Here is a 144179-nt window from a genome sequence, read left to right on the forward strand (position 1 = left end):
GTGGGGTATTCTCTTTCTAGGAGCTGAAATGTGACTCCAAGATGACAACCCAGAACAAACGCAAGCTATTCAAAGTCCAGACGTAAATTCAATTGAGAATCTGCGACAAGAGGCAGATTTTCTGGAGTTATTTTGCACAGAAAATGTGCATAAATGTGCATTGTTTCAATTCGTTAAAATAATTGTAAAAAGAAATTATGTTTTTTTTTTTCACTTGATAATTATGCATCAACTTCTGTTGACAATAACATAAAACCCCAATAAAGAAACACAGACATTTCCAGTTGTAAAGACAGAAAAGAAGTAAAAGATCAATGTCTGTGCACACTTTAGTAAGGCACAGCAAATTAGTTACCCAGCATAAAAAGGAAATATTATCAGAAATTTAATTATAAATGATCATGAATAGTTTGCAAAACAAAAAAAATTAACTAGATTTCTAAAAAAGACAAAACAGTGACTCCAGAAGAAAAAAACAACAACAACATTTCAAGTGAAACAGATCAAATGGACATGGGAAATTTGAATAAAAATCGGTTCTATTAAACAATTAAGTTGGCATCTTACCTGCACAAGACGACGCTCATGGTGTCTTCAACAGATTAGTTGAACCCCGATGTCATGAGATGCTGCTGTGTCTGACCTAAACACAAACAGGTGGATGAAGAAGGGATGACTTATCACAAGCAAATACAGGAAAAAACAAGAGGGTAGTTTAGCACAGGAGTGACTTTAAATACAAGACCATACGTTATTCAGATGTAAGGAGGAAACAAATGGAGCAAAAAACATAACCACAGTCAACGCATGAGCCAAAAACTAAAACCAAAAGACCTACAAGACCACAAAAAGGGAGGATTAAGTTGACTTGAAATGTCTTATGCTCACTTTAAACATTGAAAACAACATTGAATTTGTATTTGATGGTTATTTTCATGAAGTCAAGTGATTACTCACACCATTATGAAAGTAGTTTTGGCCTCGGCTTCTCTTGACACGTTTGTTTTTGAGTTGCTTTTCAAGATCTTAATAGAACTTTAATTCAGCAAGTATAAAATATCCAGTTAATGCACTTTTTATTTTAACATCGTTAAGAACCACAAAATCCAGCAACAATAAAATATTACTCAGCTAGACTTAAAGGAGGAAGTCTTGATTTGTTAAGTAAGATTCTGCTATAAAGTTAGCTGAAAATTTCTTACCTGCAGTAAATAAAGTTATTTGCATTTCCACTTGGAGTATGCTATGCCAATGTAAGTTTAATTAATATTATGGAAAGTCACAAAATATAATAGTGTTTATCATACATTGTGACCACACTGTTACTTGTAGAGTCTCTCCTTCCTCCAAAGAATAAAAGATAACATCTGTCCGCTAATATTATGGCTGTTATGGGTGTATAAACAGTGGCAATGTATGATAAGCATAATCATATTTTCCGTGACCGGCTATATTTCCATAATATTAAGTAAGCTTATGGTTTCGGTGTGGTCAAGGGCGTAGGTTTGGTCTAAGGTTTGGTGGGACCTTACAGCTTACTGACCAACATCCCCCCGCCCCCTATTTTTGACCAGTGGGGCAAAAATAGGGGGGCGGAGAGTGAGGATGCACCAACATCCTCACTCTCCGGTCCACCACATTGGCTTAATAAGCTGTCTGAGCATCCTATGTGAAAAAATATTACATAATTAACAGACCTATTCTACCTCACATTCAGTGCTGACCTTACTAAACACCGGACTTTACCACAAATGCGTTGCGCGATACATATCTAACTTATGGTTCCACTCACTGTACTTACAGCCGAGGTAGCGAAATAACTTGTAATGTCTCTCCTCCTTTTCTTTTTTGGTGGCGACAAGGTCTCGGAGACTCATAATAAATGTCAAACTCAGAAGGAGACGCGTTCACTTTCAGCACCACGGACCAAGCTTCCGTTCCGCGTGTGTCCAGCTGGCCGCCGCCTGTTGCAGCCAATCAAAGAACGTAGATCCACGTTCTTTGAGCCAATAGCGGGATGGGTCGTCATAGTTCATAACAGCGAATTTTAAAATGAATGCTACCACTGCGTAGTATATTGAAATATTAAACTAATCAGTGTAGATTTTAGTTTATTTATTTTGCTTTTGTTAAAAAATACATGGTTTTTTTTGTTGTTTTTTTTTTATTAATATGGCAAAAATTGGTCGGGACTATTTTATATCCCTTGAATATTGGTCGTGACATGTCACGACCGTCCATACCCAAACCTACGCCCATGGGTGTGGTATATTCTTATTAAAGCCAATGTACATGGGAAAGTATGGTCTAAAAATGTAACAGCGCCTCCTACGGTCACAAAAACACATGTAACACCTGCCCTGACGCCACTGCTTCAGCACACCTGGCTCCAATATTGGTTCATTAGCAGAGCTGCACTGCATAGCAGCGACGTTTAGCCATTTAATTTAAGTGTATAGAACCAGGGAAATGTCTAAAAGTTTCATGACATTGGCTCTCAAGAATTAGAGTTTGAAACCAGTACACATACCTCACTAATTTTTATCGAATGACGATTAAAAGAAAGGCGAAATGGGAGCTACAGACTGCAGCTGCGGCGTATGTTTCACTGTGAAAGGACGCGCGTGATTATTATTTCCAAAGTGGAATATAGCTCGTTAATGGCTCATAACAAACTGTTCATGTTAAATTTAGTTTTATAATAATGACCATATGAATGCCCCCTCCAAATTAATATTGTATTCAATAATTTATGATAATTTCCGTTCAACCAAAAAAACGTAACTTACCTCTGCTAAGCTAGCTGCGTTGTTTCAAAACCACTTCCGGATACAGCAAGATATCAAAATAAAAGCACTTCCTGTTCTGTTCTGAAAATTCTCGTTTGCTACCACATTTTGTTACTTTAATTTTAGTTTATGCAGTATATTTTAAATTTGTATTTAGAAAATAGTTTTCAATTTGTAATTAGCAAAACAAAAAAAAAAAATAGACAACATGAAGTAATTTTTTTTTTTTTTGCTGTGTATCTTTTATTCCTTTATCAGGAGATCGTACATACGTTGATATTACATACATTTTACAAAGCTTACATGACTTCTCCGATTTTTTTTCTTTTTTACAGTTTTTTTTATTTCCCCTTTTTCCTTCTTCCTTCTCTCCTTTTCTTTCCTTTTTCTCCCCTTTCCCCCTTCTTTCTCTTTCCCCATAGCAAACATAAATCAACATGAAGTTAATTTGACAAAAATACAGTTTAATTCATTCAAAGATTAGAAATTAACAAGTCCAATAGGGTAATTTTTACATTTTATCAAGATGATAAAAGCCTTTACATATTGAATTTTACATATTAAATTACTTCATATGACTGACTTTAAAAGACAGGTATACTTCTACTTAATGTTATTACAAAAATTCAAATATATCCCACTAAACTTCATTCAAACAAATTTGCTTGAATGGATACTGAAACCAAGCCAGACAACTGAAGAAGCTGAAAGTTACTTTTAATTAGCATTCTGGACGTACAGTCATCAAGCTAACAAATCATGTTATTGAGTAAAAACAAAACAAACAAAAAGCATGCAATCAAAGTCACATTGAGTGCTCCATTGTTTTACATTTTAATCATTTGGAAGACTTAATTACAGGATTGCAACGTACGTAGCAAACAAGCAAATTAATTTTCACCTTAACCTCCGAGAGCCGAGCAGCCAAGATACAGCCTTTATCCCATTGGATCGATTATGATCTCCCCGCTTGGACGGAATGGATTCCCATGCAAATTTGGCCCGATCGATGGCCGTTCCTGTGGAGTCAATGCTGCAGCTTTTCTAGAGCTGCTAGATACCACTGTATGAGGAGAGGATGAGAAAATAACAACACACTATTATTATACTGAATAAAACATCAAAATATAATCTCTGTAAAAACAAACATAAAAAAATGTATCTATAATCAGTTTTGGGCATAGAGCTTGAGAGTTAAAAAAGAACAAGCATTTTACAATACAAAGCTACAGAGATAGCCTTTTCTTACCCCAACCCACTATCTCTTCTTATGTAGCTTTGAATACTGAGCAGGGGAGAGATGTGGCTGCTTAGCCTTATAGTTTCTGGTCACAACTAGGAGTCGCTCATATTCTGCTGTTTGAACTACTAAACAGCAGGTGAGAAGGATGTGAAAAGTGAGTGAAGTTGGATTGTTTCAAACTATTTCCTAGACAAATTAGTAAGATAGGTGAATGGAAAAGTACATTCATGGTAAGAGTTTTTAGATATTTTTGGCAGCCACGTGTAGTTTTCCACATACACACACACACAATCCTCAGCATTTTGGCTTCATTGCTGTTTCATAAACAAGTGTGAAGAAAGTTAAATCATTTTAGGATGGATTACAACTTTGATCATTTATTTTTTGGGAGATTGAGACATTTCTTACTGCTTGAGCATTTCCAAAAAAGCCAAAAGAAATGTGAAAGAGGTCAAAGTGCACAGATACATTTGTCAGAAATGGACCACAAAAGAAAAGCCTTAGTGGAACTTTATGTACACAATCGTCTAAATGAGTGTAATTTCACATTTTATATTTGCTACAGTGAGGTTAAGAATGTTCTCCAACAAAAAGCTAATCAGCTGGGAATAAACTAAGCTTACTGAAGGTAAAGGCACAGTTTCACACCCCACTTTACAGTTTCAATGTCACATCTCTGCTGTGTGGTCCATCTTACATCACATCTTTCACTGTCCACTTAGGAGGCACGGCATTAGCATTTTAGCGCCGCTCACACACTGAGGAGGAATGCGTGTGTCTTTCCTCCAGTAGCCTGTCCATTTCTGTGACCCACACTGAGATTTCTATTGAATTTCCTTCAGAAACTGCAAAAAGCTCAGATTTATATCCCCTGATCACATTCTTATTAACCAAATATTTAATTATAGTTTGTGCATAATTAAAAGGGGAACATTAGTTTTAGGATCTGAGACTAGTTTAGATAAGGTGAGAATTTTGATTTCCTCCACAAAATTCAATGGTGTCATAAAATCAATAGATGTTTTAATTTAATCTGAGATTTAAAATATAGCATACACAGTATAGATTAGTGTGGAGGCCGCTCCACAAGCAGGAAGTGGACTGTAGTGCGGTGCATTCTGGGTAAAAGCAAACAAAACAAATGCGCTAATCTACCGCTAGAAAGATAAATAGCTTGAGGTCTTTTTTTTGGTCCAAAGACAAAAGAGAAACCCTACAACGGCTAAAATCTGACACCATTCCATTTTTGCTTACGTTTTGTGAAGAAGGAAGTTGCGCTCATGTCTTATTCTGAGATTTATTTATTTTTGTCGTTTCCTTCAGTGGTACTTGGTGCAGCGCCCCCACAGTCGAGGGAGTAAACGGGCTTTCCGAAAGGTTTGGAGCGTTTGACAGAATGCAGTGTGAAAGGAAACTGCAGCAGCTAATAATGTAACAAATGTTGCAAGTTTGGTTCTCAGGTGTGAAAACATCTCTAGTGTCTTAAAATCAGACTGAAACAATGGCACCAAAAGAAAAAAAAATCTCAGGAGGACACAAGTTTCCCTACAGGTGAAGAGGATTCAAGGTCCTGTTACTAATTGAAATTATTCCAATTAACAGAGCCTAATCAAGGCCAAATATGAAGCATCATGGCGGGGTCACCCAGTCGCAGTGTTCCAGGTTCTCCCAGTCTTCTGTTTTTGACCCCACACCTCAGAGTTTTGACAGTCTTGACCTCTTCAATACACAAAGCAACAATTCATCCTGAGGAGAAGAACAAGTAGACGGGGTTTAAAAAAAAAAGAAGAAGAAGCTTAGAGCGGGGCCGATCGATAAACAGAGTCGGAGCTGTGATTTATTTACCGCTGTGTGTTATGTAGAGGCGAGAGCCGGGAGAAGAAAAGCTTTCTGATATGGCCACAGGCAGCCGACATAATGGGGCCCTCTCAATCTTCTGTGAGTGGCTTGTTGGATTGTCAGGCGGGTTTCCGCCAGTGTTCAGAAGCGCTAGCCGATCAAACCCCTGAGACGCGGGCGACCAGACAGATGATTACTCACTGTAAACGATCCAGGAGGGGGGGTAGGAGAAATAACTACAGCGGATATTGATGACTCAATAGACTCTGTGACAGAGGATTCCATTTGTGTCTAGATAAAGTGTTGACTGTCTTGGATCAATCATAATACAGGGCCCTTATTGAGCATAAAAACCATGTTTAATCTCATTAAACCCAGATCAAGCTCCTATCTCTCCTCCTCTTGTCTCTTTTCTAGGAGCTTACACATACCTGGCCGTCTGTCTTTCACTGTAAAGCCATGTGAGCATGAGGCAAAAAGACATTGGGGGATGGGTGGGGATATTAGTTGTGTTGGTGGTGGTGGAGGGAGAGGGGTGCAAGAGGAGAAAAGGCATGGGTGAACAAGAGAAGATGGGGAAGGATAAAGAAACCTGTGAGGCAATCATTTCTGGCAGAGTGGTGGCAGTCAGTTCAGGCGGGTTGTGTGTGTGTTTTTCCTTTTTTTTTGTAATTTCAGACAGTTTGGACGCAGACGAAGCTCAGCTTTGGCCAATAACAGTTTACGGACTGCTGATGTCATCACATTTTGACAAACTTCTCAATCTGCAGTGACCTTGGTGGCGTGCAAACACACTCGCCCATCCCTCCGCACATCTACTCTGCTCTCCCCTCCCATCACTGAGCAGAAGTCGACGGCAGTGGGAGCCGCTTAGGTTTTACTGTGGGATGGCAGGAGCTGTAAGACAGAGTTTGGATCATAAAAATGGATATGGGGTTGACATTTGAAACAGTTTTTGTAGCATCTTCACTTTACAGTTAGCATGGTTAGCATAGCTAGCCAAGCCAAAGCCACAATTGACATGTGTTAGGCATTAAGATTATACACATTTACCTTGATAGTTTGTTCTATAATAAGTGGAGGTTGAAACTAACTTAACTATTTTCTGTTCAGCCTTCCTGTTATCTGGTTGAGTCTGCTCTCTCTCTCTCTCTCACTTTCTAGGTGCAAATGTCTAGAGTTTATGAATTATGGTGATTCATAGTCATAAAAACCAATTCTGTTTTATGTTTTAGATGTTTTGCTGCTGATACACACCCAACTTAAATGAATGGATGATTAAGAAGCTTCTCTCTTGACAGTGCAGAGGTAAAGCAAAGATAACAAAATGGCCTTGTATTGGTACAAAATGAGGGGACAATCTGGTAAAGAGGCAAAGTGGCCAGCAGTCACCATTATGCTTACAGTAAGACAACTAATAAGATGAACTGTTTGATGGTAGTGTTAGCTTCACAGTAAACATAATGCTAATGGTAAGAGAACCTCAATACCTCCAATATGGAACTTATCACAAAATATAAACTACTGAGGTTAGGGTGTAGGACTAGGTTATAAATAACATTTGATTAGCCAATTTTGCATAAAATGTCAATTTTGTTTCAAAATTTTTAAGTTTTTTTTTTTTTTTACATTGTTGTATCATTTTAAGAGCCAATTTATATCAAAAATACAAACGTCTATGTAGAATGAAAAACTATTTAAATCAAAACTCAGGGGTATTAATAATTTTGGCCTTAACCATATGTCATCTGGTGCTTGTTGTCAAATTGACTTTAAGAGATGAGAGGAAAGAAAAAAGTCAATCGCAGGTTTTCAAAGGGTTGAACAAAGATCAGATTTGGATCCAAATAGAGATTTTGGCTGAATGTTTTTTATTCCGGAAAACATTCAGACAGTTTGGATGCAGAACTTAATTATTGTTATTAAGATCTGAATTTTGTTTCCTCATGTTTACAGTTCAGAAATCACTTTTGTGGCCCTTACTCCCAGATTGACAAGAAACCACAATACGGACAGAGATTTACAGATGGTTCACTCCATTTGTCCTTTGGGGAGAACATTTCAGAATAATCAACAAAACAAGTTATTTAAAGAAATTAAAGTTTGAAATGTAGGCGAGCGTCAGCAGCCTGAATGATTCGGGGCGATAAGGCTGTGGTGGAACTCAGGTGACACTCACCTCATCAGTCAGGCCTCTCCTCCCCCATCCTCGCTCCGTGCTGAAGGCCTTGGCCCTGAAACCCAGCTGACTGACAGCTGTTGATTTGGATCTCTCCATCACATGCCAGATAAAAGAGAGATTCAGGACTCGCCCCCTTCCCTCCCCTCCGTCCTTCCCTGAAGTCCCCTCCCGCAAACGCATTTCCCAGGCACCAGGCTTTCCGCAGGCCCTCCTAATGAAGTCATTCCCAGTACACATGATCGAGGAAAATTGCCACAGCACCAACACCGGTGCTCCAGCATCTCCCATCCCCCCCACCACCACCCCTCACTTCTCAGTGTACTCGTGTGGAAACAGCAAGTGGCTGTGTGCGTTTCCTGCGTGCGTCCCTTCCCTCCCCGAACGTGAGCGCGGGTGTGTAGGTGTGTGTTTTCTAACGCTCGACTGCTACTAATTGGATGTCTCCATCCGCAGTTATACACGACGTGGCTTTATGGAGGAGAGAGAAATCACTCCAACACTGTGGAGGAAATACGGTGTTGATGGAATCTGCTGGCAGTAAAGGAAATGATCAGATCATGAGGTTTGATAACACAAGGAAAAACAGTCGGTAGACGGAGACAGAGTGATTTGTACCTCTGGAAACACAGTAGCCGTTGATGGGTTATGAAGCTAATGAATCTCTGAAGACATCACGCAGTGAAAAAGATGCGCGTGGAGGTCCGACACACCGCCTAATGCGCATCAGAGTCCCTGATAGTTCACTAAGCGGCACTTCCTCTGGAGAAATCCTCCAGAGAGGCTGTCAGTCGGTCCGTCTGCCACTCACCAGCAACACGACAGCCAGTCCCCGAGTGGCCGCAAACACTCTGCAAGCTTCGCCAATCTGACAACGACAACAACTAAAAGTGGGGGAGGGAAAGTGTTACCCAAGGTACCATGAAGTGACATCCAAAAAGGTTCTTTTTACGGTTTTCTTCATCTGCAAGGGGGAGGTGGGCAGTGGAGGGAGGGTAAGTCATGTTAGTAGAGGGGTTGAGTGATCAAATAGACCCGATCCGATCTGAATGGTGACTCAGAAGCTAACAGATTCTGTGTTTTTTCTCTAATACCCCCTAAAAGATGAAATTCAACTACCTTTAGAAAGTTGCAGAGGTTTGGTGGAGAACATTAGTGGATTAACAACATCATGAAGAACAAAGGAGACAGACAGGAAAGAGATTACCGAGTTGTTTGGAAGATGCGGTGGAGCTAATTTCAAGTCAATCCTGAAAGAAAACCTGTTAATATTTGAGGTTCACCTTCCAGTAGGATTATGACTATGAACATACAGCCAGAAATACAATAGAGTAGTTTAGATCCAAGCATATTCATGTATGGGTAAGGCCCAATCAATGTCCAGACCTAAACCCAAATGAAAATTTGTGGCAAGACTTGGAAACTGATCTTTACAAATGTAAACTACATTGAAGTTAGTTTTTCACGTGAAGAGGTTCAAGGAGTTGGAATACTTTTGTAAGACTCTGTAACTGTAAAGCTTAAAGAACACCTGAGGTCTTGAATAGTCAACAGCACCATTCGATTAAGAAAGCCAGGTCAACATAGAAGATTTCATAAAATCTAAGTGAACATTAGCATTTCATTTAAAAGACCCAGTCCAGTGTTACCTTCCTCCTGAATCAAAACTCATTTCTTTTTCTGATTCCAATTGCTGTTTATTAAACTTCTAATTTGTGATTTCCATAACAATGAATGCAAAGTATTATGAAGTATAACACCATGCATTATTAAAGATGAACGGCATTAGCATAATAATAAATTAGCATAATCAAGACCACTATTTGCAAGGGAGATGTTGTGGAAAGCCATCCAGGATATCCATACTTCAGCAGAAGGTGAACCGGTTTTACTTTTTTCCTTCAGAAGGCTTTCAAAAACCTCAAACTCATCAGATTGTGTGCATCCAGGTGACCCCATCGGCTGTTTTAGTGGGCTGCATAGAAACCTACCAGTCTTCAGTTCCCCTCTCATCAGTTAGTGGTGCATTGAGTCATGCTGACTTTCTTCAGGCTAGGTAGGCTAAGTTAGTTAGATTAGCCATGTTGGAGGCTAAAGTGATTGATTCGAATTTGCGTAAATCAATCAGATGCAGCATAAAGGGTTAGGGTTGGTCATTTGGTCAAAAGATTGGGCCTCATGCGAAAGGTTGCCTTGTGGGTTTGCTTCCTTTAAGTAGAATATTTGAAGATAGATGCATTTAAATGTAGGCATGTGTTTGTGGGAACCAAACATGCAGTCTCACGTGTCTATAAGGGATCCTCTATGGTACTGTTGCAGTAAAGATTCCTAATCTGACACAGAGTCAAACCAAGACTTCCAATCCAAACCAACGAGAGACCTGTTTTAAGACTAACAGTTGTTTCTCCGGACATTTAAAGACACTCATTAGCAAACTAATGTGTAACACCTCTCCAAGCTAGCTAAAGTAAACAGCACAGAACACAAGGTTTCAACATTTTATGTAACAAACCCATTATAAAAGTGCGTTGTGAAATTGAATTCAGTCCCTCTGAGTCAAGACTTCATAGAAACAACTTCGATACCTGTTCAGACTGCAACATTTTTTAAGGTATGTCCCCAACACAAACATTTAGTCTGCTTGGTTGGCTTGTTTCTGTGAAGAACAATTTTAAGATCTTGCTACAGTTTCTGAATAAAGATTTGGTGGACTTTCGAACAAAGGAATAAATATGTTTTGATTAAAGCAGTACATACCAACTCTGGCTGTAGGTTTAGGGTTTGTTTTCTGGCTGAAAAGTAAACCTCTACCATAGTCTAGAGCCATTTGCAACCTATGACATAGTTTCTTCAAATCCACTCGAATCAACTTTCAAGTTCCCACTGAAGAAAAACATCCCTACAACATGATGCTGCCACCACCATGCTGTAATATGAGGATGGAGTGAGTACAGGCCAGAAAGTTGAATTTTGGTCTCATCTGCCCACACAGATGACTTCTGAACATAGTTGTATCCACTGGATATCCTTTAGGTGAAATGGGTCTAAATATAAATGCATGGCATGTTGTTCAGATTTATATTTATAGAATATGAAACGAACCAGCCTTCTATTTCCCTTGGTCTAAGGATCTATTTTGTATGTTTCCTTCCTGATATACACTAAAATATGCAATATCTCTCTGGTAATCATTAAATTATGCTATGAGTTCTTGAGGTATAGCCAAAGTGAGGCAGCTTGCCCCTGATAAAACAAAGCAAAGGCACTTAGCATGCTTTGTCCTAGTTAAGATTCCCTCTCTCCGGTAATACCATGTTTCCAAGTGTCTGCTGGAAAACAAGTGGAAGGTCAAGATCACGAACAATAGATGTTGATTCCAATTATGTGTAAAGCATTGAACAAGATGCACTAATGATGGCGTTGTCGGGAGAAAAAAGGTGTTTATGTGCTAGTCTTCCAAAGCCTGTGAAACAGTTTATTAAGCAAGGGCTTTATTTCCATAAAGGCTGATAAGACTTCAAATGATTCACTGAAAAACAGTCCTGGCATCGGCACAGCAGAGCAGCGTGTGTATTTATCTCTCTCGACGCTGCGAGACAATCAAGACAAAGATGATAGCACGGTTTGAAATGCAGCACAGCGGCGTAATGAGATTGCAGCTACTTCAGGAACAAAACCAGACAAAATGCTTTTTTCTCCTAAATGGCTCCTTGTTTTATTCACACGCACCAAAAAAAGGCCATCGTTTTCAATTAATGAAGCAGGGAATTGAGTCTGAGGTCCGGCGGGATATGGATTAACCATGATGGCTTGAGGGCCCAATCTCACACCGAGTCTCTGCTGCAGTCTGCATGGAGGAATTTCTCATTCAAGGCCTTGGCTGCCTTCAACAACCCCCCCCCCTCCTTCCCGCTGCCTCCTACCTCCAGCTCATCCACCCATTCCTCATGCTAAGGTGAGTTGCTTCAGTGCAGACTGCTATTAGTGGCGGGGGGAGATAAAACTGTAAGTGTTGCTCCCAATTAGTGCATCAGTGACCGCTCCGTGCCTCCTCCACGGCGAGGCCTGCGAGGTATGGGAAAAGGATGGGAAATGAGGGGAGGATGGGCAGCGGAGAGATGTGAGGGAAGTGGCGGCGGGAAGAAGAGTGAACGGCGCGAAGATGGTGGCATGAAAGACGGGAGTGGGTGAGAAAGGCAGGGAGATAAAGAGGGGGCAGGAGATGAAGCAGAAACAGGGGGTGGGGGGTGAGGTGAATGGTGTACAGGCGGTGGGAGGGGTGAGGGGAGCAGAAGAGTGACTAAAAAATGGCTTAAGCATTCGTTTTGAGTGGCGAGACAGGTCCTATTAACATTTAACAGCATTTGCGCAACTTGGTGTGGAGGTTAGGATGCAAATGAGGAGGAATTAAAACTGGCCAGGGGTTTGTCATTGATGGATTGCAGTCTGGTGCTTCTCGCCACTTCCTAGTGTCCATCACGGACGATTACTGTATAATTAAACCTTATTTCTGGACTCTCCGTCCGCATAATTACTTGTGTGGGAATGTAACCATCATCTAAAAGCTCCGGCAAAATGCTTTAGCATTTAGTCTGGCGGGCTGCAGTCATTTCACCGAGCCGCTAGACAGATAGAGCCGTCTGATGGTTGGGAAAAGAACAGTCACTTTTAATAAGAGGTAGGGGAAAAAATATTAGGCGACAGTCTGCTGATTATAGGAAAATTAGGCTTTCAAGTGGTAAAGCCCTTTGTGTTATTTGCATAATTTATTCCAGCTTTACCCCCTGTTTTACCACCTCTGTATTTTTTTTTCTTCTTCTCGAGCTGTGGGCAATTTCCTCTCATATTTGAATGGATTGCACATTTAAGACTACTTAAGGAAAACGATCACTTAGCATATTTTAATTGTTGTGCAAAAGAGCAGAGGGTGTGAGGCAAAGCTTTCGGCGTGTGGACCCTTTAAGACGAAGAGGACGCAACGGTGTCTGGAAGATAACCTGACAACTGAGGGGGAAAAAAGTGAAAGATTTAAGATGAAAGTGGGACTGTTGCATGACACTTTGGGGGTAAACTTCTAGGGATTGTTGTATGATGATGTCATTTCCCCTGCTGGGGTAAGCCGAGTCTTCCATCCACCTATTATCTTCAGCTTATTCGAATTTGTTCTACAGAGATAACAGGTTCAGGCAAAGAAGCCTAGCATCTGTCTCATCAGAGACACTCTCCAGTTCAGTCTGGTGAATAGCCCAGAAGGAACACATAGCCCGTCCAATGGGTTGGTACTCTTGAACATGTTGGTGCGCTGTTACTCAACACCCAATTTACTGGCATTCGCAAGGAGCAACATTAATTTTCCTTCGTATGATTGGCTGTACCCCAAGACCCAAGATAAGGAAGATCATGGATGTTAACTTCTGTGGTAGTGTTAGAAATACTGCATGACTTAAAAGCACATATAATGTATATTATGTGTTAGCAACCTTAGGGGAAGTCTTGAATATTTGCGGATTTTAGCTATTCATGGACGGCCGCAGTTCCTAACCCCTACTAATTAATAGGAATCTACTGTGCAAGGCAAGTTTGTTTCAGCAGCTTGAATTTGGGGTCTTGTATTTTGAGCCAAAATATCGGTCACTTCTCATGACCAACGTTTGGATGCTGATGTAAATCAAGAAGTAACCCTTACTCAATTGTCTCCTTTTGGAGCAGCAGCTCTAGTCTGAGTCCCCTTGAAGGAATACACTGCTTCTTAACTCTTCCTAACTCTTCCCTGGAACTCTACGGAGGAAGATCAGTTCAGAGGTCTGTATTTTTCATCTTGCAGTTTTGGTCATGAGCGAGGAGGATCAGAAGATAGATGGGCATATCAAGAACTTTGTATTTTTCTTCACTACAACAAACCTTAGCAACAACCTTAAGTCTTTTCTTTCAATACGTAGGAGCAACAACCCAAGTCCAAGCTCCCACTCAATAACAGAACCTATTGCCTCATCTTCAAGCCAAGATCAGTCACCCAATGATGAAGACTCATTTCAGTCAGTTGTGTTCAGGATATCCAACTCCCTGTCATAATTCGTAATACCAAGGTGAGGGTTTGATGGAGAATATAGATAGACCTTTAATTTAGAAACCTTACTTTCAGGTTGAGTTTCTTCTTTTCTGTGACAGACAAGCTCAACAAACTTAAGTTTAGATGAAACTGCAGATAGTCTATCATTCCGATCAGTCCTTCCATCAATTGTAAAAACGACCCAAAATACTTGAACTCCTTTGTTTGAGAAAGCCGGTAAACCAGTCAATTTGAGAACCTTTCCTCTTGGATGTGAAAACAACATGGGGCAACGCTTTCTTCACTGCAGACAAAGCTCAAATAAGTCCATCTTCTGCTACATCCTGCATTCACTTGTGAACAAGACACCAAGACACAACAGCTCCTTTGCTTGATAATGTAGATAAAGCAGGAAACTGAGATCTTTGCCCTTTGGCTAATCTCCCTTACTATGACAGACTGACACTTCCTCACGTCAGACGAAACCCGAGTTGGCTTCCACGTCATCCTGCCAATGTTTTTTCTACAAATACACCAAGATATAAAGACTCTCTCACAACTTAAAATGATCATTTCTCCTCTTCCCCATTTTAGAACCATTGTCTCTTCAGTTTCAAAAATGCAAGTCCATGTTATTAGCCCCCTTAAGAGTTTTGTGCGATAAATACGCAAATGACCTCTTGGGTGTTCCCAATCTGCCTTATTTTCTTTGTAGAAGATGATCTTTATTTTTGCCATGGATATAGGAAACTAAGAGTTTGATTTCTGATGGCTATAGCATATTTCTAAGTGGGAAACTAAAGAAAACAGCAGCTCTTGGTGAACTTTAACCTCTTGTGAAGCATTTGGAGTTTTCACAGATAATTACAGAGGCTATACAGCAGCTTCCCACACCTCACCGGCAGCTATATAATGATACATTGGAAATGGAGCGGGCAAATGCACATCATTTTCATTAAGAGCGCTTGCATAATCCAAATTCGTCGTGTGCGAGAAATATAATTAATGCTTTAATGTTTTGGTCTTGCCACTCTTAGCACGGCGAGAGAAATGAATTGTTACATTTTAATGAGAGAAGCGACAGCGCCGGCTTCCTGCGCAACACGGATGGGTTTCTAATTGCACACAAGGGTGACTAACTCAAGGCTCATTAAGGCGATTTATCAGCTTGGCTATTTTTTTGGCAGGACAATACATTTATTTATCCACTGTACTGATAAATACATTCTGTTATTAATCTTCCTTACCCCGGTTCATCCCTTAGAGTATCATTGTTACGGAGAAAAAGAAAACAAGATACAATCTCCCAAGAAAACGTCTTTAATGAATCGTTTGTTGCTGTTTGTACCTCAGATTACATGAAAATACATTTAAGTTGACTGCAAGTATGGCAACATATTCACACATATAAACAAGTGGTGCATTTGTATTGTATGTATAGGTATGTACAACAGAAACACGTTACACTCTGTTTTAAAGTTGTGCAAGTGTGTTATATATACTAACGATTTATAAAATTCCACACACTAAATGAAAATAAAAAAAAAAGAGGAGTGTGCCCATATACACATTCACACGCGCACAACCACAGTATTTCACAAAGGATTAAAGCAAATGTATTGGATTATACATTTCCAGGTCACCTTTAAGTTGACCCCCAACTCCTCACAAATTGCTTGCGAGGTTATTTTTTCTATTTTTTTTTTCACGTCCGCATCGTCTTGAGAATGTGTGTGCGTGTGTGTGTGTGTGCTGCAAATAGCTCGGATGGGACAAACGGTGACACACATACGCGCGCGTACAGTCTAGGCTGTGCTGCAGCCTGCGGTTGCACCATCAGCTAAATGTTTTTTTTTTTAAGTACAGTCATCTGAGGTAGACTGCGCAAACTTTACGGTGGTATTCTCTACTGTTTTTTTGTTTTTTCTTAAGTCGTTTTCTCTGAAATGTTGACGTTTGGAAACACGCAGATCAAAAAGCACAAATGTTCTGCAGCTATGAGGTAGAAACGCTTAAAGTAACAATTTAAAAGGGAGGAGGAGAAAAAGGAAAAACACAACAACCTAGGTTTGCACGGTGTGGAGGGAAAATAAGACTAAACGCGAGAAGGATCACAGCGCGTGTTAGAACCGAAGCGTAGCATTGACCGCCGCGTTTCAAGTCGTTTGTTGGTCCGCTGTAGAGAACAAGGGGAGAAAGGGAACGCCTGTGCTGCTGTTGTGCGCTCTGAAGTGCATTAGTGGGATTTTTTTTTTTCTGTCCAAAGAGACTCTTTCTCCAGAGGATTTGCTGACAGAAGGAATTCTCGCACAGATTGTTTTGAGGGTGGTTTTCTGACGGACTACTTTGCTTTCCCCCTTGTGCTGCTGCCACGCCGCCTGCCTATCTCTCTCCTCGCCGTCGGTTTTGCTGACGCTCAGCAGAACTCTCCTACCCTCTACGTCAGGTGCTGCACCGGCGGTGCTCGTGAAAGTGGGGCCGATCGTACACTACAGATAACCGCGATTCAGTAAATGTTTGGTTAAACTTAAAAAAAAAGAAAGGAAAAATGACGTCAGGATAACTGCACACAAAAATACGGTCTCCCAGTAGAGCTGGCAAAGAGAGGACACAACACTCCTAATGGAATACAATGAATAACAGAGGACTCACTGTTGTAAAGGACCTTGAAGATTTGTGCTAGTTTCTCTTTGTTTCCATCTGAAAAATATGAGCAAATCCAACTGACAATGCAGCAAGGCAGAAAGAAAAAAGTGACAGCATCTTGCTTGAACTTCCTCACATTTAGTCAAATATCTGTGTTTTGTTGTTGGGATGGTATGTGATGAACCAACACAAAGTAGTGCAAAGTTGGGAACTGTAAGTCTGGATGCATTTCAATTTTTTTTTGTGTAAATATAAATCTAAAAAGTGTGGCGTACAGTTGAAATCAGCCTCTTGTGAGTCAATGTATGAAAAAGCTTAAAGTCCTTTTATTGTAGCCACAGATTCTCAAACATGAATGGAAAGCATCCCCACAGAATGATGCTGCCACCTCCATGTTTCACTGTTTGTATAGCGGGTTTATTTTCGGATCCCATTTAATGTTTTGCATGCAACCCAAACAATTTCCATCTAATATAACAAGACGACCAATTAACCTGTGCGAATTGTCTACCAAATAACTTCGCAAGAATATCATAAAGAGCCAAACTGACTCACTTCACAAGTACTAGTTGCAGTACCTTTGTGTTGTTCCATCACAGGAAATCACAGTGCATTAACGTGACAAAATGCGCAAAAGCTCAAAAGGCGTAAACATTTTTTGCAAGACAGTAACGTAAAAGCCGGGGTACTTTATTTGTGGTGGTCAAACATTTGTGGGTATAAGATTGTTTATTATAAATGCAACCTAAATAATCTTCCATAAGACTTGGTCAAAATGGATCTAATGGCATATTGGAACTTCAAACCAATAACAACAGACCCACATTTATGTTTTTCTTACAGTCCTACATCAAAATAATTCTGTTTTAGTTTAAGAAAATAAAGCCAAAACTTACAGACAACCTTTGCTTCCTCACTGTACTCCTTTTCCTACTGTTGGTATTGCTTAAAATTATTTACCCACAGCAAACCAAGTCAACCTAACCAGCTAACGTAACTTACTCCACCTTCTTATGGGCATAAATGACTGTTTTAAAATTCAGAAACATTTCTAGAGAAAAGATTAGAAACAGTAAATCAGCTGCCAAACATCAACTTCCTGGATGATAACAAATGATGTCAGAAACCGATACAGGGAGTCATTTTTGATATTGTAATGATAGTAACTTTCCACTTTAAGACATGGACAGTGTCTTGTGAAAAAAGAAAAAAAAAAAGCTCAATTATAGAACTCATTAAAATTTGTTGTGTAATGTATTTCACTGAAATAAACTGACAAAGAATAGCGCATAAATGGGATATGGGTGAAAAAAATGTTTTCAAATATTTGACGTGTAAAATTCTAAAAGGTTCGGTGTGCATTTATATCTTCCTCCCCCATGCTTTTAATGGTGTCTCTTTGCATGTAAACATGCTACGTCCATTCTCTATCAGATCAGAGTAGTTTCCCTGTCTCTACTGAAGACATGGATCTCTACAGCATGATGCTGCCACCACCGTGTTTCACAGAACAGCTGCACTTACGATGAGATTAAATAGGTTTAAAGACGTATTGGAAAATGATTCTAAATTAAAATCAACCTTCAAAAGTCACCTAAAGAGTTATGAAATACAAATGCACACCATACTTTCAGTGTTTTGGGGGGTTTTTTGGTCAAAGGTATTTATTGTAATGTGACAAATTGTGAAAAAGTTCATATGCTTTAGAAAGATGGTGGAGTTCATTTTAGATTAAAAAAATGGGTGATAAGGTCTCATATATGGCGGTAGCTCACCATTAAGCTAACATGTATATTTTCAAATTGAAATTTTTCGTGATGCTTTTCTACAATCTTACAAGTAGAATGACAAAAACAAAACAAAAATAAATAAATAAATAAATAAATGCCTGATAAACTGATGGAGCTTCCACACAGCCTAGAGTGTGTTATATGAACAACGGTGATCTACAACACCTACCAGCCTCAACACACCTGCCTGCTTTTAAAGTCTCAAACTCAGCTAGGCAGCAGAACAGTGTTTGCAGAACGAAGGAAATACATTTCAGGATTGGTCAAGAAGATGCAGGCAACTAAAGAGACTGCTCTGATGGGAAAATAAAGACGGAATGCTTTACTCTCAATGTAGATCATGTTCCACCAATCAGAACACATCTAATACATTCATTGTCACCTCTTTGTGATTTTTATCCCAGCCCCTTGAGGTCCACCTAAATGTGAAAGATTCTCTTCTCAAATCTTAGTGCTTTTTGTTGAGATTTCCAGAGGTACTGTACAATTTACAAATGCTTTCCTGAGTGTTATTTACTTGTTTGTTACGTTTGTTTGTTTTGCAGACACGCGACGTTGGGCCCAGACTTCCGCCACCGAAATGGATTGCCACAACAAAAGACTATAAAGGATGAATAACCACCCCCCGCCGCTAACTGCCAATCTGTTTTCCAGACTCTCTGCTGAAGGCTTAAAGCTCTAATAATCATCAGCTCATGCCATGAATTTCGATTGTGAGGCAAATTAAGAGAACTCAGAAAGCACCACTTCAGGCACTTGGAAAGCCAACTAAATCTGAAGAAACGACGACATACGATATATGTACACGGACACCAGGGCGTCTCACGCAAAGCTGACTTGTTTGAAATGTGTAAACGGCGCCTGGCTTGTCAAGCATTTGGATTAAAAATTGTCTCATTAACAGCAAAACTGCTTGTTGTTGAATCAAACCAGGTCTCTGTGAGGACACAGCGGGCTCGCGTCGGCCTTCTGTCGGCTTTTCCCTCTAGCAACACGCTTAAGCCCTGAGGGGAGGAATTGTAGAAGCCTCTTTTTCTCAAGGGCAGTGCCTATTTTGCTCACTGGCTGCAGCCGAACATTTTGTTCCACTCGGTGTAAGTGTCAATCTCTTTCTGCGATATACTTGCTTGGAATTTACAACAGACACCTTCAATGTCCTGGTAGGTGAGGGGCCTGATCTGCCCCCGGGGCATCATGCCCGACATGTCCATGCCTTGTGCTGAGACATGTAAGAGACCTACAAGGGCCTCCTGGCAGAGTCTGGCCAAGTCCAGTCCAGAGAAACCCTCGGTGCGCTGCACCAGCAGTGCCAGCTCCTCCTCGCTTAAGCAGAACTTGTGCTGGGATTGAGCCAGAACCTGGTTCATGATCTGGTGTCGGGCTGCGCTGTCCGGTAGGGGCACCAGTACCCTCCGCGTAAAGTACCTCCGGAGGCCTTCATCCATATCTTGAGGTCTGCTTGTGGAGCAAATGACTAGGACTTGGTTGCCTCCGTCTTCACCTGAGCTCATAAGGAGAGAGTCCAGCTGAGTGAGTAGTTCCCCCTTCAGTCGGGTGATTGGACTCTCTTCGCTGACGTGAGCTGACAGGAGCATATCCACCTCGCTAATGAAGAGCACCGATGGCTGTCGGCAACGGGCCACCAGGAATGACGCACGGATAATTTCCTCTCCATCCGCCAGCCACTTGGTGGCCAGAGTAGAGCCGCTGAGCTGGAGAAACGTCGCTCCTAGCTGACTGGCGAGGCAGCGGCCTAGCAACGTCCTGCCGCTGCCCCTCGGGCCAAACAGCAACACGCAGCGAGGTGCCGGCCCTAAACTACTGAACATGTCTGGACGCAGAATGGGCCACAGGACCTCTTCCTTCAATGTAACTTTGGCCAGTTCTAGACCTGCGATGTCACTCCAGTCCACAGGAGGGCCCTGCTGAATAATTTCTGAGGTCACAAGGTCCAGGAGGTGAGGGTCGCAGGTTTTTAACTGCTCCTCGGCAGGGCGGGATGAAGCGGAAGAGGAGGAGGAGGTAGGCCCTGGTGCTGAGTGGGAAAGGTGGAGGCGGTGATCATCAGCACCTTGCTCACTAAGGGAGGGGGAGGTGAAGCTGGCAAGAGAGTCTGCTGACCGTGAGCCCCCCAGCGTTGAGGAGACGTAGGCCGGTGGGGTAAGCGGCCCACCTGTTGACTGGCTGCCGTACTTTCTCTGCTGCTGCTCTGATGGCATTGCAGACTGTTTCTGAGGATTAAATGGTAAGGAGGACTTCTCCGGATTCCTGTCGAATCCACCCCCGCCCCCGCTGCTAGAGCCCCCGTTTGCACTGCTGCTGTCCGCCACTCTGTACATGGGACTCTCTGTTGAGCTCCGTGCCTGGGGATACCCAAAATTCCCGTAAGACGTGTCCATCTCTCCTTGGCCTGTCATATAGAAGGCCTTCCTTTTCAACGTGTTGGACGAACTGCTGTTGAGGGGAGTGGGGGCAATTGGGGTCAGGTTGTGGCTCTGGTATGGGTATCCAGGTAAAGCAGAAGAAGGGGGTAGAGGAGTAGGGGCAGCGATGCCTGAGGGGAGGTACGAGGAAGGAGGGGGTGCCCCTCCAGGGCTGTATCCCGGTCCAACTGGGCTCTGAGCTGGGTAGCCAGCTGGGGGGTAATTATAACTAGACAAGTTGGGGGAGCCTCCATTGTAAGCTGGAACAATGGTGGGGTGGGAAGGAGGTGGAGGGGGCTGTAAGAGCCCAGAGCTGTGCAGTGGGGAGGGAAGGGCAGCGGCGGGGGCGGACTGGGAGCTGTAACTACTGTGCAGGTAGGAGCCGCTGTACGTGGCGCCGTATTCCTGAGACGTCATGGAGGAGGAGTGGAGCGCCGTGGCTGAGTGGCTCCCACAGCTGCTGCTGGAGTAGCTGGGCTCGCTGAGGGTGCTGGAAGCCAGGCCTGGGGAGCTGCAGATCCCAGAGACCACTTCAGACGCGGCTGCAACACCTCCCTTTCTGACAGAAACTCCCTCTGGGATGCAGCTCATGGGGTAGACCCCATCTTGCCAGGGCTCCGACTCGCCTTTCCGGCCATTCATCACCCCAGGGATCCCAGGCACCTCGGAATAAGAGGCGGGCATCTCAAGGATCCCAGAGTACTTTTCAGCATACTTCTTGAGCAGGTTGGAGGCGGTGAGGGCAGATATGTCGTCGTTGGCCCAGGCGTACTGGTAGGTGGCGGACCGCTGCAGGTGGCCTGACACCGCCCTGTAGGCCTCAGCCTTGTGGGCTGGGGAGCGGGTGGTAGAGGAGATGTCGAAATGCTGTTCGGCCCACTGGCTGTGCTCGGGGGTCCACTGCATCTTCAAGCCTGAAAAACGAAACAGAGACATTACCACACAGTCATAACAAGACAATGTGAAGATCAATTAAAAAACATCATCCACTGGTCTGAAACAAAGACTGTACTCTTCACTTCTTTACCTCTTTTCCTTTTTTGCCCCATTACACCCACAATCTAATCTATATTATTTGGATTTTATGTTGTAGGGTATGAATGTGAAGTGAAAGAAAAAAGAATTATTATTTTGTAAATATAAATTTTCTGTCTTTTCGATCATATTTGACTATAACTGCGGCTGCCAGTCTTGGGAGCATGTCTAAACTCCAAAGACTTGTTCCCATTAGCTGATGCTCTCTCCTAGATTTATGTCTGGACTTTGACTGGGCCACTATTAACAAGGCTGGTAACTATGAACATACAAATCCACAGTTAATCAAATCTGCAGTCATAAAAATTTATGATTTGGCTTATTACAAAATAATGCAAAAAATGGTTCCAGCAAAATTAAGTCTACTGCCAGTTGGAGTGCAAAGATTTTTAACTTTATATGAATCTAACTATGATTTGCGGTGTTTGTAGACTTACAAAACAACAAACTAAAGAAAGAGAGAAAAAGGTGTTTTGCTGTTGTTGGAAGTAAATCTCCCAGTGCCTGAAGAAAAGCACGTCCTCAGCATGATGCTGACATCACCAACTTTAAGCTAGATTACTTGTAACTTTCCCACAGTAATGCATTTCCTCGCCACTTCTCCATACATGTCAGATTTGCAGAGTGTGTAACTGCTGTTGTTGCTTATGACAGAATACCTTAAAGTTTGAAGTAGTAGCATGGCAGAATGTGGGAAAATTCATGGGGCGTGAATACTTTTGCAGGGCTCAGTGTTTTGCTGCAGAGAAGGACAGTGGGATGGCTGCTTCTGGCAGCCTAATGCGCCACAGCCAGACCAATAAGACAGAGGCATTGAGGGTCACTCTATAATCCCCAGCTCATCTGAGGTGGCTGGAGATGGGTTTGAAAATGTGCCTCGCACTACAACTACACAACACACACACAGACACACACGTGCACGCACACACACTGATTTGCTCATAGTGCTTTCATTCAACACACACAAACCTGTGCTCATACACACTTAAAAAAAAAAGCCCTGTGCCTTCACTCGAGCGTGCAGCGGTGCACCCCCGCACACGCACCCATGCATCCACTGACCCAGACGGACAAACACAGACACGCACACAGCAGCTGTGGCAAGCTATGAATTACAACACATTGTGTCTCAAGCTTAGTTCCTGTCTGCACGGCTCCACCTTGACCTCCTCTTCTCCGTCTACCTCTCTTCTTCGTACCTCCCCGTTGCCTCGTCTTCCCTCACTCCTGCTTCCATCTTTGCTTTTTTTTCCTTCTCTCCCCACCCCTCTCTTTATTTCTCTTCACCTTCTTTTATTCTGACTCAATCTATTTCGATATATATCTCCCTGCTTTCATTCCCTTTTCTGTGCATCCACCCCTCCTCTTATTTACTCCGCCTGTGCTCGCGTCGCGTCGCTTCCCTCCCCTCCCCTCCTGTCCTCTCTGTCTCCCCTCCTTCCTTGCTCCATCTCATCTCAGACACGCTCACCTGGCTCTCCCCTTTATTGCCTCGGGAGGCTGGAGAGCCACTGTTTCCTTTAATCCTAGCCAATGCCATCTGCAAACACTGACGGTCACACAGCGACTCCATCGTTGTCTCGCTATCAAAGCCTTGATGCTATCAAAGGCTGGACGGGGCGTAATCACAGCAGCCGCGCGGCAGATTGAACCCTGTTTGATTTGACTTAGTGCACACAAATAAAGGATAATATCGGTGTCATTTAGGCTGCTTCCTGCGACTTATTGACTGCCGGCAGTTGCATGCGGAGAAACCCACAGCTGGGGGTCCGCTGAGCAATCCCCGGCTCCAGAATTGGTTTGCCATGCGTCTATTTGCGAGAGTAAATCAGGCACGCCAAATAAAATCCATCCCCTTCCTGCCATCCGTTTATGCTTCTGCAGACACAGACACATGGGAGGAAAAAAGCCGACACATTAACACTCTTTTGCTGCTCTGTGTTTGTTTGGTAACAATGCAGGCAGGGAGTGAATAAGGGGGGATCCCGTCCCCAGACTCTTATTTCCTCTCTCATTCTCCTCTCTTAACCGTCCCTCTGCAGACGCCAGTGGCTAATTAGCAGAATGGCGATCTGCTAATTGTGTTAATTTACAACATTTTAGCCTAGGGGAGTTTTACGGGGGGGCTGGCGAGCCCATCACCCTCCCAGAGTAGCAAGGAAGCAAGAGCAGATCTGAAGTTTTCTATTAACTGCTGAGATTTCTTTATTACTTTATTAAGGGGCAGCATTTTGGAGGTGTATACGTTCAATAACAGGAACAAAAAAAAAGGATACTTCAATCTTAATAGAATTAAAATTTCACCATCAGGATTTGATTTTAAGCTAAACTAGGCATCAGTTATATTTTTGCTAACTGCAGACTTGAAATAAATTAGCTTAGCTCCGGCATATTCTTTTAATAGCAGGTATGTTGCCATGGTGAACTTATGTAAAACAGCAACAAAAAAAAAGTCTTCCAAGGGGTTAATAGGTGTGGAATGCTTTGAAGCATATATCCAACATGCTTAATTTAAAAAGGAGGTATTATGTAAAATTAATGTTTTTGAGCTTTGAATGATATTATAATGTTATTCCCTCATCAGAAACATACCTGGAGTGTTGCCTTGATTCGTTCATAAATGTTGGAGAAATCCATTACGCTCTTGTAAAACATTTAGCCATTGGTGTGCCTAAATGTTTGGAGTTGCACTCTCCAGACGAGATTGTGCCTCACAAGGTGCCCCTCGCCCGCACAGTCCCTACAGACTAGCAGCAGCAGCAATTAGCAACTATGAGTCTGCTGGGCATATCATAGAAAATATTTCTCAGTCTGATGCTACGAAGGACATTTGTAAACGGCTTAACTGAAAAACGACACGACATGCTGAAGTGTCAGAGAGAGTAGGAACTTCTTAAAGAGACAGAGGTGAATTTCATGCCGTCAAACTGTGAAGTCAATTTTCTTCTATGTTTGATATACACAGCAATTTAAGGTAATGTAGTTACTGGATTGCACTATAAAATGGTACTATGTGACCCAGTAAAGGGGTCTGAACACAAATGTATGCTACACTTCTCAAAGGTATATTTGCAAGAGCATTTGAGAAACCGTTCCACTTCATAACTTAGGTTTGTGTCACATTTTTCATCACAGTCTTGCTATTTTAAAAAAAGTATTTACATGAAATAGCTGATATTAAAGTCTACTGAGCTGTTTCTAAATTAATACTTTCACATTAAGTTAGAAAAAAAAAACATTTGTGGTCAAACAATAAGCTATTTTTCTGAGAATTAGATGAAAACTCCTAAAAGTATATTATTTCAATGGGGTTTTCATTTAGGCAGATTTAAGTTTTAAACTTACTTTCACATATGAAAAGTATACGCTGGCATTTCTCATAGGGTGGTTGTTTTTTTTAGAGTAGCCTTGTATGTTTTAAAGGCCAGTAATTTATTCACACAGAGAATGAGCAGCATAGTTTTATTAAACCACACTGAGTGGTTTAATAAAAAATAAAAAACACACACACAAAAGTAGACTTAATTTTCCAATGAGACAATAATTTCAGCCAAATGACACAACTCCTTTGTGAGCAAGTGATTTAAAGTCGTTTTCTGTGTTCTCGTACCGTCTGATCTGTAGCCAAAAGCTACACGTCGGTTTGGCTGCAACTCTCTATAGCTTTCACATTACCTTTTCAGCACCACTAAATAATATATAGCTGTAGATAGCAAGGATAACATTCATGAGGTAATGCTCTCGGCAAGTTTCAGCCTCGTCCTCTGCATCAGTAAACACACACGCTCTCTTACAAACTAAGTGTGTATTCCCCGTCTGGCTCAGGAGCTTTAATAACTGCATGTGTTCTCACAGCAGCTCTCCTCTCTGCAGATAAACAGGCCGGCTATGAAGCGCCTTCCCTTGATTCCGTGTCAATCTGCAGCGATGCGTCTGCAGAAACATCCATCTTTATGTCATTTTACGCTTGCAGAATTCTGGATATTGACCGAGATTGATCAGGGAATCGTGCACTTTACCTCTGCCTGTAAAATACTTCAGCTAGTTTTTATGGAGCAGATTCAACATAAATGTGTATTCCACGTTTTAAGATGTTACATTTTTCTAATTTTTCCTAAAATGTACAGGTCAAAGAGTGAATTATAGCTATATCTATATTCAAATATCTACTTTTAAGTACATCTTAAGCAACAGACCATAAAACAAACAGAAAACATAATGATAGAAGCTCAAATTATTTTGTTTTTTCTCAATTTAGTTTTCTCAGTGTCCAACATTACACACAATAGAGTGACGATAAGATCTGATTGCACAACAGGAAGTTACAGCATCTGGAAACAGTTTATCGTATGCAGAACCCGAAACAGAATAATCAGAAAACGTCAACAGCGGATCCAAATTACAATCCAATAATTATGAATCAGAAAGAGATTATCTGAGGTAAAATCTTCTTTTAGCTATTAAACATTGAGTCAATGGATCTCTCCCATCGCTTTGAAGGAGTTTTGACTCACTCTTATTTCCAGGATTGTTTAATTCAGCCATATTGAAGAGTTTCCACATCAACACATCTGCTACTAAATTTCTTTAGATTGGTGGAATTGTGTGCTGCTTTTTGAGATCTTTTAGCCTACTTTCATGTTGTTAGTCAGTTCCTATTGAAAAATGTCTTGATATTACAGGTTTGGCAGTTACCTTATGGAACTTGTTGCTGAGGAAAAAACACAGGATTTCCAGATTATTTGTGATGAAGCTATTAAAAAAGGAAACTATTTCCTCCAGATTAAGGTCAGCTGTACATTAACGTTGCTGCTAGAATATAGGCTGCTAAGAATTATGCTACTTCATCATGTTACCCCTTTGGTAGTTTGTTTTCAATTGTGATGGAGTCATCTAACACAGGACATCAGTCTGTAGCCACCAAAGGGGAATTTTGTGGAATTGCAGAAAACTTGAATCAACCAGAAACTGACTTCAAGGAAGGCAAAATAAAGTACAGCACAGCATGCAGTCAGCAATGCTACTGTATTGTCAAAACTAATATAAGATGCCTGAAGACCGTTTCAACTCTATTTCATTATGAATTTGCTTTTATATTAGTAAACTCTGTAATTTAGAGTTGTAAAAGTGCTAACCTTCCATTAGCTAGCTAGGTAGCAAAAATGACCAGGACACTTGTGGAGACAAATTTCTACCACTTTTCAAGAACTACCGTACAAAATATTAACTAGCCTTCTAGCAAATTGTGGCTTTAATAATATTCTGAAATGAGGCGTTTACACTCTAAGCTGTGTGTAGCATCTTACGTATTTAATTAGCACCGTTAGCATTAGTGAAACAAAACTTTGTGTTTTACTTGGTGAATAAAGATTCTTACGTTAGAATCTGCCAACATTCCCAAATCCAGCCTGTTCTACAACAAAGGCTGAAAATAACACAAATAACTTTGCAGTACTCCATTCAGCCTTCCTGTTATCTCCTTTACATTTCCCTTACTGTCTTGCAGCCTCAGTAAATTGCTGTCGTCCTAACACTTTGTGAGAAATAGTTTCACAGCTTTTACAATCTGCGTACTTCCTTTGAATTCTGTTTAATTAGCTAATTGATACTGAAAAAAAGAAACTGAGTTATCTTTTCTCAGTAACAACTTCCACAATGAAGAGTGTGGTTTCCAGAATGATCGGGTAGCCCAGTCTGCCACGTTGACTGATTAAAAGCAGATCTTTTTATTTCAGTCCAGGCACCAGTACGACATAATCAAGCTGAAAACTGTTCAGTTTAAGTCACTAGATCATTTCTCAGAGCATCTATATTCAGACAAGAATGAAATAAGAGAAGAAAAGTCTAAAGAAGATGAAGAAAGTGTCACAATCACAAGGAAGAACCAGAAACACAAGCTGTCCAAGTCTTTTGTCTGCTCAGTTCGACAAGAAAAACTCAATTTCCAGCATATTTCAAGAAACACGGATGTTTCTAATACTGTCATTAATAAAGATAATGTATATAAAAGAGTGTCAGGCTCCATCAAGGCTTTCATCGCGTATTTAATGAGGTTAATGCAGAGACGCTGTGATTACCCCAGCAATGCAAATGAAGGCCAAATGATAACTTGCACTATTTAAATAAGGTAATAGCGATTACTCTACGTTATTCAAATGAGGACAGGCGCTTTGAACGGAGCCGCTTTGAACTCGCTGCTCCTTCTCCAAAACATATGGCAGAGAGGATTGACTTAGGGATCGCTCAGGGGTTCAGCCTCTAATTCAATGTGATGTAAACCAGGGGCAACGAGCGAGCAATGTCACTTATTGTGACCGTGAAGGCTTGGGTGTGGGGACTTACTGCACCCTTTTACTTTCCTTCTGCATCCTTGAAAGTCGCTGTAAAAGAAAAAAAAAGGGCTTGAATTCAATGTCAAAAGATTCAAAGACACGGATCAAAAATCAGCCTCTAGGAAGGAATGTTTTTTCTAAATTATTTCTGAAACTATAAAGGTCCTGGGCTTATTTAAAAAAGGAAAAAACACTAAGAAATTTGTTACTTTTGGAGCAAATCTGGGTTTGATTAACAATTGGTGGCCTTCCATGCAGATAAGAATTTAGAGGTGTCATTCCAGTCGTCGTATTTATTTTCTGATTACTCCTTGAAAAGTAAGAGGTCCCGGTGGGTAATTTCAATGCGTTTACATTTAATAATTTCCCTTTTCTTCAAAGCGACCATACAAGTGGACACATGCAGAAACGTGTGTGTGTGCCTCCGGAAAAAAAAAAAAAAAAGGCACGGCATCAGTGTGCTGCAGAGAAAAAGGGTGAGGGAGTGAGATGGTGCACTCAGCTGAAACAACATCCAACAGAAAAATCTTTTCCACCTTCTGAAGCCTGCCAGCGTTTTTCTCATCCTCCTCCAGGCCTCCGCATAGAGAAGCCTAATCATTCTCATTATGCTCGGCGTCCATCTGCATCAACAGAGCTGCCCATTACTGTGCGTGTGTGTATATGCAGTAAACAGCTCTTTAGAGAGAGCTAATGAGCTCTTTTAAGTCTGTCTGCTGTGTGATTCTGCAAGCGGGGTGTCGGAGCAAACTGCCCATTTTGGTAACGTCATAATTAAGCCGTATGTGTTAGGAGGAAGAAGCGCACGCACACACACGCATACATGGAGAGATAAATGTGAGCCCTTCTTTGTCTTTTTAACATAAACACACACAGGAGACCTTCAAAAACAAATTATCATGTAGGACTTTTTATTTATTTATTTGCACGTCGGGCCGTTGGAGGAGGAGGAGCTGTGTGACAAGCGATAACTTCATCAAGAGAGACCCGCTTCCACACACCACCTGGGAAATCTAAGCAGCCAGTTATTCAAATCCTTATCAAAAACACCAGAGGGCATCTTTTAACCTCTCAATCACTACACCTCAACACGCGCCATACAGTACGCGGCTTTTGTTTAATGACTTGTTCGTACGTATGTGTGTTCAACAACCTTGTTAATGAGTCCGGTACACTGTGACTAAGCTACAGGCAACACGGTGCTGGAACACAACCTGCCGTAGTGAGTCAAATAATGTGATTAGGTCCTCCAAAAGGCAATTAATTATCAAATTAGTCATGAGCTTATGTGACTCGCTTGACACACACAAGAATCCGAACTGGGTTCATCCGTCCCCTCAGAATCACGGCTAACAAGCTTTGTTTGTTATGAGCACAACAAATACAATTATGCTTCCTTTCTTAGTGGCAGCCAACAAACAACAAATTGATTAAAACCGTGCTGTTGGTTTTTTTTTGGGGGTGGGGCTGAGGCAAACGTATGGTGGGTCTGGCTGCTCTGCAGTGTCAGGTCAAAAAGAATAAAAGATATTCTTTGCATAATTAGATAATATACGTCACTGAGGCAAAACACTTTTAAACAATTTTACAACCCCTATCAGTAAAATGAAAGCTTTAAATGAACTTAGTCAAAACAAAATTAAGAAGAAGCCACTAACGAACCATTCAATTGTGTTGAATCAAATTAACACCATGCAGGACACCGGCCCTCTAAAGCACAAAAAAGCTTTAATAAACATTAGCTCCACTAACACTAAATAACTACACCAAAGTGGAAGCTAACGCTAAAGTGCTAACTTCAAATCAAATCATATCTGCCCTTGATAGATTGCAACCCTTGAGCATCAGTTTAATTTCGACATTATCATTTACATCTTTTATAATGCCTTTACATATTTTATGTTTATATCTTGATCTCTACTGTCCATGTTTTATTTTGTTCCTGTAAATTTCTTGTTTGAAATAAAGTTACTGAGGAAAGAAAAGAGAGAGAACACAAGGAAAGGAAACAGAACTGCAAAATAGTCTTTACCCACTTCAAAATAAAAGCATAAATTTAATCATTTAGCTACTTAGATTTTAAAGAGTCGATAAACTTTATTCAAATGAACGTTTACAAAAAATTTAATTAGCACTTTAGAATTTATCCAGAATTTTTTTTATTTTTATGGGAAGCTAAGTATGCTAAGCATTTTCAAACTAAGCAAAAATGGCGCTAAATAAAAAAAAAAGTTCTGCTACTACATTAGCCGGCATATCTCTACCCCTACCAAATGGTATATTTGGCACAAACTCAGCACCCAAAACACACACAACTACAGTGAAACACGGTGGTGGTAAGGTTATGCTCTGGGGTTCCTTCTCTTCAGATGTTACTAGACCTTTTGTTAAGGTGGATGAAATCCTGAACAGCGCTAAAACGTTTTGATCCGAAGTCTTAAGAAGTCTGCTAGAAACGTGGAAAGGAAGAAGAATCTTAAAGTGCAAACATTCTCTAGGGACAATATTTAAAATTTTTAAATGGCCTACTCAGCGTTTAGAACTACATCCAAGTGACACTCTGTGGAGTCATCTGGGGATGGCAGAGGACCAGAAATATCCTCACAATCTGATCCGTTAAAGATGGGACACACCTATGCAGTCAGCCGTAGAATATTGTAGATATTTCCAAACACCCAAATCTGTCTTTTTTTGATCAATCAAAAAATAGAAGCTTCTTTTAACCAACAGAAACAGGTGGGGGACAGGCAGAGAAACATTTAACTCCATAGGAGTTTCTCTCCTATTAATTTTCACCTCTTGCCAATTAATAGATCCATCTGCCATGTTTAGCAACATTTGTACACATTAATATTGGCTCTAGCTTATTGGGGTTCATGGACTCATGGAACTGCATCTGAGGGTCTGCTAATACCTGCCAGAGTAATAAAAATAATCACTGTTATGCCTGAAGCTGTCCAAAAAGCTCCTAGAAGTAGAAATAGACCACCCAGACCTGCTGATTCAGATTGTAATTCCATTCTTATTTTCTAATGACCATGACATATAAAAAGAAAAACAGAACTGTAGGTTCTGTAACAAAGGTTCTTAATAGAAAGTGAAGGAATCACTGCAGTTTTACAGTGTATACATTGAAGTATTTGTCCCTAACTGTTTAATAGTTATTGCTTTTATTTAATGAAAGTGGTGAGTTTGGATTAATTTTCTAAGTTTTTCAGTATTTGCCTTGCCAATTAAGGAAATATTGTCCAATTTTCACCTCTTGCCAATTAATAGATCCAAATCAGCTGAGACACAACTTCCTTCAAACCTTCACAATAAGAGACTTGAACATTAATACGTTGCTCTGCTGTTTGTAAAAACAACATTGTACGTGTTCACATAAAACAAAGGGGAATTGTCAAATTTATTTAACTCTGTGTGAACATTAAAAATAAGAAGTCGCCTTTATAATGGTTTTTATTTAATATACAGGAATCCTTGGAAAACAATATCTTGTGTGTCAAATTTCCTTAGTGGCCAGTCTTTTTATTTTTCTGGAATTAGTGTAGCTGAGTTAATTTTATTTTATTTTTTATTCTTTATATTTCTAATGAACCTTCTCAAAACACCTTTTTGTTGTATTGATATGTCTGTTACCGCCTTTGCACTGCAGCAGGCTATTTCTGTTTTATGCTGCTTTTATTTTTGGCTCCTAAATATTATTGTTCTGGGAGGACGGTTATTAGTGTTGCACAAGAACCTAAGCTGCTGGTAAGATGTGTGCTAATGCTACCTCTCACTCTCAATAATGTTTATATCATTAAAAATAGTTCTCACAGTTTTTGTGCTGCATAAAAATATAATGTTAACTGTAATGTTAAGTGTTTTAAAAAGTTTGGGTTTGGTTAAAATTAAACTGTCACTCTCATAAAGTTTGTCTGACGTTTGTTGGGCCGTAACCAGAACCGATGGTTGAGTTTGTCCCACACTGTCTTATAGGAATAAACTGACGCAGATCCTGATTCCAGTGTGACGTTATTGATCCTTTTTACAACTGTTACATTAGCACCGTCTTAAAGAAAAGCAGCGATGCTGACAAAGCAAATCTAGAATATATTCTCTGGTTCAAGAGAATATGTATTTGTTTTAACTCTAAGCAAGAAATTTCACTTACGCCCAAAATGTTCTAATTAAACTGAACTGGCTAAAATTTATTTCATACCTGTGTTTTGTTTAAGGGTGTGTGTAGAAGATAAATAAATACATTTTCACATTACTATTGTTTTTAATCTTTATTACTGTACTGTGCTTTATAAATAAAATGTATCGTAATTTTATTATTATTTGAGCAACAACTTCAGCTTGTAATACTTTTTTTTAAAATACGTTTTTACCAAAAATAGGCTAAAATATTCAACAAAATTTTCATACTATTTCCTTACGGTCCAACTGTTCTATTCAAGCGAAGCTGCAAAGCCCTACTGCAACTAGCAACAACAACAACAACAACAAGAGAAAAGGGAGGGAGCTGAGGGAGTTCAAAGTCTCGGCAGCGAGCAGTGACCAGGAGAGATGAGCTGTCACTAACTCAAAGACAGTAAACGGAGGGAGGGGCTGGGGGGACGGGTGTGGGGTGGGTGGGGGTGTTCGGATGCTGCAGAGATGACAGCTCCGAGCTACGATATAAGAGTATTTGACAAATGACAGCAGCTTTATAGAAGAAAATCAAATATTCATTGTAATCGGTGATCTTTGACCGTCTGATAAGTTTGCACAGCTTTGACCAGAAAACTTTGAAATGTCTGTGGAGCTACGATTGAACTTCACCGCCGTATGGAAAGAAAGAAAGATATAAAGGGAGAAAGAAAAAAAAAAACAGCGTATATTTAAAGATGGATCTAAATTTAAAGAAATCTGGCGTAAGCACAATAAATCTGTAACTTAATTCCAGCGTGGTATCATCGGTGCCCCTGACTGCAGGTATCAGATCTTCTTTAGAGCTGTATAAATTGACACAGTCTAAATTTCCTTTTACAAGACACACTATTGAATGGGTGGGTTAAATGGGTAGGGCGCAGTTAAACAAATGCTCCGGATCAAGGAAATTGTGCGTGGCTTCTTTTGTCATTCAGAAAGGAAATTGAGAGATATTCGGCGGGGGCCCCGAGCCACTAACGCATGGCATTCATCTATAATGCACTCGGCCTGTCCGTCAGATACTCCATTTCCTGTGACTAGCGCAGCGTGCCTAATCACCCGCCGCCACACAGAGATTCGTTCCTGAAAGACACACACACAGGAGAGAATGGAGACAGACATAGAAGCATCAGGCCCGCTGAGGCAAACGGAGTATTCTTATCTGGCAGACAAAACATCTGTAACGACTAGCACCACAACTGTGCTCTAACAGTGTCACGACCCCGACAGCATCTCCACGGCTCCGTTTCATCAGTCAGAAAAGCAAAGCGGCAAAAAAAAAAACCCACCAACACATCATCAGGAAGGGAGAAAAATAAAATAAAAATACACTCATGTGACTTAAACCGGCTGCTACGTTGGCGCAATTTTCCCTTTTTTCATCCACTAAAAAAAAGAGAGAGAGAGAGAGAGAAAGAAATCCAAATAAACAGCAAAAAAAAAAACTTGATGTAAATTTTATCTAAACCGAAACCAGTCAAATCGAAACTTGTCCTATGACCTCAAGCTTGCCGTTGATCTGGAAAGCTTTCACTGAATTATTTATAGAGTTAAAATATAGAAAAACAACTTTTAAAACTTCAGAACTTTTAAAAGCTTGACAGTGAAACTGCTTATAAAGTAAGTAAAATCATACTGTTAAAACTACTTTAAGACTATAATGGACTCCACAGGAGAGACATCAACACTTAACTTACTGCAGTATTTGATTCAGCAAAACAAAATATTGAGTTAAAACTTGCTAAATATTCAGATCACCCTAATAAATGTTTAATTTATTGCAAAAAATATGTTAATTTAGCTATAAACACTTTATAAATCATTAAGTACTTATAAAGAACAAGAGAAAACGATGCACCAGCTATGACCTAAAACAAGAATAACACTTTATAAATCCTTTATTAAAGTAGACTTTACAAAAAAAGAAAAAAAAAAAAAAAGTGGAGACGAAATGATTTGTAACAAGTTAAACAATAAATCAAGGCTTGGTTGCACATTAAGAGCATCTTGCTTTGTTTTTTAGTTTTTCTGTGAGGATTATGAACCAACAAGTATTCATACGCAATTCAGTAGCAGTTATAAACTTAATTGGAGAGGCATTAAATGAAGGATTTTGTATTTTAGTACAGCTCTGAACAAGTTTGTTGACGTATTATAGTTTGAGAACTACAGTTAACAGCAGACTAAATATATAGTGAAAATGTCAGGGCTTCTCTTGTCTTACCAAAGATTCATCTGCTTTCTCAAAACTGTTTTAGCGTGACATAGTATCATATTTGTCTTTTTTTACATGCCGATAATAATCTATTTTTGAGGATTCCCCTGTTTAGGACTCCTAGAGAAAATGCAGCTGAAACCAGACGCAGACTTTACTTTTTGTATTTTTATCTGTAAAAGAACTTAAAAACCCATCATTTTATTTCCACTTGTTCCTAAACCCCAAACTGGCAAAAGCTTTTTTGGGGTTTTGAGCAGAAATTAATTTTGGGCCCTCTTCCTGCTATGAACATCACCACCGCTAACAGCATAGCAGCAAACAAGTTCGACTGGTTACTTGAGCTTCCAGATAGGAGATGTATTCATGAACAAACCAAGCTCAAATGCAATTAAAATATTTCACGTGTTGCATCAGATTTTAACTGCATGAACATAATCAGGCAATGAAGACTGAAGATGCTGTAAACTCGTTAATTACTCCACAGTTTCAGTTAAAATAATAATTTTGTTCATTTATCTATGCTGAAACCCTCGAATCTTATGGTCAAACTCTTAAAAAATGTTTCTGAGTTAATTGCAGGGTCTGTGATTAACAATTTGCAATTAATCAGACTTTAATAAAGAAACATATATAGACAAAAAAGGCTACATCCTCAATTCAAAACCCCCTTTTTCCTGCTTAATTATTAAATAGATACATATCAATACGATGTCAATAGCAAAGACATCGTATTGATTGCTCTTAATCTGTGAACTAGGTTATTCAACCAAAATGGCTGATATTCTACCCATTCAGTATTTCAGGAAGTTCTCATCACCCATTGGATGTTTTTACAAATACTTTGTTTTTGAAATATGAACTGTGGACACTGACATTAGCGTTGGAGACATCTGCTTACTATAATCAATCCCCAGTGAGTCAAAAAATGCAGCTGTTGTTTGCGGATGCTGCTTGTGCGTTAGTTTTACGAGTGTACCATAAACATATTAAAAAAAGTTCTGATTCGGGTCTTTTGTATGTAAAAAAACACAAAAAACCCCACATTGGTTAAAATGTATGTAAATAATTAATCAAAATTAAGGCGTTAAAACATCCTGGCCTGAGTCTATTCAGACTTAATAGAATAAAAAATTTAGCTGGGCCGGCTCTACATGTACATGTGCAACATCTCTTCATCTTGAAGAGGTTTCAAGAAACAGCTACTAATGCAACAGTTTCCTCTTTCCTGCAAGCAACACCGGCTCTGGTGTCAGATAAACCCCCTTCCCTCTCGTCCGCAGAGTTTTTCTGGTGACAGCAGGAACGTTTCTACGGCTACGCCGGTATTCCCCACTAAAAGTCCTCCGCTACGTTCACTCAAGGTGGAACAAGCAGGATCTTTCACAGTAGCTCGGAGGTTAACATGGGGCCACACACTATCAATACCCCGCTGACGTCCGAATCCATACCGGCGAACCAACACTACTTTGTTTACCTGTGTGTTCAGTAATTAAAATAGATTTCTGAGAGGAGGTCTAATCCTTTTAGAAATGACATTGATCCGACTTCCAATTGAAGAGAGCCAGGGTGTAATTTTGTCATCTCTACTCCCTCCTTCCTCCTGTGTGGAAACTTTGGAAAGTCCTCGACATGAAGGGCGTCATTTAGTGGCAAGCGGAGGGGGCGGGGGGACTCGAAGGGGAACGCAGGTGGAGATAATAGAGAGGAAGCCTCTAACCTCGTCTAAAGCTGTCTGTCTTCGTAAATAAAATGAGATAATTATTGAGCGAACAACATTATACGCCGACGACATACTCTTTCTTCTACCCCTCTCCAGCCGGCACAGTTGTAAATCTCAACAAACACGGTGCTTTTGGACATTAAGTGCTCACTAAGCACAGTGGATGCATCATATTTCAAGAGCAGGCGTTGTGTGGGTGAGGAGCTGGGGGAAAATGGAGTGTAATGGTTATCCATTATCTTATACAGCAACGGCGGCAATGATCATTTTCAAGTGACTCATTTCTGGAAGTACCTGTCTATTGGCCACTTCGAGAGAAGACTTTGATGGCTAATCCAAAACAACTATTCAGAGGTCACTTGCAGCGGCTGCGCTGAGACACTCCGCACAAGAGAAACGCTCCAGCCTCCCTCATTATTCAAATACAATCCCCAGAAAGGATCCACATCACAAACAGTCGGCGCGGCGGCCCCGGAGTGGGCGATTACCTGCGCAGCACGCTCTGAACCAGAGAGGAGGCATTAACAATGCATCAACAAATGAATATATCACAATCCAAGTTAGGGTTTGAAAGAGATATTTGTCACTGGGATGAAATGGTGACACTAGAGATGTATTAACATATTAATGATCACTTATGGAAGAAGAGGAAGAAGCAGTAGGCAGCACAAACACGAGTCTGGCGAGTGGGAAAACTTTCACTTTATTCAATCTCATAGTGTTGTGAAAAAAGTAATCACCATGCAGATTTCTTCTGTTTATTTTGCTTTTTAGTCACAATTATGTGTCTCAGATCAAACAAATTTGGATTACTGGCAAGAGTTTGTGATACATGTAAGGCTTTTGTATCAATTTTGACAACCCATATGTGGAGGAAATTGAGGATTTTTGAGCCTATTTAAGTTCATGGTGCAGCATCATAATTGGATTTAGGTCCATGCTTTGAGTCAATACCAAGCCTTTCAATTTATTTTCCTATTCACCCAGTCCTGAAACAGAAAACCAACACCAGACCATCATAATCACTCCACTATGTCAATATGATGATACGTTTCTGAAACGTTGTGCTAGTTTTACTTGTAATAAACATCTTGTTGATTATGAAGGAGGCAGGCCTTTGTGTTATTCTGTTCAGCAGTGGTGTTGGACTTATTACTCTCCCACAGAGACCATTGTTGATCACGTCTTCTTGTATTTTTGAATCAAGAATATTAACCATAACTGAGGCAAGTGCAGTCTGCTGAGCTTTCGATGGGTTTCTGGATTCTTTAGCGACCTCTCGCTAAAGAATCCAGTAATTTTCCATGTTTGCTCTATTTATGGATACTGGATCTCACTGTGGCTCACAGTTCAAAAGCCTTACAAATAGGCTTTGCAACTTATTCAAATCTTTTAGATTACTTTGTTTCTCATCTGTTCTTCACTCTCATTGCTTTAATGTGTTTTGCTTTTCCTTAGGTGATATTAACGGTTTTGAGTGAGTTCCTACATACAACGTAATCAATTAGTTTGAAGGAGGCCTTTCAAAAACCAAAGATTTGCATATCATCAGCATAAATCATCACCAAAATAACCTGGCCGTTAGTTATAAGTAGAGTTTCACTGCTGTAATGCCAGTAAACATTTTTCCACTGGCTATGGAGAAGGGTAATAATGATTTTTGACATGACTTTTTAAAAAACATGATTAAATTTTATTTTCCAGACAATACTTCTTTTTTATTGTTTTACTATCCTTTGACAGAAGGATTTATTTACTGGCAAGAGTATGAATATTATCTGGCTATTCCCAAAAACGTAGTTGACAACTTATTCACACAGAGCTAGGTTGAGTTGGATAGATTTTTTTCGCCCTAATACACTAAAATATTTGAAAACTGCTTGTGGTATTTACTCAGTTTATCTAGATATGATTTCAAAGTGGTGTTTGATGATCTGAACCAATCAAACGTGACAAAAAAAGCAAAAGCAGAAGTAATCTGCGAGGGTGTAAATACTTTCCGCAGCCTGTACATAACGCTACTCTAGAGGGAGGCGGATGTATTTTTAGAAGTGTAGGTGCCATGTTTGTTTGTGTGTGGTCTCGGCTCCACATGAACGGTTACTTAACACCACACTGATTTCCCCTCAGCAGTTAGAGAAAAACCAGCCGATGCTCAATGATGCATCACTGTGTTTGTGGCCGCCAGGCATCTCCAAGCAGGCGTGTGTGTGTGTGTGTGTGTGTGTGCGTTATCATCGCTGGCACGTAGACAGACAGTCCAGGAGTGACTGCCGGAGAGCCACCATCTGTGGATTCATTTATGTCTGTCTGCAGTGGGCTTATTTGTGTGTGTGTTTGTGCGAACCGTGGTGGTGGCAGAGATGTGAGATGGAACACACACACACACACGCAAACACGCGGCGACACGCAGACATGGGGTTCCTACACAGTCTGGAAAAGTCTGGAATTTCTTTTAGTGTTTTCCAGGTCTGGGTAAGCTGGAAATATTTGGAAATGTTTGTATATAAAAGTGGTTTCTCTGATGTCTAACGGTAAGCTGCATCCCTCTGTTTATCTACCTTTCTAATAGTAGTGTATCAATAAATTGGCCCAGATTTTTTTTAATTTTGGGAGATCGCTGATTGGCTGATACTTCAATGGGAAGCTGATCTTAACCACCAATCTTATCTGCCTTGCTAAAAGGCATCAACCCATCCTCTGCCCACCAGGTCATATCCAGACGTTTGCAGTTAACAATAATCATTGACAACTCGGCCACTTTCTTTTTTTTTCCCCCACCAGGGGGTCTTTTGTGGGCTCTAGTGTCCCTTATATGACAGTAGTCCCTTTATATGACAAAGGGGGATGAAGTGGGGGGAAGACATGCGGCAAATGTCGTCGGGTCCAGGAATCGAACGCGTGACGGCCGATTCCTGAAGGCCTCCATATGTGGGTCACGCTATCCCCTACGCCACCGCCGCACGCCCAACTTGGCCACTTTCTAATTATATATTTAGAAACACTTCAGACTAAAAAACTCACTATAGGCCAAAATCAGAATCGTCAGGTCAGGCTTTTTAAAGATCAGGGATTGGTCAAAAAACTGTAATCAGTGCACGCCTACTATCCACCAATCTTCCTGGTCATCCTTTCATATACTAATGCCTCCCTCCCTTCTTCCATTTATCCATCCTTCCTCCTTTCCTTCTGACATTGTTCCTTCATCATTCTATTTTATTCCTTCCTTATTTTTACTTTTTCATTCCCTTAATCGCTCCTTCCATCCTTTCCTCTGCCCTTCCTGCATTCTTTTGTTATTTTTTTCCCTTTCCTTTGCCTAATCTCCCATCACCGGTTTTTGGTTGATAACTCTACAGAAATACATCAGAGATAAATTCACATTGGTTTCTCATGTTTGTTCCTTCGAATTTGTCAAGACAAAGCTCAAATCGGAGACATTAAAACAGCGTAGCAACCCAGCAGACTGGACGATAGCCCAGTCAGCGCTTTGGCTCTTTAGACCTCTCAAACCTTCGCTGCTCTGCTCACATTTACACACGTTTTTAAGCTCTAGTTAAAGCAGGAGAAGTCCAACTTTATTTTGGTCACACAAGCTAAAACTGAATATATATGTAAAACACCGCTTCAACTCATTAAGATGGATTTTGCAGCCAATTAAACACCTGGCAAGGAAGGCAGATTAGAGATCCGCAGCAGTTGGAGGAGATTAACGCCCCGGCCGAGCGGTGCACGTGTGAGGCTGCACGTCTGTGTGCGTGTTCGTGCAGGCGTAGTGTGTGAATTACAGAGGAGGGCCTGCAGGGATAACCTCCACCCCCAGCCTGTGAACTTGCAGGATCCCTCATGCACATGCGTGTTTCAAGTATCAAAAAAAACAAAAAAACACACTTCTGCTGACAAGGGCTACTGACAACGCAATGTGTGACGCAGTTTCAGGTTTGACCCGTGAAAACTGGAGAAATTAGCTTCCTCTTTAGTTCTCAAATTAAAAACAAAACACACAGCAGTAAGCGCTGAGCTTTTAACTGCTAAGCCTACAGTTGAGCATAATTAATTAGACCTGAAATAAAAACATCTGACAAACATAAAAATATCAAACTAAAATGTAAAACTTAGTCTAACTGCTTTTATTTGAAACATTAACGTAGGTATTCGTACTGCTGCTGAAACGATCAGATATTAGCTGCTTAATTGGAGTATATCTGCTAAATTAACTAGCCTGCTATCGGCTGCTTGACAGTCATGTTGCTGTAAACTAGCTTTAAATCAGCTCTAGCTCCTAAGTGGCTTCCCCACAGCATGATGCCGCCACTACATTGATGACTCAGCAAACAGTACTATTTCCAAACAGTTATCAAGTAAGAGAATGGGTGAGCTTAGCTTGATAATGATAACTCTTAATGATTTTGATGATGGTATTTTACAAAATGCAATGTTTTTTGATTCCTATTCCCAATATAATTAGTTACTATCTTAGGCCTTTATCATGTAAATCACCTAGAACTGCCTAGTTGTTGAAATGTGTGATACAAATCAACTTGACTTAACTTACAGGCTTTCTTAGGCTACACAACATATTATGAACAATATATGTTCTTATATCCACTAGTTCCCAAAAAATAAGAGTTGAGAACTTTCAGGCATTGGAGATCAGAAATATACCACAAAACACTGATCTATGTTTAATGAAAAATATGAATAAATTTAGCAGATGTTGACGTCCTGTCATTGCTTAAAACCGTGGATAAAAATAAAATAAATGTTGCAGATGATTCTAAAATTATATTCATTAACAGATCATGTTATATGTTCAATCATAGTGTTTTTACTCAGGGGTATATAGCACTGCCTAATCAATTATTTTTGTTTTGCTATTATTTACAATTGATTATTGGCCAGAGAAGGATGAATGCCACTTGCTATGGCAAATATTTTTATGCATAATTAGCATGTAATCTGTTGGACGTTTTCTATAAGTTACACTTCTTTCTCTCTTATTTTTAAGGAAAATGAATGTGTGTTATGTGAGATTTGCTACAGTGTGATCAATCAGTGTGAGACATTTGTGGCATCACAAATATAATCTAATCTAAAAATAATCTAATTTTACAGTATGATATTATTCTAATACTTAAACTTGATTTTACTGCTTTTTTTCCAACTACTGCAATAATACAACAAGCGGACTGTTAAAGTTACACCTAATGATCTTATAGATTGAAGATTAATCTGAAGTTATTTTGCATTCGTTAGACATACCACTCGCAATTTCTTTTCTTTCTCTTTCATCAGTATCACATTAACCATGAGAATACAGGGCGGTCAGTCTTTCCAACAGAATAAATATATTACTGACATCCAGGAAATGACCCATCAACATCCGAATCAGAAACATTTTCAGATCCTCTTTCTTCAGCCTGCTGACCAGCAGTGTGCAGCAGCAGGTTCAAGGAGGAATGCAGCTTGACTACTATAAGGGCATGACACTTTTAAAACCAAAATAGTGCATCACATGCGGACATGAGCCAGCGGAGTCTGCACATGCATCTTTAAATCCACTGTGGCTTTGCAATATGTTGGAATTCACACAAGTTGTCTAAACAGTCAAACAGCGGATCAATACGACCGATCGATCGGTGGCATTGAGACTGAACTGGTCGTGTCGAGGGGCCAGGAGATTCTCACTAGAGCTCTCTGCAGCAGCCTGCTGGAGAACTCTCACACACGCACACCTGCACACATGCGGTGCAGACAGATGAACATCTATTTCATATTTGAGGATTGGAAACACATTTACAGACTCTTCTGCCTTGGAAGACGACGCCTAGTTTTACCTCCACACAGACGACGGCCCTCATCTCGTACCAGCAGATTCAGGTCCTGTCTGTAGGAGTCCGAGCAGACTGCCGGCAGTTTGTCTCAAAGTGAGGGCATCCAGTCAGCTTCGGCGGCAGAATACAAAGCTGGCTGCCGGCCGCGTCTCCTCGCACTCGACTGACACAGTCAATAGCTCTGCATTATTCATGGAGGGGGACGGATGAGATGGCCTCTCGCTGAGGGCTGGGTTTCAGCCGTCCCAAACTTTGGTGAGCAGAGGGAGGTGAGAGGGTGGGTGGGGACGCCTGACACCTTCAACGACTGCTTATCATCAGCGAAAACGACACGAGAGGGAGCCAAGTTTAGACATCCAGACGTTCCTTTCGCAGCTGATGAAACATGGCAGAAGAGGACTTTCTTGTCAGCACCTCTTTGTTTGCAATCAAGGCATTTAACGAGGATCACAAAGTTAACATGAAAACCTCGGGCGGATTTTTGCCGCGACTGAAAACAAATAATTTGTAACATGGTTGATTTCCATTACGCAGACAAAAACATGTCAATTAGCTAAGCCGGAGCTCCTTAAAACAATGACAAGAAAGGAAACAGAACGTTATTTAGTAAAAAAAAAAAATCAAACGGAGCGAAAAGACGATAAAGAACTTCAGGCTGCTTCTTGATATCAGATCTCGGAGGAAAAATTTGATGGGCACTGATGAGCAGAAGGCGTCTCGGGAGAATTGGACGAAGGAGAGATTTAATGTGATCATAGGGGACGCTCATCTTTCAGGGAACGGGGTAATAATGAGCAATCAATAACGTCCTTAACAGAGTTAGAGCGAGTTGGCTGACAGCAGATGTAACAGACTACGTCTGATCTCACATTACCGCGCTGGATCTAGGTTTAACATGCGCACACACACACACACACACACACACACGCACACACACACCGGGAGGTGGACGGTGGGAGCACGCACACACACATCAGCATATGGAGCGACACACACTAACATATGGGCTCGAATGCACTGCCCTCTCCGTTTCTGGGGCGTCCACACACACACACACACACACACACACACCCTCTTACTTTAGGTGACATCCAGCAGCATCGTGTCATTCTGTATCGATCAGGAGCTGTAATCACATTCAGGGGTGGGGGGAATGAGGCGACGGGGCGCATACGCATGGTTCTCGGTTTATCGTCCACCCCTCCAGTTTTTACGGGCGGAGGCGACAGCGAGGAAATGAAAGGACGCACAGAGTTTCTCTTCGGTAAATAAAAGCTCTCAGTCCTGCCGTGGGCTCGGCCACCGTGGATGAAATCAAACTCTTGGGAATGACTTGTCACATTGTGGCTAATGAAAACAGTAGAGCTAATGTAACTATGCATGGGCTGAGATGAGGCTCTTAGGGAGGGAGTATTTGGTTAAATACTACAAGCAACCATATTAAATTGAACATCTCTGCTAAATTATCATCTGTAACATTTATTTTTATGATGAAAGAGACTACAGAAAGTACAGTACGGAAAGTAAAAAAAAAACCTGCCAATTTTTATAGTTTATTGCTCTGACGTAACCAATAATTTGAAAATCCATTTTAGGAGTTTTAAAAGTGACTGATCTGTTATAGGAAACTTATGAAGACTGGTGAAAACGTATCATTTTAATATTCCCAACCAGCCAAGCGGCCCTTCCCAGTCCCAAAGCTCTCCCAGATGGTTGAGTCCTCGCGCAGCACTCACTTCCCAGCTGGAGCTAGATGGGCTCCCTCCATGTCCAGACTGCAAACCCATCGCACAGGTGCAAACCTTCCACTGGACGATCCCCCCTCACAGTTAGCATCAGGAAGGACATTAAAAATCATATATATTTTATCCTATGCGACTTGTAGGTTTCTAAGTGGATGACAGTTCAAGAACAAAACCAAGGAGATATCAGCAAAAACTTCCGTCCTTCAGAGCAATTCGCCGTCTTTCAAGTTCTATAAAGACATTGTTGCTCCAAACTTAATTAAATGTTTCAAATAAGTGGTATTATAATTTATATAATTTACAGTATTCTATGATTTCCTTAAAAGTAAGGATGCACCGATCCATTTTTTTCACTTCTGATATTGATACCGATATCTGAGGTTCAGTATCAACTGATACTGATTCGCTACAAAAGAACAGTGCTAATTTGACTTGAAACTTTGCAATTAGGAGTATAACAGATAATGTAAAGCAAATAAGAACGAAACTGGACAAACCAAAATTGCAAAGGTATGACACGAGCAAAGCGGTAAAAGAGCGATAGTAGCAGGAGAGTTCAGCAAAAAAATAAAAATAATAAAAAAATAAAAATGGAGTCATTTCATTTGTTTTGGAAAATTCAAATCTAAAGGCACAGATGTGAACTGAAAACACAGGATGTGCACCACAGTGGTGTCTGCATCTCTTAGCAACACAACAAAACTATGCAGTCAGGTAAAATTTAAACACACATTTGATCTTTTACCTGAGGATTTGTCATAATATGTGTTGATATTTATTGCAATAATAATAAAAGTGAATATCTAAAAACACAAATACTGCCCTCAAAAACAATAAACCACATAAAAACACAAACTTAAAGAAAAACACCAGCTAACTTATAGATATTTGTAATATATAGATATTTTAAGTAGTGCAATATTACCCCAACAACTGCATTTAATTATTAAAAATATCTATATTTATCTGCTGCTCTGACGTAACCAACGGTGGATGTGGGTTAGCAAACTCCCAGAAAATAAAAAATATATAAATTCTTACACTATTACACAGCCCTTCTGTAACAAAGTGATTAGAATTCATAAAAAATATTTTGTCAAAATTGTAAAACACATCTAAAGAAACTTTTATTAGCGGCACTGAAATGTTAGCAAATTTTGTTGGTGGTTGTTTTATTGTTTTGTTTTGTTTTTTTTTTAACTTTATTTTACAATTGATAACTCACTTCAGAGCTTTTCATATATTTTGACATTGCAAAGTTTGAAATCTTAAAGTTTAGTATCTTCTTTTCCAGAAATTGCTAAACTTTATTGTTTATTTCATTGAATAGATCATTTGTCTGTCGATTTTAGAAAAGATTTTAAAATAATTGAAATTTTGGACATTTTTGAATAATTGTGATTTCAAATTAAAAAATACTTTATTGATCTCACAGTAAAATTAAATGTTGTAATTCATTTTCAGAGTTCTTCTTAAAATATTTATTTTAGATGCTGATGGCAGTAGGCAGGAAGGATCTCCTGTAGCAGTCTGTATTACAGCAAATATAAAGAAGCCTCTGACTGAAGGCACTCTGTTTTTATGGAACAGTCTTGTGAAAAGAAAGCTCAGTGCTGTCTATAATTTGATAAAAAAAAAAAAGAGTTTCCCACAATTGAGAGGGCCTACTTTTACTTTACCTAGAAACAACATCACTGACATGTTGCCACTTGGATGGATTTTCAATTTATCTGACCAACATCTAAAGACCAACAATCTAACAGGCATGTGAAGATCAGAAACTAGAATGACCTAGGTTAATGAAATAATATTGTCATTTTCATATTCTGCAATATCATGCATCCCTAATCTCATCTGAATCTTATAGCTGAGAAAGCTCATACATTATATTTTCCTTTTTTTTATATAACTTCAGACCATGTTGTAGCTTTTAAAAGTTTAATCCTCACATTTATTCCAAGTTTCTAAAACATATTCCTTGCTAAAACAACAGCTTTGTGTGTCAATAGGGTAAAGGGCAGCAGCCGAGCCAGACCTATTATAGACCATTACAGCAACACATCCCTTCAGGAGAGAAGCACTTCTCAACACAGAAACAACAGAAAATCTGATTTTAATACTACTTTGCATTCTCCCTTAGGTCCCAATAGGGTGGATGTGTACAGCCAAACGTTGTGCATTGTAGTGTGTTTTTTTAAGCTGACTGGTACCTTCTGTAAGGCGTTTTTCCGTACTGCTTCTCTTCCTGAACTCTGACTCCTAATGGGCAAACTGTACACTAGAAAGAACATCGAAATATGATTGGGTAGTAAGGTAGAGGAAAAAAATTTATTTATTAAAGAGGTGAGTTAGGACGCAAGAAAATGAGCGACTGTGCTGGCCTGTTCGGAAATGAATGTCGTTCCACAGCAGAGGTCCCAGAGGGAAGATGAGTCAAGGCTGAAGAACTAAGAACTGACAGAAACTCAAGCTCAGATATTTATATTCAGAAGAGTTCTAATCTTTTTTCTGCTACATAAAAAAATAAACTTGTACCAATTGCAATTATTTCTTCTAAAAAAAACCTCACATTTACTTGCCTTTTACACACCATCCCTAACTACCGACATGCATTCAGTGACAGAAAACGGATTGACATTCAGTCTATAAACAGTTTCATTTTGTAAACAATATCTAGCTGCTGCAGATGCCCCGACTGTTGTCAACAACTTGTGTTAACAGCTGACCAGATGTGTCCACGGGTTGCAGCGTCTCCTAGCAACTGGGAAACATTATGGCAAAGCTGAAGCCTCAATGCGACTTTCGATGCTGTAATTTGTTGGACTTTACTGGCCAGCAGAACTTCAGATGATGCCGCCGCTCGGGCCAGCCTGTATAGTTAGGGCAAGACTAACTGATTATACACAGGGATGAGGTTAATAACTGTGCAAGAAATTCATACAAATACTTAAAAGCAACAACGAACAACGAGAGCTGCAGTTACTAAAAGACAAATATTCCAACTGCAGATAGAATAATGCATCGATTCTTTCTGTTTCAATAAGGTTATATCCATTATTTTGAAATGCATACCAAGAAAACTTAGCATTTGTTGGGACAAGCAGACAAGTGCCTAAAAAGAAAACATTGATGAATTTGTACGCTGCCTTTTTTAAGTTATTAGTACTCCATTTGTTGCTGAACAGTAAACAAAGAAATATTACCAATGTATTTGAATGTACAGCATTGATCACAAAGCACATATCTAAATTATTTAAAGGTGGAAACCAGCGAGGGCAAACCTGCTCCGCTTCTGTTCTGGTCAAGAAAAATGTGGGATCATTGTAATCAAAGTAAACTTTGCAGGTTTCAGCAATAGTACAGCAATTACATATTATCTTGACATGGTGCATATCAGGTTTAGTCCCTTCAAAGTTATGTCACTGGTCAATCCGTGACTACACAGCAAATATTACTAACCAATCCAATCCTGTCTTATGCATCGCTGTAAAACAACACACTCGTTCAAGCACATTGTTGCAGATCAGCTGCAAATAGATAGCACAGCAAACTAGTGAAGAGCTTAAATTGACCAGCTGACGTCGAACAAGCCAAGTCATTAGTCCTCGTCATAGAGATGTTATTTAATTTGGTGTAGCTGGGCAGCTTAAACTTCTTGTAGCCCAAACCTAAATTAGCCTTTTCCAGTCATGAGTGTGTTTGTGTTTGATGGAGCCCCCTTTTGCGTTACTTTACTTGTTTTCCCTCCCTGTCTGGAGCTTGAAAGAAAAACACAATGGGTGGAAAATGTATAAAGAGAAGAGAAATCGAGACAGAGACAGAATGCCAAGCAGATATACGGAGAGAAACAAAGACTCGGACAAACACATACAGTGATAGGGAGATGGAGACACAGAAGGAGAGATAGGGAGGGATGCTGGATGTGTGTTCTGCATCCCAAGGGATCACTTACTCAGTATAGACACAGTACTGGAGGACAGAGCACAACAAGGGTTCATTGGCCAAAATCTTTCCTCTTTACACGCACATACACTCACACAATCCCTCCAAGCAATATTCCTGTAAGCACTCGTCCACTGAGAATAACCGCATTGACTGAAGTGGAGAGGAGGAAGGAGTGTAAGAGGATGATAGAATGAGGGGTGGAAAGAGGAAAGCAAAGCAAAGGGATCAGGAGGAAGCAGGAGGAGTGTCCACCTGGCCTGTGTCCAGGGGAATTAAACAGGCTGCTTACTGCTCTCAGCGCCTCAGCAGCACCATGTTAGCCTAATGGTACGGACATGAAGCCAATTGATTTGTGGACCAATAGACCTGTCCCACAGCACAAGCAGATTACCTAGATCACTGGCTCTGCATCGAGTAGACATCGCTTCTCGTTCGCGCCCCACGGGCAACAGAATGTGGACAGGGTTTGTAATCTGCAGCTCTGTGTGGGTCAGCCTGTGTATTTCCAGATATGTTTGGATAAGACTGAGGTTAATTCTTTCTGCAGCCTGACTAACGTCGTTCAGGGTCATTTCCTAGTTTTGTACATGCAAAATGATTCCGTACCCAGAAAATTCCACATTGACAAACAGAAAAATTTATTAAAGTGGCACATCTAAAGCCACAAAATCCGTAGTTATAACTAACACTGTACTCATTGAGCTTTTGTACAGTTTGCACTCTACAACAACAATGTTCAATGTAATTTATTGGAATTTTATGGGACAAATGAGAGGAAAAAAAATGCATGGCTATGAAATTTTTTGAAAACCATTTTCCAAAACATTTCTTTGGAAGTTTTTGTTCATAAAAATTTTTAATCTCCCTGTTACAGATTCAAGTCTTTGCCAGCTTTTCACATATAAACCAAGACATTTTCTCCTCCTCCTTCTTCAAATAAAACAACTCCAACAGTGATATTGGATGAAGTGTGTCATTGAACGCCACATCTCATATGATGCCACAGATTTCCGACGGGATTCAGCTCTTGACTTTAACGGGAGGATTCTAATGAAGAAATTTGCTTTGATCTGATCCTTTCTGTAACAGATGTGGCTGCATTTGTTGGGTTGTTCTCCACTCTTCTATTGGAGGTCAGACTTTTGATTGTCCTGTCAACAGAGTTACCATGAGCCTCTTTGCTGCTTTTCTGATCAATGCTCTCCTGCAAAAGTAGTAACTCCATTTCCCTTGAGATGCTGCTTTACAAGCTAACCCTGTTTTAGTTCTCCAGAGTTATCCCAGACCTGACTGCTGTGTCCGTTGGTCTTCATGATGCTGTTTGTTCTACTGATGTTCTTTCCCAGAACTCAGAGGCCTTCACACAGCAGCTGGATTCATGTCAGCCCTTACAAAAAAATCCCACGAAAATCCCATGTGCTTTCACATGTGAAAGCACATGAATACGTGTGATTTTGGAACGTTTCGTGGTAAAATCACACATTTCCACATGTGATCAGATGTGATCACATGAAAATCACATGTGAAAATGTGATTTTTGGTGTGATTTTACCACGAAACGTTCCAAAATCACACGTATTCATGTGCTTTCACATGTGAGCCACATGATTCACATGTGAAAGTTACATGTGATCCACATGTGATCAGATGTGATTTTCGTGGGATTTTTTTGTAAGGGAGGATGAATTTCCACCCTATTTTCAAATGAAGTAACTTCAAAATAAAGTGTTTTTCTCTAGATTAAAGTCTTATCAATATCTGACTAGTGAAAACAAATGTAATCCGTGCATCACTTTTCTTGGTTTATCATTTAAAATCTTGTTAAATACATTGGAGTTCAAAGGATGCGAATATTGTTTCAAGGGTTGATTGTTTGTAATTAGCAACTTATGACAATAAGAACCCTCCAGAACAGGTTTATGTTTTATTGTCTTTAACTTTTAGTTAATCAGCAGAGTGTAGTCTGATAATTCATAGCAAATTTTATTCTTGATTGTTGTGTTCATGACACTCTTAATTTATCCTCTCTAATATTCTGGGTCTTGTACAGTTTTTATAAATATATATCAATCCTGAGAAAATTTCATACTTGTCTTTTAACTGCGTTCTCAAAAATCGTAGTAAAAAACAAACAAAAAAATATGACGTTCCTGATTATGTGTTTGTGCAAAAAGTGTCCCACTTTCCTCACAAGCACATGGATGAGATGATTGCGGTAGATCTAAAAGAAGCCGACGTGTTTCCATGGCAGACAGCAGTGCTGATGTCAGCGTTCCCTGATTCAACTGAATTAAGTCGGGTTCATGTTTTTGCTCTTATTGTTTGATTGGTGATTATGTTACTACCGGTTTTCTCAAAAAGAAAAACTATTTGATTTTGCCATGTCCAGAAGTCCTATTAAAAATAGAAATAGTCAGAATATAATTTATTATCTTTTGTTCCATTCCCGTCAGCATCAAAGTAAAGGAGGATTATTATTAGGACGTTTGTTTCATTAAAGCCAGATTAATTTACTCAATAAAGCTATTTTCTAAATCAACCACTTTTACTTCTTGTTTTAAAGGAATCAATCTAGCACAAATTCACAAAATTGATACATGAGCCTATATTAAATTAACCTGGACAAGATCAGATCAAACTGTGGTTATTTTATCTAAGTTTCATAATTTTATTGTTTTCTTAATAAGTATTATAGTATAAGTATTATACTCCAATACAATATTTTATTGTCTTAACAGTAAGAATATTAAATTTCACTTTAAAAAAAGTATTTTGCCTGAATAAAGTGACTTTTACAACATTATAGCTGACAACAGAAAAAGTTAATGACAACTTCTTGAACATTTCACATTGGTTCTTCAAGAGGTTCCTAAAAATTAACCAACTTTACCTCATTTCACAACTTTTTACAGTTTCCAATGTAAGTTACTGACATGAATTACCCCAGAATTTCATCTGTTAGACTGCGGTTGTCTTAGTTCGATGAAAGTTTCTACATTGTTTATGTCACAGGGTTTCTGTTGCCATTCCTGAGCAGCTGGCATTGATGAAAGTAAGGAAATTAGGAAAAATACATATGTGCATTGTAAAAATTATGCAATCACTTTAATTGTACTATAGTAAGGTAAATATTCAATTCATTAGAGCCAAATATTGTTATAAGAAAAGGTGACGTCACTTTATGTAAATATCAAACGTCGCTAATTAAAGTATTCTATGGTAAAATGAGCTTGAAAACAAATCTAAACTAGCCCACTTTAGTTGAACAAACTGATTATCTGGGCTCTGACTCGCTAATTAGTTCTTGGTTTTCATTTGGAAATTAAAACAGTGGGTGTTAGATGTTTATATTCTTTGATATTATGTCATACTTTCTCAGATTTAATTAAACTGTTCACTAAATTCATCACTGTCGTCTTGTTTGCTTTATTTACTTCTGCTTCCTACACAATGACACTCAAGAAATACCAGCTCCCCATAGAAATCAAAAACCGATCTGCGCCATACAGCTGATGCTTTGTGACGCATGTTTGCTGCATTAACAGCGTGTGATTTTCAGCAGCCAGCGCAAAACAAAAAAGCTTACTCCGAGACAAAAAGGAGACCACACACTCTTGAAGCTCCGGTTGTCCGCGTGTACGAGCGAACAGAGAGAATAATCCCACATTCTCCACAGTTTTCACTCATGTTACTGTCCCGCTTGAGAAGCATGAAAATCCATTTATCTACAAAGCGACTGTATGGTCTGTGTCGGACAATGTCTCTTTCATGGTCCCTGGTGGGGCCCTTTTTTTTTTTTCTTTGGTCCACAAAGCCACCCAACTGACTCCACCACGTCTGTAATAGGGTACGTTCATTTGATACAGGCACATCAAGGGAGATGTTGCAGTGGTTTCAGTGTGCATCAAGAAAGGTGGAGCTGGTTCACAGAGGAGGAGAGATGCTCTGAACATAAAAGAACAATGGATGCAAGGCAGATGCAGTTATGCAAAAAAAACAACAACTAAAAGACAGAAAGTAAGCACCATGCATAGGCCTGTCGAATGGTAATATTGCCATTTTCAACTGATATAATTATAATGGCATATTAACGCAAGTACACCCACTCCAAGATAAGAAAAAAAATTATTTCTAAAGAATAATTATCACTGGAACGGGAAAACATTTTAAACATCCAAAATTAAACAAGACAATGATAATCAAAGTAAGGATTACTAAGCCTCTGTAACCAAAATTGTATTTCAAAAAATAATCACTTCGACAGGGAAAACAGGCACAAATGCCAAGTAGTGGCCACTAACTATGTCATACCATTTCTCAAAATGGCGGCTTTCTACGATATTTAAGGGCAGTGTCTCTTTGACGATGGTTGTGGATATGGAAGTTATCATGCTCATTTTAATTTATTGTGTGACTAATTGTTTTATTGCTTTCAGTCACAGGCTTAACCATGCAGACCTGCATTTTAGCAAAGACCCAAACGAAAGAAAGCGAAGGGAAACTCAACATCACTGCCTGTTGTCATCACTCGTATGAGTGTTGAGCAGGAGGACAGAGATCCGAAATTAGTCTTATGAGGAGAGAGGAGGAGGAGCAGTCAGATTATAGATTAGAGGGAGGGGAAGTGGTGGGATTAAACATGCGGACTGGAAGGCAGCCCAACTAATACAGCTCACAGCTCAGCTAAAGGGCATTGTCGCATTTAGTCCCGTGGATTACACTGTAATTACTGAAGTGACAAACCTCTACTGACGGCTCAGTTTAAAAGAAAATGACTCCAGGAAATTATTTACTCTCTTTCCAGACGTTATCACTCATCTGATCTGATCTAGATTTCCCTAAATGAGCTGGAGAGAGAGAGAGAGAGAGAGAGAGAGAACGAGCACGTTGTGGCACAAGGCAGACGTCAGTATTAACGGCGATGCTGCGTATTAACCACCCTCTGGCTAATGCAACTAATGAATGAGGGAGCTAGCAGGCTAGCGGCTCTAATTCTCCTTCACAGCCTATCGTGTTGCAGCCCGGAGACAGATCAATACCATTTGCTCAACACACAGGAGGCCTGGGAATCTATAAAAGGGCTTTTATTGAGTAATTAAACACCCATTACTGTCCCGTGCAGCCAAACAATAAATTTGATCAGCCTCTCAGGCGCAGATCCAGTGGTGATTAATACCCGGTGCATGCAAGACATAAAGGAACACAATGACATTTTGCTAAGATCGCTACAACGGTTCGGGGACAATATTGTGGCTACTTTAGAGCCTCAAGAAAACACTGTAAACTTTATATTCTCCAGGCTTCCCAACTTGGGTGTGAAATGTCGTCGGTACCTCTGTTTACCTCAAAGGCCACAAAGGTTCCCGGCACTCCCTCCATTCTATTGTTTCACATGAAGAAAGTCTTTAACAGCTCAATAGTTTTAAATATTGATACTGGAAAATAAGATATGAACTACGATGACTTTCTCAGTTCTATTTCCACAAATTTTGAACATTAAAGTACAACATGAAGGTGTGAAAAGTGACATTCCACTCTTTAGGCAATTATAGAAAACTCACTTTCTCTGATGTCTTATACAAAGTGACTGTAGGAATCGGATCACAGAAAGTTTATATCCATCCATCCATCCAAAAACGTTAATATAAATGTTAATATCCTTTAAGGAAATGTGCACATTTGACTCAGTCCTGCAGTTATATTATTTTATTATAATTGCTTATCTTCACTGTGCTTCACAGTATCCTTTGCCTGGTAATATATTGTTGATTTTTTTTTATTATTATTTTTTTACTTTAAAGGATCCTTTTATACTAAAAATGAACTGTTCCAAAAACAAGCAAACATGGATCTGGAGCAAACAAGACCGTTTTTGCAGTACAAACAAATTTCGGGTCCATGCAGATGTATTGAGCACCTGCCATGTATAATTTATGTCTTTCTGGCAATTTTGCAAGACATTTTCTTTAGGAGATCAATGTTTGAAACCGTTTATGTACTCCACAGTAGAACGGAGCGTCGCAGGATTCAGAACTGGGAAGCGCATTTTGACGAGGGATCTCAAACTGACAGTTTGGACTACCCGTGAAGCTAATGCTAAACCAGATAGCATTAGTTAAGTTGACTAGGAGGTTCACTATTTCACTGCTACAGATACAGGAACTTTCCCTTCTTAAGCTGCTCTCAAGCATGACTGTCAATGCATTAGCTTGTAGCATTAGCATAGTTAGCATGATGCATCTTTCCGCATTTCCAGTCCGTCTGCCTCACAGAGAAAGTCCAACCAAAGCACGCTGAGTTTAAAATGTTCAGCAGCTCTTAGCTTTGATCAGGTGAAAGGAAAAGTTGATTGCTATTATGCTATTACATTCCTCCTGTTGGCAGAAGTGCAACAATTTGGGCAAATGTGAATGGGTCAGTTTGCATCGATTTTGATGCAAATGAATAATTAATTTCTCTAGTATCGATTATATTGAGAAATTGATTATTTTGACAATGCCCCTATCTTTTCTTTGACGTAGGCAGGCATGTGGTACCGGAGTTTCAGAAAGTTCTGTAAAGTAAAAGCTTCACAAAGGCTAAAATAATGTATTCCGTCTCATTCCTGCAGTTGAAAATACATTTAAGTGACAGAAAAATCTGAATTTTCTCCCACTTGTTGCTTTGTCTATGTACCAGGATCAAAATAAATGTTTCTGATAACATAATTCAGTCATTTTTGTTTTAAATTTCCTGTTTGTACTATATTTTTAATCAATGTAATCGCACCGTGAGAATCTCATACTGGACTACCCCTACCTCTTAAACAAATTTATTCCACAAAACGTTTTCTCCCACTACTGGAACACAACTGCACACAAAAAAAGCTCTCTGTCTTACTTTTTCTGACAGAGTTCCTCTCAGTTCCTCCCCCACCATCCATCCATCCTTTTTCCACAACTTCACAATTCAGAAACCTGTTACAATCCAATCCTTGTTGGAGAATATTTAGCGTTGTTGAGCCAACAATATGGCATCTGGGTGATTCTCCTAAATATGAATGGCCCATTCACGAGGCTCAATGCCGTCGCTTGGCAGTGGCCCTCCTCCCCCCAGTACTCAAAACAATATTCAGCGCAACAGTCTTGGCACATTTCCCCGAAAGCAACAAAAGAGGAACTCGAAACTGTCCCTGAAACCCTCAAAGCATTAAGCCTCTGTGAGATGCAAGTACTTGGCACAAGCAAAGCGATTTAGCGACAATGGGCAAATCATACAGTGCTTTGTGAGATTTAGGGGATACAATAGCACTCGGTTTCCAAAGCACACATTAGTAGGCATGTCATTGGGACCCCCTGGGGGATTTGAGCAGCCTAGAGGATTGTGTAGTGAAGAGGATAAATATATGTTACTGGGTAAGATGGAGCGCTGCCAGCGCCTTCCCCTCCTTCACACAACATATTGTGGATTACAGTGCGAGGAATACATTAATAGCATAATCTTCCGACCACACAGACTAACCCGCAAACTGAACCCATTTGGCTTGTTAAGTGTACACATTGCATCGCATCCAAAATCAATTTACAACCATTTAACAGAGCTCAGGAGATGTGGATGAGGAGAGAAAGAGAGAAACGGGAGGAAATAAAAAATGCATAAACAAAACCAGAAAACACCACCGAAGTAAATAAATAAATAACTTGTTATAAATGTGCGGCGCTTGCAGCCATGCTGACCTCCGAGTGCTAAACAAAACCCAGCAATGGACAAGCAGACACCCACTCAAAAGTCAATACCATGCGTGCCTCCTCTTCCTCTGGTATGGTTAATGCATGATGCCAGGTAGTGGAGACAGACGGAGAGCAGGCTCTCATTATGCGCGGCGTGCTATCATTAGCTATGTACCACATGTGTCCGTCCTGCCAGCGGAGCCATACAAGAAACATCCTAATGCTCTCGCCTGCTTCCTGTGGGGAATCTTGCCCAACACACACGCATCCATACACAACAACATAATCACATGTATGAATACAAACACTTTCCTTTCCCAAAAGGAGCAACTTCAGTGTTATAAACCATCAGAAATGGGAATTTCTAGAAAAAAAAATTACAAGCTGTTTTTCTCCTTTTTCAAAATAGTTACATATTTCTAATTTTTGGGGGAAGCAAAATGTAAAAAGTGACAGCTTTACTGTTTTGTTGTAGCCTAGAATTAAAACACAAAGCACCGTCCTTTCGGAGCCTACATGTAGGCCTGTCACAATAACAAATTTGTCTGGACAATAAATTGTCCCAGAAATTTTAATATTGTCATTTTGAAACCATTTTTTCAACTAGTAATTATAATAACAAAGATATTATAATGCGAATACACCTACTCAAAGACTCAATCTCTGAAGAACATTTAACACTGGAACCAGAAGCATTTTAAATATCCAAAGTGAAAGAAAACAACAATAAAAACGGATTACAAAGTGTCTGTGACCAAAATTGTATTTTGAAAAACAATAATCATTCAGCTTTGACAGGGAAAACAGGCACATTAAATACACCAGTATTTAATTAGTGCAAACTAATTAAATACTGGTGTCAAATGTTTGCAACATTTCTCAAAATGGCGGCTTTCCAATAATATCTCTGACGATTGGTGGGAATTATCGCACTCATTTTAATTTATCTTGCAATTAATTGATTTATTGCTTATTGTGGCATGTAAGTTGGGTTAGAGTGTCAAAGTATGCAAAGATTTGAAAACGTTTTGGGATCAGGACTGTAAAATTTTAACAATCACGCCGGTTGATTTCTTTCAGTGAGTCAGAAAGAGCAGCGATTAGTGGATTTTTTATTTTTTTTCTCCAACTACAAGGAGCGTAGTGCAATGCAACAGTGCCCCTCCCCCAACTTGTTTCTACCGGTCATCAGGAGGAAAGACAGCAAACAGGCAAAGCAAACTCAGCAACATTTATTAGAATAACAATGGATTATTGTAAAGTAGTTTGAATAGCTGCAGATGTTTTGTTTCTTTATTTTTTGCCTTATATTAAGGTATTTTTACACAATGTTATACTGAGAATTTCTTTGGTTGTGACGGGTGAGAAGTGCACCGATAAGAGACAGAATTTAGGTTTTATAAATAAAAATAAAAAGTAGTTTTAAAGTAGTTAAACAAGTCAAATTTAAAGATTGTTTGATGTTGCGGTCAGAAAATTTAATAAAACTGACAATGCTTCAAATGACCTCTGACCTGAAAAAAATCTGGTTGCAATGCATAGAAAAAAAAGTCGACTTTGCACTCTAAATGTAGCTGAGAAGTGGATGATGAAAAGCAGATATACTCATAACGTAGGAAAGAGAAATCGATTCTAATGTGCAGAAAACATAAAATCAAGAAGTCTATTGCTGGATAACAAACCCATTTCAAAACTACATTTTTTATTTATTTTTTGGAGAACACCACAACAACTGGCCTATCTGAAGCAGCAATTCAGCCTAAATCCAGCAAGTTCACAATAAAAAAAACAACGTTCATCAACATAAAACAAATACTTTAGCAATACCAAAGCTGAAAAGGAAAAGAGTGACCAGCTTTTCTGTGCCATACGCTAATCAGGATGCGAGTGGGGGAGGAGGGGCACCATCTCTCCGAAGCTTGCTGTTCATCCGATGCTCCAGAGCCGCTAAGAAGAGCAGCAGAGATTACACTCAACTCTTTTCTCGCTGTCTGTCTTTTCCGGTGGGTCTTCCTTTAAAAAGAAAAAAAAAAGGAAGAGAGACTCTCTACGGCCTCTTCTGTCGTCGGACCAAATGACTGGCGAGCTTCTACGCATATCAATTCACAATTTAACTTAAGGCTTGCGTGGCAATAACCTAATTAGAAACGGCACCTTCTCATTTGAAGCCACAATGTAAAGGATAAAGCTTTTAGCCGCCATGTCTATTGAGGACTAATGGCGTGAAATATTCAGTTTTTCTTTCTTTTCTTTTTTTGCCTTTTTTAATAAGTCCTTAGCATATTTAACACTTTCACCAGACGAATGTTTTAATATCTACCAGAGAATCCGGGCCATGGGTGGTGAAGATTGCTGCTGAAGAGTAAAAGGGAGGTGAGCCGGGGTCTGTTTAAAATTCAGGGAAAAAAAAGAAAAGAAAAAAGGGCAGCTCTTCGCAAAAGAAGGAAGGAGGGAGAAAAAGAAATATATAAAATATTATCCGGCACTTTGATTTGATTAAAACCCGACGAAATGTACCCGTTGCAAAAGCGGGGGGGACTTCAAAACCTTCCGGAAGGAATCGGGAGTTCAAAGAGAGGCAGATAATGCTGGAAATTAACACGGGAATAAATTTGGGTGTGATGGAGGAAAAATGTGGGGAACTGGTGATCTTAGATCGCTCAATGGGAATTAAGGAAACTGACCTTAATGATTTTTGTGCAACTTAGATGAAATTCTGCACAAAAAGAAAAAAAAAAAGAAAAAAGAAACGACCCGATTTCTTAAGTTTTAAAGCGTTGTCGTGGCACCAATCGTCAGAGGTTACACGTAGCTCTGAGGTAAGCCGACAGCATTATTTTATCCCGGACTCAGACTGGTGCTGATACCCTGAGCTTTAAGTACAGCCATCAGATTTTGACCTGTCAGCACTAAGAGAGAGAGAGAAAGAGTGGTGAAAGAGTAATGAATTGAAATCAGAGAGGAGTGTGTGGAAATGGTTTAAAAAGAAGGGAGAAAACAAAAAAGAGAACGAGAGACTGTCATGGCAAACAGGAAACTACATAAAATACAGTGAGAGGGAAGCAGAGAGGATCACGATGTCAAGGATTTTTAGGAATTGCCGTTCGCTCAGCTACGAAGAAAGAAGGGAAGGCAGCGGTGTTACAGACAGCTGCTTGCCATCTCTGGGAAGGGGAACTTAGATTGGTGAGGAGAGGGAGGCGAAGGGGTGCAGGGGAGGGCTAACGGCCAGCCTCGCTACAGTTAACTGACACAAAGCCCAGGCTCTGTCTTCTGGGATGGAGAGAGGGGGAAATAAGTGGACAAAGAGGGAAACAGCGACGAGACAAGACAGGCTGACGCACTGTCGAGCAAACATGGAGAGAGGAGGAAAAGAAAAAAAAAGAAAAGATGGGGGCAGCGAGGAGGGAGATGGAGGAGAGTGAAACAGACAGACAGCTCCGAGAGGGATTTGTTCTATTTGCATGCCCTGGGCTCCCATGGGGGCCCGGGCTCGGCTCGGCAAGCCGAGAGCACAAAAGATAACACTTAACATATTTGCTAAAAGATGACAACCCTGCCTGGATCTCGTTTGAAGGGGCCTCTTTGTCAGGATGCTGATACGGACACGGCCTAGGTTTTCCTTCCATCTGTGTGTGTGTGTGCGTGTGTGTGTGTAAAAAAATAAAATAAAACACAATATTTCCCCACAACCGCCACAAGTCCCGCAGGGGGCCGGCGACACATCGCGCGCCGATGGCTCCGGGACGGTGAAACGGCTTTTTAACGGTAAACATTACGGAGTGATAGAAAGTGTCAGGATAATTTATTTATACGGCCCCTCTGGGAGACGCCGAGGCACCCTCTCTCTCTCTGTGTGTGTTCGTTTGAGGGTCCACATTTAGATAAATAAAGGCGGCACTTTTTCCTCACTCCTTATTATCCCTCTGTCCCTATTAACTGTACTGGAGGTCCGCCAGAGATGTGAGGCAATACGTTATGTGTATAATGAGGGGGATTATTGCTACTGTCACTGCTACACTCGCACGTAGCAGATGTAAGATCTGGAGCTACGGAAGGTCAGAGTTAAAGGAACAAACTCAAATCAGATTATTCACGTAAAAAAAAACAAAAAAAAAAACAAGCCCGCTCTACCACTTCTATCACACCAGGTGATTCTCTTTATGTCAAATAAAAACAGTCGTCCAGTAATTTAGAAAAAAAAAAAATCTGGAACGCCCTCTGACCGCTTTCCTTTTCCACACAGCAACTAGTGGAAGATATTTAACAAATGATCATCCTCAAATGAGGGGTGGGCATTTACTGTATCGTTTATTATTTATCATCATAAATTAACTCCAATTTATCGTTGTCTTGATAAATTACAATTATGGATTTCTAAAACCCCCCCAACAAATGTCCACAAAGTCGAAATTTCTAGCTTCAATATATCCGCCGCCGTTTGTTCAATGAAAGTATCAATAAATTTGAGAATATGATTAAATTGAGTTACTGCGTGCAGTTTAGTGATACAAATCGCACTTCTTTATGTGACTGGTGTCCTAAAGAGGCACATAACAAAAGACTTTGTTTTCGAAGAGCATTTGTTTTTGTAGGACTATAAATGCTGCTTCATGCAGTTAAAGTCATATAGTTACCTAAAAAAGGAATAAAATAGTTACTATCATCATTTGTTATCACAATAGTACCACAAAATATCATGAAACTTGATATTTTGTGATTTTGATATAAACCATGAAAGTACATATCGCCTAAATCTAGTTCTAATATGAAACAAAAATAAAGAATGAACATCGGCCACATAAATACGCCGTTACTTTAAGCCCCACAGCATGATGCTGCCGCTTCCATGCTTTTAGCTTACACTCATCTGTCTGTGACATATCTAGAGCCAAACATTTCTCCCTTCTAAGTAAGCGCAGCCTGATTTTAGCCAGCTGACCTGCAGTGCACAGAAGGCGCAGTCACCTTCTCATTAAAAGGACTGCAAAAAGATATAAACTATTTGCTGTTTTAAAATTCTGCATCGCTCCGCCAAAGTCTTCCAAATAAATGTCCACAAGTCAGAGCTGCGGCTGCAGTTTTAATCCTTCACCGTTAACTTGTTGCTCTCTCAAACCAGGAAGATCATGCTACATTTTATGCTTAAAAGGAGGAAAAGAAAATAATAATAATAATAATAATAATTAGAATTAAAATAATAAGCGGCACCTTTTCAGCGTATGATAAAAAGCAGGAGGGTGACCATGCAATGCGCGGAAAAGGTGCTCCTGCGTTGGCTGCAACATACAAACCGGAGCGCAGCAGCAGGTGAGAGCTCGTGTCAAGAAGCGAATAAATATGTTTGTGCGGCAGGAGAAAGTGAGATCAAAGGTGAGAGGTCGAGTCTTGGCTAACAGCCGCTGCAAACCAAAAAGTACAGCCGTCTCGCTATCAGCAGGGCGCTGTGGACGGATGGAACATGCACCAAGCAGCGTCTCTTTTTAAACGCACACACAAAATACCTGTCGTTTAGAATTATACAGATTTCTGCAGCTGTGATTTTGTCCGTAAATGTTGCTACTGAGTCTTTGTTTGTTCGCGTGAGGATGTTTGAAGTGATAAGTGAGCAAAGGTTTAGTGAAATAAAACAGATTAATTTTAAATTCTTTGCAGCAGCCAAGGCCTCTTTCAAAGCAACCTACCTGCTAGTGGAAATGTGGACGGTTTAACAACACAAAAGAAGAAAAATATCCCTCTTTAGATCCAGGTCTGAAGATTTCTTTAAAAACTGTCCAATTTCCTAATAAAGCATTTTGTTGCTTTATTAAAATCTAATTGGATTACAGCAAACTGTACCACACATACTGTAGTCACTGATTATTAATTCCAAGTTGGTATGTACAACACATATTTGACCACAATGCATTTTTTATGTCTTCTAGTATGAGTGAAAATTATCTATTTTTTTCCAGCAAGGTCGCACTTTTGTTTTTAATTTTTATATATATATACATGAGTGAAAAGGTAAATGATCACTTACCATAGACGCTGCTGCTGCTGATCATGTCGTGCTGTAAAAAAAGGAGACAACGTGAATACATTTTAAGACAAAACAACAAAACATGTTATAGTAAAATATATATATATATATATATATTAGTTTTTTTCTTCTTTTTTTTTCCCAAAAAACTCTGCATTTTATTACTGTTTTCAGCTGCAGCACTACGTGATGTGCGAGATGGGCCCTTGCAACTCAGACCTACATGCAAATGATTAGAAAGTGGAACCCGGGGTGACAGGTAGCGGCGAAGCAAAGCTGAGGAGGAAAAATAAATCAACTGGTGCGGCGCAGGTTGGAGTTAAATCTCCCCATGACGCCCTCAAAATGTCCAGGCTTGATGCGAGAAGAGCGGGGCAACTTGTTGTGACCGCGCTGCAGCAGCTGCAGCCCTCCTGGACGCTGCTCTGTCCAGCATCGTCCAGGAGCCATACCACAACTTGGGGATATTTTATCCGTCTTTTACCCCAGTGGGAGAGAGCTGCGCTGCCGACACACACACACACACACACACAGAGAATACGGCCAGTGAGTCTAGACGTGTCTGTCCTCTAATTTAGCCGCGGCGCAGGTGAACCGGTAAAAAAAAAAAATTATAATAAAATGAAAAAAAGGAGAAGAAAAAAAAAGAAATATAAACATTTAGCGCACCTGAGGCTAGTGGGAACTTCTTAAATAGCTAACCGCGCGTACATTATTCCGAATTAAGCCGCGTGCGCACGCCGCTTCTAGCTTTTCTATAGACGCGCGCGCTCGCTTGGCTGTTCTAATTGCAGCCGCAGCGGATGCCCAGCCGGACCGTCCTCCCTTACCTGTGTGTTTTTCTCCTTTTTTAAAATTATTTTTTTTCTTATTCAGCGACAGGTTGACCCCTCACGCAGGGGTGAGTCGAGGTCGCATCGATCCCGAGGAGGGGCGTCTGCCGGGTGTCGAGGTTAAGCCGGGCTGCGCTCGAGCTGAAACCATCCCAAGTTAACGCAGGAAACACTGACCACAGCCACTGCCATGTTGGAATTTCACCAGCCCCGAACAGCTGCTTCTCACACTGACCAGTGCGCTGCCCAGTGCGCATGCGCTTACGCCAGTAAGAGGAGAGAGAGTGAGAGAGATATGAAGAGAGAGGGGAGCAACTAATAATCTTTAGCTGTCACACCGAAACCAAAAGCCATAACAGAGTAACAGGGATCTTATTAGGCAAAACGGATCGAAAAAGCATACATAGCATTACTGAAATTCAATTTTTAAGATGAGAAAAAAAATTTGATTGTGAAACCTTTAGCGTGACACATCTTATGCAATTGAACAAGAACTTAAACTGTTTTTAAAAAAAAAAAAAAAATGAAATAATTAGTTTAACCTGGTTGCAGATTTAGCTGATACGTCTCTTCATTCACATTTCAGCAATCACTCTTCCCTCAGTTTAGAAACATTCCTTATTATATGGATTCCTAAAATCTTCCCAAATCTATAATCTCTTGTGCAGATTTTTTTGGGGGAAGTTTGTGCATTGTATTATGTTAGGCAGTTCCTAAACTAATGTATAAAACAGAATTTTCCATTCGTCTACAACTTTCTAGAAGACATGTGAAAGTTTTGGGTCAGAACTGATCGGCTGTTTCGAATGATTTCATTCACCACCAACCAAAACAAGTAAAAATAAAAAATGATAAAAAAGAATCATGATGCTTCCACCATTGTTGTGTTGCGTCAAAAACTTGAAACAGTGTTAAAAATTGAAGTGCCAAGGGCTGTTTGAAAGTGTCATCTCTATTTTTTTTATATGCTTGCAAAACAAATCCCTTATGATGGCCGACTGTATTACTTATAATACAAAAAAAAAGAAACAAAAAGATTCATGATTGTTTTTACAATTTTGACACCAAACATAACATTTTTGTGAGGAGGTATTTCTGTGACCACTGCATGTTATAACAATGACAAATGACAAAAACAAAAACAAACGATAAGTTGTCTTACTAAAGTTCACACAAGGACACTAGTGCATGGAACAATGGCAGAGACACAGACTGAAGGAAGAAAGCTAACATGAGGAAAGCTGTGGAGAAAGTTTACAATAACCAAGTGGAAAAGGTTGAACACTGATAGCACTCAAAAAAACATGAAGAATACTAAGAACAAAGAAACAAACTAAATATAAAGGAATCAATTGGAAAGGCAAGACAAGGAAATAATCAAAATACAAACACAGATGAAAACCAAAACACCTCAGAGTCGTGAGAGTTGTGGTTATTTCCTCAAAAACCCACTCTCTCAAGTACAGCTAAATATATTTCCCTCATTATCTACAAAATGAGAAATGCTCGTAAAATAAATGTAATAAGTGGTGTTTATGCCTGAAATGCATGTTGATGTATGTATGCCTTTTTGACTTTCAAAAGTCTCTTGTATAAATATGATATAAAAGGGGGAAACACTGAATAATGTAGTCGATTATTGTCTGCTAAAATATCCAATTACCATTAAATGAAAGGAAAGGAGAAAAAGTATTCTCTAACACTTCTAACAATATTTTCTACTTGTAGATGGTGGCAAAAGAAACTGAAAAAACATCATATAGCAGCTTGGAAAATATAATTCAGGATTTCAGCAAAGCGGCTAATCCACAAACCGATTTCGAGAGAGTTCTGGATTTCACCAGGTTCCAGAAGCTCTGTCTGAGCTTTGTGTTCTGGCTTCCACAGGGAACAGTCAACCAGACCTGCTCACAGAGTCTCAGAGAGACGTACACATTGAAAAGGTCTGGAGCACACAACTCTGCTTGTCCTTGAACTGCTCTACAAAAGTCCAACAAAAAACACTTAGAAACTGCTAAGTTTGTCATTCTTTTTATCAATGGATGGGTGGACGGACGACGCACTCTTACGATACTTATCCAGATCTGAATTGGATAATACTTGGAGAGTAACTTTTTTTCAGCCAGCTTATCAGTAGTACGCAGCAACTGCCACTATGCACCAAACAAACGGACAAAAACCTGGCTCTTTCCTTGGAATGTCATGACGGACAATGTTATTGCTTTCGAAATTGCAATTTTTAACATCAATAACCTGTCTGTGATGAATAAAGAGCTTAAAATGTACTCTAAAGCTCATAACCAACTAAAGCGGATCTCACGATGGTAACACCATGATCTATCAATTGATCTAAATCAAAACCTTTAATTAAGATATACCCAAGGGTTCCCCATAGAATATTTAGGATCAGAGGCTAGAGGTCCAAGACTTTTCCTTACTGAAAAACAAACAAGGATTTTCACTGACAAAGTCTCTGCACTTTATAAAAGCATACAACGAATAACTGAATATCATCGGCGCATAAGTAATAATAAATGTTTTCAAAGATTCGCCCTTTTTATCAACCTCAACAAGTCTTCATCTAAATTTAAATAGCATGTGGGTGTTGTAATCTTTGCATTAAAAAAAAAGTTACATAAGACAAGCATGGGCACTTACCTCAGAACAAGGTGAGAAAACCGTTTGGCGGCAGCCTAAATCATATATTTCCCAGTGATAATTACAGCAAGGCTACATGGAATTAGCAAATGAGGCACTAATTAGAATGGAAATGTCCCAGTTAGTGGCTTATCAAAGCATCAGCAGGGAAACCAGGTTTGAACAAGATATCAAAGATGGAAGAGCTGTCAGTTCATTGGTACAAGTAACACCCCCATTAGGTTGACAGCCTGCGAGTGTGTGTGGGTTCTGTGGAGGAAAGGAAGAAGAAAGGTTCTTATTGGGAAAATTGTATATGGTTGACACAACAAAGCAAAACATAAAAATTTCTTATATATATATATATATATATATATATATATATATATTATATATATATATATATATATATATATCTTTTTGGCTTAGTTGTTTATTGGTGCGTAGGTCAGCATGCGGGCAAACACATCTCAGCATGATGTCCTTGAATTACCCCGAGTGGGTGATTTGCTTTCTTACACCTTTTATTTCTCCACCTGCTTCTCTTTCCCCATTATTTTGATCATGAAGGCGTGACAAAAATGCAGGGTTGGATAAATGAGAAAAATGTGCCTACGTTCTTTATGTAATTAATGATTAATTTAAAAAATAAATCATGAAAAGACTCCCTAAAGAGTCTAAAAAGCTATTTAGACATATAAAGTTGTAAAATATTCAATCCAGATGTATTGAACCAGCTTGGAAAGTACATCTACTAAAACACACAGGGAGTCGTTTTGTTATTCAGGTTCAAAGCGAAGCTACCTGCTTTTTTGGACCTGGAAGTGGGAAGCTTTATACCAATCATGCATCAAATGGGCAGAAGAATTGGTAACCAAGTGATAAGTGAACACAAGGTTTTTAAAAGAGCCTACTTCAGAGAGATATTGTTTTATGCACTTAATGTACAGATTTTAGGAAACGATTGATTTTAACCAACATTTGTATTCTTCCAACATTGAATGCCATAGATTATTAGTACAACTCTCCATTTGTCCTGAAAGACTCACGAAGGTCTGCGACCGCATTGATGATCCTCTTTCAATGTCTATTCTGCTGTTATATTTAAATTAGTCCAGCCCACAATGCAAACAGTGATTTGCCAGTAGTTAGATTTGATTGAAAATTCAGCTAATGGCCCTCTAATGGCTTCGTGAATAGGGGTTTTCTTTTTGCACCGCATTGCTAAATATTAGCCGCCATTCAGCGCGTCAGGCCCGTAATGTTTAAGCGAGAGAAAACAGCCCTTTGTGTTATATTGCGGTGTGCAGGCGCCGCGTTATGTCCTCTCTGATTTCCATACTGAAGGCAGAAAGGTATAATTCGAGTGTTGAATATGCAGTTATGCTATAAAAGGCTCCCACACAAGTATGGAAAAGCCTTGTGTAAGAATACTTTTAGGTTTTGTGATTTGTGATGCGTTGTGTGTCTGATTTAATGACAACATAAATCTAAATAGATTCTAACTCATTAGTCGTTGGAGAGGTAATGATGTAGGTCTGTCACTAATGAGCTTAAGCTCTTAATTGAATAGGAGGGGGTAGAAAAACACACACACACATCTATATATATATATGAATGGGATTATATATATATATATATATATATAGTGCACACATACATCTACAGATACAATTCTGCCTCTTGTGGTGAATGTTTTCTTCTCTTTTCTTGCCCTCCTTCTACCTCTCTCCCTTGATCAGGGGTCAAAAAGAGGAGGGGGCTGCTTGAGCTACATGACCAGCAAAATTTCCTCCACACACACCGCTCAAAAACAGACCGCAAAACACAGAGATCGGATTTATTTACGAAAATGCAGCACCCCGTGGAGAATAATCTTAAATGCAAGGCAGAAACAAAACGTCTAATCCCCGAACGTCACACAAATCAAACCTGTGCTACCTTTTGCCACATGTAAGAAAGAGGGGAGAGAAAAACTGCAACTGCTTTGATGTCACCTCTTCTGTTTTTCATCTTTTCTATTCATCTTCCCAATAATTATCAGCACTTAACCTGTCATGTCTGCCAAGACGTAAAAATGCCAGAATCCATTTGGATAACGAGGCGAGCTTATAGGATAAAATGTCTATTCTCTTATGTTACATTTGAAGCAGGATGTGTTCCCTTGGTAATACGGGTAATGAAAATGATGATATCCAATTTCATAGTGTCTTCTATCAAATATATCCCGATGTAAACAAAGCCCCGCGTGAATGGGGGGACAATGGAGGAGGAATCTCAAAGCCGGGAAATCCATGGGGAGAAAAAAAAAAAGAAGGAGAGATTAGAAAAGCCCAGACACTGTTTCCAGTGGCTCAGATAAAGGAGAGAGAATAATGTAGGAAAATAGAAGAAGGGATGAGTCGCCTGTGCTCAGAGGCTCGAGTGTGGCCAATCCCCTTTCATGAGCCCAGACTAGCGCCCTGATGGGACGCAGCGTAGATTTGAGCAGAGCCTATTGAGCGTAAGCTGCTAAATTTGGCAATGAAGGGAATGTGATTTACTGTAAGCTCCAGTGGGCCAAGAGCAACGCAGCCGCCGGCGTCTACACACTCACACACACGCACACACACACACCTGAGAACATAAAAACACTAACAATAACTCACTCACTCTGTTACTGTCTCTTGCTCTCTCGCTCATTCTCCCCGACACCCAGTGTGAACGGCTGGCTGGCTCGGCTCGCCGCCCCGCACACACACCAGCGCGGCTACTCATGCGGCCCGGCTGCACTGACTTTGACAAATAACCAGGAAGTCCTGGTGTTGGCTTAAAAACTCCAACTTGTTCAGTTGCAATTCTGCATTTGTCCTGCTTTAATGGCCGTGGAAGTGGCTTTGGAGGTAATCTGTCAGTGATTGATTAGAGTCCGGCCAAATCCTCAGCCCCCCCCCTCACCCCCACCCAACAGAGCGCATTGTTAGGCAGAAGGCCCCGCTAGCTATTGCCGCCGCTCTTCAAGGTGGAGAGAGATGGGACAAGATGGAACCGCAGTCAAACACAGACTTATTGAGTGCGGGTGTATATCTGTGTATCGACTGCAAAGAAGTTAGGTCGCATTGATAAAATTTGAAATTTCACCAATTTGTTCGTAGAGTGCAATTGAAAACAATTGTAGTTGTGCAAGCAAACTGTAACTAACAACAACCTTTACTTGAACGGATAAAAACATGTTGTTGAGATCTACAATCTCTTTTTCAAAAGGTAAATGGCACAAATGTACAACACAAACTCTGTAATAAGATTACTGTGATCCAGTCCATTTAAACCAGCATATCTGATTCAGTGGTACCAGAAAGAACATTTAGTGATGTTTTTGAGAGCTTTTTCAAAGAGTTCATAGTCCCAGGTAGATCTCACTTGACAATAAAAAGAAAAACTATTCTAGAAGTTTGGGCTACAGCTGAACAGGCCTGCTCACTTTGTCTTTTAGCATGACCCTCGTAACTTAGAAAAGCAGTCAGGTTGACTATTCAAAGCTCAAAGATCCGCAAGATTCATAAAAACACAGTAATATCTTTTTATGTTGAATGATAGAGTAGAAGGTAATGCACAGAAGGCACACCAGGAGTAATGTGCTCACAACTCCAGTAAATGGATAAGCAGCTGAATTAATACAAAAAATTATTTCTAAGTCGAGTAAGTAAGTACAGAAGACTTCTGACAGTAAGAAATACTTTTACTTTTGTAAAGGAAAAAGCTAAGGAATAGGGAAGGGATGTAGAGCTAAGGAGCGATTATGAGTCTAAACTCCCATTTTCTAAGTTCGTCAATAACCATTTCCCCCTGGATTGTTCTGTCAGATGCTCAAAGTCTCTTTGCAGCTAAAAGGCCATATTGTCTTCTTTTATGGCTGCGCAGATTTAATCAATTGTTATATTTCACGTGCTGAATAAGTCCGCTGACGATTCCAACCCCAATGAGGTAATCAGGAGTTCTATACCGTATTAAAATTTGGCATATGAGGTCAGAATGCAGCAATCGAATTAAAATAGAAAAATATTGCATTTGAGTTTTCTGGGGGGTTTTCTCATTGGCGATAGTTTCCCCGTGTCTTTAATGAAAGCGAGAGCCTATTTGCCAAACATGCAGGCTCTGACTACAAAAATGTTCAACATGAATCTTAATATCACTTAAGTGATAATTATTTCTGCTCACCACAAACCTGACTAACAAAATAGAATTCAATCAGAGCCTCCACATAATGATAGTCATTATGAAAATAACGAACAAAAAAGTAATAATGACATCCCTGCCTGCATTCATACCTCTTTTTCCTCACACATCTCCATGGTGATCTGAATTCCTTTTTTCACCAACTCTGTGTTCTGGCTGGCCCATGGACGCTTTAATCACATTGTTTATGGTAAACCAAGCGTAGTGTGCGCGCTCTGTGCGTGGATTCATTTAATTAACCACTTGAGAGGTGTAGCAGAGTCTGCAGCGGCCCTCCGTTGTGTCCTGCGGTGGGGAAAGGGGAGGTGATTGTTGCTGACCAGTCCGTCTCTGCGATTCTCTCTATTGGCGCTTTGAAATTAGATAAATCTCCTTCGGAGTGGGAATATTTCCCTCGTAACGCTAATGTGAACCAACATCTGACAATCAAGTGAAATAAAATGATCAGAAAATTATCTCACCACGGCGGCACAGGAACAGATTTACACATGCTGGGAATAAATGATATATCACAGGCTGTCGTACAGCTTTCCAAGTCAAAAGCAGCAGTTTTGGGGGGGTGGAAAAAGAAAAGAAAAACAGAATCAGAAATCAAACAGTAGAAATGTTTGGATTATAATTACTTTTTAAGTAGGGGAACCTTTCCAACAAATTGGCTGGGTTGTACAATGGAAGAAATTCAGAAAAACACTGTAAATGAAAGTTAGCGTCATGGCAAAGTACCCTATCATCTAGAAGTGTCCTTTATCCTTCCTCAGGTCATTCCTCACTTCCTTTTTTCCTACCTTGCTCTTAATCCATCTTTCCTTCCTCTTTCTTACCACCTCCTTTGTGTATTTCCCTACAACCCACCTTTTCTCTTTCCTCCATTCCTTCTCTGTGTCCTTCCATACTTATTTGGATCCTTCCTTCTGATTTACCTTTTGTCCCCTCTTACTTCCTCATGCTCTTCTTTTATCCTGTCCTCCTTTTCTTTCTTGCTTGTGTTCTTTTTCTGGTACCACTTTCTTTCCTACCTTGCATCATTGTCTCCTTCCTTCTTTGCTCCGTTGTTTGCTTTTGGCTGTATTTCGCACAACCTTTTCCTTTACTTATTTGGTAAGTGAGATGGAGAACAGCCACGAGGGGACGTACCAATCAGAGTACATGCTTTGATGTGCAAATATCACATGACATTATGAAAGTGGTTTGTTTGCGACAGTATGGAACAGTGGGGGCGTGATTAGCTACCTGCAGTAGAATGGTCAAAATAAAGGACATTTATGTCTTGGAGTGGTCCAAATCCTACTGAAAATTTGTAATCATAGCCTCAGCAAAGAAAAAAAATTAAATGGTTGTGAATACTTCTCTGACGTGCTGTAAAAGACCTCATAAGGGACAGAACGTGTCTCTTTTCTAGCAGTAGAGCAAGAAAAGAGACAGCATATACCACAAATGGCAGTAAGGACTGAAAATGTCTCTTGCTGTTCAAAAACATCTAATTTGAAGCAGTTATGCATTGGTGGAGTTTCCTAACTATGCGGTGATGATACCGTCTCTCCGTTCATTTTTAATTATCCATGCTGCTGATCAGCAAAGTGAAATAAATTTAAAAGAAAAAAAGATTCTGCTTCTCCGCCTTCTTTTAACCAAAGATGCCCCAACGTGACATCCATGTGTGAAAATCTATTTAATGCATTTAGTTATTGTTGAGAAGTAAACAGACTATTGTTATGCAGATTTCTGAATTATAAAGCATGCTGTTGTTGTTTTTTAGTGTGGAAATCACTAAATATAGTGCGTCGTCATCCCTATATGTTTCAGCTAAAACAAATTAGAATATCCGACAAAGATAAACCGAGTAAATACAAGATCCATTTGATCAAATGGCAATTTTACTCTCATTAACCACATTTTTTGGAAAGGTGAGTTTGGTTTTTGTTCGGAAAGCACTTAAATTGAAACCAACTGAGAACATGACGCTGGCTTAAAGCAAAAGCAAGAAATTTAAAAACAGATGAGACACAAATTTATGGGGAGCTGTTTACAAACCTAAACAATAAAAAAATAAATAACAGCAATAATTTGGTTTATTTCGTCTGTGAGAGAAAAACATGGAGGAGTTAATTTTTCAAACTTATATTTTCACCATTCCTACATTTCAAAGTTGGAAATTAAATTAAATACTTAATTTCCAAGCTAACTATTTAGTTTACAAGCTAATTATTAAGCTTGCTGATTAAATATTTAAGTTAAAAGCTACATATAGCTCAATACTAAATACTAAACATTTAGCAAACATGCAAATTGGCTCGCCAATAAGCGGAAGTGGAATATCCTGTGGACTGATGAGGTAACAGTGGCACATTCTGATAAGTGTCTGTCTCGTTACATCTGGTCCTCACACCAGGAAAAGATCATCTGTGGTTATGCAGAAGGACAATTAACTAAAGCATACCGGCAAGTTCAACTATAAATAGCAATAAAATCTCAATCTTGGAGTGGCCAAGTAGGACGACCTTAAACCAGCAAGTCCTACTCCAAAGCAACCCTTTGTGTTTGCTTTAAAATAATACCGCAAAGATGAGTAGGCCAACATTCCTCCACAGCGTAGTAAAAAGGCTCATTCATCAAACCCATAGAGGAGGAAATACTAGCGTAAAGCAAATATCACAGGGTTTTCACAGCAAATAACACAAAAAGATGCCATGAATCAGCATATACAGCCGCGGCCGGCTGTGCTGTCTCGCCTCTCCAAACATTTGCACACAGGTATTGAACAATAACTTTGAAGGTCTGGCCGAAGTACTTGGAATGGCCAGTAGGTTCGTACCCCAAGAAGCCATTACTCCTTGAATACCTTGAGGATAATGAAAGTGGGCTAGAGGAGAGCGGAGATGGAAAACTGTGCTGTTGGAGTGCACTGAGCCATCGCAAATTTCTGTTTGAACCCATAACACTGTGCCCATGTGACAAATGATAGCAAACACAGAGCCTGAGCCCTTCGAGGAAGATTATAGTCAGATGGACACAAACTGACTCCCCACCCCCACTCCTCCTCCCTCTCCATGAAGGTGCTTTCTTTTTCCAGCTCGAGGTGTTCACTGTTCATGTTTGCAATTACATTCTAGGCCCTGTTCAGCTGACCACACTCTATTTGTATTTCTGCAACAACCCATCAAGTCAGGTAACCTTCAAGGATAATTTCAGTTTATTTCAAGCTGACGTATTTTCCATCAGTGGCCATAAATGATGCTTTTGTGATAGTTGAAATGGGAATTTGCACAAAACGCACTGTGTCGCTTTGAAACATCTGTTTCTCTCAAAAGAAAAAAACAAAAAAGCGCAGAAAGTCTCTTTGGAGTCCCTCTGTTGCTTGTCAAAGTTAAGATAAGTTAGATGAATGAATGTCCTCGTGACGGTTCATGCAATCTGGCCTTCTTTAATAGTTTTGTGAGTTTTGACAAACTGTGGCACCGTAATTAAAGTCAGACTCATACATGGGAAAACAGAAACATTTCCATGGACTGACTGTTGATCACTTTTGATACAAAAATGACCTGTAGAAAAGGACTGGACTTTTATGTGGGCGATGAATAGAAAGTAGTTTGTAATTGTAGAGAGTCATGGAAACATACCTAATTTTCATATTTAAGCATGTTGTGGAGTTACATATCTGAAATTTTGCCTAAATAATTTTTGCAAGGTACCTCAAACTAAGTCAGATTGGATAGAGACATTGGGGTTTTTTTTGGCTCTTGTAAAATATTCTTACAGGATATAAATCTTGACATTGGGTTGCATAAATATGCTCTGGATGAATGTTTTGTAGTTGATATCCAGCTGGATATTCCAGATTTTCTTTCAACATTACTCTATATTTAGTTCTATCCCTCTTCTTGTCAATTCTGACCAGATTCCCTGTCCCTAGTGAAGTTAAACCACTACAAACCATTGTATCTACCTAAACAGCTATCTGGCTAAAAGTTCTGAATACACCAACAATATCTCAAGGTTCAAAACAACAACCAACAAGTTTTCTAATTTCCTGTTGGAGCTAGCTGTGCTGCATTGCTATCAACTTCATGTCTTCGACTGGTCCAGCCAAGGTCCAGACCTGAATCTAGTTGTGAATCTTTTTACATACTCTTTGTATTTTGCCTTTTTAAAACAAATTACTTTGTCAGACTATGTGATCGTTCATAATTTTATTTTTTTAAAAGTTTTGTAGGAATTTTGTTGCACTACGGAGGACTGCCCGGGCAGTTTCTGCTGCGAGTCACATGTCAATTTGTTACACTTCTGTAGAAATAAATATCGGCTGGGAGCACACTTCCTGATTGGCCATTTTGAAGCAGAGGAGTACGCCTGCATGTCCTGACCTCTGCCCGTTGTTTCTTCATGCTCGGCTGTATAACAAGACCATCACGCAGCACCGACAGGAGACGGGTCTCAGCTGCTTGCGCTCTTATCAGAATGGACTGCGCGAATGAGACGCCTTGAGGAAGTATCGGTAAACAACACTATAGGGTTCCAGTTGCTATAAGCTCAGGCGCTCATGCAAAATTCAGCGCTCTTGTACGTACACTGAGAGGGAGGCGAGGCAGAAGGCAGGGGTCATGTTTTAACTGGGGAAGCTTCAGAACTCAGCAATTTCCAATCTAATCCCGGCCGTAATTTTCCCGAAAGGTAACCTCGGAGCGAGAAACAGAAATACTAATTGCTGCACTTCTGGCGGCTCTGAAAAGTGTGCAAGCACCTGTTAAAATGCCAGGTCTTTCTGGTATTAAAAAAATGTTAAGAAATTCTCCAGACTTTTTTCCTACATTAAATGTGACACAACATCCATTACTTCTCAAAGCGCCCTCCGATTCAGCTTCACCATTCACATCACTTATATTTGATCCCACTAGCATATCGGTAGTTTGGCCGAACTCACTATCACAGAATCCATCATCAATTCTACAGAGATTTAGAGGGCGCTTGGTGAAAAAGTGAGACCATCTGTAATAAAAACATACAACTAAAGCTAACCATGACCATGAAACATGACAGTGACCCAAAACACACAAATAAAACCATTAAAGTCTGTCTGAGAATTAAGGAATGGGAAAATTCCAGTCATGGGGTTAACAGCAGGTATCAAAAGGATAATGCGTCATGAGAGCTAGAAAACACACATTTTGGTGCTATCTTTTGTTTTTTGTGGGTGACAAAAAAAAAGAAAAACAGTGTGATGAAGTATAATTAAATTGTTTTATTTTCCAGAGAGAAATAAGAAAGATTTGACACCAACATGTGAACATTTTGTTTTTGAAAGAACTGAAAATTTTCAGGATGTTGCTTTAGTTTTCTCACAATTGCCTGCCACCAAGTTTTCCGCTTTTTTAAAACTTTTTTTTTTAACTCTTTACAAATTTTCCTTTAAGAAGATATGTTTTTCAGGTAAACTGCACTAGAGACATGGGTGAATATCTAAATTATCCCAGCCTAACTTATTTACATCCCCAAAATGTAGCCCGTCTCATCAGCGACGTGTTGAGCTTCGCGAGCCGCCAAACACACGAGGGCGTTGAAGCAGCTGCTGCCGCTGCCGAGCTCCGGCTTTAATCTCTCTCCGTCTTCCTCTCCCGGTCCTTTAATGGTGTGATCGCCCTTAACTCCACTGTAAATCTCTCCCCAATGGCTTATGGTTCAAATTAATGGCCCTGCAATAAGTGTTTGAATTTCATGAATTGTAATAATACTTACATCACAAGACACATGAAGTCATGTCTCCTTCTCTACAGTGGAGATATGATACATTTTAGTGGGATGCACAAAGTGGTCCCCTGGTAGGATAGTGATGTATTCTAATAGACTGTGCCGGCCAACCTCCGGGTGTAGATATTCATGATTCATATTTGAGGGCTGGTGAACGTTTAAATGGGACATTAAGTGGCAAAGAATATTAAAACACTATTGGCTTTGTGGAATAACCGGAACGTTCGCCAGCCGAGTTATGGCTCTTTTATTTTTCTTCCCTTTTTAAAGGCCTCCTGCTGCATCAAAATATATTAAAGTCAAGCTGGAATTTGAGTTCTCTTCACTTTTTATGTAAGCGAATATGAATTATGATAATGCCATGCGGCTTTTGAGCCTTTTTTTTTTCCAGTTCCCCAGCTTTTGAGGCTTGGGGGATGCTTTCCAATTGTCAGCTGTCAACATGCTGTCAAGTCACACGAGGGTGAAACGGAGGACATCATCATGTTTAGCCTGCAAACACTGATATAAGAGTCTACTTAGTATCAGCTGTCAGACGTTGGTGACTAAAGTCAATCAATCAATCTCTTTAAAGGACTCTCGATTTTTTTATTTATTTATTTATTTTTCCATTTTCAATTTTCACCAGAAATTTTGCAGGGATTTATGCACAAAACTGTTTCTTTTCAGATGAGAAATAAACGTGGAAATGCTGTGAGCCTAAAAAGTCAAATTGTGGTGCTACATAAGAAGCAGATTATGCTAAAAAATAAAAGATATATTTTATAAAGTGTGAGAGGGAGAAGATTAAGTTCAAAGCTCAAGAACACAAATGATTAGGAGCTGCTATTTCTAGCTGCAATTGTAGACTTGACAGCCTTTTTTTCAAAGATTATTAATATTTCTTAAGTTGTTCCTACTACAACGACAAACCTCCATGAATCTTATTGAAAGTGTATATTTAGAACACAACAAAAAATTGTGGTGTATAATTATGAAGGAATACAAAGGTTTCAAATTAGTTTTACAAACAAAACTACCATTTGTGTGGCATTTTTCTTACTCTTCTGTCAGATCAGACAAGGTGTTTGTGAACATTTGTTTTCTTCTAGATTTCGTCCTGAACTTTGACTTGGCCATTCTTCCACACTTATTTTGATCCAAACTATTAAATTGTAGTTTTGGCTGCATTTTTGCAGCCTCTAACGTGTTTCTATCCAGAATTGTCTCCACTTCCAGGAAAATGCCTCCACCATCGTATTTGGGTGATGACCAGAGCCTTACTTTACTTTAGAGATGCACTGATCCGATATTAATATCTGTATCGGTCATGATATTTAAAAAGTATAATATTTAAAGAAAACTGCTTTTCTCTTTCAGACTTGTATCGGCTGATATTAAACCTGAGCTATTTGTATCAGAATTGAAAAAAAGTGGATCGGTGTAACCCTACTTTGATTTTCATATGTGGCTGCTATTCTTCCATTAAGGTCAGATTTGTGAAAAGCATAAATCTTGCAGATTCTATAATTTATCACACTTTTCAGATGTTTTTTATTTGGGAAAAATCTTTCAACTCTATGCTCTGTCGGTCTTCTCCACGCTGACGTTTGGGTCGTAACAAGACAAAAATGCAGAACAGCTCAGGAGGTGCGAATACTTTTGCACAATGCTGCATATATGGGGAGTTTAGAACAATTATGGGTGCATGTTGTGTGTTTATGACAGCACATGGACCCTGAAGTGTGTGTGGTGCAGCAGGAGGACAGACCTGATGATCCCCCTGTCTCCTGGTGACTGTGTGAAGCCAGCCAGCCGTGGCAAGGCTGCCATAACTACCAGTTGAGCTCTGTCAGGGAGATGACCCGCTCTCTTTTCAACAAGACCTGCCACGCTGACAGACAGACAGACAGCAAGACAGGCAGGCGAAGAGACAAAAGACACCACATGTGCATATTTTAATCCGAGTACTCGCCATCTTGCTCCAAATGGCTAAAAACCCGGGAAAAAGCCGTAGGTGTAATTGGACTGCAGCAGCACAGGTCAAGAGTCAATGGTCTTATTTGAGGGCTAACACCATTTAAGACTAATTTGAGACTATGTGTTATTGTGCCTTTAACTAAGTTTCTAACCCGATCTGTACAGAGGTTCATTGAGCTTTTAAAAGAGACCTGCTGCCCTGCAAAAGGCCATCTAATGGTTTTTCAACCCATCAGTATTACTTTAATGTACTGTAGATCAAAGGATAAAACATCCACTTGTGCAGATGAGGGGAAAAAATAGTGAAGTGCATTGAAGATTTTAGATGTTTTTTTACTGAGCAATCCATTTGGATTCTAACGGCGAATCGGTACCGTTCCCTGAACTATTAAGAAGCACTTAAACATCATCAATGTTAATGCTTACAATTTGCACAATTAAAACTTTTTTTTTTTTTTTTTACACTTTAGACTATAGGTGGAATTGTTAAATTCTGCTTTTTAAAAAAAAGACTGTGGATCACTAATATGAGCTTGTATGTATATTTGTATTTGTTCGAGTCCTGCCTCCGTATTTATTCGACACACTGTGTGAATTAGTGCTTCCTTGCTGTCACCGGTGTTTACGTGCGAGTGGCGAGGTCGGGACCCCAGGCTCGAGGCTCGTCCCCCAGAGAGCTTCGCTTCCAGCGTGGCCGGCTAACAGTACAAACAATTAAAAAACCCCGCGGCCGCCCCCTTCGCTCCAACCCCCCCCCCAAGGGGCGGTCGGCTTTCCCCCCCGCTCGGGTCGGAGAAATTGCTGCTCCGCACTGCGAGAGGATTCAGAGTAAACCCTCGGTTATCCGGTCTATAACGATGCTGCTGCTGAGGACGGAGAGGCAGGATCGATACTGCTACAGTCTGTGGACCAGTTGGAGACAAGGGGCTATTATTAGGATGTCCTTTCCTTACCACCTGAGCCACTTACAGGCTTGAGATAGTCACCTTCTTGCCCAAACCGCAAAATTAAATACGTCTCGTCTATACAGAGGAATTAACTATTCCTATGTAGTAAAGATGGACCAGGAGAAGCTTGTGAAAATGTTTTACAAAAACAGAACAGCTAGAATGTTTCAATTCGGTACAAACGCAAAAATAAATATTTCAAATATATCAAATCTGATTTTAAAAAACATAATTAAGTAACTCAGTTTCAATGGGATGACAGAGAAAGTTCCCCCTTACCTGTTGCTGTGAGCTGCCAGTCAGGGCAGTCTCTTTCTAAAGAGAGAAGTTTTTGCCGTTCACAGACATAGCCACGCACAAATAACATTGACTGGCTCACAAAGATGAGAAATTATTTGAAATATTTCAAACCACATCAGCTTATTAGAGAAGAGTGCCAAGGATTTCATTCAACTGTGTGATATATAGGAGCAAGCAACTGAATTATGTTTTAAATTGAAGTGACTAAATCATGATAAAAAAAAAAAGCTCTTAACAAGATGGCCATGTGACAAGAATCCTTTCAGTAGCTCAATAAAGAGCAGAAAATTGTACTTCTTAGATTATAGATAAATAGAAAAAGTTTGCCTTTCAGAGAGGGGTTTTTAAAACTCCAAAGTGAGGAACTGAAGAAATACAATGAGCTGCTTTTCACAAATGGAAGTTGGTCCACATGACCGTGATGAATAGAAAAGGTCCAGAAATTTCAGTTTTTACTTTGGGCTATTTAACGCAGTTCCTTCCTCAAACAGCAGGGGCTCACTCCCGAGAACGCTCGTCTAGTATCAAACAAGGAATGGCTGTAGAATAAAAGTCAAACTAGAGTTACTTCATAAAAAAGCATTTAATTCTGAGCACCCCAAACTTACAGATCCAATTAAAAAAAAAATGAATGAATCTAAATTTAATTTAAAATAGTATTCATAAAAGTTGGGGTTTCATGTCTCAGCCTCGCCTACTTTAAATAACAAGTAAATAACATCTATTTATAATGTCACATGGTAAGTCCACAATAATACGCCTATCCAAAAAATTATCTAAATTATGTAATGTTATGTTATCGGCCACACAATTCATTCCCTTCAGTGAACAGCAGTTTTCCTTTCATTAGAGGTTAAACTACTGGAAGATACCCATAAATGCGAGAATAAGCAAACAAAACAGACCTGAACACATGGATATATTTATTTATTTAACTTTTCATCCTGCAGCTGAAAACTATTTGCATCTTACTTCCTGGATTAGGTTTTTTGCAGACAGTGTGTACGTGTTTTTCTCTGTATGCCAAGTTCTCAAATATACAACTTTTCTGTTTCTTTTTTGCTTTTCTTTTATTTGAAAGGGGAAAAAGGAGGGGAGTAGTAACCAATGCTGCATATGGTTTGAAGACTTTCTTTATTAGAGTTGGAATAATTAAAAAGACCATACACCACTGGAACATTCTAACAGAAAATTAAAGTTGTTTAGAATCGGATAGTTTTATAACTTAAAAAAAAAAAAAAAAAAAAAAAAAAAAATTTTTCAAGCCTAATTTTGACATTGCATTGACTCCACATGTGACACTAAATTAAAAAAATGTCTTGCATTAACATCTTGCATTTTTATACATATTGAAGGTGTGTTCTTTATACTGCAGCAAAAGTTTCCAAACATACAACTTTTTGTTTTTTGAAAGGGGGACAAAGTTTTTTGGGGTTTGCCTAGTTTGACAATACACAGACGGCTGACAGCTAACAACACTGGGAGGGGGAGTGGTATTCAGTGTTGGTCATTATTCAAGGATTTTATTATTATTATTTGAGGAGCAATAGGCAAAACCAGTTCATACAACTCAAACGATATGATCAATATGTTGAAACAGCTCTGAATCCTTTGCTTTAAGTGTTTTGGACGAACTTGAAGCCTAATTTATGTTCTTGCAGCCGCTCCGAATATCCATGATACAAAATTAAAAACGTGCTTCCTGTTCGTTGCTTTGAAATCACTTGAAGAGAAGCTGCTGCAAAATGAATCACAACTGCAAGAGCGCGCAAATAATTCAGACTCATGGGCTTTTCCTGGCCTTGACCTCGCATCCAGAGTGAAGTCTGTTTGAATCAAAGGCTTTGGATTTATTGGTGGACACAGTTAATGTAGACACCAGTCTGTAACATAACCAGTCAGCCAACCAGTTATCTCCCTGGACATATGCTGTGTCCACCGCTCCAGAGTCCTGCTGTCAAAGCCACTGCGAATCCTAATGATCACAGCGGATCTCAGCGCCGCAACGCGCAAACACAGACACACGCGGACACAAAACACACATACACACTCCACCGGTCTTCGCTCCAGGGGTCCTGACAAAATAGGAGACGGCGGGGACTCGTCAGAAGACAGCACCGCCGGTGCGCTCCACCTGCTCACTGATTCTTACGCCTGGAGGAGCCTGAAGGCGCTGCCATCACACACCCAACCCTGCCTATGGTACACACGCAAGTATACAAATCAATAGACAAACACACATAAGCCTGCACACTTACACATACATCCTCACTGCACGTATACACTTCCTTATCTTCGGCATACTTCTCACCTCATCCCTTCCCAGTATCTGTTCCTCTTGTGCCCCCTCCAGTTCGACCCCGTCCATATCCTGATGTTTGTCCTCCCTTCCTTCCTCACCCCAAGTCCTCCTCACTGATGCCCCCCGCCTCCCATCCCCTCCAACTGCAGAATGCATGAAATGTCCACACATACACCCACCTGTGCACACTTTCTAACCTGTCAGGTAACATCAGAGGAGGGGAGAGCTGAAGAGACATGACAGTGTGCTGAAGGAATCATGTGCCAGAAACACAGACCTCTCTCCGTTCGTCTGTGCCATTCTGGAACACAACAAGCTCAAGCCTCCACTCCCTCCCTCTCCATCCCTCACCTTTGTTAGGGATCAGACCTGTTCGGGGGGAGCTGGAGAAACTCCAACAGTCGGAGCGGAGGAAAGACACGCTGAGGAGAGGAGGAAGTTGTTGGGAAGAAGTTCTGATAATCAATAAGCGCAGAGGGGAAGTCATAGAGGAAGAGACAGAGACGGGAAAGGGGAGCGGATGCTCGGTGCAGAGAGGGCCAAAAAAGCGGCGCCCAAAGGCCTTTTCACTATCCATCAAATTCAGCAAGTCGGCCCATGAGCTTGCAGCTGCCATATGTGGTGAACCATTTTCACAGCAAAGTCCAGTAAGTCAGCAACAGCCCCAGCAGATGATTTTTTTAGAGGGAAAAAAAGCATTTAAAACTAAAACTGAAAATTTTTACAGTTAAACGTTTTATATTTGGGCTGAAAGAAATCCATAATAATTACATGATATGTAGTTTTGGGGAAGAGGTTTGACTAACAATAAAAGATAATCTCTGGTGTTCTTTTCTTATATAATCCTTGATTCAATTGAATAATTTATTGATGTAAAATAAATCTTAATCAGAGAAATGTAGATGAATCTCCTTGCTTCTTTAAATGAATCTCTTTATTGGGAGGGTAGATTCTTCATCCTCCAGAATTTATTTCAACAGGACAAGAGGAATTTAAGGTGCCAAAGAACTGAACAAATCTGGAGTCATTCAAGACCTGACCACCATGTTTACCTACATACTGTTTTGGTTAGACACCACATGAAATGGGACAAAGACCTTTTAAAATGTTTCCTTTTGTCTTATACTTCAGAATATTTTCCTGTGGATCACTAAGATGTTTTTGGCAAATGAGAGACAGTACTTTATGTTCTTTCTTAAGGTTTTTGAGGTTTTCTCTTATTTTTCCCCAATTTCTTTCTAACAGTTCAATAATCAACTCTGGCCTGAACTGAGGAGAGTTTTATTAGACGTTGTCATGGGCTCTTTTTTGACCTGAATGATGATTGTCGATGTGCCTTTGGAGTAATTTTGGTAGGTCGGTAATTCTTGAGTAGGTTCTCCATTATGCAATGTCTTTCCATTTGTGGATAATGGTTCCAGCTCTTCCTTTGCTGTTGCCCTGAAGACCACAAAGTCATCTGCAAACATAAGAGTTTATGAAGACTAACCTCATCTGTTAGCATGTCCATCACCAAAGCAAACAAGGAGAGGCTTAGAACGAATCCTTGATGCACTCCCACCTTCACCTTGAGCTCCTGTGTCACTTCTACAGCACACCTCACTGCTGACTAATATACTTCTCTGCCACTCCAAATCACAGCACTTCTATTGGCACCCTGTCATACACACTTTAAAATCTAAAAAGACTCTAAACAGGTCCCTCTGGCTGTCTCTGTCCTTCTATATCAGCTTCCTTAAAGTAAAAATTGCATTTGTAGTACCCTTTCTTGGCATTCAACCACACTGCTCAGAGAAGCTCACTTCTGACCTAAGCCTAGCTTCCATAACTCCTTCCCATGGCTTAATTTCATTAGCTCTATTCCCCTGTAGTTGCCACAATTTTCCATGTCTCTCTGGTTTTTAAATATTGGCCTCAGAAGACTTTTTCTTTTATTCCAGTGAGGTGTCTTCTCACTCCACAAGATCTAGTCAAAAGCTCTACTGGCACCTTACCAAGAAACATTCGTACCTCCATTGGACTAATTTGCATACTAATCTTAGGTACTTCCTTATCCACACCAGTAATTTCTCCAGCTGTACATTCTCTCTCTCATTTTCTTCATTCATTGGCTCATCAAAGGAATCTTTCCATCTTCCCATTACACACTTAGCACCTGTCAGTACATTTCCATCCCTATCCTTAGACCCCCTGCATGTCCTTTCCATCTCTATCGCTCTGCCTTGTCAACCTGTACAAATCAATCTCTCCGTTCTTACTGTCTCACCTAGCAGACAGGTCATTATACATCCTTTGTTTGGCCTTTGTCAATCTTTGCTATACACCACATCTCTTCACTCCTATCAGAAAGCTTAAGAAGAGATTTGTAAAGGGGCAAATACGTTTTCCCCAACACTATATCCCTATGGAAGACTTGAGCTAAGTGTGTTCAAGTCTGAGTCTCATTGTGATTTAAAGAAATATTGCAGGCATCTGAGTAAATGAGTTCCCCAGCCTCCTTTCTGTCATTGGAACCATGTAGCAATCAGCGGCGTGTAAAAACAACAGAATGGTTGGACCTTGTCACACTAGGGAAGACTGCAGTTGTGCTTTAATTACAAAGGAGGTCCACTTCTGTCTGTTGCTCTGTCTTTATCTTCCTTTTTGTTGGGGTTCCACACCTCAGGCCTCATTATAAAAATAAAACAGACATACATCAGTTTCTTCTGCTTCCAGCAAGTGTTAGATTAACTTCTCACACTCTGCAAATGCCTCCATTGTCTACTGTTGCTTCTAAATTCTTTACTTCATTTGCTTTGAGGGAGCACTTCACCATTTATATTCAAGAAAAAAGCCCTCCACCCAGATTTGAGGGGCTATTTGCAAGTTAGAGAATGCCACTTGAACAATTACAGCCCATCTCTAGTGTTAGTTATCCTCTGGTTCCACAAGAGCCGTTTTCACTGAGGGAAAGAATGATTTTGCTTCATCAAGAAGAAGTGGATCTTCTAAAAACAGTCATTTTGTTTCTCCATGTCTTCCCCCCACCCTGCGGCCCTTACGCCTCGAGAGACGTTGCGGGCTGATTTTCTCCGTGAAGTGGCACTCGATGCTCTCAAAACTTACATCACACATTGTTCTGCCGGCCGGCATGTTTCACGGGCTCTTGGCCCGTTCGGGTGCCGAACTGAGAGTGGGTAGGTTAGTGGGTGGGCAGGAGGAGTGGGTTCTCTGCTGGAGCCTGTACACGCTGGAATTTCTAATAGAAAGTAATTGAAATGAGCACTTAGAGGCCGTTGGTTGATGTTGTCCTTGCGCACGATGAAGGGCCACAGCAATCATGTGCTCTGTCGTACTCGGCATGCAATGGAAGGTCTCATTACTGGGTACTGAGGATTGTGTAGGTCCACATTTGTAAGAAGCAGTCAAAAGAAAGAAAGCAGGTGCTCATTTCATCAACTTTCTTTCACAGATGTAGCACTGAAGCTTTTTTTTGTCTCTGCTGCCTGGGCAAAAAGCAACAGCCTTGATAAGTTTCACTGGAATGTGACAAAAAGTGATGATGGAGCACCTAAAGTGGGTGTCTCAGAGAAAGCACTTCTACTAAAGCATTCCCACTCTCTTTGTCTTATCTTTTCACTTTTGCTGTATCTGTCAATGCCTCCATTGGTTTCCCCGGTGTCTTGCTACAACACCTTGTAAAGCTGTTTATACTCCTTGAACATTTTCCATGTTCTGATTGATGCAGGGATTTTCATATTCTTTACAAATTAAAGTCTCAAAGTGCATTTGTACTCATGTCCTTTTATTCTGAATCCTCAAAATAATATCCATCCATCATCCATATTCTGCACCTGATATATCCACGCAGGGTAGTGGGGTAGTGGCCCTTACACGTAATGTGGATTCTCACCACTCCTTGCGGCTACAACTGCTTGGGAAACTCTGGTTGTTACTTCTAGAAACCTATTTGTGAGGTCAGACACTGATGTTGGACAAGAAGCCCTAGCTCACAGTGCTCAAATTTATTTCCAGGGTGTTCTATCAGGTTGAGGTCCGGGTTCTGTATTGGTCAGTCAAGTTCTTCCACATCAAACTTGCTCATCTATACCTTTGTGGTCATGTTGCAACAGGAAGAGGCCTCTGTTGAAACTGCAAACTTGGGTGAATCAAATTCCCCAAAATGTCTTGATATGCTACAACATTTTGAGTTCCCTTCACTAGAACCAATAGGCAGAGGCAAACTCTTGAAATCCAGCCCAAGTTTTCCATTTGGTTCTCCTGTCTGTGGCCCTTACTTTACACCACTTCCTCTGACTCTTTGTATTGCACTGGGTAATGCAAAGCTTGGATGCAGCAGTTCAATTAAGGAAACCCACTCCATGAAGCTGTCCTGGCATTGTTCTTGTGCTAATCTCAAGGTCTGTAGCTTGTGACTTGGTGTTCTATCATGGTACCATGCTGGAACTCACCGAGCTTCTGAAAGTGACCCACTCCCTCAAAAATGTTTACAGTCCAAATGTCACACTTTGGGGGTTTTGTTGTCAGACATTTTCACAATATCAACATCAATTCTGATTAACACACTTTTATTTCTCTCTTTTTTAAAAACATGTTTCCACCACTCTTCTTGGAATGCACCGTTTTCTCTCTCAAATTTATGCCAGGCCAGAAAAAAATGCTTGAATGTGTTATTGAAGAGGAGAGTCTGAATGCATGGGACATTAAATATTATAGTCTACCAAATATTGCATCCTTGCAGTTCTGCAGCTACAATGGCTGGGTTTCACTATGTTGTGCAGCTCTAAAAACTATACCCTTTTCTTTCTACTTTACAGTTATGCACTGCTTTATGTTAATCTGTCACATAACACCCCATAAAGACATGGTTGAAGAAGTGAAAAAGATCAAAACTGAATGAATCCTTTGAAAGACACTGCGCTTTTTCCTTCCCTAGATAAACTCTCAGCTCAGTTTTTGCAAGCTAAAAATCAATTTCCGGGGTATCCTGAATGAAACCTGAAGACCCCTTTGTCTGGACCCCAAAGATAGAGAGTTGGATGAGAACTTCATATAAGAAAGAGGGAAATAACAAAACACATTCGGCGCTGAAACTGATTTGAAAGCAGGTACTTCACAAGACCAGCGTCTTCTAGTCCCCACGTTTCGACAGCTCTGCTGTGATGGAGCTGGAATTCGCACATCGCTCAATCATTTCTAACGTCTTGCTCCAGCAAACCCAATCTGTGGCGCCACTGCTTAGTACCCAGATAATGATCAGATTAAGAGATTTGACTGGTGAGTAATGCCAAGTGATGGGAGCAATTTGCCGCCCAATCGACGGCGAAGGAACGAGGGAGAATTGTGGCAGTAGCTACAGTTGGCAGAGAGGATGGTAAGGAGAGGGGATTGGAAGCATCCCAGCCCCTGAAAGCAGAAGGTAATTCAACAGTTCCTGTTGTTAAATTTCATTACACACACATACACCCCCAACCAGCCTTCTTCATCGTTATCTGCCTGGTTTCCCTCCATCCTCCCCCCATCATAATCAAGTTCTCTCTCTGTCGTCCTCACTTTCACTCAAACAAATACACTGGTCAGCAAAAGGCTGCATTATCGAAGAATATTGTTTAGCGTCAGGATGCACATACACACATACACACGCCAAGCGAAGAAGAAGAAGAGAGGAGAAAATAAACAGTGAGCAGAGGCTGAGGAGATGTCTTTGTCAGCGAGAGGAAGACGGGAGTGGGCCGGCGCGCTAATCATCGATCGGATGATTAAGGCAGATGAGGAGGGCTTTTTCCCCCAGTGAAGGATCTGATTGTCGGTCTCCTCCCGCATGGCGTCCTGGGAGCGAGCCGGCGGCAGAAGCTCAGGATCAATACACTCAATCACGGCTGAGAGGGGCAGCGTCAGTCACGCTGTGCCAGACTATTAGAACCAAGGAGGCAGACAGTGAATAACTCCATGCTTCCCTGGTCCCACCTCACACCATGGGGGGAAGCGATGAACTAGCTGGCTGGCTGACTGGCTGGAATGCGTACGTGTGTGTGTATGTGTGTGTTTACAGTTATCCCACATACTTCTGTTAAAGAAAGGGTTCAACGTTTTAAGCCTGATCTTCAGTTTCTTGGCAAGAATTAGAGGGAACTACTGGTAGTGCCATGATATTATGGTTTCAGAAGTAGATTAACATGCTACATGTTTGAAGTGGCAGTGCTGCTATTGTTGTTATTTCTAAAGAGAAAGTAAGGAATCATCATAGAGCACCCAGTCTTTTCTACTCTGGTTCACCACACAAAATAATATAATACATGATGAATGTATGAATATGGAATATATAAATACAGTTTGCTCCAAGTTATTTCACTGCAACTCTGGTAGTATGTTTATAGATGTTGTCCTACTGGAAGTAGAACTTCCACCCGAGCTTTGGGTTTTTTTACATTCTCCTCATTCATCTTCCTGTAAACTTTGTGCTATGTGAATGAGATTAACCAAAACATTGAATCTTTAAAGAGTCCACATCATCACGCTATCATCTTAACACTATGGATTCTCTTTTATTTATCCCAAACAAGTAAGGCTCATTGTACGTAAACAAGACCCCTCCCTCGAAGAAATTTGGAGGACAAAATTTGAGATGATATTTTCGAGTAGTGAATGGAGTCATGAGTATCCAACATTCACAAAATTAAAAAAAACATTAAAAACATTTTTAAAAAACTACTTAGCTGCACTTTATTGTTGTGGAACATGACTCAACGCTTTGTCAATTATAAATATAACAGTATAAATGTTAATCTCTCTTCCACAACTCAGATTTCAAAACGTCTCCAACAAAATGTGGCTATGATGAAGTAAAGAGATGTCAGGAATCCAAAGGAGCACATCTTAATACTGAAAAACCTTGTAGACTGACAGAAATGAAAAAAGAAAACAAAAAACCCTAGTCTCCATGACTTCATCATACGCAGCGAATGAAAGACTCGTTAGTGGCACAAGAAAGGAGAAGGGAGGACAACGCTCCTCAGACAGCTGTGTCCCTGACAGACAATGGATGGCCCAGGTCCATCTGGAGGCAGCAGCCCTGGACCAACATGATGTATACGTCTTCACTAGCAAACGGGTGCCATCAATCCCTCCCTCACCATGGTGACCGACAGTGACAGCTAGCCAAGGACCGCAGCCTCAATTTAATGGAAGCGACAACAAAAAAAAGCCAATTCTTTATAATAAAAAAAACAAGCAAATGGAAGGATCTTTTTAGCTGTTCACAGACGGCTTCTGCACCAGGCTGTACATTAAATGAAAAAGCACGGGGATTACTGATGAACATTGTAAATTAATTAATCAGGAAGTCATATTCTTGATCAGGAGTTGAGATAGTGAGCACATGACTAAAGGGTTAAAGTCTGAGACTACGTTGGAGGTGGTGAGGAGATGTTTGACTGTGATAAACTCTACAAACTGAAGAAAGGTCAGAGCTCGTCGTAGATTTGCACTAATATAAGCTGCTGCTGTCGATGGTGTAATGGTGTAAGGGATATTATCTAGTGACACTTCGGGTCCCTTATTACCAACTGAGCATTGGTAAAATGCCATTGGCTATTCGAGTTATGTTGCGGACCATCCATACCTTTATGACCACAGTGTACCAATGTGATGGCCACTCCCAGCAGGAGAATGCACCATTCATATTGAAACCTTCAGCAAAATGCTGATTAACAATGTTTTCATCATGTGTACGCCTGTGTCTGATTTTAGCCATTCCTAAATGGGAAGAGTTGTGGTACTGTCCTAATTGATTTCTCAACTTTTTACACGATTGTGCAGAAATTGTGTAAAGGTTTTCTTTAGTTTTACTTCTATTTTTGATGTACATTCCTTGGATTTTCCAGTAACATTCCAATATATATTAAATATCCATAAGTCAAAACATTTTAGAGAAGCACACAGGAAGTCAGAGAGTGCAGGGAGAGGTCACACAGTGATGCAGTTGGTCAAACAATTGCCTTGTAGCGAGTTTGAATGGATTTGAATCCTTCTGCATGAAGTTTTAATGTTCTCTCTGTGCATTCAAGGGTTTACTCTGAGTACTCCGACCTCCCCACAAGATTAAAAAACATGACTCTTAAGTTAATTGGTCTCTATAAACTGTGTGAGAGCATGTGTGCATAGTGCTTAGTTTTATGTGCCTTATTATGAACTGGCAACTTGTCCAGGATGGACCCCACTTCCTGCCCAATGCCCACTAGAGATAGCCCACCCCCCCAGTAATCCTACAAAAACAGTGGCTGGATAAACTTTGAAAAAACTGTACAACATGTTGTTTTTCAGATTTTTTTAATTTGGAAAGTTACATTTTTGAATATACCTTTAATTAAAGACCGTTTCAAGCAAACCTGCTGTAAGAAAGTTGACACCATCTTTATCTTTTTACCTTAGTATTAGCTTGTTAAAGGTCCCTGCTTTTGAGTTGAGTGCTTAAAGCATTCCTGTCTAATCTTCTTTTTTAAAAAAAAAATCCCAGGCAACCTTGTCAGACGAGCAGAGGAGATACAAAGAGGAATTGGAGAAATGGCCTTGCTACAGCACCATTCTGAATATGTTAACAGCGCCGCTTCCCTTGAACTGTCACAACTTGAAAATCCACTGTGTTAAGAGATTCACACACAGGCAGCCGTGAATATCTGTCGCTACCACAGACTTGGCCACAGCAGCTCTTAAAAAGCACTTGTTGTAATACATGACCAATTTGCCGGCAGCGAGTGCAGGGGAGTATTAACATCTCCTCAGCCTGGTTGGGCTTTAATGCGATGAAGATGTTATTAGAGCCATCACTGGCCCAAATGAATGGCCAGTGGAAGCACCACAGCAGGGGAGAGAGGAGGAAACGCATCGACCTTACTCCTCACCAAGGACAAGGACACTTGTGCTCATAAAAAGGGGAGGTCCGATTGTTCACACCAGCCATGACTGCTGAATGAAGCCTTGGAGTTAGGCTTAATATGTCTGTGTTATACCCAATTGGTCACCTCCTACTCAGCAGATTTATTTTTTTCTTTTTAAGTTTAAGGCGCTTCTACATTCTTAGTGGGTTGTTGCCTGCAACAGTCAATTGCTGTGTCTCCATAACAAATGCACGCAAAACGTATTTGTTATTCCGCTAATGTCGAAAAAATAGGAGGCTGGGGGGTGAATAATGAAACGCAATTAAAATCACACGTGAATAAGCTTGTTCTGTAAAAAACACGCCACTTCCTGTCATCTTCTTCTTTGTGGCTTGCGCCAGAAGTAATATCCAGTTGTCAATCATGTAACTCATGATATATGAAAAAAGGGGAAGGAGTTCTGCTGGGAACTGCAGCACCAAGGTGGAGCTTTGGTACATAGGTGGTGCATTGCATGAGCAAGCAGTAAGGCAGCCCCGAAGTGGTTGCTACGGGAGATTTAAAAAAATTTAAACACGCATAAATGAGTCAAAGCAACATTCTGACTATGTGTTTGATGAAGGAATGACATTATAACATGACATAAAGCTCAAGAATCTCAACGTTGCGCAATATCCACCATTTAATAATTGCCCTTATCAATTATTTGTAGTTATTCATAGCAAAACCAATTGTTGTACAAGTTTTTCTTTTATTGATAGTCTTAGAGCTTTCTAAATTTGTAAGGAATTTGGACAAACTCTTATGAGCACAACACACTGAGGTCATAAAAACACAGTTTGAAGATTCAAGGCAGCTATCAGCTTTGGATGAAAAGCTTCTTCTAAAAGGTCTGTTCAGGATATAAAGTGGCCTGAAGAACTGCTGTTGTTACGTAAATGTGAAAAGTCAAACCAGTTTCTGTTTATGTTCTCTACAACTGTTGAGCCAAATGTTTTAATTGGCCTTGCCAGAATGGAGTTTAATCAATGTGAAATTTATTTATTTATTTAAGGAAACTTCATTATTTTATCATCTTTGGAGTGATTCTTATCTCATTTCCTATCAAAAACAAACATAATTCTAAATCTAAATCTGCAGGGGCCATTTTATACAAGCTTAGTATAAAATTCTAATTATTAACAGCTATAAGGCAGGACTGTGGGATAATTAGAATGCCCAGGTGTTTGTTACAAGAATTTCTCTGATTGTGTTACTGTACTAAATAGTGTTTAATATCCCTGGCAAGCCATGTGATTAATTTTGCTGTCCTGCATTGTTGTGGCGAGCAAATCTCCCCATGACGAGAGGTGCTCTCGTCTTTGAACAGTTATCCTGCCTCCCTCCTCCTTTGAAGTATAATTATTTCACTGTAATTAGGAGCGAATCGTGCTTAGTAAACACATACAAAAAAAAAAGAGAAAAAAAAGCCACGATCTCTTCAGATTAATAAGCCGGGGTAATGCTTTAGGCACGGGGAGTTGCTCTGAATGGGCTTCTGGCTCGGCTCCAATTCGGGCATGATTCCTATTGTGTGAGCAGCGAGCAGCGGCTCCCCAGCCTTGACGAAAGTGACCGGTGAGTAGCAGTGGTGGAGGAGAGTGAGGAGGGTGGGGGGTGAAGATGCAGCAGACGAGCCGCCCGGGCCCGTGTTCGACACCGGATTCTGCTATTGTTGCAGCATAAAAACATGCTGTTCTTTGTTGTCTTCTATTAATAATACATTGGCTAAAATCTGTAAGTCAAATAAACACTAACCGGGGGACACTTTATTTTCTTTTTCTTTTCTTTTTTAAAAAAAAATGGCCGCCATTAATAAAAAATGCAGATACGCTCATTCCAATTGTTTACTTTTATCACATATTTAAGTTTGAATACAAATGAGCGTCTCTCTGAAGTTCTTCAAAAAAATTTAAAAAACGTCTGCCATCTCTGTAACCTAAATCAGCGGAGTTCCTACAGACAGTTAATTTAAGACCCTAAACAGCAGCTTGTTTCATATCAAACAATCTTTAGATGAATTTAGATTACAAGATGCCTAACAACCTTTCTTTAACACATTCAATTATGCTATCAAACTGAAAAGATAAAATGCTCTAATATTTACTTGCCAGATTCAGGCACTATGGGTAGGGAGGGGGAGGAGAGGAGCCGGGTTGGTGGAGCAGGAAGAGGGGTTGTGGGGGGTGGGGGGAGGGGTTCGTTCGCTCTCCCAGCAACTAATTACTTAAGCAGTTGTCAAAGGTTTGAAGCTCGCTCTTGAATTCCAATGAACACTGTCCATGGACGGCGGTGGTTTTGCATATATTATGAATATTTCAGTTTCTCCCAGTAACCTTGGTGTCGTTTGGCAGATAGGGGCTGGCAGAGAGCCATTTAAAAGCTTCTCTGTTGCAGAAGGGAGGAGACAGGGTATTAAGCTTTATCTATACTTGACATTTCCAAGCATTTGTAATTAATTCATATAGAAAATCTTTCCCAGCTTTGCCTAAATGACTGGCCACGAACTGTCTATATCAAAAGGGAACAATCTGGCCCGGTTTGTTTTTTTTCTCGTCTGGCTATTGTTTCTGCAAAGGACAAAAATGTTAAAATTACACCCTATACTTCGCATAAAATTCAATTATGATGCCTTCGCTTATTTATGTATATGTATTCAAGTCGAAGCCTTCTAGGCGCCGCCGTATCACGCATTCAAGCTCCGAGGTATGAGCTCGTGCAGGCGGTCGGGTTCTGAATACGATGACAGAAGTTTTGGGATTCTGAACGGGAATAAAGATGCGGCAGGTAAAGTAAAAATGCGAGAGCTCGTCCAGATGGGTGAGACCGGCGTGTCTCCGCATGTCACTGCTCCTGACAGGGAGCCAAGCCTGCAGGTGTGCGTCGGACTTTGTCAGACCCCGTATCCATTTTAATTAAGAAAACACTCCTGACATTAATCCCTAAAACACAGGCTTTTTACGTAGTTTGTTGTGTGATGGATCTATCAAGTCTGGAGCCACCTTCCTTGGCTCGACACAAAGGAAAGAAGATACTTAGAATATCTTTAAAACTGAAAAAAAAAAAGTCTCTACAGTGCCTTGCAAAAATATTCACACCCAATTCTGCATTTTACTGGGATTTTATAAAAATCAGGTATCAAAAAGTGCAAATTTAGATTTAGGTCTGGACTTTGACTAGCCCACTCTATCATAACATCATCCTCCTAACATAATGGCCTAAGTAATTTTTCTTGCCAAAATTGCATGAAAAATCTTTTAGAAAGAAAAAGCTGGTGATGATTTGATTTTATTTAAATTTTTTTGCCAGAATCACTTTTGTCAAAAAGCCATCATTTTAGGAAGGTGACCTTACGAATACTAATCTGAATAAATATTTTCGCTCTGTCTGGATATGGATTGCCCTGTATTTGGCTCCATTCATCTTCCTATCTGATCAGCTCCTCTGTCTCTGATGAAGAAAGCCCTTTTTCAAACCATGATTCCTCCACCACCATGTTTTCCTTTGGGGATGGTAATGGGGTGTTCATGCAAAATGAACACATGTTAGTTTTTTGCTGAACAATGCTCCTCAATGTTCTCCAAAATGTTAAACTTCTCTCATCTGACCAGAACACTTTCTTCCCTTGTGGGTTTCCTTTAGCAAAGGCCTCCTTCTTCCCGCACTTCCACAAAAGGTCAGAGTTGCAAAGTGACAGACACACAGCGAAAAAGTTCGAGGTTTTAGCTGTTTTGCTGGTGAAATCATAAATATCAAAATGCGCCTCCAGCACTTCCCAGTAAACAGCTCAATTGAGCAACAGTTGGCTCACAGATTCTGCTGCTACAGTAACAGCAACTAATTAGCACAACACGAGTCTGCCTGTGCCAAAAACCCGTAGGCCTGCGGGGCGAGGGTTTGTGGATACTCGATGGAGACGACGTAACCGTCCAAAAGTGTTTGGTGGAGATAAAAGAGAGCTAGGAGAACAATATGTTCTAGATGTCCAGTCATCAGATGGACACGGACCGTTTTAATCCTGATGCTGGATGAGCCGTGCCAATAGCTTGGTTTCTGTGGCATGGCAATCAGCGAAAGTCCACAGGCAGGGTGTGGGGGCAGAAAGCTGCCCAAAATGAGGGAGAACTTCAGAGGAAATCAACATGAAAAGCTGAAATCGCAAAAGTTATGACTGGAAGATGTTGATTACCATGAAGAAGGCAAACTGCCCGTTAGTTCAGAGAACAGATCTAGCTTTTTTTCTTTCTTTTTTTTTTTTCTACCTCCTATGAACTGATTAAAGCCAAGGATTTTTTAAGCCTATGCGATAGATTTTACAGGAAGGCCACTGGACTGAACGGCTGCCGCTGTGAGTTTGTGGCAGTTCGACGGCTATGTTTGCCTTTACAGTATCAGACTGTGCTTTTGACACACTTGGGAAACTGGTGATACCAGTAGTGGGCCAACATACTGTTTTGAAACAATTAACACGTTACATCTTTATACAAAACAAATGATCCAGGATGGGGTAAGTGGGATTTTAAGCATTGGACTGAATATGCAAGTTCAGCACTGGTTCTGTGTCAAAAACATATGACTCCATGAAAATATTTGCAATTTTTTTAAAGTGAATTTTCTAAAGTTTAAATACAGTGGGTTATTCAGTTATCATAGCTTTCAGAAAGAATAAGAAAGTGAAAGTTTTTTGGTGTAAAAACTGCACATCAATCCCAGAGCAAAAGCAAAAAAGCTTGTGCAATGTTGCCTAAAGTTAGTAAAAAAAAAATGCTATTTTACAAAGTCAAACTAGTCATTTACTCACATGAGCTGAAACACCATTCAGCAAAGAAGAAGTCATTATAATAAAGCTTAAAGAGAGAACATCACTCTAACTTTGAAGTTTGGAACTGACAGCATCCTGTTGCGGCTGTTTTGCTGTTTTTGTCTGATATACTACGCAAACTATCATGAGGACAGAACATTGTTTGGAAAGGCTGAAGTACATCGGCATGGAAGGTAATACTTAGGTACAGATGAGTCAATATTCAAGCAAAGTGTCCTACAACCCTGTCAAGAAGAATGGGACAAAATTCCAGCAACTTAGAATAATACACTAAGTGCTTGAACCAAGTCATACAGTTTAAAATGCAATTTTATACATAAAGCCACCAATTGACATTACGGATATACAGTACAGACCAAAAGTTTGGACACACCTTCTCATTGAATTCAATTAGAAAGTGTGTCTAAACTTTTGGTCTGTACTGTACATCTTCAGTGACTCTTAGGAACTGAAATAGAAAGTTGTGTGTCAACTCAAAACACATCATACGATATGTAGAAGTACTCCATAATCTGAGCAATGGAAACAAAACTAACCTGAGAATGGAGCCCTGAGAAACTCCACGTGTGACATTTTTCGTTCAGGCTTAGAAAATGACACAAAGAAGTCAAAGAACACAGCTAAAATATAAAAACATCTTGCACAGTACTTTTCTAATTTATCAATCAGAATAAGGGCATGGGATGAAAACTCAAGCAGGCCACAGTTACAAAAAAGATGCAGGGAAAATCCCTACGAGGGTATGGCCACTGGATATGCAATAAAGAAACTTCTTGCTTGACCACAAGCTCTCTGTTCAATCCAGGCAGGAGACGACTCGGTATTCGACCCAAGGAATTCTGAATGGACAGTATTGCCAAAAATATGCAGAGTTAGTGTGAGGTTAAGGAGGTTGAGCTTATTGAAATCTCATCTACCAGAAATGTTTTTTTTTTTTTATTTTGCTGCCAGACATCAAAAATAATAATAATAATAATAATAAAAATAATACAGGGTAAATCCAACTAGCAATGGCAACAACAGCAAGTTGGGTTAATGTGTAAACAAACTTAAAGATGAAAAAAAAGTATTTTGCTTGTGTTTAGGTGAGTAGATGAATAGCTTTATACAAAGTATTCTTTGATTGAGGGTTAACTCTTCAGCGGTTCTGTCACTTGCTGTCAGTCTCTTTGAGCTGTTCTCAATCCTATGAGATTACTGCACAAGAGGAAAGACTTCAATCTGCAGTTCTGCCTCTCCTTAGAGCATCCACTCCATTGTTTTCATTTTCTAAGAGAGAAAGAGAGTTAGAACCTTGTGGGGGTGGTGAGTTTGTGTGTGAGTGGATGGGTGTGTGCGTGTGTGTGTGTGTATGTCAGCGTTTAGTGTGCCTGTCCAAGAGCTTGCCAACTGAGATTAGGGGAATGTGAATCGTTGAGGGACCACCGTGGAGGTATCCAGTGGTGTTGAGAGTGTGTGTCACCCCCCGCCCCAACCCCAACTCCGTCTTCTTCCACCTTCACCACCTCCTCCCCTCTGTTCTCTTTCACAACCCACCCTTTCCCCTCCTGTCTCCCCCATCGCCATCCCTTGTTTCTGCCTCCAGCTTTAGCACATCCGAGTTTAGTTCTGCCTGAGCGCAGAGCAGTTCTCTCTCCAATTTAGTGAGTGGCAGGGAAGATGCGGACTGACACCACACTGATTCAGTGGGAGACTTTGTAAGAGTGCGCTTCTTTGGGTGGAGGCGGTTGAGGTGGGAAGGCATGGACAAGTATGCCATGGTTCCGCACATCAAGGTACACTGAGGTGTAAGCAAAACAATTTCAAAACCGCTAGAAATTTCCATCACTTAATTTCTATTGTTCAGGGAAGAGCTGTCCCTTCCGCACTTGTTGCTGCACAATGCTGGTCAGCTGGCTGAACTAATGCTTAAACACTTTTTTGCCCTGTCTTACAAGAAAGACGACTTTAGCGCTTTGAAAATATTTCCAATTGCAAAATATACATCTTTACTCAGAATCTAAAATAACACCCACCCATCATTTACAAAGATATTTTAATACAGTTGACCAATTACAAGAAAAACGTCCGTTTTCCCAAGAGACTGTCTGACAAAATAACCATCTTTAATTCTTGTGTACAGAGAAGCTACGGAAAATGGCTTTTGGTTGGCCTTAGGGAAGTTCTGGACAGACACAAGGCAAGAAAGTCAAGACAATCTTGTACTTGGCATGGTTTGTGGGGGAAGGGGACATCTTATTGAGGACAATGTTAGGTGGTGCAAGCAGCACGAGGTCTCGGGGGAAGGTGAGTCTATCACCATGGCAAAGGTTACAGAGGTTTGTAAGAAGCTGAAAGGGACACTGGAGTGGACATTCACCCTGAGACGCTGAAGGCTCTGGACATTGATAGGATAGTAACTGAAACAGATACGAAGGCAATCGAAGTAAACAAATAACCAAACTGTACTGGGCCACACACCGCCTGTTCCATCTCTCCTCACACTTCTGTCCTTCTGCTCCCTGTTGACTATTTTCTATATTTTTCTACGTGCCACTCCAATGGAAATAGATGTATGCTTGCAGGTTTTCAAAAAGAAAAAAAAAAAGCTACTGTCACAGTATGATCATGACTATCAAAATTGACACATACAGTATATTATTTCTTTTTCCTCTGCAGGCCTCTGAAAGATCAACAGACTAGTAAGCAACTCGGTGGTAAGGGACCTCTACTCTGGGTGTCCAACAGCTTGCCCAACCTCAGGATCAGAATGATCACAGTGGCTTTTGTCCTGGAAAGGTAATAGGGAATCAATGCGGATTTGTTTAAGCGGGTTATTTTTTGTTATCTAACGTATGTGTTTTTGGGTTGCGAAGAACTCTTACACCATGGGAAATGTTCCAGGGACATGGGTTACTTGGGTTGACACAGACGTTACATGAGAGTCAGTTCCTCAACGTCTTTTACCAAGAAAAAAGGTTATGTGCTCCTTTTGGGTCAAGTGGTCGGTTCAAATATCTCAAGTGATAGTTGGACAAAGTGTGAAATGGTCAGACAGACAGGGGTCCCATCTGCAGTATTGCTAGCATTTCTTCACTTTGTCATAGTACAAAACAGAAGTTTTGACCACCTCCCAATGTTTCAACACTCAAGTATGGTCATGAAATATGGATAATCACTAAAAGGATAAGATCCCAGATAGAATCAGTTTTCACCATGTCTTCTATCATCTGGGGGAGCTCTGAGTAGTAGTTTGCTGCTCTACTGTATCAAAAGGAATCTGCTGATTTGGGTGCGGGAATCTAACCGTGACACCTCCCTTTGGAGGCGTTCAGGGCACATCGCACTGGAAGGACACTCTAGTACAACACCAGGACGGACCATTTTTCCTTTCCTGCCAAGGAACCCATTGTGACCTCCCAATATGAGCCAGAGAGCGCCACTAGGGAGAGAGAGGCCAGGGTTTCCCTCATGGACCGGTTACTCTCATAACCCAATCTCAGGTAAGTGGACAGCAATAGATGGATAAATGGACTTTAAAGCTATGTATGATATGTTAAATCTTTGCTTGGGTTACCTTTAAAACGTTTTTATAATTGTAGTAATCCAGTTGTACTGCAGTTCTGGCTGTGGTATGAGTAATCTTTGTTTTTTTGTTTAAAAATAAAAGCTTTTAGATCACATAGTCCTCTTTTATTTCAGATGTCTGAATATTTTCATGCTAAGAAACAATGGCATTTGTTCCCCAAGGTAAACATAATATAAGGCTCTCATACAGAGTCAGTGGGGGTAATTTAATATTGGATCAACTCTAAGAGAGTCAAAAATAAAACAAAGTTGTTAGGTAAATATTAAATTTGTTTACAGACTGCATGTGACAAAGGAAAAGACAAAAGACAGCAGAAATACAAAACCTCTAAAACACTCAAAGTCTGTTCTAATTAGTAATCCATTCAGGCAAGAAAAGAAAAGGACAAAGAGAGGCTTTAGGAGAAGAATAATATCATATCTCCTATCAGCCACAATGCCATATCTCTAAATCCTTTCCTTTCATAGTGAAGACTGGTGTTTGCACAAGAGCAGCTTCCATGTGAAGCCTGTATGTGTAGAAAGCTATAGCTCTCTATGAGGAGGCCAGCACTCAGTCTTCAGGGTGCCATCCTGTGGCAACATCAGAAGAAATGTCAAAGATTTTGAAGGCTTGGTTAAATACGACTGGATTTCTTTGCCTTAAACCTTCAATGACATTTTTGGCTGTTGGAAAGGTCAGCATGCAGCTCCTGTGAAATGCTAGCTCTTTTGGGGTGAACTTCAATACAGGATAATAAATCCCTCTCTATTTTTCTCCTTATACTTCCAGGCCTGGCTGAGCCACAATAGTAAGTCAACAAGTAGGACGGTTACATACTTCATTCAGGATGTAGGCTTTTAATCCAAATTCAGTAATATGTTAGATAATTCTTAAATTACGTATTTCTTCCAGCTTCCCTATCCCAGCGGAAGGAAAGCATTCCCTCCAGAGATGCAGATGCCTCTACACATCAAATTGACATTCTGTTGAAGATCAAACTATTTCCATGGGTTTTCACTGAATCAAATAAACACTTGTACCAGTTCACTGGTATTGGGGAGAATGTCCACAACACAATTATCTGTAATTGCATTGGTTTTGAGAAAAAGGCAAGCTATCACTATTTTTTGGAGAAATTTTAAGGATTAATGCTAAAACAACATCCACAGCAACAGCTATGCTATACAATACACAGCATTTCTTCACTGCCACAATGATTGCTAAATGGCAAAAATCAATTTATGAATCATAAACAGCCTCAAGACTTTGAAGAAGTGGCAGCGTTATGCTAGCTTTTACTGGACCAGGAACAAAAACTGGACAAAAACAGAGCATAACATTCATCATTTAGGTGTTGATTGAAGTTGCTACAACAAAAGGGGCATTGAAGCACCTCAAAGCCCCTCATTTACCATGCTAACACCGCTAGCTCTCTGGCTTCCTTTAAAAAGGTACACCTTTAAAAAAAATCAACTTCTCTTGTAAAATGCTACATTCTAGAGGTCTGATAATACATTCAGCTTTCAAGGTGAAGCAATATGCATTATTTAACAGAAATATTAATAATTATAATAACATTAATATTAATCATATTAATATTATTATTAGTAATAGAATTAATAATAATATTAATGTTGATATTAACACATTTTAAACTGGCAAATTCCAATTGACCTCTTAATTTTAAATTATTAGATTAGTGTCGATTTTATATAACAGTGAAATAATCACATTTTGTTCAGAAGCTGTAGTAAAAAAATGTTTTACATTTGAATGACAAAAGTGCATCTTTACTAAACTTGTAACTTCTTCCTAAAAGTAATTGGTGAAGGAGTTCAATGCACCATTCTGCAGAGATATATTTAAAATATGGTCAATAATGATCCATAAGTTATGACTGTGCTCACTCTTCTTTTTCTAATTTCTGAGTCACTTTTAGCAGAAAAAGAATATCATCAGGTCAAAGAAAAGAGTCCTATAAGGTCTGAAATATCAGATGAAGCCTTAACTTTTCTCTTTATCTTTATACTTTCTTGTTATGTCCTTTTCCTGGCATTCAGCTGTAATTTTACCTTATGCTTTACCAGAGGATGTTGCACTCCTCCATCCACAGTGATGCACAATTACTCCTTCAAAATGATGCCACTGAAAGACGATTTGGAGAGATGGAGAATCTGATGAAAAGCATTGAACAGGAATTAAATCATGTTTTCCACACCATAGGTTCGGAAAATGGTGCTTGAGACACTGGAGAGCCCAGTGGCAGATTCCAATCTGCGGGCTGAAATTGGAAATGAACAGCGGTGCCGTCTCCATTCTGACAGCCTTGTGTCAATAAAAGTCAGTTTCCCTCCACTGCTTCCCATTGCTTGACCACAAAGGGACTTCTGTCGGCGTACAGTAAGAGAGGAGGACGGCTGGCGTTGTGCCCGCATGCAGAAAATGACGACTGCTTTCGCCGATTACTCTGAACGCGCTAACTGACAGTAAGTGACAAGAAGGAGAAAACAAAGCCTTTAAATTCTCCACCTGGGCCTGTAAGTATCCCATTATACTTTGGTGAGTTGGTTGTTTATCGGCATTCATCAACGGCACACGCCGGCGCCCACGTGCAGAGGAGATCACATAATGTGATTTATGGTGCGGGAGAAAATTATGGAAACACTGACCTTCCATTTACATCCCATCAAACAGATAACCGGCCAGTAAGTTGCTGCTATGATGGAAGGAGGGGGGTAAGATCACTGTCATGGCTGTTTGCCTGTCATGCCGTAGCCAGAAGGCAAACAGGACTAGATCCATATCAAATGCTACCATTTGATTTATGAACTGCCGTCTTATGTTTTGCTGGCAAATTTTTCATGGTGCAATATTTGGACCTGTGCACCCAGAACTGGATACCGATCTCAGAAAATGCCAATGCACACAACAACTTTTTGGCGTGGACTTGAGTACATACTTTTGGGGGGGTTCTGCTTATTCTTTAACCAATTAAAGATTTTTATTTGAAGTTAGGACTTTGACTAGACCGTTCTGAGACATGGATAATCCTCATCAATTTTTCAAACTCTTAGGCCTTCATAGAGCAGCTGCTTCTATATTATATTAAAGGTGACTTCTTACAGATATTTGGTTGCACATATCAGAGTAAAGACAAACTAAATTTATCGACACACCACATTTTTCTGGTATTATCTTGTAAACCCCATTTGATTCTCTTTTTCTCCACTCCATGTCAGTTTATTTCCAAAGCATTTCATTGCACTGGGTTTTATCGATAAGTTGTCAAATTGAACAAGGAGATATATGCACACGCCACAGTTTTCCATTTTCATCAATCAAAAGTTGTTACGTGGCAAAATGTATCCAGGACTGGATTTTGGTCTTACAAAATACTATCAGTTGTAGTATTTTACATTTTTCTCTTCCAAGCAGAATGTCATACAAAAAAAAAAAAAAAAACATCTCAGGGATTTTTTTCCCCTTTTTAAAAAAAAAAAAAAAAAAAAGAACAAAACCTTCATCTCCTCCACCTTTGTTTGCACTTTCTATTTGCATATCAAAGAAATCCCATTGGGACCTGCTTTGCATATTTACATCTGATTAGTAACTTTAAATGAACATGTCAAAAATGGTCGAGTTTTCTTTTTTGAATATGCGAGGACTACCTAGCTTGTATAATTAGTGCCAGCACATGTAACATAGCCGTAAAAACAAAACAAGCTGATTTCAAACAACACTAGAGGCACCTTTTATATTGCCTTTCATTAGGCGTACTCAAATAATCCTGTCTCACCTTAGACCTCGGAGCTTACTAAATGATAACTCCCTCCGAATGATAAAGACAAAAATATGTACTGTATGTTTGTGGTAATACTTCTTTGCAATGACATTAGGTCTTGTAAATTCTATCAGTTTGCTTCTGATGGGAGTATTTTTAGATGTACGGAGGAAGAGTTTGAAAAGAGAACAGTCGGGTTCAAGGTCAGTTGGTTCTCTGACAAAAACAATCTGTCTGCTTACCGTCATATAGTTCAAAGTCACAATAGGGTAAAGTGAGCTTCTGTCTTCTGAGCTGACAGCAGAATATGTCTCAATGCTGACATGTTATTCCTCTCATTCTGGAGACCAGAAGTGAGATCTGAAACCAAATTTAAACATTTTTACTTTGCCTGTTCTGTCACATGTGGGAGGGACGCGCTCGAGGGCCCGTGTCGTCTTATTCGCATTGAGCTGAAACTTGACGTGTTTGACGCCTTGGGTGTGCATGCCTGTGTGTGTGTGTGCATGTGTGTCAAACTTTTCCCCCCTGAAAGTTGCTACTTGCAGGCCTAAAAATGAGCCATGATTAGCGATGCGAGTGTTTGGATTCAGTATTCCGCACCGTGTTTCGTCACCCGGTTCTCGGTGGGATTGTGTCCAAGTTGCGGTGTGTGTAGGATGTGAGGAGGGAATGAGGCGGAGGTGGTGCGGGTTGGGGAAGGGGTGCGGTAGTGGCAGTCTGGAAGGCTGTGTAGTTTGGAGCACGGCCCGCTACCCGCGCATCGGCATACCAATGAGTGGGGTTAAGAAGGCACGGCTCCTTGCGGAGACGCCGTTCCTTCGGCAGACCCCATCCGCCAAGTCTCGGCGGACCCATTTCCAAAAGCTGCTCCTAATGTGGGCCCATGTCAATCACCCCCATAGACAGCTCTCCTCTCAACACCCCCCTCTCCTGTCCATATGAAATAGTCATACATTAAGAACCAGGGGAGAGAACTTCTCTGTCTCCGAGTCCTCATGTATTCTAATGCGATTCAAAAGCCACGGGTAGCTAAGTGGGAAGACAGTTTCCCGGTCGCTTACATGGAAGCTCTTCCTTCTTTTTCGCCGTTCAAAGAGCCGCGTCTCGACATGTAAAAATTGGGCCGCCTTTTGTCTGTGTTTGTTTGTTTACGAAGAGTCATACTGTGCTGCCAAGGCGAGGATTTAACAGAGGAGGCGTCGCTCTGTCAGCCACCGGATGGGGCTTAGGAGGCGGGGGGTGTGGGGGCTAGATATTGGATCTCGCTAGTGACATGTTTATGTGACAACATCATTTGACAGATTTGACAGTCCATAGACAAACACCTTCAAAAGAGCTGGCAGTGAACCCACTCAGAAAGTGTAGGGATACCTATCTGCTGCAAAATGTACACAAAGTTGACAGGCTAATTTTCTGTTTAAAAAAAACAGAGGAGTTCACTTCAAACATCATTTGGATTAGATTTACTTCAACTTACTGTACGACTGACTTTCTAATATAGCATTCTAACATCGATTTTACAATAAAGACACGAGAGAAAGGCTCAAAGTAAACACACTGTCTCACTGGCTGCCTTTCCACTACAAATGTGCGCAGATTTTTTTGTTGACGTTCTGCTAATGTCGAAAAAACACAATTTCAAAATTTCTGTGTTTCCATTAAATAAGAAATTCAATTAAAATCACATGTGAATAAGTTTTAAAAGTCATCAAAGGCAGAAATGGATGTAAACAGTTACATAAGCAGCCACGCAAGCAGCGTTTCGGGGATATTGTAGTCTGCAATTTTACAGAAGAGCTATGGATTATGGATTTATGAACTGTGCGATGCTGTGACATTGTCAGAAAAATCACGAAAACAAACCATCTTCCTCTTCTTTGTCGTTTTTGCCAGTAGCAACATCCAGTTGTTGATCACGACTCGTGATCACGACACTTCATCCCTCACAAAACCTTTTAATCAGATTTTTTTTCCCCCTCAAAATTAGTACATTTCCACTAAACAAACTTATTTTCATACTTTTGATTTGCGCAATTTTACGGTTAGTGGAAACGCAGCTATGTGAGCATACATTTAATGTCAATATATTGTAATTGGGATTTCATGCGATAAACCAACACAAGGTAGTCATTAACTGAAAAGTGGGTAAAAGGAGTAACCCTAAATAAACAAACCTTAACTTTAATGCCTTAATCTAACCCTAACAATTTAAGTGTCCAAACATATCCAGGCAGGAAATAAATCAAATGTAAATATCATCAGAAATATTAAAATGCAGATATTGTTTAAATATATGTCATGGAATAAAGAAGCATAATCGCCTCTGGAAGATACTCTCTCTCACTCTAGTTCCCAACTTTTGTCATCCTCAGATTTAAACATCAATCATTTCCATTCAACTCTACAAATCTCCTTATGTTATCTTTTTCTGCTACATCTTTTGACTTGGCGTTGTAGTTTTTATGGCCGCTCTGAACGTGTTCAAAAACATGGCAAAATTGAGGTGACAATCGTTCACGGCTGTCACAAAGAAAACCTTTGGGAGGGGGGAACAAAACAGTCGTGTTCAAAAGATCTGGCTGAATAAAATTTCTTTCAGGACATCAGACTTAAATTTCAACATCACATTGACGATGAATGCATCTTTTTTTCTTTGCTTTTGCTTTAAAAAAAAAAAGAAAACTAGAAAATTCCTCTGCTGCAACTCTTTCAGGGAAGAATGGTTTTGTTATTCTGGGTGATCAGAAAATCCCAGAATGCTCGGTTTTCATTCGGGCTGATCTTTAAAGCAACATCACCTCCCTGGTAGACTATTTTCAAACATGCATATTAAAAATGAAAGGCATACTTACTGTGAATATGTGAGTGTTGGTGGTGGTGACAGAGAAGCCTGGGTGACCAGAGGAACTCGCTATCTGTGGAGATGAAGTTCAAATTTGAAGGCAAAAATACAACTCTGACATACACACAACTAAGTATTTGCACTAAACGAACAGATTAAAAGTTAGAAACATGAGGAAGTCTAACTAATTTGAGATGGGAACATTTTTGGAGTCATTTCTAAACAACTGTAGGTTCTGACACAAATGTATGAGATGTTTCACCACTTAGATTAAATAAAATCGATTGAAAAGTTCAGGAGCACAACAGGAACCAACAGCCAGACATGAACAGGAAGCTACGGGAACGCCAGTGTGATTCTCCAGAGGAATCTAGTTTGTGCATCACATTGGAGTAAGAGGAACCCAAAGAAAACAAACAAACAAACAAAAAAAAAGACCAACGCTGCAGACCTTTGGCTGAAATTTGGAACTCCTGATGTGAACACATTTAAATCTCTTCTCAAGGACATATTTATGGTCATATGAGACAAAGATTGAGCTATTTGGTTACAAGGACAAGACATTATTAGAGGAGAGACTGTTTGGTCTTTGTGTCACCCAACAATGCACCAACTGTTAAGGATAGCAGAGGCAACATCATGATATCGGACAGTTTTGTTGCTAGTGGCACTGATACTTTCTGACCAGAGCTCAAACTTGGTGGAAATATGTGAATGATGTAAAGCCAACTTTGAGATAGAAAGTAAAAACACTTTAAATGATAAGAAAAATTGTCCTGGCCAATAAATATGGTCAAACCTTGGTGAAGAGGAACTCACATCTGGATAAATAGTACAGCTTAATTTCAATGTCAAAAATCAAACTAATAGCTTGCAGCACATCTTACAGAATATGACTTTTGGTCCAACATATTTCCTTAGGGTTTTTTTGCAGGAAAAACTGATTTAATTCAATTTTATAATTAGTTGCTCTACAAACAACACTACCGGTGTGAGTATTTAATCCACTACCACAACAAGTGCTGATCTAAAAAAGTAAAAAAAAAAAAAAAACTAAAAAAAAGCAAAGAGGATCATCTTTTATCCCATATTGAGTCTTTTATTTGGTTACGCCTCCACAACTAACACATTGTCCCACTGTATGGAGTCGTACTGCGGTCCCCAAAGGCATACAGCAATACGCTTCGGGGCTACCGAGCAGCCAATCTCCTCTGGGGTCAAAGAACCTTGGGCTTCCGTGGCCGGTCCAAAAGCACCATGCCTGGCTGAATGCGGCCCACGCTGGGGCTGAGGTATAGCGGCGAATACGTGGGACGTGAGATGGGATGATCAAACCACAGGGATCTGACTGGATTTACACTCCTGCCAGCATCCTCTTTGGTCAACGATGGGCTCAATATCTTACGTGAAACAATGAGACAAAGAGGGATAGCAAAAACAGACAAATTGAAGGTGGTGCTTTCAGATAATATCTAACAAGCTGCAATCTCCCGCTAGCAGAGGGTAAAAAAAAAAAAGGTATACAAGGGAAATGATATTTGAGAGGCACTGAGCAGGAAGCTTCAGTCGTAATGGTGTTAAATTTCAATCAGAACGCAATTGAACATGTGTGAAAAGAAGCTGATAACCCCATTAACTGAAGAGGCGTGCAATGCAGAGAATGCACCTTTATTTTGAAACAGATTCAAATAATTTAAAAACACTCAAGACTGTTAGCTACTTTTACAACACTGGATGGCAAAATGAGTTGATTTGTTCATATTTTCAGGATCCCACTTGCTTTGCTTTATTGAGTTTAATACATCCCTTCAATGGGAGTTATGTGAAATATTTGACTGAATAAATATGGAAGCTCGTAGGACTTTTGTATAACAAAATAATTTTGAAATGCAGGCAGAAAAGTGAAGAGTTGGGGTTTTTTTGTTTGTTTTTTTAAATAGGAAACAGGATATGGAACCACTGAGTGTCCCAGAAAAACTTTGCGAAACAATGAACTATCAAAAGCTTAAACACTGAGGCATGGGTTAAAAGTGACAAAAGAACCTGATGAACTAATCCGAGGTGTTAAGGAACAGCTGTCGAACAGAAAGAGCAGGTAAACTGAGGGAGGTGACTAACTAAAACAGAGGCAGCTGCACTAACTCAAAGAAACAAACCACAGGGAAAAAGTCAGATGATAACGGAGCTAAATCCAGAAGAGCAAGAAACAACAAGAATGTGAACTAAGACACTAAATACAAAGGAATGAATATGGCAACACATTTCGTACAGTTATGAACACAAAGAAATTGGTTGAATAATTTACAGAATATGGTGAATAAGATCAATAGAATACAAAATACACATATTAGTGTCATAAAAGGATTAGTTTGGTTAGGACTGCAAAACCAGAAAACTCTAAGGAGATCATTTGTTTTCACTTTCCTTAAACTAAAAAGTTTTCACCCACAGAGAAAACCTTTCTTTTACAAGAAATATTGTAAAAGGCGGTAAGTGAATTGAAGACCTTCTGGTGTGTGGCTAATGTTTGGGCATCATTTTCAGGTGTCACATTCAGAGACCTAGAATAAAAAACTACAAAAATTCCCATCTGATTTATTGTTTGTAAAGATGGAGGAAGGAGGTTTTTTTCTTAGTCCCAAAGGTTAAAAATGTGCTTATTAAATTTGCTTCAAAAGCAAAAGACTTTCTAGAAAAGCTGGTTTAACCAAGCTGACCATTTAATCCAGCTTATAGAGCATAAATCGCTTGCACCAAACATTCAGGAAATGTAAGCCGTCTTGAAAAACTCTCGTTATCCTAGCATTTAGCTAATATTCAATACGCATTTTGGCAACCCTCTCCCTTAACAAGGTATTAAAGAGAAGGCTTCGTTCTTAGAGGTTGTTTTAGGAATTACGCTTAATATGTTTTATTGGAGGATAAAACTTTGCCCAGACAGAAAATAAAGAGACACTTACGGGTGGAAGACGAGCCTGCTTATTTTCAGGACAGCCGAAGTTCAAGAAGCATGCTAAGTGTTAGCGGCAGATTCTTTCGTCGTCACAAATACTTCTCTTTGTCTAACCTTTCTTTAAGGTGAATCATTTTCAAATATGTAATTTTCTTGAAATTATTTTATTTTAATAAAACCTTGAATACAGGGGATATATAAAAAAATAATAAAAAAACGCGCGCGCGCGCACGCACTGGTAAGTGTTAGGATATAGGATGAAATCCACTGGAGGAATTTATCATTACTGAGCGAAGCCTGACGGTATGTGAGCTTTTAAAATTAATGACAGAAGCACTCTGACTTTTAGTCCGTCTAAAATTTTCATTAAATTTCATTATTCAGCTGTCTCTGTGGCCCTGAATTAATAAACTCCAGGTATCATACCATGAATTCATATTACGTCGGAGACAGAAAGAGCCAGTTATGCCGCTTCCCTCTCTGAACACACGTCCATCTTTACAATATCCGAAAAACATACAATTAAGAACGAGTTCAAAGCGTGTTATTCAATGTAGAACTTTCGTTATTACCTTGAAAATAGATGGTGAGGACAAAAAGTAGACTCTCTTTCTCACACACACACACACACACACACACACACACACACACACACACACACACACACACACACGCAGCCAGGTGCTATTTTTGTAGTCTCTGAAATCAATGGCTCCAGCATGTATCACTCAATTGGCTGGGAAAACATCTCTTTTTACTGACACTGACAAATGAAGGGCACACAAGAGAGAGATTTTCCTTCAAGCGCCTGAAAACATCTAATCTCTTAATGGCTCCTTTGCTAACTATTTCTCTCCCTATAATGTGATTTTATTTTTCGGCAACGAAAAAAAAAAAAGTAAAGAAAAGGAGGGGAAAAAGGCGCCAGGCCCATGCAGGGAGGGAGATGCCAGTGGCAATTACGGGCCGCAGCGGAGTTTAAGAGGAGGGAAAACAACGGAGGTTTCATCCTAAAGCTGGAAATTGTTTTGGAAAGGAAAGCGTTTAGGCCGTGCTAACTCTTCCTGGATGAAACAAAGCGTGTGGAACAGGACGGACTCGGACTCATGAATACAGATTTAACTCCCACCAAACTGCTTCTGACAGATGCGCGGAGACACTGTCTGCTTGTTTTTCCAACAACTACTACCCCCCATCATATAGCATCTGTTTTGTTAGAAGCTTTTTTTCCTTCTTCTTTTTTACATATTGCGCCTTTTTTGTGCCAGAATTCTAAAAGCTTCCTCAGATAATGTGGAACAATTTTGTGCTGGAAGTGCATTTGCGTCAGAATTGCAGACTCCCGCCGCTGTTGCGTGGAGTTCGTGTTTGTTTACCCTAAGTGTTACGGCGCGGAGGTTAAAGCTCCTTTTAGGCTCCGAAAAAGAACCGGAGCTACACCTGTTAATGGCGCTGCCCCTGACGGTTCTTCTTCGACGAAACTCGAAAGCTTTCAGCATATATCAGCATTTCTCCACAACAACAACAACAACAACCAAAAAAGCAGCTGCGTGTTAAAGAAAAAAAAAGAGAAAGGAACAGGTGTACCTCGTGTTTGTTGTAAAGGTGAACCGGAAATAATAATAAAAACAATGATGAGACTCGAGTGTCAGACCAGGAGTCCAAGTCAAGTCTGAAGTTTTTACCGAATAAGTCAAAATCGAGGCAAAAGTTTGTGAGTCTCAAACTACAGTCCTGATCTCTGGTTTATATATAAATCTTATTTACCCAAATGAAGGAGAGAGAAACCCAACACACACACACACACACCTCAACACAATTTCCCCTCCCACACCTGTTGCTGGTGACTACCACTTTAAAATAAAAGGCTATTATAGTTGTTTCACAATGTATAATTAAGCTATGGATGCTCCTCCTTGATTTTGTGGCTGAAAATATTGTTTTGGATATTTAAAATGTCTTCCAGTTCCAGTATCCAATGTTCATTAGAAGTTAAAGTTTATTTATTACATCATTACCAATCAAGTGGCAGAAGTTAATGAAAATGGTCTCAAAAAGGACAATATTATCGTTTATCGCAAAAACAATTTGTCACGGTGATAAATTAGTGGCGTTTATTAAGAAGGGATTCGTAGCTTATTGTTTTGGAAATACACTAAACTATTTTTGGTTGAGCTAAAATGTTTTCCTGGACTATTAGCTAATATGATTAACACACTCACCATATGGTAAAAAAAAAAAAAGTTTTATATCTTTATTCCTGTAAAAAGTAAAGACAAGAAAAAGTAATTTTTTGTCCCTTTTTTGTGATCTCTGATTGATTCATTCATTGAGAGCTGTTCTCGCAGTTGCAGGGTTTTATGTTCTATCTCCACTAAACTAAACTGATTATTTATGGATGCACCAATCAAGCTTTTACCAAAAGAAATAAAAGAAAAATAAATAAATTCAAATGGCAAACACAAACCATATAAAGAATAAAAGTGTGTCAAGTAGTAGTGGAATCCAGCAGCAAATAACGGGAATCCAAGGACGCCCCACTTATTTATCAAAGCATCTGTCCCTAACCTTTGCCAGATTTTTACAAAACTAAAACAAAACATACTCCAGAAAACTTTCTACTTGGTGAAAAAATGTTTTAAGTAATTCTGCATTTTGTGGGTTTTGTTAGAAATTACTTATCTTGCAGTATTTGACCTGTTGATAAATGGAAGTTGGAGGATTTCAAACACTGACTGACTCGTTGCGATATACTGTCAGGCAAAAAAGTATAGATGCTATCCAGAAAAGGCTCATATTCTGATTTATAATTTACATTTTTCAGCAGTTGGGAAAGAAAACACCTTAATTATGATAAAAAAAAAAAGAAACAACAAAAAAAAAACAGCATTCTTCAGCACTGCACCTCCTACAGTGTATGCTAAATTTAGTTGAGATAACTTTCCATTTCTTAATTGTCAATGACTTGTCAGCAGGTTTATGGAGATGCTCTGGGTTACTGTCATGTTTCAAGTTCCAGATCTGCTTCAACTTTTTTACTTTTTTTTCACAGATGGTCTCACATTCATTCATGGTGGATATCATAATGGTGAACTTGCCACCAAACCCTAACACTTCCAGAAGGACAGTTGCAAGATCCTATGATAGACCCTGTGAAGATATATTATGGTTTTGGAGACTTTTTTAGCATCTTGCGGTCTGCTTTCATGGTAGACTAGCTTGGACAGCCGGCCTTGGGGATGGAGGCTACTTCTTCACTGCAAAACACAAAATTTTACCAATTAATTTTGGTCTAGTTTCTATCTTTGTACATTTGGGATGATGACGAAACTATCTTACGGTAACTTTTCAGCAAATATAGGAGTTTGTTTTAGGTAAATATTTTCTTAATATTGACAAAAAGTTGTTAGTTCCATTGGCAGATTATTTTCTTATAACAAGACATTTTCCCCCAAATTGAACGTGAAATAATCTGGCAGTGGAACAAGTTGTTTTTTCATCAGTATTAAGGATTTATTGACTCTAAACAAACTCCTCTCTCTTCCTGAAAAGTTTCTTTTGAGTGAGTTTTGTCTTACTTCAGGTATACTGAGATACTTGCACTAGAAACTAGACCAAACTTGGAAAGATTTTTGTTTTGACAGCGTTGACGATGTGCTTTTTTTTATTCCTTTCTACAGAACAATTTACAGGTTTTTTTTTCAGTTTTCATTCTTCTTTTTTTGTTAAATACCACATCTCTAAGCACAACACAGGTCAGCATTTGACCAGTCAATCACTTGTAAGATCCAATTAATGACAAATTCACAGATTGCTAATGATTGTGTTATGAATCACTTTTTTAGGCATAAAATAAAAAGCAAGGCAGATGGGTTTAAGTATGATAATTAGGCTCTAGGCCTTTTTTATGCTGCATAATCCAAAATCTGGTCATAATCTTAGCAGCTTACGGACGTTAGAGTAGAACCGGACAGCCAAGAAGACATCGGAGACAAATGTAACTAATTGTCACGCAACCTCGCGTTGGGGGCTAAGAACGTGTCTAAATAATGGCAGCTAATTTGCCTTGTATTGTGCCTTCTTGATGGGTTTAAATTGAATGAGTCAGGATCCATTCTGGCGTAATGTGAAAGCCGGGGCACCGGTTCACACCAGAGACATTCAAGGTCGAGCTACTCCAAATGAAGGGGTGACTGGATGTGTGTCGGCGTGTGTGTGTGTGTGTGTGTGCGTGTGTGTGTGTGTGGGGAAGGGGGGGGGGGGTTGACAAGATTTAAAGTAAGGAGGCTGAGTCAGTGGACAGCTGGGGTGCAGATTTGGCACCACATACATGTAACCTTGAATTATTGTTTTGTTTTGTTTTGTTCCCTCTCTTCTGCTTTGAAAGCTTCCCTTGCAAGCCCTCCTCAAAAACAAATGGGTTTTTGTCACCCACATTAATGGCACAATCAGTCTGGAAAAAATTGCAGTCACAAATTATTCACTGTAATCCTCCATTTGAGGAGCCTAATGCCTCTAATTGGGCTTTTATGACTTACAAACTGTGTCTTCCACTCTCTTAGTTTCTTTTTTTTAATTATTATTATTATTATTATTATTTTTCCCCCTCTGGCGTTTGTTTTTCTTCCTTCCCGCCATGCTGCGGAGTGACATTGAGCCTCTCCCTGTCGGGGTGCTCTCTTGTCTCACTCCGCTGCACATTTTCGCTGTCCCCCCTCCTCGCCTCCTCCCCCAGACATGGAGCTTTTGACTGAATACATTATCCGAGCTGTTGTTCTGTTTGTTGTTGTTTTAGTATCCAAGAAAAAAGATGAATTATTAATGATGACAGACAAACAAAATAAAGATTTCTTGTGTGTGTGTTTTTTTTTTATTTTTTTTATTTTTATTTTTTTAAAGGACTGGGGCAGATCCTATCTCCAGGCTTTTAGATAATATTTAATAAGGCAGAAAACAAGGATTTTAGGATAACAGGAGAAATTCTTTAAAATCTAAAACAAATATGTAACAACTTTTTTCATGTTTTATTCATTTAGCCATCCCGGGCCTGTACTTGAACGGACCCGCTAAATCCAGTGTCTCCCCACATTCGTCCCAGTAAACCAAATCCCAAACAGGGATCAGTGTGCCACCTTTTGGCTGCAAACCGGCATTGCACCCGACCTGCCCAGCTTCCCGGCGAGTTCTCAGTGAGATTAATGATTTCAGGAGTCGGCCACAGAGTGATTAGAATCAAAGATACAGCGCGCTGGTGGCACATCAGCGTGGAAAGAGGCTTGGGGGGGGTGGGGGGGGATACTGTTTTGCATTCGAGTGCTCATTTGTTTTATTGTACAGAATAAGAGGGCAGGGGCATCTGTTTTGATCAAAGGAGGAGCTGCCGGTGACAAATTAACTGCCATGATTGTGTCAGTTTGTCACTGCGTAGAAAAGGAGACACAGAGCCATTTATCAGAAAGGAAAGCTGTGTTTACCCCCCTCTCCTTCTCTCTGAGGAGTCAGTGATAAGGGACGTATGAGGAAAAATGACTGAGCGATAAGGCTTTTTAACCAGAACAACACGGGCTGACCCACCGACGTGCAGCCGTCAAACTCACGGCCCAAACTGACACGATCGGCAGGTAGAACTGGAATTTGATTTCCAGTGCTTAGCCAAGACCTTCATAACCCTTAACTGGATTCTATACAGACCAAATAGTTCATATTAAGGAAACATTCTGATCTGAAAAGTGTGGCATGCACTTCAAATTAGAGGAGTTTTGTTAATTCCTCTTCGTAAAAATGTCTCGACTTCAATCAGTCGACGGGGCTCTCAGGCCTTACCACAGATTTTCATTTGGTTTTAGGTTTGGACCTTTGGGATCCCCACAGCATAATGCTGCCACTACCTTATTCCAGTTGTGAGCTTAGGACAAAATAAGCACAGTTGGCTTAAAACTAGATCTGATTTTGCAGGCTAGTTATTTGGATAAATATCAATACATTTGTTTCTGTATTTTAATTATTTGCGATTCAGCTGCAAATAAACAAGATGACACCTGTTTCAATACAAAATAGAAGGATATATATATATATATATATATATATATATATATATATATATATATATATATATATATATATATATATATATATATAAAAATGTGCAGTTCCCCTTAAGCATTGTGGAACATTATGGATTCATACAAGAAAATAATATAAAATATAAATAATACTTTCTCAACTCTCCATACAAAGAAAAAAATTCTCATATGTTTAAGAGTGTAAATATATTTAAGTACCAATTTGCAATTTCTCCTTCAGTTTTTGAAGTTTATTCTAAATAATGGTGGCCCACATATTGCCGCCAATCCCAGCCTGTATTACTGAATTTTAAAGCCTATCTTTATCATTGATATTGTCAATTTCTGTTTCACGGCACTAAAATGAGGTGTAATTATGTAAATTAAAGGATTTCTGAAGGGAGTTGATTGTGCTGGATTTTATTCAGGTCTACAACGCCATACTACATTTTAGACTTTTAATCTATTAAAAAAAAAAAAAAGGAGCCGTGTAGCATTAGATAATAATTTGAAGTTGTAACAACATAAATTGGAAAAACTAATGAGGTATGAATACCTATGGCAAGGTGCTGCAGATCCAGTTTCACAAACTATTTGATTTTTGCTTAACGCCACGCTGCTCCGTTTCTATTTTTCCCTGCCTGTTTTATTTATTTTTTTCTTATCGTACACATAGTGCCTCCTTTAAGCGCTTTCCCCCTCATCTGGGGGTAAAAGAAAAAAGAAACGAAGCCTGCCTGTTTGGAGTTTACGGGATCAGAGAAGAGGTAAATATCATTTCCATAACATTTGAACCAGTTAACCACCAGCACAATACGGAGAAACACTACTGTAAGCGCCTGACATTGCCAATGAGGCTGGAACTCTGTGATTTGCCGCTCTGCCAAAGAGGAGGGAAGCAAGCGAAAACATGGAGGAGGTGAGAGGTCAACTGTGCTCTCCCTGCATCACTTTCCAAGCAGCCCCTCAAGCGCTGGTGATGTTTTAGGCAACAGTGCCTCAATTTGGGGGGAGGCCTGATGGATGCCGCTCCCAAGGTGAATGAAAAGAATAGCATTAAGCTGCACCACACTGCCTGGGGAGAGCTGCACTGCTTTGGGTGATTCATCTATTGATTATTTCTACCCAGGCATGGAAGGTGCCATGTAAACACACATATATTAGCAGTCTGCGAATTGCACATGTGCGCCCCGGACACACATCAGACATGGTGGATCCAGCGAAGCTCGCCTCGGGCCTGGTTGCTGTTTTATAATCAGATTCCGACTCCTAGCAGCTCGTGGGCATTCTCAAACCACATGCCAGATACATCAGATGGAGAACTAAATAGAGATGAATGAAAAGATGAAGGAATAAATAAATGCTAAATGTGCATTACCTCCACTTGTGTGGGCCGGCTATTATGGTATTGATTTAAGTTTGAGATTTTGGAGTGTACTCACAGTGCAGTGTGTGAGTCAAATCAGATTTTTCTTTCTTTTTTTGTTTTTTGACTAAAATAAAGTAACCTCTGAACTTTTGCAACATAAAACCTCTTCAATTTAGAGAAAGTTTGTGCAGTTTTCGACAGCGAGCTTAAATAAGTTAGTTTCACTGTTTTATAAAGTTTTCCTGCCCATAAAAACACAAGAATCCGGTGCAGTGTGGCACCAATCAGTCGCCCAGTGGCCACAACCATGCAATCTTCCATTAATTCACTCTGACCAATTTACCTGGTTTTCAAAAACTTTTAAAAAAAATTTAAAACTCCCGTTGGATCAGAATTTCCTCCAAATGAATGATGAAAACACTCAGCTAAACTCAACTGTAATGATGAATTACCTTAATTGTTTTAACCTTGTTTTTCATGGTGTGAATTTGGTGCTGCTGATTTTTTTGTTGTTTTGTTTCCTTTATTTTATTTTATCCTTGGAAGACTCGGAAATTGAACAAAAAACAAAAAAACAGCTCAACCTTGTCGATAGTTTTATTGAAATACTTTAGATATGAAAAAAATGCTTTCAGAGATTTTTGTTGCTTTTGTTAGGTTTTATGAAAATGTAATATTAAATAACTTCTAGTCATTGTTAGGGTCACCCAGTAAAATTTGAAGGGGCATTTCTTTCTTTCTGAATATTCTGGTAGAGTGAATCACAGAGATATTCACAGAGATCTTGCTCAGTTAAAGCTTTTCAAAGTTCTGGTAGTAAATGACTATACAAGTTTTCTATCCAATAGCATTCAAAGACTGAACAATAGGGTTTAATCTGCAAGTTTGACTTAAAAAAACAACCCCAGAAGTCAGTAATTGATGTAATATTATGAAGCTTTTCTTACAGGGTGAAAAACATTGTCTTCAATTGTTTTATTTCAAATAAGCATCTTACTGAGGGTTTTTTTTTTGTCCATATCTTTCTGTTTCAATTTTAGCTGCAACTTGTATACCTGTTACCCATATAAAGCAAATGATTAGCAAATATTTGTCATATTGGCCAAATTTAAAATAAATAAATAAAAAGTAAAGACACAACTCCTGTTGACCAGTAATCGGTAATCCATCTTTTTAAATGACAATTGATGAATACCACCTTAAATAGTTTTGTTTGGAGTATTTCAACCCCACAAAGTCAAAGGAAATGCGTGAAGCGTCCCGGTTGAATGAGATGGTCTCTTAAACTGATGGTTCACAGTCCTTTATTGAACAGCCTTTTATTGTGAACTCACCGTAAGAGCTACAAAATATACAAATAAAATAACATTAGTATTCAAACAGTGTTGTTCTGACATTAACATATAAATATTTTATCTTCTGTGCTAAAATTATGTTTTACAATAAATGTATTTATTAAAATCCAAAATCCCTGTTATGAAATAAAATGCAACGTATTTCAACTGCTGACGGTTGACCATAAAAATCAGCACCATCTAGTGTCAAAACACAACCGTCACACCCAATAGAGAAATACACGTTCACAGGAAAAATAAACATATATACACACAACACACTCACCTTGTTCCCTCATCAACCAAGCGCCAACCAACCGATTGTAACCCTGAATCACACCCAAACTATCTCCCCTTCACTCCGACTCGTTCATGTCAGCTTTCTCTGCCCCAACGGCCGCTTACTTCTACCGTTTGGCGCCAGTCACCTTACCGTTCCAAGCCCTTTCAAAATAAAAGCATCGACTATCATGTCAACAAAACATGACATGAGGAGACACAAAATATTAGAAAAGTAATTTACACTCCCACCAAATCATTAGAGCTTAACTAAACAAATAGGGCGATAATGATTTCCTTCAGAAAAAATGACCTGTAACCTTTAACCTCTATGAAAACACGAGACATAGGAAAGAATGCAACTTAAACTTAAGACTATAGTTAAACAGTTTCTAATAATAGAATCAGTTTCTGCACTGGGCGTTCCACTATAGAAACTTTACGGGAACACTGTCCATTCTCCATCTTCCGTTCTCCAAAACGAATCTTTACTTTTCTTACAAGTCCATCTTTATCTGTTACTACGTCCATTACACGTGCTAATCTCCATTCATTGCGAGGTAAATCATCCATCTTCTCCATGACAACATCTCCAACCTTCAGATTTCTCTTCGGAGTATGCCATTTCTGTCTTGTTGCGATGTTGGATAGATACTCCCTTTTCCAACGTGACCAAAACTGCTCTGATAGGTACTGCACTTGCCGCCATCTTTTCCGTGCATAAATGTCTTCCTTGATGAAGTTACCTGGAGGGGGCAAGGCTGCCTTTGATTTCATGGTGAGCAGATGATTTGGGGTCAATGGCTCTGGACTGTTTGGGTCACTGAGGTTATCCACTGTAAGAGGTCTGCTGTTCACGATCGACATTGCCTCATAAAAGAATGTCCTTAAAGATGAATCATCCATCCTGCCTGACGAAAGTGAAGCCGTCGAGCGCAGGATGTTTCGAACTGTCCTGATTTGCCTTTCCCACACACCTCCTGTATGGCTTGAATGAGGCGTGTGCATGTTGAAGTCACACTGCTTCTCGGCCAGAAATGTGATAATGCGGTTAGTGTCCACTTGTTGTAAAGCTTCCTGCAGCTCATTTTTAGCTCCGACAAAGTTGCTTCCTTGATCACACCTTTATCTCGCTGACTGCTCCTCTTATGGCTATAAACAACGGAGCGCATTGATAAATGCGTCTGTAGTCATATCGTCTAACATTTCTATGTGCACTGCTCTGCAACAAAGACAAGTGAAAAGAAGTCCATAACGCTTGTGCACCTTTCGAGCTTGTTTGGTTAGAAAGGGACCAAAACAGTCCATTCCACAAAATGTGAATGGTGGCGATGGCTCTAAGCGCACCTTTGGTAGATCAGACATTCTTTGTTCCTCTGTTCCTCTTCTGAGTCTGCGACACTTTACACATTGGTGTATAAATTTTGTTACAGCTCTGTTGATGCCAGGAATCCAAATTCCATTTGACCTGATCTCATTGATTGTCATTCCTTTCCCTTGGTGTTGCACCTTACTGTGGAAATGAGCAATTAATAGCTGAGTGACATGGTGACCCTTTGGAACTAATACTGGATGTTTCAGTGAGGAAGAGAAAGAAGCATCCTTTAGCCTTCCTCCCACCTTAAGGAGTCCATCACTATCAAGAAAAGTGTCCATCTGAAACAGCTTGCTTTTGTGAGGAAGTGCCTTTCCATGTTTAAGCATCTTTATCTCCTCTGGATATTCATTTGCTTGTACATCTTTTAGAATGACACATTCAGCGTTGCCTTTCTTGTGCTGTGCTATGACCTGTTGTTTTATCTCTCTTGGCACAGCGAATCAGTCGAGCAATAGCTTGAGTGGATTTGTACCAAGAAGAAAACTTTGTTAACTTGTCTGTCAAACCTTTCTTCTCTGTTTTGAAAGTGTTCAGCGCATGTGCCCTTTTAACTTCTGGATCTCCGAGTGGTAAGTCCATGTTGATCTTTGCAGCAGGAGGGATTTCTTTGTCCCACAGAAACTGTGGCCCTTTGAACCAGTCTGATGAGATGAGTTCACCTGCGCTTGAACCTCTGGAGGCAATATCTGCTGGATTTTGCTCAGAAGAAATGTATCTCCATTGCTGGGGGGTGCTGTTGAGCCTTATCTTTTGAACTCGATTGGAGACAAATGTGTGAAAACGGGCGCTTCATTATTAATGTAGCCTAAAACTACCTTAGAGTCCGTCCAGAAATACTCATCAATCTGTGTCAATCCAAGCTCATCCTTTAACATGTTGCTTACAATAATGGAAACAACAGCAGCCGTTAGTTCAAGTCTTGGTATTGTTGTTACCTTAATAGGAGCAACTCTGGTCTTTGCTGTAACTAAAGCACAATACACCTTATCATCTTTGTTTACATATCTTAAATACGAACACTGACCATAACCATATGAACTTGCATCAGACAAAGGTTGAAGCTCGGTTTTTACTATTTGGCCAAAGTCTTTAGGAACATAACAGCGTGACATTGTAATTTTCTCCAAGTTCTTCAAGTCATCTTTCCAGTTATCCCATACTGGCTTTAGTTCACTGGGAAGGGGATCATCCCAGCCTGTGCCTTGTTTGCATGTCTCTTGAAGCACTCTTTTGCCTGTGAGTACAAAGGGGGAGATGAATCCCAATGGGTCGTACAAAGATGCAACCATAGATAGAATGCCACGCCTTGTAGCAGGTTGGTCATTGGGTCGAAAGCGAAACCTCAGTGTGTCTGAGTCAATGTGCCAGTGAATGCCTAGCGCTCTTTCAAGTTTGGAGTCATTAAATGCTAGGTCACATGCTTGCTGTGGAGAGGCACGTTCAGATGATGGAATGCTTTCTAACACTGTTTTGTCATTACTTACAAACTTGTGTAGTCTGAGGCCACCTGAAGCACAAAGTGTTTGAGCCTCCTGGGCGAGCTGAATAGCTTCCTTGACGCTTGCAGTACTTGTTACACCATCGTCGACATAGAAATCTTTCATTATGAACTGAGATGCAAGGGGAAACTGTGTCTCATTTTCTTTTGCAAGATGTTTTAATCCATAATTGGCACATCCTGGTGAGGATGTGGCACCGAAAAGATGGACCTTCATTCGAAACTCTTGAGGCTCAGTATTCAGGTTGCCATTTTTCCACCACAAAAATCTTAAATAGTCTCTATCTGCTTCATACACATGAAATTGATGGAACATTTTTTCAATGTCACATAATAATGCAACTTGATGCCGTCTGAATCTGATTAGAACACCATTTAGATTGTTCAGCAAATCTGGGCCTGACAGCAAGTGATCATTGAGACTGTTACCTTTATATTTTGCTGAGTCGAAAAAGACTACTCTGAGTTTGTCTGGTTTTTGGGGATGATATATTCCGTGATGGGGAATATACCACCTTTCTCCTTCTTTTGCTTCGTTTTGAACTTCCTCTGCATCACCCTTCTCTATGACTTCGCCCATAAACTTTACATATTGCTCCTTGTATCTTTGGTCTTTTGACAGTTTGTTTTTGAGGCTTTGAAGTCGCACAGTGGCCATTTGCTTATTGTCTGGTAACAGAGGTCTCTCCTTAAATGGAAGTGGCATTTCATAATGTCCTTCATTGTTTTTATAAATTCCTTCCTTAAGTGTATTCAGAAAGAGAATATCATCTTGAGACACTGATTTGTTATCCTTGTTATCATCCTTAAAGTCAGACTCGAGAATCTTGAGTGCATCAGTGGGAGTCATTAAAGGGAGTTCTTTGACTGTAACTCTGTGGCACACAGTAGATATGCTGAAAGAGTCATTGTGAGATGATGTGGGGCCTACAATACTCCAGCCCAATGCTGTGCAGACAGCATAGGGTTCACCTTCTCCTCCTAAGATGACCTGCCTTGGTGCTAATGCCTTGGAACAGTTGTAGCCAATTAAAAGCCCAACTTCACATTCTAGCTGTGGTGGAATCTCATTCACTATTACCTTTAGATGATCCCATTGCCTTGCCGTTTCACAGGAAGGAATGTGAGAGCGGTTAACTGGTATACAGTCTTTAGTGTAAGCAGGAGGGAGTTCTATTATTTCTGAGGAGTTGTAGCCTCTCACTTTGAGACCTGAGACACGCCGCTTGGCACAACTTCATCTTTACCAAGCATTGTGGTGAGTCTTAATCTTATTGGGGTTGACTTAGCTTTGAGACTGTTAGATACGCCTTGGTCAATGAATACTGTATCACTTTGGGTGTCCAAGAGTGCATAAACAAGCCTTTCCTTATCTGGTTGTTGCTCTGAAGAAACCCATACTGGTACAATCATAGAAGTGCTTACACATTGTTCATTGGTTTCTGCATTGAGAGACAGGGTTGTTGCAGCCTGTTCTGTATTCGTTTGAATTTGGTTTGTCTGTGATTTGTTGCTGTCATAGTTAAAATCGTGCAGACAGGTAGGGTGTTTTTCTTGCACATTTCACATGCAAGTCGGTAAAGTTTTTTGCGCTGTGTCCGGGTTTGAGACAACCGTAACAAAGTCTTTTATCTTTTATGTATTTTCTTCGTTCCTCAAGTGATTTGCCTTTGAACTGAGGACAACTGTGAAGCTTGTGTCCGTTGTCTTGACAGAGCATGCATGGTGGTTTAATATTTGACCTTTGTTTTGTGCTTTCCGTTTCTGTTACTACCTGCGTATGGAGAACACTGGAGGTGGGCCTTTTTTCTTTCTGATAAACTTTAATGGTGGTTTTGGTGACGTCTGTTGAGTGGAGAGCCTGAAATGACGTGATAGGATTGCACACAATCTCAGCTTCAGAAGACATGAACTCAGTAAAGTGCCTTAAACTTGGAAACTTCCCATTTTCTTTCATGTACTGAGTGGCCTGACGATTCCACCTTGCAGCTGCCCAGTTAGGTAATTTTTGAACAAGTTTTTGGTTCTCCTCACAATCATTGAGAATGCTTAAACCTTCTATGTGTGGCATAGCTTCATGACATGTTTGAATGAAGTCAGCAAATGCTCTAAATCCTGCAGAGTCATTTGTTTGTATCTTTGGCCATTTTGCCAGTCTTTCTCTGTACGCTTTTTGTACAATAAATGGATGTCCATACCTTTGGTTGAGGTTCCCATGCATCATGGTAAGCATCACTGTCATTTCTGTAGAAGATGCCATCTAGTGTTTGTAGAGCTGAACCCCCTACATATTTCTTTAAGTAGTACAGCTTGTCTGCAGGTGATATGTTCCTTTTATCAATGAGTGCAGCAAATGAAGCTTTCCACTCGATGAACTCTATTGGGTCACCTGTGAAAGTGGAGGGCTCAGGCATTGGCAGTCTGTTCATGGTGACACTGTCCTGTAATGCTTGGGCTAAATAAAAAACATCTGCTTGTGGAGGTGAGGTGGACACAATGTTGCTTTTAGGGACTTGAATGGGAGGAGAAACTATGGAAGCCTTCTGAGCTGCTCTGGTACTGTCAACATGAACACTGCTCTCACTCTTTATCTCCTGGTCATAAGTTATTAATCTAGCTCGAGCAGCCTTTAACTCTTTTTCAGCTTTTAATCTTCTAACTCACGTTTTTGAGATTCTAGCTCCTTTCTCTGTCTTTCCTCCAAAAGTTGAATCCTTTCTCTTTGTTTTTCTTCTTCTAATAACACTTCATACTCTGCTTCCTTGGCTGCCAACTCTGCTGCAGCCTCTGCTCTCTTTACAGCTACTACTGACCTTGCAGAGTTTGAATTACTGGTGGCTGAGCGTTTACTTAAGTGTGTGATAGAAGAACTGTAAATGGATTGAGCATAGTCTGGATTAAGAAGTTCACGTAAACGAGCCTTCACTTTCCCACTGTCATAGTCATCTATGCCTGAGAGTCTTTCATATGCAACTCTGATAATGTCATTGGTGACTGCTTCGCATGCATCTATAAGTCGCCTTGTGTCACTGCAGGGAGTAATGATTTCCCTTATTTCTGTATATAATTTTATGACGCCATCTCTTTCTTTTTCTAAGATGTCCATGAGTGAAGCAATTTGACTGTTTGTTATGTCTGCTTGCTTTTTCCACTGATCATAAACTTTGATTAGACGTTTTTCCTTTTGTGGGCCTCCTCCTCCTGATATGCTCGCATTTTTCTGTGGGCTTCCTTTGACGAACAGAGCATGGAGGCTCCTCTTCCTCGTTGACAGGTAGGTCCTCTGTGTACTCTGTTTCCTTTTCAGATGCTTCCATGCTGAGGACAGGGCTATACAGTTGACCATCAAATCCCAGAAGACCTTACTTGGAGCCGTGAAGCTGGAACCTTAATGTGGCTTTCACTGGGACCTTGGTGCTGAGAATGATTGAACTTCTTCTTAGCTCGGCGTGAAGCTCTTCTCAGCTTGGGTCAAGCTCTTACTGAAGCGTCCCGGTTGAATGAGATGGTCTCTTAAACTGATGGTTCACAGTCCTTTATTGAACAGCCTTTTATTGTGAACTCACCGTAAGAGCTACAAAATATACAAATAAAATAACATTAGTATTCAAACAGTGTTGTTCTGACATTAACATATAAATATTTTATCTTCTGTGCTAAAATTATGTTTTACAATAAATGTATTTATTAAAATCCAAAATCCCTGTTATGAAATAAAATGCAACGTATTTCAACTGCTGACGGTTGACCATAAAAATCAGCACCATCTAGTGTCAAAACACAACCGTCACACCCAATAGAGAAATACACGTTCACGGGAAAAATAAACATATATACACACAACACACTCACCTTGTTCCCTCATCAACCAAGCGCCAACCAACCGATTGTCACCCTGAATCACACCCCAATTATCTCCCCTTCACTCCGACTCGTTCATGTCAGCTTTCTCTGCCCCAACGGCCGCGCTACTTCTACCGTTTGGCGTCAGTCACCTTACCGTTCTAAGCCCTTTCAAAATAAAAGCATCGACTATCATGTCAACAAATACATGACATGAGGAGACACAAAATATTAGAAAAGTAATTTACACTCCCACCAAATCATTAGAGCTTAACTAAACAAATAGGGCGATAATGATTTCCTTCAGAAAAAATGACCTGTAACCTTTAACCTCTATGAAAACACGAGACATAGGAAAGAATGCAACTTAAACTTAAGACTATAGTTAAACAGTTTCTAATAATAGAATCAGTTTCTGCACTGGGCGTTCCACTATAGAAACTTTACGGGAACACTGTCCATTCTCCATCTTCCGTTCTCCAAAACGAATCTTTACTTTTCTTACAAGTCCATCTTTATCTGTTACTACGTCCATTACACGTGCTAATCTCCATTCATTGCGAGGTAAATCATCCATCTTCTCCATGACAACATCTCCAACCTTCAGATTTCTCTTCGGAGTATGCCATTTCTGTCTTGTTGCGATGTTGGATAGATACTCCCTTTTCCAACGTGACCAAAACTGCTCTGATAGGTACTGCACTTGCCGCCATCTTTTCCGTGCATAAATGTCTTCCTTGATGAAGTTACCTGGAGGGGGCAAGGCTGCCTTTGATTTCATGGTGAGCAGATGATTTGGGGTCAATGGCTCTGGACTGTTTGGGTCACTGAGGTTATCCACTGTAAGAGGTCTGCTGTTCACGATCGACATTGCCTCATAAAAGAATGTCCTTAAAGATGAATCATCCATCCTGCCTGACGAAAGTGAAGCCGTCGAGCGCAGGATGTTTCGAACTGTCCTGATTTGCCTTTCCCACACACCTCCTGTATGGCTTGAATGAGGCGTGTGCATGTTGAAGTCACACTGCTTCTCGGCCAGAAATGTGATAATGCGGTTAGTGTCCACTTGTTGTAAAGCTTCCTGCAGCTCATTTTTAGCTCCGACAAAGTTGCTTCCTTGATCACACTTTATCTCGCTGACTGCTCCTCTTATGGCTATAAAACAACGGAGCGCATTGATAAATGCGCCTGTAGTCATATCGCCTAACATTTCTATGTGCACTGCTCTGCAACAAAGACAAGTGAAAAGAAGTCCATAACGCTTGTGCACCTTTCGAGCTTGTTTGGTTAGAAAGGGACCAAAACAGTCCATTCCACAAAATGTGAATGGTGGCGATGGCTCTAAGCGCACCTTTGGTAGATCAGACATTCTTTGTTCCTCTGTTCCTCTTCTGAGTCTGCGACACTTTACACATTGGTGTATAAATTTTGTTACAGCTCTGTTGATGCCAGGAATCCAAATTCCATTTGACCTGATCTCATTGATTGTCATTCCTTTCCCTTGGTGTTGCACCTTACTGTGGAAATGAGCAATTAATAGCTGAGTGACATGGTGACCCTTTGGAACTAATACTGGATGTTTCAGTGAGGAAGAGAAAGAAGCATCCTTTAGCCTTCCTCCCACCTTAAGGAGTCCATCACTATCAAGAAAAGTGTCCATCTGAAACAGCTTGCTTTTGTGAGGAAGTGCCTTTCCATGTTTAAGCATCTTTATCTCCTCTGGATATTCATTTGCTTGTACATCTTTTAGAATGACACATTCAGCGTTGCCTTTCTTGTGCTGTGCTATGACCTGTTGTTTTATCTCTCTTGGCACAGCGAATCAGTCGAGCAATAGCTTGAGTGGATTTGTACCAAGAAGAAAACTTTGTTAACTTGTCTGTCAAACCTTTCTTCTCTGTTTTGAAAGTGTTCAGCGATGTGCCCTTTTAACTTCTGGATCTCCGAGTGGTAAGTCCATGTTGATCTTTGCAGCAGGAGGGATTTCTTTGTCCCACAGAAACTGTGGCCCTTTGAACCAGTCTGATGAGATGAGTTCACCTGCGCTTGAACCTCTGGAGGCAATATCTGCTGGATTTTGCTCAGAAGAAATGTATCTCCATTGCTGGGGGGTGCTGTTGAGCCTTATCTTTTGAACTCGATTGGAGACAAATGTGTGAAAACGGGCGCTTCATTATTAATGTAGCCTAAAACTACCTTAGAGTCCGTCCAGAAATACTCATCAATCTGTGTCAATCCAAGCTCATCCTTTAACATGTTGCTTACAATAATGGAAACAACAGCAGCCGTTAGTTCAAGTCTTGGTATTGTTGTTACCTTAATAGGAGCAACTCTGGTCTTTGCTGTAACTAAAGCACAATACACCTTATCATCTTTGTTTACATATCTTAAATACGAACACTGACCATAACCATATGAACTTGCATCAGAAAAATGATGAAGCTCGGTTTTTACTATTTGGCCAAAGTCTTTAGGAACATAACAGCGTGACATTGTAATTTTCTCCAAGTTCTTCAAGTCATCTTTCCAGTTATCCCATACTGGCTTTAGTTCACTGGGAAGGGGATCATCCCAGCCTGTGCCTTGTTTGCATGTCTCTTGAAGCACTCTTTTGCCTGTGAGTACAAAGGGGGAGATGAATCCCAATGGGTCGCATAAAGATGCAACCATAGATAGAATGCCACGCCTTGTAGCAGGTTGGTCATTGGGTCGAAAGCGAAACCTCAGTGTGTCTGAGTCAATGTGCCAGTGAATGCCTAGCGCTCTTTCAAGTTTGGAGTCATTAAATGCTAGGTCACATGCTTGCTGTGGAGAGGCACGTTCAGATGATGGAATGCTTTCTAACACTGTTTTGTCATTACTTACAAACTTGTGTAGTCTGAGGCCACCTGAAGCACAAAGTGTTTGAGCCTCCTGGGCGAGCTGAATAGCTTCCTTGACGCTTGCAGTACTTGTTACACCATCGTCGACATAGAAATCTTTCATTATGAACTGAGATGCAAGGGGAAACTGTGTATCGTTTTCTTTTGCAAGATGTTTTAATCCATAATTGGCACATCCTGGTGAGGATGTGGCACCGAAAAGATGGACCTTCATTCGAAACTCTTGAGGCTCAGTATTCAGGTTGCCATTTTTCCACCACAAAAATCTTAAATAGTCTCTATCTGCTTCATACACATGAAATTGATGGAACATTTTTTCAATGTCACATAATAATGCAACTTGATGCCGTCTGAATCTGATTAGAACACCATTTAGATTGTTCAGCAAATCTGGGCCTGACAGCAAGTGATCATTGAGACTGTTACCTTTATATTTTGCTGAGGCGTCAAAGACTACTCTGAGTTTGTCTGGTTTTTGGGGATGATATATTCCGTGATGGGGAATATACCACCTTTCTCCTTCTTTTGCTTCGTTTTGAACTTCCTCTGCATCACCCTTCTCTATGACTTCGCCCATAAACTTTACATATTGCTCCTTGTATCTTTGGTCTTTTGACAGTTTGTTTTTGAGGCTTTGAAGTCGCACAGTGGCCATTTGCTTATTGTCTGGTAACAGAGGTCTCTCCTTAAATGGAAGTGGCATTTCATAATGTCCTTCATTGTTTTTATAAATTCCTTCCTTAAGTGTATTCAGAAAGAGAATATCATCTTGAGACACTGATTTGTTATCCTTGTTATCATCCTTAAAGTCAGACTCGAGAATCTTGAGTGCATCAGTGGGAGTCATTAAAGGGAGTTCTTTGACTGTAACTCTGTGGCACACAGTAGATATGCTGAAAGAGTCATTGTGAGATGATGTGGGGCCTACAATACTCCAGCCCAATGCTGTGCAGACAGCATAGGGTTCACCTTCTCCTCCTAAGATGACCTGCCTTGGTGCTAATGCCTTGGAACAGTTGTAGCCAATTAAAAGCCCAACTTCACATTCTAGCTGTGGTGGAATCTCATTCACTATTACCTTTAGATGATCCCATTGCCTTGCCGTTTCACAGGAAGGAATGTGAGAGCGGTTAACTGGTATACAGTCTTTAGTGTAAGCAGGAGGGAGTTCTATTATTTCTGAGGAGTTGTAGCCTCTCACTTTGAGACCTGAGACACGCTCGCTTGGCACAACTTCATCTTTACCAAGCATTGTGGTGAGTCTTAATCTTATTGGGGTTGACTTAGCTTTGAGACTGTTAGATACGTCTTGGTCAATGAATACTGTATCACTTTGGGTGTCCAAGAGTGCATAAACAAGCCTTTCCTTATCTGGTTGTTGCTCTGAAGAAACCCATACTGGTACAATCATAGAAGTGCTTACACATTGTTCATTGGTTTCTGCATTGAGAGACAGGGTTGTTGCAGCCTGTTCTGTATTCGTTTGAATTTGGTTTGTCTGTGATTTGTTGCTGTCATAGTTAAAATTGTGCAGACAGGTAGGGTGTTTTTTCTTGCACATTTCACATGCAAGTCGGTAACGACAGTCTTTTGCGCTGTGTCCGGGTTTGAGACAACCGTAACAAAGTCTTTTATCTTTTATGTATTTTCTTCGTTCCTCAAGTGATTTGCCTTTGAACTGAGGACAACTGTGAAGCTTGTGTCCGTTGTCTTGACAGAGCATGCATGGTGGTTTAATATTTGACCTTTGTTTTGTGCTTTCCGTTTCTGTTACTACCTGCGTATGGAGAACACTGGAGGTGGGCCTTTTTTCTTTCTGATAAACTTTAATGGTGGTTTTGGTGACGTCTGTTGAGTGGAGAGCCTGAAATGACGTGATAGGATTGCACACAATCTCAGCTTCAGAAGACATGAACTCAGTAAAGTGCCTTAAACTTGGAAACTTCCCATTTTCTTTCATGTACTGAGTGGCCTGACGATTCCACCTTGCAGCTGCCCAGTTAGGTAATTTTTGAACAAGTTTTTGGTTCTCCTCACAATCATTGAGAATGCTTAAACCTTCTATGTGTGGCATAGCTTCATGACATGTTTGAATGAAGTCAGCAAATGCTCTAAATCCTGCAGAGTCATTTGTTTGTATCTTTGGCCATTTTGCCAGTCTTTCTCTGTACGCTTTTGTACAATAAATGGATGTCCATACCTTTGGTTGAGGCGTTCCCATGCATCATGGTAAGCATCACTGTCATTTCTGTAGAAGATGCCATCAAGTGTTTGTCGAGCTGAACCCCCTACATATTTCTTTAAGTAGTACAGCTTGTCTGCAGGTGATATGTTCCTTTTATCAATGAGTGCAGCAAATGAAGCTTTCCACTCGATGAACTCTATTGGGTCACCTGTGAAAGTGGAGGGCTCAGGCATTGGCAGTCTGTTCATGGTGACACTGTCCTGTAATGCTTGGGCTAAATAAAAAACATCTGCTTGTGGAGGTGAGGTGGACACAATGTTGCTTTTAGGGACTTGAATGGGAGGAGAAACTATGGAAGCCTTCTGAGCTGCTCTGGTACTGTCAACATGAACACTGCTCTCACTCTTTATCTCCTGGTCATAAGTTATTATCTAGCTCGAGCAGCCTTTAACTCTTTTTCAGCTTAAAATCTCTGTAACTCACGTTTTTGAGATTCTAGCTCCTTTCTCTGTCTTTCCTCCAAAAGTTGAATCCTTTCTCTTTGTTTTTCTTCTAATAACACTTCATACTCTGCTTCCTTGGCTGCCAACTCTGCTGCAGCCTCTGCTCTCTTTACAGCTACTACTGACCTTGCAGAGTTTGAATTACTGGTGGCTGAGCGTTTACTTAAGTGTGTGATAGAAGAACTGTAAATGGATTGAGCATAGTCTGGATTAAGAAGTTCACGTAAACGAGCCTTCACTTTCCCACTGTCATAGTCATCTATGCCTGAGAGTCTTTCATATGCAACTCTGATAATGTCATTGGTGACTGCTTCGCATGCATCTATAAGTCGCCTTGTGTCACTGCAGGGAGTAATGATTTCCCTTATTTCTGTATATAATTTTATGACGCCATCTCTTTCTTTTTCTAAGATGTCCATGAGTGAAGCAATTTGACTGTTTGTTATGTCTGCTTTTAATTGCTCTCGTGCCGTACGTACTTGCCTTTTCCACTGATCATAAACTTTGATTAGACGTTTTTCCTTTTTGTGGGCCTCCTCCTCCTGATATGCTCGCATTTTTTCTGTGGGCTTCCTTTGACGAACAGAGCATGGAGGCTCCTCTTCCTCGTTGACAGGTAGGTCCTCTGTGTACTCTGTTTCCTTTTCAGATGCTTCCATGCTGAGGACAGGGCTATACCGTTGACCATCAAATCCCAGAAGACCTTACTTGGAGCCGTGAAGCTGGAACCTTAATGTGGCTTTCACTGGGACCTTGGTGCTGAGAATGATTGAACTTCTTCTTAGCTCGGCGTGAAGCTCTTCTCAGCTTGGGTCAAGCTCTTACTGAAGCGTCCCGGTTGAATGAGATGGTCTCTTAAACTGATGGTTCACAGTCCTTTATTGAACAGCCTTTTATTGTGAACTCACCGTAAGAGCTACAAAATATACAAATAAAATAACATTAGTATTCAAACAGTGTTGTTCTGACATTAACATATAAATATTTTATCTTCTGTGCTAAAATTATGTTTTACAATAAATGTATTTATTAAAATCCAAAATCCCTGTTATGAAATAAAATGCAACGTATTTCAACTGCTGACGGTTGACCATAAAAATCAGCACCATCTAGTGTCAAAACACAACCGTCACACCCAATAGAGAAATACACGTTCACAGGAAAAATAAACATATATACACACAACACACTCACCTTGTTCCCTCATCAACCAAGCGCCAACCAACCGATTGTCACCCTGAATCACACCCCAATTATCTCCCCTTCACTCCGACTCGTTCATGTCAGCTTTCTCTGCCCCAACGGCCGCGCTACTTCTACCGTTTGGCGTCAGTCACCTTACCGTTCTAAGCCCTTTCAAAATAAAAGCATCGACTATCATGTCAACAAATACATGACATGAGGAGACACAAAATATTAGAAAAGTAATTTACAATGCGAAACATGATTGTTTTTTTTCTCTGGTTTCAGAATTAATGGTATTTTTCCTCAATGGTAATAGAGTCAATTTACATTTTTTGGGTCCTATTTTACAAAGCCAGAACGATTAGTTCATAACAATAACTGTTTAGTTGGTGTCACTTTTTGTTTTTAGTTGCACCAGAGTCAAACTACTGAACGCACATCCTCCAGATGTATGATTTGACTGTACTTGCAGATACAATAAAAACTGATTTAAATGCTTTCACTTAAAATGAAATAAATGCAGCACTTTTGCTGTTGTTGCTAAAATATCGACTCCCTTGGTTCTTTCGACCTTTAGATGTTGAAGAATGAAAGAAAACCAATAAATGTTGTAGTAGCTCTCAAGAACTTATTTTGGAGAATAGATCTTTGTTTTGTCTCTTCTACACTTTCAAGAAACAAGTATAACAAGCTGCTACTAAATGGCTATTTTAGTTTGCAGTGAGTTAATTTAAAGACATGTTACTTACAGCATCCTAACAGTTTTAAGACTATTAAAACTATTAAAAGAAAGAGAAAGAAAACAAAATGATTAGTGTCATTCTTAACTTCTCTTCTTTTTTTTCCCATCCAAAGATATTTAAAAAGAGCAGACATTGTTTTTGTTAATGGAGGAAGAATGGGAGCCTCCTTTCTGCTAGCTGACCAGCAGTGTGCAGCAACAGGTGGGAAAAGGGATACAGTCACGTTCTAGTCGACATTGGACATTTCACCGAAGGAAATCTAATCTATCAGAACTGTTATCTGAGACTCTTTAAAAAAAAATTTTATACATCTATGTCGACAGTCCACCCTTACACTGCAAAAACACAAAATCTTCAATAGGTTTGGTCTAGTTTCTAGCGCAAGTATCTTACTAGACTTAAAATAAGACAAAACTGGCTTACAAGTAACTTTTAAACAAGAAATAGGAGCTTGTTTTAAGATAATTTCACCAATCACAAGACATTTTCCCCATGTTGTAAGTGAAATAATCTGCCGATGGATCAATATTAAAGACTTATTGACTTAAAACTCGCAAGTTTCATCTTATTTCAAGTGAACTAATACATTTGCACTGGAAACTACACAAAAAATACTTTGTAAGATTTTATGTTTTTGCACCTGATATTAACCCAATTTCTTAAATAGGCTCTTAATACTGTTCATCAATTAGTACTCATACTGTAATCCTCCATGACGGGGTAGGATTAAATGTTCTCCTGAAATACAGGCCAGGCTTTCTTGTGTCTGTGTGATCAGGGATAGTTGTGCTCATGTTGGGATTCAACCTTTTCATGCATAAAACGATAATGCCAAAGTAGTCAGCTATGCTGGACGTCATAATTCTGAGCTGGAAGTAGAAACTTTTTCACATGTTTAGACCAAGATACAAGTATAAAGAGGCTCCAGAGGCCACGCTACGTATATTTGCACAGATATCTTAAATGAAATGCTCGGTGTGGCATTCCTCCTCAGGGGCCATGATGGCATTCTTCATGACAATGGCAGTGCAACACAAGTGTGCCCTTGAGGGCCAAGCGGCTCCTCTGGGGGGAGCACTTCAGAAACACGACAGGGTCAATGGTCACCTCCCATCATCCTCTAGCAACCGCCCTCCTCTCTCTCTCTCTTTCTCTCTCTGTGCCTTCAGATAGAGCAAGGAGAGAGAAAGAGGGAGTCTTGAAGCGAGCCCACTCAGTCCAGGCCTGGCAAACTGGGAGCTTTAGCCACAGGCGGTTCTGGCTGGGTCTCCAGCTCACACAGCTCCCCGCTGTTCCTCCAAGGCCACGGCTGGATCAATACACATAGTAGCGCGGATTCTTTTGGCACCCAAGTATAGCTGCGCAGCATTGCCCCAAGGTATGGGTCCGCTGAAGACAACAGCGAGTGCATGCGAGTAAAGTGGACCGAGTTTACTCACAAGGGCGATGAAATGCTTGGCATAAAACTGATGCTTCCAACAACAATGTTGGGAGGTTGTTTTTTTTTTTTTTACCTCCCCCCTTATTTCGTTGCTGGGAATGATCAAAAATGCAATAATACATGCAGCTTTTTGTTGAACTCTTTTTATTCTAGGCGTGTCCCTGAAACGGATGTTGCTTTCATGGCTACTCGGTAAACACAATTAACAAATAATTTTTGGGTAAAACTGCAATAAAATTGCTCGGTGTATTTTCAGGGATAAATCCACTAGAATGGATTATATGAAAATCTTACAAAAAAAAAAAAAAAGATGCTGTTTGGATTTTAAATTTACAAGCAACACTCTTCTGCCACCTGCTGGCTGAAAACCAAACCACCCTAAAAAAAATTATTTTTCAAAAAAGTACTATTAATACAGGTTACTACTTTTTTTGCTTTAAATAAACAACAAAAACTCTCAAATCAGCATTACATCCACTTTGGCACATGTTGACCGAAAAGAAAAAAATATATATATATGTAAATCCATCAGCAACTCAAACCTGTACATTTGGCATTCTCCAGAGCAAAGCATTTCTGTTTAAACACATGAACATTAAATGAAAACTAAAAAGAAAAAGAGAAAAACAGCATAGCTTATGGAAAACTATGAGCTGGTCCAGGTCAGGTTAAACCCTAAACCCAGAGTCTTTAGTCCATGCTGAAAGCTGAGCCTCATATGCAGCTGGACACAGACGCAGCTCAGGCACCTAGAGAAAAAAAAACAAGCACGTTTAAGAAGAGTTAACCAACAGGTAACACTGCAGCGCCTTGCAAAAGTATTGATACCTGTCATCATTTCCACTTTGTCACATTATAAAAAACTTCAAATGTGTTTTATTGAGATTTTTTGTGACAGACCAAAACAAAGTAGAACAGAGTAATTGTGAGGGGGAGAAAGGAAAATATGTGGTTTTAAATTCAGTTACAAAACAAAAATTGTGGCACGAATTTGCATTTTCATTCTGACACCAATACTTCAAATCCAAAAAAAAAAAAGAAGTTTTTATTTATTTATTTTTTTATCTTCTGTGATGAATTGTGCTGTAAAATTACAAAATGAAACAATCTGCCTTAATGTGGTATGCAGTTTTTAAACAGGACAACAACTCTAAACACTCAACCAATATTACAACAGTATGCTTTACATCAAAGTTGGTCTGAAACGACTAAATGGAGTAATTGTGATTAATTATTGAAATACTCGTCAACTAATTTTGAAATTGATTGTTAACTAGAGTGCACAGAATCACAAAAGGAGATTAGCTGGAAAAGCAACATATTCAGAGCAGCAAATAAGCCGAAACTTTAAAAAACACACAAACATTTTGCATTTAAGATAATAATGAAGTTTGTTTTATATTGAAAAAGGGTATTAATATTTTTGCAAGGCACTGAAGAGTAGGAACTTACCATGCTGATATGAGGACCTGGAAGGCGATGGAAGAGTCCCGTTTGGACCGCTGCAGGCTTGAGCGCCTGAGCCCACACCGAGACCCAGTCTCTTCAGGCGGGCCATCTGCACGGCCAGGGCTACTGCCTGGGAAAATCTGGACGGCGCCACAGTCGTCTGGTCAGATACAGTGGAGGAAGCGTTGTTGTGAGCTACGCTAAATGCCTTCATATGCCCATTGAAGAAGGGACTAGCTTGGGAATCTTCTTCCTCCAAAGTTTCCATGTCCTCTGTAAAAACAACAGGTGGAGGAGGGGGAGGGAAGACAGCTTCCTCATCTTCTTCATGTGAAACATCCTCTTCAGCAGTGCATGGACTACATGGAACCATGTCTGCATTAGGACTCAGACAAAACTCACTCTGGTTTTCTGGGTTATCACTGGCCGTTTCGCCATCACAAGCATCTACTGGCGCAGGAGGAACCTCTGGTTCTTCCTCTTCCTTCCGTTTCATGTTTGTTTCTTTGTCATCAATTAAAGGCAATTCAGAGCAGTCCTGAGTGTCATACGTCTTCTCCTGATCAGAGGAAGCTGGTTTCTTTAGGGGCACGACTTTAAAGGTAGTCCATCCAGTCCTCTGTTCTGGCTCCGTCCACTCGCTCTCAGTCGGAAGGTTAGATCTGAAAACAGACTCGCGCTCTGCACAGCGGTCTCCCTTATCCAGACGCTTTGAAGTCGTAGACACGCAGGACGACACGTTGAAGTTCGGGAAGGTGGCGGAGTTTCTCAAACGCCTCACCAGCGTCCCTTTGGAGACCGAGGACGTTAGGACTTTAGCGAGAGCCGAGCGGGCGTCGGATATGTCTCTCCCTCGAAACGAAGGGCGATACGAGTCGGGGGCTTCCTGCAGATGAGTCAGTGATGGGCTTGAAGAGGACAAGGAATCATCAGTCTCTCTCACCTCTTCCAGAGTCTTCAGGGACTCTTTGGACGATAGGGAATATGGGGAAAAATTGACAATTTATAAAAAGAAAAGAGAGAAAGAACACTTTCCTCTCTTCTAAAGTGGAATACCAGTGAAAAATAATTATCTCTGTATTGCCTTAGAAGGTTCTCCGTAAGCTCTCAAGTCGTTTATAGGTTCAAAACAGAAAACACTTATCTGAAGAATTTTATTGAAATGTGAGCTCTTCTCGAAAAGGGAAAATTGGAAGAATTTTTTTTTTTTTGCCAATTTGGGTGAAATTGTTTCCATGAAGCGCTTCATGATTCAAATACTTGTGGTGTAGATAGCATTGCATTTTTTTTTTTTTTACTGCTTTCACACCTTGGATTTTTTTATTGGAGTCCAGTGTGTGTTTTAAACTTTTAAACTTTTTGGCATTTATGGAAAAGTAGCAAGAAAACAAAAGACGTTATTGAAAGAAAATCTTAAGAAAAAACCCCCAAAACAATTATACACAAATTTGTGTTGATCTATTGTAAAAACCCTAAACTTTCATCGCTAATGTTACACAAAAATGCTTTTTTTCAGTTTTGTTATTTTAATTTAGAAATTAAATCTAAAAACTTGCAGAGGAGGAGAAGTGCTTGCCAATTCGACAGCTTGTGAAAAACTAAAAACAAAGGCATTCGTGTTATCTCAAGTACTGAAATTCTGTTTACTTTTATTTTGAAAGCAAAAAGTTTAATTAAAAAAAATTACAAAAAAATTTTTTAATCAAGACCAAAACATAAAAATGACTTATAAGTCGTAATGACAGAAGTAAGTATGTACTACATCAAGAAATAGAATAAAACAGAAGAGTTATCATTTTGAAATAATTAATGCTCTCATAGTTTGTCAAATTTGTTGGTTAAGAGGCACCATGATGCGTTTGTAAAATCCCATCCATAAGTAAAAAAGATCAGATATGTTCAGGACAAAAAGGCTGATAACACATTTTATGACGTAAAGGCTAGATCCATGAAAGCCAGATGAATGGGAAGAAGGAAGAAGCCAACGCAGGAAGTAGACGGAGAGAGGAAGAGGGGGGTGGTGGAAGGAGAAGAGGAAGAGCAGATCCCTCAATCACCCCCTTCAGGGAACAGAGTCTGCAGCAGGAAGGAGAAAGAGCTCTGCTTCAGTCTGAAAGGTTTCCACAATGAACATAAAGACGCTCACAAACCTCCGACATGCAGCAGCAAATGACCAGCAAATCCATCAACAGAGAGGGAGTTCTAGATTATGGGAGGCCTCCACAGTGCAAGGAGGATGTTTGCTGACTGTAAAGTCTTGGCTGGGAGTCTATTTTTCCAGATTTACACCAACACCAGCTCAGCAAAGTAACGCGTAGGTTCAAATACAAACAACGCTGGAGTTGCAAGCAATTAGGTCGTTAATTGGAGCACTGTCACGATCAAATGTTTCTCGTGTAAACTAAAACCTCCTGTGTCTAAAAGCGAATCAATGAGAGGGAGCAATGCAGCCAGAGGGGAAGCAGTGGGGAAACGGCAGGCAGATTGATACAGAGGGAATGAAAGCCTGGACAATAGAGGGATTTATCTCCAAACAGGCAGGAACCAATACGCTTTATGAACAAGGGTCACTTTAATTGCCCTAAACGGGAGTTAAACTGTTCGGGACTGATAAAAAGCTACGGATTTAGCTGCTAAATCTTCCATTTGATGCCGTTTGCAGTGACACTAAATCCTGATTTAATGTGACGTCTTTTGGGATTGAGGGAAAATCGGTAATTCAGAGTTTGAACTTCTTTTTAAATACTGTAAATGCGGTATTTATTGATAAACACCAAGGAGCAAAATAAAGACAACAATTGAAAAATCTTACCTCCCGCATGAGTTTCTTCTCTCCGCTGATATTGTGTGTTTGCACAGGGAGGCGGTGGAGCCCTCCTCTTTGTACTCCTTACAGTAAATTCTCCAGATGACTACGAAAGACATTTTTTGCGCAATGGATTTTTATTTGCCTGAATTCACTTCAAAACGCAATAAAAAATGTTTTGGAGTTGTTAAAACGAGAGGAAGACAATGCATATTTCTTGAATACCTGTGCTCCTTGGATACAGCAGGTGCTCAGGTTGCTAGGGACGCTCTGGGACACGGCAACAGGCGGCTGCGGCGCTGGGCGTTTTTTGGGCGTGTCGGCCGGCAGGGTGTTGGTTGACGAAACGCTCTCTGAATTCCCACGGACTCTCACTTGCTTCCCCAGGCCGGGAGACGTAGGAGCACTCACTGACCCGTTCTACCGAAAAGTCAAACGTGAGCTTATAAAAATAAAACATTTTATATCAAGTTCCAGAAAAAGTGGAATGAATACCGTTTCATTTTTCTTCTTGCGTCTTCTGAAAAAGCTAAAGAAGCCTCTTTTCCTTTGTTTCCTTTCTTTCCTTTGCGAGTCTAAGAAATACCAACATTAGTAGAGAAAAAACTGGCATATTGCACACTAAATAATTAGCGGTAGTGCATGTTAAGTCATGACGTGCATCTGTTTGTGTGGGTTTGCCACCTTGTGATGGAGTTGGTGAGATGACCTCTGTTGGTGTGCCAGCTGTTAAAACAACAAAACAGAAAAATCTTGACAAGTTTTATTTTTCTAAAAAATAGAAAAATATGCTTTTCATCGAGAAACTTCTGGCTATTTTCAATTTCCTTCTCACAGATTCTAATTTCCAGAAGTCAACCTATAGTACAAGTTGGTAAACAAAACATACAATGTTGTAACAGTTTCATGTGAGAAAAGATGGAGCTTCTCTGCCTCCTCCTTGTGCTACTATTGCTGTCTGAAGAAATCCAGTGGTCCTGACAAAAAACAACCAATCAGAGCCAGGAGGAGGGTCTTAACGCTGTCAATCACCTCATGAATGTCCTAATAATTGTGCTAATGATCGAGAAACCGCCCATCGTTACAGGAAAAAAAAAAAGTTTATCTGGTTGGGAGGTAAGCGGCATGAACACAGGCATGATTGGCAGCGCAAAGATCCTCCTTATGCCTCTAATTAGTTGTTTCTAAGTAGCACTGGGAGAAGGCAGAAGAGCTTGACTTTTTTACAGATCGTTTGGCTCATGCTAAACCTTCATGACATGGTGACAGTTTTAACAAATACTTAGAAAAATATTTTTTATAAAATGTACATACTGCAACTTTATGGTCATTATTTAGATTTTTTCCAACAGGAATTAGGTGGCTTTCTTGATCCATTCCATAACATTCAATTAAATTAAGAAAAAAGGCTACAGCTGTAAAGCGACGAGTATTTGGGGAAAAAAAATTACTTTTGCCAGGCTTTTTTTCTTTTCCACCTATGGAGAAATACAAGACGATACACAGCTTATAACTTAAACAAAAGCCAAAAGAGTGTCTCTGTGTGTCTGCTATTCAACATACCTCCTCCAGCTGTCTTGTTTTGGCAGTCTGCGGAGTCCCGAGCTGCTGTATCTTTAGCGAACACCTCCCTCAATCCGTGGTCGTTCAAGGTCTTGGTCAAATCCAGCGGCTCTTTGGACTGCAGGTCTCTCAGTAAGACGGTCGTCTCCACGTTAAACTCACACTTGTCGCACACTGCCGGCAGCACCATCTCGAGTGGCAGCCTGGGATTCACCCGCACCACTGTCTTATGCGACTTACTGTAGTTGATCAGTAAACGTACGGTTGCCTGAAATGTAAACAAATTAAAAATAAAAACATTTTAATAACACATGTTGCTTCTAAATCCCAGCCCCCCCCCCCCTCGTTTTGAATAATTCCTACTTCGGGCATGTACGGCTTCTTAGTTTTTTCTTCAGTCCCTTTCGGCTTCAACAAAATCTTCTCGGCTTCTAACAAGCCTATAGGAGAGTTTGGCTTGAAGCTGATGTTGTTCTTGTTAGGTGACAGGAACTCAACAGTGTAATCAGAAGGATTGAGATGGTAATTTGCACACAGTGTCACGAGTAAGTCCATCACTGGTTTACTGAAGAAAGAGGGGGAAAAAAAAAAGTTTCATTAGGTGTTCTCACCTACTTAAGATGCAGTTGTGATATGTGCTGCAGCACGTAAAGGTTTTACAGATTCCAGCAGACGTGGTTGATTTAAAAAGAAAAAAAAAAGAGCAATAAAGTTCACCTTCCATGCACTGTAATGTTCTTTTCAATCCCTGCTGGGAGAACAACGCACAGCGAGTGTTCCCTTTCTAGCAGATTTATTTCATCCATCTCAGGGGACAGACAGAGCACTCGGGGTCCACTGGGAATCGGAGACTGCATCCAGTATCAGGTTAATCTCCTGAAACACAGACTGTACACCAAATAAAAAGCAGTTCATACACAGAAAGTAAGATCTGCAAAAGGTTTTCAAGAACTTCAATGTATAGCAAAAATGCATAATGAAAAATACACTTTCTGTCTCAAGGGATTTTATTTTACAGAAATACCTTCATGTACTGTTACATGAAATGTGCAGAGCAGCTTTTTTATTCTAAAATAAATATTTAAAGTTGACTGAGCGTATATTTTATATATATATATATATATATATTAATGGTGTGATTAGATATGACTGAAATGGGTGTAGATTGTAAAACTAAAATTTGGTAGAAAATAAGTTTAGAAAATTTGGGGAGAAAAATGAAAACTTCTAAAAAAAAATTGACAGAACATAGAAATGTATTTAAATAGATTTTTTTCAGAGGGAAGGGTGTGAGGTCAATAAAATATGGGGAAATATTTAATTGTGGGAAAATATTTCAAAACACATTTCATGTATTTACTTTAAATATTTCATACTCCTGAGTTGCATTATGTTCATTTCATATTGCAGGTCTTCAGCTAAACTGATCTGCTCGTTCAGATGTCCACATGACAAATTAAAGTGACAGATTAAATTATTTCAAGATAGACTACGGAACATAAAATGTGAAGCAATTTAAAAAACTGAAATATATTGAATAATCTTTACATAAAATGTGTTTAAATAACAAGTCCCAAAATTATTTAGATATTTGTGAAACTTAGACATGTTTTATATTTATGTATTTATAATTTTACTTCAAATTATTTATATAGTGTGGTGTGGCGCCTTTGGCCCTTCACACAAATCAAGCATATGACCCCATAAAATCTAGGATCGGCCCTGTCTTCACTTAACGTGCAGCAACGCAGCTGTTTCAAGCACGACAAAACAATTCCTTTACTTAGCTTATCAAATTCAAGTCAAAATAAAATGCTGAAAAATATGTTATTTTTTTCTATTTTAGCCTTGTAAAGTTCCTCAAAAGTTAAAGCAGTAAAGGTAGACCTCAGTTGAAACCACAGCTGCTAACTCAAGCGTTTCCCAGGGAATGACGGAGCAACTTACCGTCGGCTGCCTCAGTAAGTTTTACTTCGTCACTCTTCGCCCTTGCCAGTCGCTTTTTAAACTCAGTATGGTGCCGTTCGGCCTCGTCAACCAGTTCGGTTAAACCCAACAGTCCGTCTCACTGGGTTTTCCAAGATTTACATCAGTTCAGTGGGGCGTGCCACCTAAACAGCTGTGTGTCAACTCGTCAGCACGCGCCTGCTTCATACCCGCCTCTTTTTCTCCCAGCGCGGTGGTACGCGCGTGCGCACACCACCACCCACCGCTGCTTATTTTTACCTAAAGCTACTTTTGTTGTCAACACACCCGATATTACAAAGAGTATGTATTTAGTTTATAATGTAGCTTGTATCAGGTACGGTCTTTACAAGAATGACGTACTTCCGCTTAGCCCCTCCCTTAGAAATCTATTTATTTCTTAATCTGTGGAGCGGTGACTTGCTTTCTCCTTTAGATATTATCAAGACATCTTGTAATTTTGCCGAATATATCAAATCCTTAGGTATTTGCTAAGCGACATTTTGCATAACAACCACAAACATCAATTTATAGAGAGGATTTTATGTGACAGGCCACCACAAAATAGCACTTAATTGTGAAAAAGAAGGGAAATAAGTAGTTTTTAAATGATATTTTTACGGAGGAAATTCTGAATTGCATGGTTCCCAACTCTGACCAATTTCCTTATACCTAATGGGGGAAAGGATCCCCACAGCATAACCCTACCACCACCATGCTCCACCTTTGTGATGATCTGTTAGTTTTGCACGGAGACCAAATGGTTCGCAATTGCGCGCTTGGTCAGTCACATAAAGCTTCATTAAAAATTCTGAAGACTGAAGTTGCAATATAAAAAAAAATATATGAAAAAGTTTAAATGATATGGAATATGGACAGATAAAGGATTAAACAGAAATGTGCTGTTTTTATACATGTAAAAGAGGGTACTAATTTAAGAAGTAAAATACTTGATAATACCAACACCATCAGCTAAACTCTTGTAAACATGGGTAGCTTCCCTGTAATGCTAGCTTCTAAATAAGCTTACTGTGTTTCTTAGGGCAGAGGGATTAGAGCTGCGGGAAGACTCTCTCTCCATGCTGTCACATTCAGAAACTCTTCTAATAAATCCATCTATGCGCTGTTCACTAACCTGTGTCCACCGATTGGTCTCATTCTCCTTCTGCTGTCTCTTCTGCTCTGTAAAGCAATAGAAAGAGTTGGTCCAGGGAGATGGAGAAATTTCTATTCCCTTCTAATCCCTGTTTAGCAGTCTGAGGCTACCACACCTATGAGGCCCTGCCCAGTCACATGACAGCACTTTGCATGTCTGTGTTTGTGTGTGCTGCATTCCTGATTTGTGGAGAGTGAGATGCATCTGCTCCTGGTGACCCGGTAAAGCAAAGCTTCGTTATACAAAAACGTAATAAATCAAGTGGTGGTAGCATCATGATGTGGAGACCACAGGAGAACAGTAGCTCAGCAGAGTTGAAGGGAAATATTTAAGGTAAACGTAGGGACGTAATGACAATGAAAATGTTCAAGGAAATCGAACACAGTCTCGCTGAGTAGGAAAAAATAATAATAAAAGGGAGTCGCACAACTGTGTGACATAAACACAAAGTGATCTTAATCTGAGAACATGTGAGTATCCAAGTAGCTGTTTTAATCAAATCAAGTCTGAGGAGCACATGTCCACACCTGCTGTAATCTAGTAATCTCATGATGAAGTCTGTCACTGGAGACTCGGTGGGTTTCTACGGGGGCTGGCTGTGGTAAACAGATCACTGTGTGACTGTCTGGTGTAATGAGTTTTCTTTGACAACTGTGAAGTAATCAAAGAGCCTGTTTAGTCACCATCCAGGCTGTTTCCATGTGTCACGGCTAAGTCTGTTGTTTCTTGGAAGGAACAGCTCCACAACAGACAGATAATGCACACAGACATGCATCAGAAAATGGTGGAATGAGGCTTTATTGAACCCTCTTTTGTCAAATCCTCCCAAATGAACATAGAATATTAAAAAGGCCCAAAGCGGTTTAATATTTCTGCACAACGGGGAAGATGACGTGTGAAGTACAAGTCACTTTTAACCAGAGTTCGAACAAGACTTCAAAATTTCTTCCTCTGCTGCTAATTAAACAGACTGCAAATCCACAAAGAGCTGTGAAATACGACAATCAAGGATAACATGATGTAATGTTTTGGGGGTGCTTTGAAGAAGATGTTTCCATTGATTAATTTTACAACCCTGCATAAATCTGATAGTATATTTCTAAGTGACTTAACTCAGTTGGGATTACCTAATAGGTGCTAGCATGGAGCATGAACACTGGAATTATAAATGTGTTCCTTGTAGATTTGATGTGTTACCTTGTAGCAGTCTTGTAGCTTTGTGTGTATAAGACTACACGAACAGCCAACATAAAGATTTAGCACATGCCATAATTTGATAGCTTGCAGTTCTCTGTATAGCGGCAAAAACACAAAGTAATACTTCAGAAATATGGTGTTTTGTAGACTTTGACTATGTCTACTTTCTCCTGTCTTACATGTTTCATGACTGCTGTAAGGGTGTACCCATGACTCTATAGAATAGCATGGCAGCAAACTTGAGTTACATTCTGCGAAATTCTAAGGTTATAAAACATGAACTGAAATGTGTTCATCAAACCTGATTATAAGGGTGTGTTTATATGAGGTTCCCATACTGAAGTGAAACTCCTTTCACTCATGTGAGAAGGACGTGGTTCACTGAGCACAAGGGTGTGTGTCCATCCTGAGAAGGACGCTTTCCCGTTTCTACAACAGAGGTTTTGTTCAACTGACAATATTTGAATTTTTTTTTTTTATTATTATTATTATTATTATTATTATTATTATTATTATTATTATTATTATTATTATTATTATTATTATTATTATAGTAAGTGAAATAATTTATGCATAACTGCAGCTGTACAGTTATGTGCGAAGATGGCATTGCTTTTCTCAGTCCAAGCGTGCAACAGAGATGCCAGATGTAACTTTTCAAACCTAAGACCTGCTGTCAAATTCTGGAAAGCTTGAACTGCAGCTGTACTTCAGTACTGGGAGGAAATAAAAAAAACTCTGGTTCTAATTTTAACTTTGCATACAACGTTTTTAAGGAGTTTCCACAGCACCTATTATCAGACAGCAAAAGTGAAGCTACTTTTTCCACACTTCTGCATTCTGTTTTCAGGGTTTGTTTTTTTTTAAAGGTAGATATTTTTTTATCACGTCTTTGAGCACAGTTTGGACTAATGGATATCACATACTTTGAAAGTGACCATATTGACTTTTCCAACTGATAGGCAAAAACAATTGGTTCAGAAACAATGCTGTAAGCTCTTGGAGTGTCTGTCTAGATTTTTTTCTACTTTTACAGTCTTTTCAGTCTAGAATAGTCAACTTCAATTTGTTTGAAATGTGTCTTTTATTCAACAACAATTTCTTCCCAAAGGTTATGCTGATGGCTTTTCCCACTTGGCACTGTTTTAATAAAAACCTTTCAGAACCAGACAAACACATAAATACTTCTAAAGTTGTTCATAGTAGGGACTAAAGGACTTTCGATAATTTGGAAATAGCTGGTAGACTGTAGAGTGGCGTTGCTTTTCAATGCACTGATTAATTTGAAACATGTAGAGAATTGTGTGTTCGTCAGTTTCAGACTGATTTGAAACTCTTCCAATATATGTTAATGCATAAAACAAAATCTGTTTTCCAGATACAGAATTGTATTTATTTTTGTTCATAACTTTCTTTACAAAGGCCATGTTTCCTTTGAATAAACTTCCCATAGTCCTTACGTGACACAGGTTGTGTAATCCCACAAATTATCCGGCAGGTGGCAGTGTTTCTCCAGAAATAAATGGACAGAGTGAAACGCCTCTTTCGCAGAACACGTGGTCTGTGGACTCTAAGGTGGTCGCCACGTGAGGTTGCACGTGTCTGAAAACCTAAACAAGTATCGAACACGTTATTTAACTACTTTGAATTATGATGATCAGAAAAAAAAATCAGCATTGATACATCACAATTCGTATGTTATTTTCTTTTATACATATGGTCAAAAAGAAAGCAAAATAAAAAAATCCTAGTTAACAAAACATAATAAATCATACTACTAATAATAAATATATTGCTATTATTATAATAATGATCAAAATTAATATTATAGTTGATGATATAA

The 144179-nt window shown here is 40.0% G+C and overlaps 2 protein-coding genes across 6 annotated transcripts; both read right to left on the reverse strand.

The window, feature by feature from the left end:
- Positions 1-15410: 15410 nt before the first annotated feature.
- LOC122827410 (fidgetin-like) lies at positions 15411-104592 on the reverse strand. Of its 4 annotated transcripts, none has more exons than XM_044110321.1 (3): positions 104556-104592; positions 61698-61728; positions 15411-21872 (listed from the first exon to the last, which is right to left on the reverse strand). In XM_044110321.1, exons 2-3 carry the CDS (start codon positions 61720-61722, stop codon positions 19594-19596), a joined length of 2304 nt encoding a protein of 767 aa, XP_043966256.1. In that variant the 5' UTR covers positions 61723-61728; positions 104556-104592; the 3' UTR covers positions 15411-19593. The 4 variants fall into 4 exon arrangements, with proteins under 4 accessions (XP_043966256.1, XP_043966254.1, XP_043966257.1 ...); XM_044110319.1 differs by lacking the exon at positions 104556-104592 and adding an exon at positions 62528-62789; XM_044110322.1 differs by lacking the exon at positions 104556-104592 and adding an exon at positions 61921-61966.
- Positions 104593-132330: 27738 nt separating this feature from the next.
- Positions 132331-140161, reverse strand: cobll1a (cordon-bleu WH2 repeat protein-like 1a). Of its 2 annotated transcripts, XM_044110324.1 has the most exons (11): positions 139966-140149; positions 138736-138906; positions 138382-138583; positions 138019-138286; positions 137907-137933; positions 137140-137181; positions 136951-137030; positions 136681-136875; positions 136462-136561; positions 133653-134615; positions 132331-132949 (listed from the first exon to the last, which is right to left on the reverse strand). In XM_044110324.1, the coding sequence occupies exons 2-11, from the start codon at positions 138873-138875 to the stop codon at positions 132942-132944; spliced, it is 2025 nt and encodes a 674-aa protein (XP_043966259.1). In that variant the 5' UTR covers positions 138876-138906; positions 139966-140149; the 3' UTR covers positions 132331-132941. The 2 variants fall into 2 exon arrangements, with proteins under 2 accessions (XP_043966259.1, XP_043966260.1); XM_044110325.1 differs by lacking the exon at positions 137907-137933 and having other exon boundaries at positions 132332-132949; positions 139966-140161.
- Between the last annotated feature and the right edge of the window lie 4018 nt (positions 140162-144179).

The sequence above is a fragment of the Gambusia affinis genome, linkage group LG24 (genome assembly GCF_019740435.1).
Source record: "Gambusia affinis linkage group LG24, SWU_Gaff_1.0, whole genome shotgun sequence".
NCBI lineage: Eukaryota > Metazoa > Chordata > Actinopteri > Cyprinodontiformes > Poeciliidae > Gambusia > Gambusia affinis.

Excerpts from the sequence above, each read along its gene's own strand:
- cobll1a (XM_044110324.1), bottom strand. The coding sequence starts at position 138,875 with ATGCAGTCTCCGATTCCCAGTGGACCCCGAGTGCTCTGTCTGTCCCCT. Across the intron at positions 137,031-137,139 it reads CTCACCAACTCCATCACAAG|ACTCGCAAAGGAAAGAAAGG; the intron begins GTGGCAAACCCA and ends GGTATTTCTTAG. Across the intron at positions 134,616-136,461 it reads AGAAGAAACTCATGCGGGAG|AGTCCCTGAAGACTCTGGAA; the intron begins GTAAGATTTTTC and ends TATCGTCCAAAG.
- LOC122827410 (XM_044110321.1), bottom strand. The coding sequence starts at position 61,722 with ATGATCAGCAGCAGCAGCGTCTATG. Across the intron at positions 21,873-61,697 it reads CAGCAGCAGCAGCGTCTATG|GCTTGAAGATGCAGTGGACC; the intron begins GTAAGTGATCAT and ends TTCGTTTTTCAG.